This window comes from Ornithodoros turicata, chromosome 8, assembly GCF_037126465.1.
Source record: "Ornithodoros turicata isolate Travis chromosome 8, ASM3712646v1, whole genome shotgun sequence".
Classification (NCBI taxonomy): Eukaryota; Metazoa; Arthropoda; class Arachnida; order Ixodida; family Argasidae; genus Ornithodoros; species Ornithodoros turicata.
Window position 1 is genome coordinate 2825211 of NC_088208.1, and position 144179 is coordinate 2969389.

General features: G+C 46.6%; 3 protein-coding genes and 2 long non-coding RNA genes across 5 annotated transcripts in view; 4 read left to right on the top strand and 1 right to left on the bottom strand.

Moving 5' to 3' along the window:
* The first annotated feature begins 1790 nt into the window (after positions 1-1790).
* On the top strand, positions 1791-20583 carry LOC135366391 (uncharacterized). Its single transcript, XM_064599075.1, has 2 exons — positions 1791-1927; positions 14254-20583. Exon 2 carries the CDS (start codon positions 14281-14283, stop codon positions 20101-20103), a length of 5823 nt encoding a protein of 1940 aa, XP_064455145.1. The 5' UTR covers positions 1791-1927; positions 14254-14280; the 3' UTR covers positions 20104-20583.
* Positions 20584-24261: 3678 nt separating this feature from the next.
* Positions 24262-76872, top strand: LOC135366355 (uncharacterized). The gene is made up of 7 exons (XM_064599023.1): positions 24262-24456; positions 33010-33205; positions 37719-37961; positions 38051-38145; positions 55329-55628; positions 58167-58458; positions 76694-76872. Exons 1-7 carry the CDS (start codon positions 24325-24327, stop codon positions 76870-76872), a joined length of 1437 nt encoding a protein of 478 aa, XP_064455093.1. The 5' UTR covers positions 24262-24324.
* A 1202-nt stretch (positions 76873-78074) lies between these two features.
* Positions 78075-81283, top strand: LOC135365837 (uncharacterized). The gene is made up of 3 exons (XR_010413950.1): positions 78075-78201; positions 78697-78814; positions 81141-81283. It is a non-coding gene; the product is annotated as an uncharacterized LOC135365837 (long non-coding RNA).
* A 78-nt stretch (positions 81284-81361) lies between these two features.
* On the top strand, positions 81362-112472 carry LOC135366356 (retinal-specific phospholipid-transporting ATPase ABCA4-like). Its single transcript, XM_064599024.1, has 12 exons — positions 81362-81724; positions 83382-83634; positions 83714-83772; positions 85375-85834; positions 86964-87424; positions 88157-88282; positions 91093-91362; positions 98454-98944; positions 100481-100668; positions 103830-104003; positions 109756-109969; positions 112103-112472. The coding sequence occupies exons 1-12, from the start codon at positions 81436-81438 to the stop codon at positions 112271-112273; spliced, it is 3156 nt and encodes a 1051-aa protein (XP_064455094.1). The 5' UTR covers positions 81362-81435; the 3' UTR covers positions 112274-112472.
* Positions 112473-136676: 24204 nt separating this feature from the next.
* LOC135365839 (uncharacterized) overlaps positions 136677-144179 on the bottom strand; it is an 8421-nt gene continuing 918 nt past the window's right edge. Inside the window, exon 3 of the long non-coding RNA XR_010413951.1 lies at positions 136677-136763. This is a non-coding gene — a long non-coding RNA (uncharacterized LOC135365839). The remainder of the gene's footprint in view (positions 136764-144179) is intronic.

A 144179-nucleotide genomic window follows, 5' to 3' on the forward strand; every position in this document is an offset into this window, starting at 1 on the left:
AGATGGTACACACAAAAAGAGAGAAAAAAAAAGTACAGCGCTGTCCAAAATGTCCTTTAGCCAAAGGCACACGCAACCATATGGTTGCGTGTTCATGGTTATGGTTCATGGGTTCAAATCCTGCGGGTGCAGCTGATAAATAACTTTTGTTTTGTGTTTACTAACGCCACACAGACATACAAACATATTAATAGCCGTTTTTTTTTTCAAGATAATGATAATCGTTTGGCGTAATAAACTGACCAAGATTTAATAAACAGCAGTTGGATTCGAACCCACATTATCCGGTTGCCGTAAGGCTGCTTGTGGGTGGAGCTACCGAGTTACTGCTACACTGTTAAAACAGAACTTCACCTCATAGCACGCTCCTAGCCAACCACCATTCCGAATGACACCTGTGTGATGATTCGCTCAAAACAGGGGGTGGAGCCTGTCTGGGACATGCATAATGTGTCCCAGATGGGCGCCTCCTCCCATTTTCAGCAAATAAGGACACAGAATGATATCATGCGGAATGACGGTTGGCTAGGAACGTGCTATGTGGCGAAGCTAGCTGGGAAGGCCAGTGAGAAGGCTATCCACTCAGCACTTTCGAGAACATGCAACCATGGGTTTCAACAACTAGCTGCATGGCCTAGCGGTGGTTGGTGGTGGCCATGGTCGTGCTGAAGACTGCCAGGTGGTGGGTTCGAATCCTACCACCGGCTGAATACTGTATGAGGATCCACACGAATGTACGTCGGTACAGTTTCCCCTGAAGTTTGCCCAGGACGCGTACTAAACACCGTCCCCCACACTCCTTCCTGCTTTCCTCTCTCCACCTGTCCACGTCTCTGCAGCTTTCATAGCCACAGTTGCTTCGCGGCGCTAACACGGAACACAAATTCGAAGTACGCGTTCGAAAATGCACTTCACCGCATAGCACGCTCCTAGCCAACCATTATCTCGAATGATACCGTTATCTGCCCTGATTTGTTGAAAACGGGAGGCGTACGCCTTTTTTGTGACAATTATGAACAGCATTAGTGTCACAGAAAAGGCGTACGCCTCCCGTTTTCAACAAATCACGGCAGATAACGATATCATTCGAGATGATGGTTGGCTAGGAGCGTGCTATGCGGTGAAGTTCATTTTTAAGAGTGTGCACCTGACACTGGCGATGAAACTCTCCATTCATCAGCTCACAATAAAGTCGTTGTCTGTTACACCTGACACACGCACACAGGCTTAGTGCACGTTCCTTATGCTTCTGTTATGGCCTTCTAAGAGAGAGAGAGGACGATAACAAGTGAGTAACAGCAACAGTAACAGTAAAAAGTGGGTAACAGGCATGAGGCGATGAGATGGTCCATTATGAGAGAGAGAAGATGACGATGACAAGTGAGTGTGGCATTTAAAAGCTATCTACAAGTACGAGCGATGAGGGACTTGCACGATGATCGAATTGGGTGACAAAGGCTAAAAGCGGAGCAATGCTGAACATCTACATCTGACAAAGTAATCCACACATGACCAAACCAAATGCCCGTGGTCAAAAACTGGATGACATTATATAAACGGCACAAGAGGAGTATCACCCAGTAGAAGGGCTGGGTGGAGGCGTTCTAAGGAACGGGTATGGTCTCATCTGAACTTTCACGTCGAGTTCCGCATTGCACCAGAATATGTAACTGTTACGCATATTACTAATTGTCCCTCATTCTACACGCAACCGCGATAGGCAGAAGGGCGATAACATACGCGCATCCTCCACAAGCGTGCCAGTGCGATAACGATCCATTGTTCCGAAAGAAACATGACATAGAACAAGCGAAAGGTACGTACGCGGCATTCACCAACTTGTACGCCTCCCTGAAGATGAAGCGAACATACAAGCTGTTTAAAGCTGTCCCACAACCTGTCACTGGATAAGGCACAACTTTCACTGGTAAGGGAAAGCCGAAATGTATTTCTTATCATATAGCTTCAGTTGGACGTGTTAATGGCGCCACATTCTGGCTATAAACCGAAGAAGGCCGCTAGACATACGGCGATAAGTTTTTCGATTTTTATTCGGTGTTAACGCAGACTGAATCAGGAGCGTAGCCAGAAACATTGCGTGGGGGATGTTGGCACATAAGTAGGGTTCCGGGTTTTCGGATTAATGCGAAAAAATCCGAAAAAAACTTACACGGGTAGAACATTTTGCACTTGGGATTCATCAGAAAAATTCCCCCTTCGAGGGGTTAAAGGAGCTATGAACTGTACCAAGCGAGCCCGCCGACTGTGTCGGCTCCAAACGGCGATCTCAACGTGTTGTCCGTGACACCTTTTGTATAGGTGAATTTGATAGGTGCGTATCTTCAGCACATAGCACGCTCTTAGCCAACCATCTTCCCGAATGACAGCGTTCTCGCCCATGATCTGTTGATAACGAGAGGCGGATCCTATTATGTATCTATTACGCACGGCTACAAAGTGAGCTACGCCTCCCTTTTAAAACAAATCAGAGACGAGAACGTTGTCATTCGGGATGAAGTTTGGCTAGGAGCGTGCCATGTAGTGAAGTTCATCTTGAAGAGGGTAAAGCAGAACGTTATGTGTACCTCCGCGTTGGCTTCTGATTGGGTGCTACAATTCTTCAGATGACGTAACGATGAATAGAGGTATCTGGACGGCGGTGCGTCTACTCGCCCGAATACGAAAGAGAGTGCGTTTTTTGTATTAACGCTGCACAAGTTATGAAGGAGAAGAATTGAACAAGAAATTGTAAATAGAATTACGAAGCGTAGAAGAACAATATGTTACATCTATTAAACCCGTAACTAAATACATGCAGATAGGAGTTCTTACCTCCCTTAATATCTGAGTTACCAACAAGAAAGCTGTGTATTGAAGACTTATTTACAGAATTTCGCGCGTTTCCTGTTCCGCCGCGAGTGCATGGAATAGCGCCACCATAACAAAACTTTTTCAATTTTCAAAACTTCCTTAGTCAGCTGGACTCTCGCCCCTTCTCTCTATCAAAATTGCTTGGTCCCTGGCCCAATCCAGCCCACTCTGGCCACTCTGCTCGGCCCAGTACGAGATCACACACAGCGGTCTGTGACCAAAGCAGTTCTGACTTTCTTGAGAGATTCAGGTCTGATGAACAGCCTGTGAACTCAGTCGTGAAATCTCATTCTTCTTCTGTGATTCATCTCATCATTCCTTCACCGTTTGTTAGTCATCTTTTTTTTTGTCATCTTTGTCATTAATCGACCTCATCCTTCTTTGATCATCTGTTAGTTTTTCGTTATTTCCAAATTCTTTTTCTTTATTTCTTATTTCTTAATTTTCTTCCTTTAATTCTTTCTTATTCCTTCCTATTTCTTTCTTTCTTATTCCTTCCTATTTCTTTCTTTCTTATTCCTTCCTATTTCTTTCTTTCTTTAATTCTTATCTTTTCTTTTTATTTATTTATTATTATTTCTTATTTCTGGAATAGCAAGTTGACGTCCCGTTTGGCTGACCTTTCCCCGTTTTTTTTTTTTCCCTTTTCGTCTAATAAATATATCCCCCCCCCAGCCCACCAACGATCTGCGCTCAAAGCTCTCTTCACCTTTCTGGACACCACAGGACTTGGATCGTTATTGTGAAGGGGTTCATTATTTCATTCCCCACATCCCCACCACCAATGGGGTATATAGAGTACCGCCTCTGGCGATGAACCTCCCCACCCATCATCTCAAAATAAAGTTGGTGCTGTTGTTATTTCAATCACGTGGAATTTTCCTCGTATGGAGACACCTGTCACTTTTCCTTTGCTCGACCTTTCTGTAGGTGTCACATCACAGCACCAATTTCTTCCTCCGGATTTCGGAGACTAACCGAGGTAAAGAAATATAAAACCGGAAAAACTCCGATTCATCCGAAAATTGTAAACTAAAAAGAAAAGAAAAAAGAAAAAGACCCTCCGGTAATGACTAAAAGTAAACTCCGAAAGCCCGGAACCCTACACACAAGGGACCAAAAAAGTGCGTGACGCTGTGCGCACTCCCTATAGTAGTTGCACAATTTGTTGACGGAGCGCTGTTTAACGCAACCGTTACAAAGACGTGGCTGATGTCCTCTTGAAGTCTGTTGCAGCAACGTCGCTGGAAGACGTTTCTGCCACATTCTGACGGCACTATAGAAACATGTTTCCCCCAACACAAATACACTCACTGAATTGATGCAACATTTCCGTCATGTTTCTACAATATATGTCGCATAATATGTACAGCAGGGTTGCGGAATAGGATCACCCATTCCACTCCAATTCCATTCCGAGGAATGGAAATTTGTGACAATTCCATTCCTTCCAATTCCTCGGAATGAAAAGGTATGGTCAATTCCCACTCCTGGAATGGCTCGGCAACCCCATTCCATTCCTTTAATTCCATCAATAAAAGAATTAGGACCGGTAACCGTACTAGCTAGATCAGCAGTGATATAGAGGAGATTGACATTACCCAGCACGGAAAAAGCACAAAGACAAGGTTATTTCGCTCTCCTCCTCTCCTCTTCATTTGCATCATAATTACAGGATTTTTCCACTAAAGTGACTGGTGCAAGTGATGTGGGGTTGCGGGCCGCACACTAGTCAAAATCTCCATTTTATTTTGTCTTCAAACCATACCAAACCATCGCCCTTGACCGTATGGCACCCAGACCATTACATTCCAATTAAAAAAAGAAGGCCTAATTCCTTTCCCAGGGCAGTTTCCGCCATTCCATTCCAATTCCATTCCGCGCTCTGCTAAATCTGGAACGATTCCGGAATCATTCCAACCCCGGAGCGGCAACTCCGCAACCATGACGTACAGTGTTACAGCAATATTCTTCAATAACGCAAACACAATATTGAGGCAATATCTGGGCAATGTTTCCGCTCCATTATGACAGCGTTACAGCCGTATATCTCGTGGTTCAGCTGCTGGTGGTGTGAGTCATATTCTGCTTGCCGTATAGTTGGCCTCGCTGAGGGCGGGTCGCTCGTCACGACCAACGCGGATGGGGCAGCACGCATCCTAGGCACGCAGTCGTCTACAGATGGCGCAGCGAGCGAAATGGTTCGCGCAGTCACCGCTTCACAACATTTTGGCGCGTGCAAATGCAGTACCGCTGATGTAACGTCTTCTTTTTGTGTTATTTTTGTTTTCTCTTGGCGCGCGACGGTTGAAGCGAAATCTTGTGCAAACATATGACCGCTCGTGCTCACCCATGCCAAGTCCAATACTGTAAACACGCATATCGCGCTCAGCCAGACGGAGCCAGTGGCGGACCAGTGACGGAACCAGACGGACCAGTGGCGTTGCGCCACAAATGTGCGTTGCTTAGAACTCAGTAACCTATGCCTCATACTCTAACGACCTTCATTTTGTGGTTGTCTATGAAGTTATGAACCAATCATTGTCAATCCGTATTACAGGTTCACTTCCATTTATTTATTTATTTACTTTTTTTCCTATTCAAAGAAGTACCCGTGAGGTACCGCGTTAGCATCTAGGCTTGACACAGGCGTCTATAGACCTTGTCGCGTTACTCTCAAACCACTAGTTTCCGCGCGCTCCTTAGCCTTGTTCCCAGCGACGACATAACAGGAGTGGACTGCCAAAATCGCTCTTCCCATTGGGACGAATACCGATGGCCGCCATCTTTAAAGCGTGTGGCTGAGAATAACGTAGCATTCCATGTATAACTAGCTATCCAGTAAACATCTGAATCAGCGCATCAACGTTCGAAAGATCAAGGAAAAAGAAGATTGCTTGCTTCCACGCGCGACATGCGTAGTTGTTCACGTGAGGAGTGCTAGCCGATGCGTTATCTGTTCTACATCGATTCCCGAGCGGAAGAAAATGAACCGGTGCGAAATGAACACGAACGAACAGGAAAATGGACGAAAACACAGAGGCGAAAATAAAGGAACTCGGCAAACGGCAGCCCACACGTGCACAGTTCCTGTGACTACCACGGGGTGGCAGCACTAATGGCGGCGCCCATTCCTTGAATCGCGTTTTTGTGTATACAGTCAACCCTCGATTTATGAACACCCTCGGTTCCCCGAAAAATCGTTCATAAATCGACAATTCAGTTAACTGAGTACTATCGAGCAAATGCAACAGTATTTCCGAGTTGAGATTGTGTTTATAATGCGATATACTGTGTAATTTTGCTTTCGACCATGCCTTCTGCTGTGTCAATCTTGGAAAGAAGAGATGTCACCTCATTCGCACTCGACTGGTCTCGGATTTCCTCCGGGATTTGTAACCTCCGTTTATTAATCTCCGGGTGACATCGACCACCTTATTCATCAATTGAGGTCAGGAACACTTGATCGCCCCTTGTGCGACCCCGGAAGACCCGCTTGTTAAGATTTCGAGGGGCTAAGAACCGAGGGTGCAATACCCGGAAAACGTTTTGTCAGTTCAGGTGTCATTCATAAGACCACGGAATAATCCCTTTGCAGGTTTCTGTTGACCTCGGAACGATCCGTTCATAAATTGAGGTCAAAAACGCTGGGCAACTCCTAGTTGGTTCCCAGAAATTCCATTCATAATTCGAATATCGAGGTTCATAAAACGAGGGAAAAATGCATGTAAGAAGTTTGGTTCCTCGTTCTCGTGTTCATAAAACGAGGGAATTCATAAATCGAAGGTTCATAAATCGAGGGTTGACTGTATTCAGCAACACCGGCGTTCTCTGCGCTATAACATTGGAACCACGCAGTGTTCCACGCTTGCCTATGTCTGTGGACGTAATGGCGCAATGGACGTAACAGCTCGTTGTGTATGGTTTTCCATTGGATGTAACGGCTAGTTGTACCGGGTGTCCCACCGAAATCCCCCGGCTGGATAATTCGTGAACAGGTAGCGCCATCGAAGAAATTTCTTTTTGTAAATATCCTTGGGACATCCGCTATGAACTGAGTAGTGAGCGGCTCATTTGTGTACGCTCACTAATTAAATAAACATCCGAACTTTTAAATTTCACTTCCCACGCTTACGGAACCTCTGTTTTACGCATCGGGACCTTCAGCGAAAAATATTGCGAGAAAAAAAAGCGCATCGACACTTAGTGATTTTTCCGAGTAATTATAATCGGTGTTGGTTTACATATTTCTTGCGCGGAACGGTGCACCAATGCGCTCTTTGGATCAGCTATATCCGGCTGTCAACTTCGTGTTCATCCGCCTGGTTCACGCACGGGGGAGACGTAAGATGAAGGCCTGGGTGCTGTGGTGTATGATCCTCTGATAGTCTGTCATGAACCTCTCGTACCATCCCTGGTTGGCACCGTAGTCTAGCCCTGAGAGTTGTGCCAGCCTTCCGCATGATTGGTCGTGCTCAGGTCATCCGTGTCCGCATAGCAGTTCCATTGGCCTCTGCTCAAGACCCACTGGTGCTCAAGGTAGCCATTGAGCTGGCCAGTGCTAGCACCCAAGATCGATACATTTTTCACTGGACCCTGGTGTTTGAGGCAGCCGTTCAAATGCACCAGTGCCAGCTCCGGTGACAGTAGTGCAAGGCCAACTACTTTACGCACCCGTTGCTTGAGCGCCGGGTTCTCTTCATCCCTGTATAAAATCTACAGAAAGAAATGAAACAAAAAAAAGTGTAGGGAATGTTGAGGTCACAAAATGTAGTGCTCTAGAACAGGCTGCTGAACACTTGCACCTTCTGCATATAGAGCATGCTTTAGCTCAACGAAAGCACTACCCCAAGCAGCACAATGTACTGAAAGTCGAGTGCAATAGGGGTGGACGGGTAGGTGGAAGGCCTTGAACAGACTCGTGAAGCTAAAGAGCGCTGACAAGACACATACCGACCACCCCTATTGCACTCGACTTTCAGTGCATTGTGCTGCTTGGGACGGCACAGAAGCCCAACACCTTCGCACAAATGATCCACATTTCGAGACCTGTTTCTATCGCTCTTTTTTTTTTGTGTGTGCTACTGAGAGTTGTAGCAGCATTCCCTTACTATCTTATCATTGTGTTTCTATACTATCTTTGAAAAGTGCACCAATACTCGCCAGATACTCGCACGGACGGCGTTATCGGCCGAAAAGTCAGTGAATGCGAAAGGAGTAACCCCACAGATAGTTCAGTGCATTTGATCGGTTAAGTTTTACGTCACATCTCCCCCTTCCCCCGTATTCCCTGCGCCGTGGGAAGATACCGCCCGCTTCGCCACAGAGTATTTCCAGTATTTCGTCGCTCGTCTGCTAGCAATCCCGTTTTTTCAGTGCCCTTCATTCGTTGTTTTCTAACCTATCTTCTTTCGTTTGCCATTTTGGCATCGTTGGCATTTCTTCGAAGGTATATATACAGGGCGCCTCGCGAAAAATGAGCCTATATGTTACAAGAAAAAATGGTTCATCGCGCACCAAAAAGACGGACTGCACAGTGTTACCAGTCGTGTGAGAATACTCAAATTATTTTTGTTTTGTAATTAATTATAGTAGTAATATTAGGTTGAGAGACTACGGGGATTAGAAACTACAACATTGCCACCAGGGCAGCGCCACCGTCACGCCGACTTTTTTCGCGTATTTTTCCTCGCGCGCGGCAGGCGGCGCTCGGGTGGAGGCTCTTACCGGTGGGCGGAGCGTGGCCGGAGGGCTGCGTGCGCGCCTACCCGCTCACATTTTTCAGCCTGGGCCGACTTCTTTCATCATTTTTCAATCTGTGTCGAATTCAATCGCAATGTTTTCCCCCGCTACAACAGGTGTGCAGTAGGCAGCTTACATGCAAAGGATGGCCATACACAAAAGTACAAGTGAAATTATATTTATTAAAGTCATTAGTGTCGAGAATTATGTTATGACTCTGTGTGAAGGATAAAAACTTAGCCGAAAATCTGATGCAATAGCATTGAAGGGATATCACATTTTTTTTATTAGTGATAATCACGCAAGTTTTCAATTAAGCAGAAGGAGTAGCACATTTTAATCAAAGAAGATATTTTTAATCAATACGATTACAATCAAAATTAAAAGTTTTATTATAAAAACTCTAACATTATTATACGTGACCACCATAGTGGAGCTTTAATTACAAGTGCCGATAGATGTAGTTAATTGTGGACAGCAGAGAACCTGGAAGACCATGGGACACGAATGACACGAACACAAGAGGAAATAAAATCTATAACACTACATTAACCAATTCTTAATCAAAACAACAGAGGAGGAGAATAATCTATCATTTTAACTATCATAAAATCATCCTCGTGACTTAATCTAGTCGAACCCCATACAATTTTTATTCTAAGAGACACTACAAACCTTACTTTGTTTTATGAATTCAACACAGAAAATATATTAAAAAATGAACTTCACCGCATAGCACGCTCCTAGCCAACAATCAGCTCTAATAATATCTGCCCTGATTTGTTGAAGACGGGAGGCGTACATCTGTTTTGTGACAGTTATGAACATTTTCGAACGCAATAGGGAAGATAAGTTGATTATTCCAATATTACACAATTAATCAATTTCTTACTAAGTAAACAGCATAGACATACGGAAATAATGAGAAACAAAACGATCAACAGCTAATAGAGAACCAAAACCCATCACGTAAACAAGAGGTACACAAAGGATTAATAATTGAAAAAGAATCCATCAAAACGATAAGCATGCACGGATGAATAGCAGAGAAACACACTAAACGGCGCATCTGTCAATGTGTAAACAACAGACAAGAAAATATTATTGAAACAAGATCAACAGCTAATAGAGAGCCAAAATCCAACACGTAAACAAGAGGTACACAAAGGATAAATAATTGAAAAACAATCTATCAAAACGAGAAACATGCACGGATGAATAGCAGAGAAACACTCTAAACGGCGCATCTAGCCAACGTGTAAACAACATGCAGGAAAATAATTGAAAAAGAATCTATCAAAACGAGAAACATGCACGGAGCTAGCACTGAATAGAGAAACACTTTGAACGGCACACCATCCACGCGTAAACAATAGGTACATGCAATGAAATAATGAGAAATACAATCAACAGCTAATAGAGAACCAAACAAATGCACCAAAGCAAACAAGAGGTACACAAAATAATTGAAAAACAATCTATCAAAACGATAAACATGCACGGATGAATAGCAGAGAAACGCTTTGAACGATGCATCTGCCAACATGTAAACAACATACAGGAAAATAATAGCGAAACAAACTATCAAACATTACAAATTGAAATGGAAATCATATATCTCTTGAACTATCATAAAATCATCCTTGCGACCTAACAATATACAATTTTCGTCCTACTCGGGCACTATAAACATTACCTTGACGGAGATATCCAACACACGCAGTACAGACAAGCTTTACACAGTACAACCAGTCACGGCGGGGTCACTCTCTCCCTCTATACAGCCCAAAGCGAAGAATCTGTTGTCAATCTATGGGGTGAGGAAACCCTCTCTCTTTTTCACATACTTTCCTCCAAAAGGAAATATTCTTAGGAGTGGTGTACAGAGACGAAATTTTTTATTGATCTCAAATAGACATTGGAATTATTCAATTCTCAAGAACACAATAAGAATTCTATCAACAAACAATAGCACGCAAAAAATCTAGGAATAGACGTCAATATCAGTGCAAACTGGTTTTTAGAGAAACATTATCTAAGCAAATGAGAAATATTATCGGCGCAAACAGTACTCAACCAAAACGAGAAACGCTGCATTTTAATGTATCTCAGATCAGACACAACTATCATGCATACATTATTCTAAACTTACAAAATATCAATCGAGTGAACATCTGAAGCAAAGAGAGAAAGTCAAGTTTACTAAGTGATAGAAACAATACTCATTCGAAACGAGAATCAAATTTAATTACATCGTTTTATGATAACTTTGCAATAGTAATTTCTACACGCAGAAGCCGCAAACAAACAACTCATCTGAAATGCGAATTAATGTAAAAGTTTGCTACAGTGAAAATCAACGCACACAGCTCAAAAATACATTCCCATCTAGTAGAATATTTTTTATTAATATCAATCGAGTGATCATCTGAAACAAAGTCAAAGCAGTAATTAATTTAGGCAAACATTTTCTTAACCACGCGCGCAAATACATCACAGAAACACGTCTTTTTCATTCAGGACCCACTAGTGGATTCGAAGTGAGAGGGGGAATCTGGCCTCCCATACACTTTCGTTAAGGTTACGCCCGCAGGGAGTAGGGCAATTCTACAATGGTCTTGGTACACAATGTATAGTTGAAAACCATAAACTCGCTCCTGCAAGTCAAGTTAGGGAAGAGAGGTTTCTAGCGTGTTTAAAGCTCGCGTTTTTCTTACTCATCACATCTTTTTGTAAATTGATTTTCATAATTTTCACGGCAGGTGGAACATTCTAAACCTGATAACATAATAAATTTTTAATAAATAAAATTAGTACCGATATGATTTAATTAAGTGTCGAGGCATACTACAAAACAGAACAGACAATTGCTATACATTGAAGAGATGGACATATTTTGTACTCGTTACCATAGGTCATGGGAAGACCCGATAAAAAGCTGCTTCGAAAAGGAGGAGCCTCGAAACCATTCAATTATCGCTGCATTTCAATACGTCCTAGACATGGTCGTATTCGGAGATATGGTGCAAATTATGGAATTCAAGATGCGAGAACTTGTATGCCGAATCTACAATAATGATAAAAATATTTGCACGTCAACATCGGAAGGACCATTGGGATTGATGGTGGAGTTTTTGAGGTTTGCTAACGAAGAATTGAAATACACTAGACCAAACGTAATTGTAATCATTGCAATGGGCATTGCATTAATCAAGAAAGCAATCAGATCAAATTATCATATACAAGCAGTCTATATCGCACGATTCATTACGGATTTGTTGAAATTACACCTAACGGTTGAAATGGAAAGTACATAAAAAATCTTATCACGTGATATATTCCACTCTAGAGCCTCTACACATTTATTTTATTCTACCAGTCAATGATGTCGAATGAACAGAAGTTCAATATTGTCGTGCAAGGTCTGATGTATCATCGCTTATTGAAACTCAACAAACATATCAATTGCGGTGGACCACACGACAATTTTCATCTAATACTCTCTTGTACGCCATTCAAGAATCTTCATACAAAGAAAGAAACATCAATAAGAGACTGTGCAAGTTCATCGCTACAAAGTGCAAGTTGTTGAAGCAATACAAGCACGGCGACAACATATCACCCGCGTTAATCAATGCTGGATTCAAGCGCCCAATAATCAGAATAAACTACTTGATGTCTTCGGAATTCATCAATCAAGACAACAAATGAAAACTTCAAAGTTTGGATAGAACTGTAATTTATCGAAATAAACATGTGTATAATGAAATAATAATTGTATTCTTTGTCATCATTGTAATGTATTCTACACATCGTAACGAAAACAGCTTATGATTAGATTGAAGATTGCTAAGGAGACACTATGTACAAGGATCTTCGCATAGAATCAGCGCTGGCAATCAAAGATTTTTTACACGATCAAACTCTATACAAAACCGACACCCGAAGGAAAGAATTGTAGAAGAATCGCTAATTGAAATTTAGAGGTATGTTACATCAAATTTTGTTTACAAAGAGGATCACTAATATTTTGCGAAAGCTTATTTTATGAATTATATTGCACAGTGTATATATTTTCTTAGACGATTGGACAGTTGACAATACTATATTGAAAGGAATCTATTATCAAATGACGCGCAGTCTACAATTCTAATCATCATAACATGCGCCACACAGTTCCAATAAGATTTTGGGAGAATCGAATCACACAACAGTCCTCAGAAATGTTTAACCATTGAAGATGAGCACTATGCATAGGATATGTAATTATAATAAGTACATATTCCTTTTGCAAACTTAACCAAAGCAGCACACATAAACGTAGCTCCAATTCGCAGAATGTACCCGAGGTTTTTCATTAGCCATACTGAAAAACTATGAGTCTGTTCATTATGTCACGGCATATGAGGCACTAAAAATGGGAAGGGCATACTTTAATTTTAGAAGATTTTAGCTCATAATGAAACAAAACGCAAAATCCAACACCAAAGGTTCTTGTTCAAATTTTCAAAGTAAAAACTGTACACTCTTTCTTACAATTTTTTAATATATAGATTAAAAAGCTGTCTATATAGTCACACATTGTGTACAAGATATTTGTCTGTACAGTAATTGCTAAAATTTATCAGATCACATTCCTGAGCAGTGGTGACTATCAGTAAGTGTTTAATTAAAATTTGAACTGCTGCCGCAATTTACGAACTGAGTTGTAGAAAGTGTAATTTCACAGCTTTAGCTGGCTCACTTTGATACGCGAACGTTTTAAGAACTCTTTCACGATGACAAAGAATTTAATCGAGTGTATTGATATTTTCTATATACTCTATAACGTAATGTGAATTCTCCATGATAGTAAAAGTTACGAATATTTTTCGAACGAAATTTACTTAAAACTCGAAGAAATGGTCATCCGAGTCGTCGAATGCGTTTCGGCAACACGCCGGGCAGCGTTTCCCGGACACCCTTCCGAAACAGAACGCACGAGCGTGTTGCTTTCTTCCGGAAACGGGTTCGACGACGCGGATGACCATTTCTTCGAGTTTTAAGTAAATTTCGTTCGAAAAATATTCGTAACTTTTACTATCATGGAGAATTCACATTACGTTATAGAGTATATAGAAAATATCAATACACTCGATTAAATTCTTTGTCATCGTGAAAGAGTTCTTAAAACCTTTCTCGACTTTGTGCTGCTTCGCTGGGCTCGTTCAATACTGCTCCGCGCGCGGCTATTTTTTAAATCTTTAACTGCGCAATGATAAGATACCATTCAGTAAATATAATTTGTGCAGTCACTCCTGATAGACGGCTCGATGAATAGACGAACCTCTGTCTAACATATGACGTCATGACAAGACCTGCTCCAGATTATATTTTACTGTGGTGGGCAAGGGGCGGAAAAAATACGTCGCCTGACACGATAGTGCCCACCTGAATGCTTTGCGCGGCGGCAAAACGTAGTCGATGACGTAGGTGCTCAGGTTATGAAAGGTTTGGAGCAATCCCAAATGTAATTTCACTCTTTCTTTTACGTGGAAGCAGCTAAAACATTGTGGAATTTTATGCGCGAAAGGTATTTTTCGAAATTAAGTGTATATGCTATTTGGTACATCTTGTTCATGGATTCTCGTTTCATTGCAGACACTCAACGAGAAAGTCTTCATCGAAATGTCATCCGTCATCCCAAACCCCGTGGAGAGTCTATGCAGAGCCATCCGAAACGGTGACGGAAACCAGGTGCAACAGCTCTTGGACCACGGCGTAGACGTCAACGCCTACGACAGCGTCGGCGACCTTGCCATTGACGTTGCTTGGAGGCTCAAGAAATACGACCTGATCGAACTTCTCCTCAACCACGATTCCCGTTTTCCGTCGGACTTCAACGACTCCCTTACAGACAGCTTAAGAGCTGTTGCCTCAGAGAGACAAGAGCTGCACCATGCCGTCGGCAAGGGAGACATCGCTCAAGTACAAGCCTTCCTCAACAGAAGGCCACATCTAAGACTGTGGTTAAACGCGGACAATGAGTCGTTATGCCACTGTGCTGTGCGAAAGAACCGTATTCAGACCTACGCCTTCTTAGCTTCCCGGAGGTGCGAGTTTAGAAACGAAGAAGAGCGCTCCTGTCTGTACCATCTAACCCCTGTTCAGTCGTGCCATCTTAGACGCAAGCAGCACGAGTACCTCCAGGGCTGCGGAGCTACGCACCTCGCTTATCTCCAGATCCGGACAAAGTATCCGAGGAGAGACAAAGAGCATGAATCGGAGGTTAGAGTGCTTTACGCAAAGCTCAATGCTTTTCGCTTTATGGGCACGATTCTGAAGGTCATAGAAACTTCGACTCATTTCACGATATACTTCGATCGAGGGCGCTCTAATCTGGGATACGCAGAAGACCGCAGCGTCGTCAACCTGTCTTCGCACACTCTCGTTATTCGAGGCCCGAGGAGCAGCACAAAGACCATGGGGATATTGGCGTATCATCTGTGCTTCCTCTCACTTCATATTGTGTACCGTAATTTCGGCAAACCATACGCAGACGACGAAAAGGATCCAGAAAGAGCGCGTCGCTACAGGGACATTCTGAGCCGTGTCAGACAAAGACAACACCAACTGCACCCTATCTTGCGAGGCGTGTTCCAAAATAATGCGGGCGAGGAGGTTATCTCTCGTGTTCCACAGATGTTAATCGAGTACGAAGGCGACGGCGCTGACAACGATAGTAAGAAAGGGGTAACTTTTCTGATGGAACAAATTGCTGAGCTCTTGGAGTTTTTCACGGACGATGTGTTATCTGACCTGGAGTCTTACGTTAAGCAGCACGACGGTAACCTCGAAGCCGAGAGAATCCAATCCGAGAACACTCGCTTGGGGCAGGTCGCCCGGGTGGAAGACATCTCACTAGCTATGGAAAGCGCTTTTAATGTCGCCGATTTCCCTAAGAACTGGTTGCTTCTCGCGACTTCTGTAAACCTTACTGTCGCGGAAGTGACCGTTTATGCCGCAGTTAAATTTACTGGCAGGCCTTTTCTTTTCCTTGAGACCAGCCAATGGAACCATTCCGTCCAGGAAGTTCTGACACAGAACGCTTGCTCCTTCGTGCTTCTTACATGCAAACCAACAGATGGGGACCATATACGGGAGATACTGAACTTTCTCAGTCACCTGTCGGAAGTCACTGACGCTACCATAGTTTTGACCGCTGATAGTCATCAGAGGACGTACTTAGAGGAGAGTGTCAAAGCGTCGTCTTTCTTCAGCAGCAGATACGCTACCATCAACTGCTCGGATAAAAACGCTCACATGATTCCAGAACCTCGCACGGAGAGCCTGCTGAAGTCCACGACGATTTCCTTTCAGGGCACGCAAGAAGTGCCCCTCCAAGACGTTATCGATTCTTTCTCGCTCTCGCAGGTAATAGATACGAACATGCTGGAAGACATAGCAGCAGGCGGTAATACCATATCGATTGGATCTCCCTTGGCTAAGTTTGAAGAAGCGGAGTACTTCGTCGAACGAAAATTTGAAAGACACATTCGATTAGAGAAACTGACGTCGGTCCCAAGCGACGTGTTTGCGTTCCTCGGATGCACGGAAGAAACGGTGACAGAAATTTTGCCCCCCGGAACAGGCGCACACTGCTTTCAGGACTTGGAAGAATTTGAGAAATTTGTGCTTGTAGTTGGCAGCAATGAATACGAAGAACTCATCAAGTTAACGATCTACGAAAACAAGGTGGTGCACTTAGTGGAACGCGTAGACGACAACGTGTTCCTCTGGAGGACTTCGAACGGTCCAACCAGTCGGCTGCGAAAGTGTGTCAGTGCATCTAACGCTGTGGGCTGTTCTGAGCTGGCTATCCTGCTAGAAAGCAGAGAGAAAGCGGCTGTGGTGTGCGGTGCTCCTGGTTTGGGCAAGTCTACAATCGCGTCTCATCTTGCCAGTGAAATGAAGAAAATCAATCAGAGAGCTTGGGTCTTTTGCGTGAACCTACCGGAACGAACGGTACCTATGAATACGCACGCGAGCTCTAACATTTTTCAGAAGCTCTCCGCTCTTTGCGGCATCGAAGAGGGCGGCTTGCCATACGCGCTTTTTAAGGAAAGTTTAGAATGGAGCAGACCGTTTGAGGTTGTCGTCATTCTCGACGCCCTCGACGAAATCGGTCAAGATTGCCGTAGCGACGTCCTAAGGCTCTGCGTCGACTTAAAGAAGACGTGCACGTTCAAACTTATCGTGCTCAGTCGAAACGTGTGGAAACGGCTGTTGGAAGATACGTTTGGTACAATTGCCTTTGATATGGTGCCCTTCGATCGGCAAGATCAAATGACGTTCTTGAAGCGGTACTGGCAACGACGAGCTCCTAATGAGGTCGCAGAAGAACACGTAGCCTCCTTCGCAAAGAGCATCTTAGACTGCTTTCCTGTGAGCTATTCCATGGGCTCGATGCACTCTCTCGCCGAAATTCCCCTCCTGCTGCGATTGGTTGCGGAGATTGAAGAAAAAATGGTGCTTTCGGGTAAGGCTCCGGACGAGTTATACTTCAAGAAACTCACCATTCTCGACATCTATGTCAAGTATTTTCAGCACAAATACCGGATGTGCAAAGCTCGCTGGAAAAGCGAGCACGCGGACCAGGATAAGACGGATGGCAAAGTCGAGCAACGTCGCGCGTTTTTCGAAGACATGAGCCTTCACGCTCTCAAGTCGACCCTCCACGACGAACAGCTTCTGAACGTCTTTGCGAAAACCAAGACGCCGCCGCACCCTTTAAGCGAAGAAGCTGAAGTCATCCCCAAAGGTGACAAGGAACGCGATCTTGTAGGAGGCGAGGACATTGATCTTCCCGTGTTTGAGCATAAGACCGTAGCAGAGTTCCTCACCGCCAGTTGGCTATTCTGTAAGATGAAACCGACGAGTTCCATGCAGAGCAAGGTTAGAGACACCATTCTTAGCCTCTATAAAGTCACGGATTACCAGATGATAAGGTACTTTTTAGACAGTTTCGCCGTTTCTCGATACCCTTTCCACGTCGCCGTCATGGACAGTGACATCGGGTACATCAGAAAGCACCTGGCACCGGATTCGATCGATGCCTTCGACGACCTTGGAAGAACGCCGCTTCATGTCGCCGCGCTCTACGCCGACGAGCACATTGTTTCCAGGATCGCCCACGAGTGTTCTTGGGAGGCGACCAAAATCACGGACACATTTGGTTTCACTCCAATGATGTACGCCGATAGATTTCGCGCGTGGGCTAAGCTCAGTAGCATGTGCACATCACGCACTGTGCTCGACTCTCACACGGCGGTTAACATGCGGGCGGCGCTGCACAATGCGAACAGCGAGAAGAGGCTTGAAATGTCCGTGTTCTGTCACGCAGTGGTGAAGGAGCTGGTCGATTTCCTACGACTTCTTTTGTCACACTTTCGAGGGCGTCTGGATGACATAAAGGACAAAGAGAAGAGAACACTACTGTTCTACGTAAATACGAGCACGACATTATCAATCTTATGCCCTCACTCTGACTCATACAAGTCCTGCGACGTCAACGCTCAGGATGTCGAAGGATGCTCTCCGCTTCACCACGCAGCTTCGACGAATAAGTTAGACGTGGTAACTGGACTTTGTTTGGAGGGCGCAGACGTGAGCGCGAAGAATCACAAGGGGGAAACCCCTCTGTCCGTTGCTGCCAGGTGCGGGTTCTTCGATGTTATGAGTTACCTTATAAGCTTTGGAGCAGATGTCAACGCGCTGGACGCGAAGTTAAACACTGCCTTGCACGCAGCTTGTCAGTATGGCCACAGGAAGTGCGTCAGGTTGCTCTTGGACAGTGGAATTAACACGACACAGCGGAATGTCTGGGGCCTGGCGGCCATTGAACTTCTAAGCGACGACGATGCCAAGGCACTCGACTTATTAATTTACGCTGGAGAAAGACGATCGCGGGAAACGTCCAAGAAAGTGAGTCTTACAGTGCCGGAAAATGGTTACAGGCGACGACATTCTAGTGACTCGGAGGCGAAGCACCCGACATTGGGAGGGCGAGCAAGCGCAGAGCTCGCATCGAACAGTAATCTGCACACCATGATTTTATCGGGGAACTTGGACGTGCACAAGATCGATAGACTTATTCAACGTCAAAATGACCTGAACACAACAAACTGTTACGGAGAAACAGCGTTACTCTTGGCCTGTGCAAGAGGATGCGATGTCTTTGTCCAGCGTCTTCTTGAGTACAACGCTTCCGCCAATATCAGCGACCGCGACGGAAGGCTTCCTCTACACGCTGCCGCCAGGAATGGGCAACATTCCGCAAAGACTTACAACCTGCTGATAGAACACAGTAAGGACGTCAACAGCGTGGACAGGCAAGGAAAATCTGCGCTCGTTATTGCTTGCGAACACGGACGTTCGGACGCAGTCCAGTGCTTGCTGGAGAGCAACGCGGATGCCAACATTACTGAGAGAAGAGGACGGCTACCATTGCATCAAGCTGCGAAACATGGAAAACTGCCCACAGACTGTCTGCATGTTCTCGCGAGACATACGGTAGACATAAATGCTACAGATAGTAAAGGGGAAACAGCTCTTCACTTGGCTATTGAGGCAAGGCACAATCACGTAGTCACCTGTCTGCTGGAGGAAAACGCTCGCGCTAACATTCCAGACAAAACGGGAAAGCTAGCGCTGCACAGAGCCGTGTGCGCCAACGTTGAAGAAAATACGTTCGGACTCATCATATCCCGCACGGACGATATTAACCATCGCGATATTGACGCTAGAACCGCGTTACACGAGGCTGTGTGGAGCAGGAACCCGACCGCGATTATCATGCTACTAAGAGCTGGAGCACAAGCTAACGTCAAAGATAGATTCGGATGTCTTCCGTTGCACAACGCCTGCGAAAGTGACCTAACGGACAGGTATTGTTTCCTAGCATTAATTGAAAACACCGACGACTTCAACGAGTACGATGATACCGGATTCACTCCCCTGATGTACGCGTGCTACGAGAGGAACAGTAAGCCCATTCAGTGGCTCCTGGAGCACGGGGCACAGGTGAACGATCGGGGACGTCCGTTCAATCTCCTGAGCGTCGCGTACCAGTCCTCGCTCTCCGAAGACGACCTACTCTTGATAATCGACCGCCTCGATGACGTCAACAAGAAAGTGCACATGTCGAGGACTGCTCTTTTTAATGCGTGCCAGAGTGGACACCTGAAGACGGTGCGGTATCTACTTTCCAAGGGAGCCGACGTGAACGTTGCTGATGAGGATGGTAGGACACCCCTGCATCAGAGCGCCCTGAAAGGACATGCGGACATTGTAAAACTTCTGCTTCCACATGCAGAGGCTCACGCGAGGGATAAGTACGACAGGACATCGTGTGATCTGGCGAGGAAGAAAGGGTACATGAACATTGTACATGCGATTGAAGCACTCTGGGGTAAATCACCGCCCGGAAGTGCACTGGTGGCTCATGAGTAAACGAGGTATTGTGTAGGGCGCGACCGAGGATGACGATAACTGTCCCGTGCTATTCAGATGGGTGACAGCTGTGAGCGCTTTGAAGTGAAATGGTGATTCCTTCCTCGTGTATTGTGCAACCAGGACAGCGTAACTGTTGACACACTCACTGTTAAAGTTTCAGTCGAATAAAAGTCAAAATAATGGAACTTTTAACATTGACAATGGTGTGGAGTTGGGCTAATGGACCATTTCCATATTCGCGTCGCCCCTGGCGACGGAATGTCCAACATCGTGTGTCGGGCGCGCAGCCTCTTTGTGTTTTGTTTTGGCGACTTTCAATCGGAAGTGCGTCTATTCGCCGACATGGGAACCCTGCACCCTTGTGGAATTAGAGAACCTTTGGACTGCCGTCGTCGATACATCACGGGGGTGCCTCAAAGGACAGTGGGACGTTTATAATAATGCAAGCGTCCGAGTGACGCCGGACCAGGGTGGAAGGCAGGTTCCCGTCGCTTTGAGACGTTGCGACGACAAGTCGCCGCTCGTCAGGCGGCACAACCATAATTGAACTGTCGGAAGCACTTAAGTGAACGGTTTTTACTTTTCCCATACATGTTTGTCGTGTAGTGTAATGTCAGCACTGACATCAGTTTCGTGGGTGCTGATTGGTGGAGGAGAGGTGGCCTTTCCTTTAAGAAGGCACCCGCGCATGTTGGCGGGGCTGATGGACTCGCTGCCACTTAGGCTAGCAGTTGTAACTGGAAGTTCCCTGTAATAAATGTATATTATTGGTGTTCTACATCAAGTCCCCGTGGACTCTGCCTTTCGTAACGTGTCGACGTAGCGTAGGGCCCGCAAACCGTTCCTACGACTCTGCGGACCCACTTCAACAACTCTACGAACTTATATTCGTGTCTTTCCCCCCAATAATGGTGACGCCCTTTTCGGACTGGCACGTTGCGTGGGAAAGTAGCAAGAGAAGATTGGAAGAAGAATGCGGAAAGAGTGAAAGAGCATTGTACTCATTACCAGACCTCAAACGTTCGCGTAACCTTGAAACCGATTATCTCCCCACAATGAACATGACAGCCTCCCGCAGGTGGGTCCATAGCGATGTTTTCCACTCAAAGATGGCGGACTCAAGGGCAGGGCATGCGCATACGCGTTGTCGGAAATAGTCCATTCCTAGCAATTCATTCCACCGCAGGTCAGCGTTAATGGGGTGGTGACAATCTGATAATTCGATGTCCGTTACAACATGCACGCATCATGCTGCATGCATGTCTGCATATCGAGGAACAATACAGTAAAACTTTTCGTATCGAACAGCTCCTACGTCGGACAGGATGTCCTTGCAGCGGCAGGCTCCACTTGAGGATACGTCGGGAGCGAATTCCCTATGTCCAAAGTAGGAGAGGGCCTTTCCATGCCAAGTCGGACAAAAATGTGGGTTTTATTTTCTCAATCTTACCCTTACCTTGATCTGAAAAAGACCACAACGGGTCGACCCCCTATGACTTTATCGCGTTTATCCCCCAGAGATCATATTTCGTATTTTTATTTCGTATATTATTTTCGTATTTCGTATCATATTTTCGCATTCGCACTGTAAATCGACCTGAAACTGTACTGAAGCATGTCGAAAATAATACTGCCTGCCTTACTCTGTACGAGCTTACAGCAGGATACCAGTTCGTCCACAACGCAGAGTCAATGTGTCATAACACAATCGCACTACCACTAAGCAGAACTACGTTTGTTTTTCAAACCACGACCAACCACACAGGCAGCGTTCGGCGTGTGCTCCTCCACCACTTCTCATGTTTCTGACTCGTTTAATTTGTACTTCTCACATGTAAAGGGAAATATTGGGCGCTTACTGAATCACGTATTCGTCCTATAGAACTACACAACTGGCATACTCCATTTCTGCGACGTCCGCGTCGTTTACTTCGAAACCCAGCTTTCAACAAGCGTCCGCGTGGAGCCTCCTCTCTGGAGAGCAGGCGCGTCCGTGGGGGTGCTAGCCGCGGCGCTCACAAGGACAACTGCGCTTCAATGTGTTAAAAAAAGACGCTGAACGCATACTTATTATACATCTTCGTTTGACTGCCACGTGAAAATACGCGAAATACATGATATGGAGACAAAGGTATCCGCGGTCGGGAATAGACCTCTACCTGAGAAACGTCATGATGACGTTGGTAGACAGACTGAAACCGAAACAGATTGGAAGGGGAGAGCTGGGTTCCACGAATGGGCATGTGTTCGCTGCCTCCTATTAAAAGAAAAGTCGGACTGAAGGTTCAACTCTACCAAACCGGTGGCGCTGTCGAACACTACGACGTCATTTGTTTACAAACAGGGAGAGGTCTATTGAGAGGCACTTGACTCTTATGTTGACTTCTCTTATGTCCGAACCATTTCGTTTGTGAACTGGTTACCTCTATCTCTTTTCATTTTTTGGTACTGGTCCTCTTCGGGTTCAACAGTGTCGTGAAAATTTCATTTCGCGTTCGGTTCCGGGAAAAATAGCGATTCCGGTACGGGTTCGGGACACAGTGCACTCTCCTGTCAAACTAGGTATTTTTTATCAAAAGGAGTTAGTACACTCTCTTGTGAACCTTGGTCTTTTTTTATCGAAGTAGGTTAGTGCACTCTCTGGTTAATCTAGGTCCTTTTGAAGGTGTTAGTGCACTCTCTTGTAAGTCTACGTCCTTGCCCTATTCCGATCACACCACTTGTGTTCAGTTTGCTTGGAGCCTTTGAACAGCGCACTGCCCAAATGCCCTCGAGAAAACGTCCTGTAGCCTGTACTGCAATGCTGAAGTAGAAGCTCGTGGAATTAACACTTGAGAAAGTGGAAATATTTCGGCAGGCGGGAGGAACATGCAGAGAGCCTGCTACAGCACAGTAGAGGTGAAACCAGAGTTCAAGGTAACTCGTTACTGTAGCTAAGTTCTTTTTTTTTTGTAACTTGTAACTTAACCTGGTACTTTTGCCCCGTGGTAACTTTCAGAGGAATCCGTTCCTTTTTCAGGTAACTTTGCCAAAGTATCGATCTTAAGTTTAGTTCCAAGTTACTTTTAACTCGCTTTTCACTCACGTCCACATATTTTCTTGTTTTCTCTCCGGTTCCTTCATGGCATTTTTTGCCATAAAACGTGATATTCAATTAATGACAGTATTTTATTCAGGAAGTAAGAACCGCTGCCATTGAAATGAAGCTGAACCATTGTGCGCCCACAGGGAGTAATATGCAAAGCGTTCGAATAGACCTCTACCAGAGAAACGTCATCATGACATTGGTAGACAGACTGAAACCGAAACAGATCGGAAGGAGAGGGCTGGGTTCCACGAACGGGCACTTGTTTGCTGCCTCCCATTAAAAGAAAAGTAGGACCGAGGGTCGCGTCCCTTTAAGGGACCATATCGTAAGCCCCTCAAGACTGTGGCTTTCGGAGGCGACCTTGTAGCTTCGAGCGTAGTTCAGTTCTACCAAATTTTGGCGCTAACACTATGACGTCATTTGTTTACAAACAGGAAGAAGTCTATTGTTGGACGTAAACGAAAACGATCTAAGCATGTTGCACTTCTCCGCAGACAACTCAAGGTCTAACTCAACTGCTCACGCGCGCTGCACCTGCGTAATGGTATTTTGTGTCCAAAGTAACTTGGAAGTAACTCGTTCTTTTTTTAAGTACCTCAGTAACTGCGAGTTACATATCAGGCTGGCGAACTTCGTTATTAACTTAGTTACATTTTGCACACGGTAACTTAACTTGTCGCAAGATCTTTTTGACGGGTGACTTCTCAATCTATGGGTGAAACTACAGCCCTGGGTATTTTATTTTTAAATTCCGTGTTCTCAAACGGTGATTTCTTCCTTGTGTATAGTGCAACTAGAATAGTGTGACTGTAGCTACACATTGCCGATTTTTAGCCAAATAAATAGTCAGATGCTTCAAATAAGTTTTTTTTTACATTGGTTAGGTCAAAGAACTTGTAACGCTAAAGCATTGCATCACCAACGTAAACGATCGAAAAGACATATTTGTAAGTAAAAAGAAAAGAAAAAAAAGGCTTCCCTCGTTTTTCGTCAAGCCTACATTGTCACAATCATCAACTAGCGAAAACTGGAGGTCGTCGAAAATAGGAGCTGCGTGTCATGCCGCTTCCACCGAGTCATTCAAATAAGAAGAAGAAGAAGGAGAAACTGTTCCTCAATCGTCTTCTGCAATGTCGGCATCTCTTGGAACTCAGGTCTGGGCATTGCTATGGCGTCAACTATGGATTCAAAGGCTCAAACGGCGTCCCATTATGACGACGCTCGAAGTGCTGCTCGTCCTCATAGCCTTCTTCGGCATACAGGTAACGATCTCCTCTGATGTCTCTCAAGAAGTTAGTTATAGGGGTGGGCACCCATCCTGATACTCAATTAGAGAACTATAGGCTCTCGATCAGTTGTTCCAATGAAAATACCTTCTCCGCTCACACGGGGAGGCAGAGGGTCAGGTGAGGGGAACGTGTACCAACCCTTTTTGGCCACAGAGCAAACGTGGCACAAGAGCATGATGCGCGCTTTCGCCTTTAGTTATGTAAAAAAACTATACATGTCACCCCTGAAGCTGTCATCTATCTGTAGATCATGACAGCGTACGCTCTCTACCTGGTACCTGAGGCCTTCATGAAGTGACCTGGGATATGTAGTTCCGTATCGGGACCACTGGCTTTTTTTAAAGAAAAAAGAATAAAAACAAAAATCAAACGCTTTTACGTGAAAGAGGAGCTAATTAGTAACAAAATTAAACAGGAACGACCCTCGTGTGTTGCGTAAAACGTATAAAAATTGAAGGAGATCCGCCATCTTTACTGGGGACCTTCTGATCTAACCCGAGGCACAGTCTCGACGCCCGCACCACCTAGTGCGTGTGTGTGGGGGGGGGGGGGCGCCCCCCCCAATCTGTAGAACCTAACCTAGACTAACCTCACTAAAGTGAGGTGATCGAGCCCAATAAACCTCTACCCGAGAAACGTCATCATGACGTTGGTAGACAGACTGAAACCGAAACAAATCTGAAGGGGAAGACTGGGTTCCACTAAGGTGACTAAATAAGCTCTAGGTTCCGGGAATGGACACTTGTTCGCTGCCTCCTAGTGAAAGAAAAGTAGGACCGAAGGTCGCGTCCCTTTCAGAGACCATCGTAATCCCCTCAAGACCGTGGCTTTCGGGCGCGACTTTGTTCGCCTCTAGCTTCGAGCGTAGTTCAACTCTACCAAATTCGTGGCGCTGTCGAACACTATGACGTCATTTTTTTACAAACGGGGAGAGGTCTATTCAACGACCCTACCTCTTGCAAGATGGCAAGTTTCGAATTCGTTAGGCTTATCATTCCCGTGTTTCTCCTGCGCTAAAAGTGGATCAGATGGGGTTGTTGAAATGCATATAAAAAAGCTTCGAGTCCACAGAATTTTATAATTCTTGCATTTTTAGATTCAGTATATGATCTTCTTCCACTTCTATGCAATATTTGCCTTCCTAACCCTTTCACTAATTTTTCAAAACGAGTGGTCCCGATAGGGAACTACACTCGTGACGACGTGCAGCTCAGCTTCGTAATCTGATGACCTCACCAAACGCCTTCACTTGTCCATGAAATCATATTTGTAGCTGCTTTACTTACCTTCATGAAGGCTTTATGCTCACCTTTTGGCATTATGCCCTCACGACCGATTATGAAAAGCTGAAACTGAAAAGCTGAAGTACGTAATGCTCCTTGATGTCGTGAGGAACGAGGCGTTGTCGGGAGTGAGTTGTGAGTTGATAAAAATCTGTAGAGTATATATAAAAAAAATCCTAGTATAAATGACAGTATACGACCACGTCAGGTTATAGATTTTATTGGTTCATGGTGACGTCGGATGCCGATTCGAGCTTACGTTGCCGATACTTTGGTATTATCCACCGCGATGTCTTACACCTCGGCACTGGTCTGGGTCGCGACTAATTTATGGCATTTTGTTAGCCTAAAATTGAGCATGTGGTTACTCTATCGGCACCGTAGCGCCACGTACGGTGTAATCCTAAGGCAGAACACACGTGCCACCTCCGTCGATATTTTGTACTCATATATATGATTGATTCTGAAAATATGAAATTTATAGCTTCAAATATCTTTATAACTCGATAACTCTCCAGTATCCGACTTTCTTGGGAATCGTTTCGAGTGTCGATGCAACAATTATTCGAAGACGCCCAAGTGCATGCTACACTGGAATTAGACGCGCGCCATGGTTTCGGGGGAGACAAAGCTCCTACACTCTAACGAAAAAAGAAAAGTGGAATTTCCTACCCAAGCTGGTAGAAGGGCAGTTTCTACTCTGTAATTTGTTTCTACTGTGCAGTTATACCTAAAAGGTAAAATTGGTTTGAGTAGACATGGAGTTGCAATACAGCTCTACCGAGATGGCTAGAAAATTATGCGTTTTTTTTTTCTTAGAGTGATAGGTCACAATAGCCTCCTATCGCACGAGATCAGTCCATACAGGTGGTAGTGAAAATTATGAAAATTCGCGAAGAATAGCCTGGTGATAGACAAAATGGCGTAAATGCAGGCTAGCTGGTGGATAAATTCTAAGATAGGCAAGCCTGAGCGATGGGCAAGACACATAAACAAACACAAACACGAGGGATCAAAACCAGCAAAACGTTTAATAGATAATAACGAACGTGTTTGTTTACGTGTCTTGCCCATCGCTCAGACTTGCCTATATCGTGGAATAGCCTGGTGCTCGGGAGTATCGCCGTGGTCGTGGTGGTGAGCAATGATAGCTTACTATCGGCGTTTTAACATCTGCATATGTATCGCACTTTGTGCATAGTGCCTAAGTATCGATATTCTGTTTTTTTTTTACACTATTGTCCGGAAGCACATAACCGGCTGTACCCGAAGGTCTTTTCATTGGTTCTGCTCTTCGCAAGACGTTTAGTTAACCGCACTGCGAACCAGGGAAGGGTAACGAGCGTATTTTCGTTAGCATTTCCATATTTGTTACTGCAGCATTTTCATTCCAGTCATTCCGTTTCTGATACCGCGCTTCCTAATAGGCCATTTGCAAAAGTTCCAGGGAGCAGCGCGCGCCCTGGGAGGGCATGCCGGGAAATGCTGTGCAAAACGACAGCGACGGTACATACACCAGTCCGACGACGACGACGATTGGAGACGATAGCAAATCGCTGTCGTTTTGCACAGCATTTCCCGGCACGCCCTACCAGGGCGCGCGCTGCCCCCTTATAGCTCCCTTGAGCTCTTTTTCAAATGGCCTATTCGTTTACGTTACATTTCCTTTAAGGCTAGTTTACAGTCCGACGCAAAGGTCCGTCAGTCACCGCCGCGTTCCGCGCCGCCGAGGTACGCATGACAAAAACTGGAAAGCGAGCGACAGGATTCTAAACATACCTGGGTCAATTACTTCTAAAATGTAATTAAATTACATTACTCATTACTCCAGTTAGAATTTAATTAAATTACATTACTCATTACTGCAACTGAAATGTAATGAAATTACATTACAATTACTACAAAAAGGTAATGACATTACAAAGTCATTACTGCGAGTTTAATCGCAATGATATTGAGGATGTGGAAATTCATTGTCAGACAACACTACGTTATAAAAAGAAGACACATTTTATTCTGTGCCGATTGAGTGCGTCACCGTTTATAGTGGGCGTTGGAATTCTTTTAACTCACCAGTCGGCAACTCTTTTTCTGCCAAGTGCCAGCACAGAGCACGCAGTCGATTCTTTTGTAAAAAGTAATGAGTAATATCATTAAAATTACTGCCAAAATGTAATTAAATTACGTTACAAATTACATAATACCAAAAGTAATGCATTACATTACAAATTACCAGGAAAAGTAAATTAATTACTGTAATTTCATTACAGTAATGACATTACTACCCAGGTATGATTCTGAATCATGATTGGCTGGTGGCGCGCTCTATGCAGTGAGTATTTCGTTTTTTTAGTGTAGCACAGATGCACTCTGTGAGGCCGACAACGGCGAGCTATTACAGTAATACCACCGCCACCACCACGTATAGCGCAGATGCTTGTTTTCAGAGCATAAGATTCTTACTAGCCATACACTGTTAAACTAGAACTTGACCACATAGCACGCTCTTACCCAACGACCATTCCGAACAATATCATTCTATGCCATGATTCGTTCAAAACAGGGGGAGGAGCCTATCAGGGACAAGCGTAATGTGTCCCAGATGGGCATCTCCTTCCATTTTCAGCAAACAAGTACACAGAATGATATCATTCGGATATGATTCGGTTGGTTAGGAGCGTGCTATGTGGTCAAGTTCTGTTTTAACAGTGTTACAGTTACCAAATAGGGGTACAGAGTGTCGCGTTCGTTTTCCGCACCGAAGCCGCCTTTCCGTGTCCGCGATTGCCGCGATCGTGTCACGTGGTTTCTCCTTCCAAGAACGCGCCGTCCATGTTGAGTCCCCTCCATCCAAAACCGGTTTTCTCGGTTGGGAGCTGGCTCGACTGCGCGCTCTTCTCCGGCGGAGAAGCGGAAGATTGGTGTCCCATTCACGACCAGTTCACTTGACCCCCGTCCCAGCGCCGGCTTTTTTGTTTCACATGTTTGCCGCAGGAGCATTGGTGGCGCTAGCGACATTCCCTACTTCAGTGGGGTTATAGTGCTTATGAGGTAACTTTCTTCGCATCCGCGTCAGCTATTTGTTCCCTTTTTTCGACAAACATGTAGTAATCTTTACGCACCAAGCCGTCACGAAGACTCAGTTCACATGGGCATGGTTTATTCCGTAGTGCCCTTTTTGCAAGGCAAGATGCCCCCTCGCGCGAAAAGGTGTGCTGTCATCTGATATATTTCTCTAAAAGCTTACAGTCCAACTGCGATGACTTTTATGTTACCTCTTAAAATATTGTTAACATTATTTCCGTTTCGTTTTGAGCAAGTAGAAAAGATTTGCAACAACAATTCACTTTGGAGACGACAAGTCAGACCCACTTGTACAGTGATGGCACCAACTTTAAATTCATTTTAAATTTAAAGGTACTGTAAAGCAGTAGACAAGCATGATATGCCGGTGATGTGACTAGAGACTTTGTTGCTCCTATATACCATATGCGGAACCATGCGACCGAGAACGCGCTATAAATATTTTTAATTTGCCATGAAAAATGCGGCGTAGTGGATCGGTGCGACGCCTGGTGTCAAACAACCCCCTGTACAGCGGGCAACACTGAAAATTGGTATTACACACTATTACATCGGAAATTCGTTATATTAGTACCCATAATATTAGTTTCCCTGTTTACCTATGCATTATGAAACCCCTGTTAACAGTGTTTTTTGCGAACTAACCCAGCGCCGGCCGCTGTTCGATGGAGGCTCTCCCTACTTCTCTGCTGCGCCTGCGCGCTCCTTCTGTTCGCGGCCTCTTTCGGACGAACAAACTCTCTCTGTGACAAACAAGTCCCGACGCTGTCTGGCTTCTTGAACGTCTGACACATTTTTTTCAACGGCATTTCAGTTCGCTTATCCTCAGATGTGGATAGTTGTGTTGGGCCCAGCGTTCTACGCATGCAATGTGGTTGCCGCCGTATGTGGCAGGAGTACGGATTCATTTCGAATACCTAGTACAGTGTTGCCCGTAATCTTTAATTGTAATTTTCTAATTAATTGCACCGTCGATTGGAATGAAACTTGCGCAGTTTTTGTCCTGGTGGCTTGGACTATCGAATAGCCACGCTAAATGACATTTGATCGGGGCTGCTTTACAGTACCTTTAAATAACGGCTTATAGAAGCGTATCGCCACAGGAAGAGCAGCAGGAACTGCTGTTAGCCTATGGTCCAGTGTTGTGTGATCTGATGAATATTTCAGTGACGATACTTCCTGTCTCGGTTCAAATGTTAATTGGTGCTGGTGAAACCGGACCTTAGTCCATCACTCAAGGACTGAAACTGAAGCGAATATCAGTTCGGTTACGGTTCAGTGTCAGAACTCCGAAAGCGGTTTCGGTGACAGTTACGTGGTTCGCCGTTTTAATGCTTGCGGTTACCGGTAACCAAACAGTTGAACCGGTACTTTTTCGGTTTTCTCTAGGATGTATCCGCAGGCCGCGTGGATGTCGCAAAATGAGCTACAAGTGCACACGGGTAAAAATGAACATATAAGTCGCAGGAAATTTTATTCGAGAAGCTTAACCGGCTCTTTGCATGGCTAACCTTGCCTTTTTTTATATGTAAACAAGCCCCCTCCCCCATTAGCAGGACTGCACTGCAACTATATACAGTCGACCCGCGTTTATCCGGACTTCATTTATCCGGATCCTGCGCTATCCGGACAAAAAAGCATGGGGACGGATTTCTCCCCATGTATTTCGCCCTCGTTTATCCGGACTTCAGCTTCCGGACTCGGACGAGAATTCCAGGGAACAGAAGTGACTAATACCCAATAATCGGCTTCAGTTATCCGGTTTTTGTCCAGGAATGACACTTGGCCCACACCTACTCAAGCGAGGTCGAGAACCCTGATCGTGGCCTCCTTTTTACTGACACAAAGACGGTGTTGCTATGAAGAATTTTCTCCCTTTCTTGCTTTGCACGTTAATCCACTCAGCTGACTGGTCATTTCAGACTGAGAAGGTCCGCAACGAGGACTCCTGCGCTGTAATCGCAGATGACGACATCGTCAGTGTCGTCGCTTCCGATAGTGTTCAAAAAGAATCTGATGATGAATGCGGGGATGCACCAGCTATGACGGTAGAAAATCCGCATCCAGCACTGAGAACAGCGCTAGTATTTTCCGAGCAACAAAACAATATTTCGAAAGTTAATGCTGTTAGCAAAGGTTTGCAAGAACTGGATGCGTGTATTAGAATGAAACAGATGACAATGGATAGTTTTCTGTGTAATGCTCAATAAAGATGTCCTTTTAGGATCACTCTGGATTTTCGTGTTTCACTTATCCGGTTCCCTCGCTATCCGGACATTTTCACAGGAAACGAGGCCGTCCGGATAAACGCGGGCCGACTGTATTAGCGAAAACGTTTTCAACTGTTTCCCCTTTACTTTGAGGAGAAGTGTAGCCATTATATGACGAAGAGATCTAGTTCAACAGAAGCACGTTCAACACCACTAATCAGAGTCGTAAAGCAATACAAATATCGCATCCAAAGTTGATCGCGTTCACGCTTGAACAGATTCATGCGATCCGGTAACTGAAATCACATGATTCTGTTCAGGATACGGTTTCAGTTAATTGCGAATGGTGAATTGCAGATATGGATCTGGAAGAAATTTGGGTTCCAAGCGGTCTTCGGTTGCGTCCCGGTTTCAGTCCATGCGCGCACTTCCACGTGACAGAGCATGATTGGTTCCGGTGCTGGATCGCCAATGAATTGATTGGGTCTTTACAGCGATACCTGTATAGGGGTGGGGGTGATTGGGGGGGGGGAGGGAACTAACTTCTAGGGGAACTGTGCCGACATGCATATGTCTGAAAGCGTCTGACGAAAACCCAGGAAAAAATTCAGATAGCAAAGCCGGCTCTGGGACTCGAACTCGGGTACCTCCCAGGCTCGACCAGGTATGGGGGAACTTGTTTTGCAAGGACGGCGTGGTATCAAATCAAGTGCCTTGTGCTGTGTACCAATACGAGATGCGCTGGTGTCACGCACTGCATATGCTTATGCCATACCATACCATAGCACGAGAAAACAAAATAAACAGTATCCCTGTGAAGTATGCCCCGACAAAACGAGTACAGCAGTCGATATTGTACATTACAAACCAATATACACGTCCAAAAGATATATACACGAGTCAATACGAACACCCTGTCGTCACATGTCCCAATACGGCGTCCCGCTATTTTAGGGAATGTGGGCAGCGCGCCAAGCGGACCTTTCACCGGTCAGAGGAGGAAAGGGCGAGGAGGCTCAGCGGACAGCCGCCCTATAGGGATTTGGGAAAGTGGCCTGGTCGCTCTGTTATTAAGTAGGTCGTGGTCCCATTGCTAGGCGACGCAGGCGTGCCCGGACACAAGATGGCGGTCTCGCTCGCCGGCGTTGCTCAGTGTCGCTATTCTGTTCCCTTATACCTGGTGTTTCAGTTAAACCCCTGGGCTAAATAATTCGAGAACGGGTGCACCAATCGACGAACTTTCTTTTTTACGAGTATCTGTGCGATACCACCTACAAGCTGCGCATCGTGTGAATGAGTGGCAGCTGCCACTAAATAAAACTAAAATAAAAATTCAAATGAGTTTCGTAAAAAACATATCTTCTAAAGCAGGGGCTGTCGGCATTAAAATGGGTACTACCCCTTTTGGGACCTTCAGTGGACACCTTTTAGAGAAAAATCTGCCACTGAAGTGGGTCATTTGTTGCTGTAATTAATTGGTTTCGGTTTACATATTTTGTCGGGGCTGGTCGCGGTGAAGCGCAAAAGGACGTAATTCATTGGTGGATAAGAAAATGGAAGAGCGTCCTTTTGCGCTTCACTGCGACCAGTGGCGACAGAAATATGTAACCCGAAACCAATTAATTACTGCAACAAATGGTGGCAGATTTTTCTCTAAAAGGTGTCCACTGAATGTCCCAAAAGGGGTAGTACCCATTTTAATGCCGACAGCACCCTGCTTTAGAAGTTATGTTTTTTTATACGAAATTCATTTGAATTTGTATTTAAATAATGAGCGCCTCTCAAACATTCACACGGTGCGCAGCTTGTAGGTGGTATCGGACAGATACTTGTAAAAAAGAAAGTTCTTCGATTGGCGCACCCGTTCGCGAATTATTTAGCCCGGGGATTTAACTGAATCACCCGGTATAGTGACTCTAACTAACCCCTACGCTTCATGCATTTCGCAGGGCGACCGCCTCATTCAAAATAGTGCTGGAATCTCTGGCGGAAACTGGTCAGAGACGCACGCTGCTACCGTGTTCTCGAGCCACACTCCGTCCCAGTTTCTATGGCTTGCACCGCGTGTTGTGGTGTACGCCCCCAATACTCCATATCTGGCTAGCCTCATGAAGCTCGGCTTCCCGTCCTTTTTCAACCAATCAGGTAGGTTGGTTTCCGATATATAACTGGGCATGCCTTTGTCCTACGGTTCGTCAGGTTTAGAGTCACTAAATAAGCTACGCTTCAGAGTATCGACATTGAGCCGCCATGTTGTTTCGGATGACCTCCAGCGCCATCCATTTAGCGCTCTTCGAAGTGTTGTCTTCTTCCACTGCTGAACTTCACCTTCATCTATTTCTACTGCCAAAATAGAGGTGGGGCTGGAGGTCATCCGAAACAACATGGCGGCTGTTTTTGCCTCAGTGTCGTTACTCTGAAGCGTAGCTTATTTAGTGACTCTAGTCAGGTTCTGAATTGGGCGTTTCGAAAGCGCATTGCGCCACACATTCTACAAAACAACAAAACAAACAGCGTAACACAATTCCGTACATGACATTGTCGGGTAAACATAAACAAGCCCCCCGCCACAACTTACGGTGTCGCAGGAAGACTTCCGGTCCTTCCGCGACGAAGCACGTTCGGAACCAGCCGCCATGCAGAGCTATAAAGGGTGTTTCGCTTAAGAGTGACCCCTAAGTATTAAAAACAATGTACTTGAGATAAAAATTAGAAACCCTCTGCATCATACTTGTGAAGGTTTTTGCCGCCCCAACAGGTGGTTTCCTTCAGTGTGCCGCACTAATTCGTCTAATTAGCTTAACTGAACTAAAAAAATTCCCAAGCAAAGGTAACGTTTTCTTGCGCTAATTAGAAAGCCCGTGGCCACAACACCGCATTTTCAGTCAGTTACTGTGACTGAAAATCGCGAGTTAAAAACCGCATACCGGTGTGTAACCGTCCCTTCATGTTTTTTTGTTTTTTTTTAAAGGACGGTCGCATTCTTTCCAGTTCGGATTTCGAAACAATATCGAAAATCCCCCCCCCCCGAAAGAGTGGCGTAATACAGGGTGACTTTTTTTTATATATACAGATTTTTCATTAAAAAAAACTATAAAGGCTCTAGACATCCTGTTTTCACTTGGCTATCTTGGTTCTTGGCTATCTGTTGCTCAACCGTCGAATGACTCATTACTTAAACATCGTTGACGAAGTTTTTAATTATAAAAGCTACAAGGTCGTCCCAATCAGACCACCTGGTGCCTTCGGTCACCTGATACCGTTACGGCTTTCAGAACAAAAATCCGTCCGGTAGTTCGTCCGCAAAAAAATCGTTAAGGAACACCAGTTTTTCTTTATTTTGTTTGTTACGCATTTTCCAAGACTAGTCTTTTCTTCACCCATAATGTGAGAGGGTGAAAGAGTACACTATCCCCTCTTGCGTCCCGGAAAAGGATTAAGACTACGGCTACGGTCCCACTTTCCCCCTAACCCAGACCCCTAACCCAGATAGGGGAGTTCGGATAGCGTCATCCGATACATTTGTTTTTGTTTTGTTTCCGCAAGTTAAAGCTCATCTTCGACGCAAGAGGCGGCACTGTGCTCTTCCACCCTCTCACATTGGGGGTGAAGGAAGGACGTGTCTTCGAAGGTACAAAATGATCAAAACAAAGAAGAAAATTGTGTTCTTTCTTTTTTTTTTTTTGCGGGCGATCAGTCGAATTTTTGTTCTGAAGACGGTAACCGTATCAGGTGACCGAAAGGACCAGATGTTCTCACTGGGACGACCTTGTAGCTTTTATAATTAAAACAAAAAGACACCCTGTATAACTGTTAGTCGGTGGAATAGATACAATACTCGCAGTTACGGAGTTACTTGAAAAAAAAAAGAATGAGTTACTTCCAAGTTATTTCGGACAAAGTGGCACTACGCAGGTGCATAGTGCGTGAGCAGTTGAGTTAGACTTTGAGTTGCCTGCGGAGGAGTGCAACACGCTTAGTTGCTGTTTATGTCCAACAATTTGAATGTTTTACACCTTACTCGCTGCGGGCGCACAATGGTTCAGCTTCATTTCAATTGCAACGGTTCTTACTTCCTGAATAGAAGTGTGTCATTGATTCAATATCACGTTCTATACCATAAAATGCCATGAAAGAACAGGGGGTGTAGGAAAAAACGTCCCCGGAAAAAATGCCCCCGGACAAAATGTCCCCGAAAAAGAAATGTTCCCGAAAAGAATGTCAACGTTCCCAGCCCCTCAGGTAGGATTATAGCGCAAAACAATGCACCGACTTTGATTTGATCACACTAAAGAAGTTAATTCAACTACATACCTACAACTTCGGGTGGAGTAGTGTAAGTTACAAGAGTGAATAAAGGATATTATTCTCAATAGGCTCGAAAAAACGGCGAGGCGAGTAGACGGAAATGCCGTCCATTATACTTCTTTATTTTTTTTTACTGCTATTCTGTATTTATTCACGTACTTCCTGACCCACATGTGTTCGGCTGACGTTAAAACCGTATCGCCCGTCCAATGCCGCGAAGAAATTGTTTCAGGCTCTAATCTCCCGGTGTGCACTGCATACAAAGATTCCGATGCCGCATTCGCAGATTCACTGTCGTCAGCTTTACACGCTTTTTCGGCGGTATTCCTATTGACACTTGATCAATTAAAGCAGACTTGTGTGAGTATCATCATGTAAACGCGACAGCAAATAAATCCTTAGACGGTAATTGTGAACAGGCTTCCCTTCAACTTACTCCTTGAAACACGTTGGCCCTTACTTGTCAGCACAGAATAAGCATCAGCAATGACAGGACGATCAATAAATGTACGGCAACAAAGTGCGGCCTAAATACCATGCGATCGTATCCTCAACGCCACGTTCTGTTCAGTCGCACGTTCTGTCTGTACCTTATGTCCACAAATATTGCAGTATGCTATCCCATCAACGAGCCCAACTTTTTGCACTTGTTCAACACCCAGATTTTGCTTTTTGGGGAAACTGCGGGTAACCTCACAGGGGACACTTCTTCCGGGGACCTTCAACTTATTGCTTGGAAATACGTTGACCCTCATTTCACAGCACAGAATAAGCATTAACAATGACAGGATGCTCAGTGAACGTGCTGCAACAAACTGCCGTCTAAATACCATGCGATCCTAACCTCAACACCCTTATTTTGTTTCTTTCGGGAGCTCCCGGTAGCCTTTCCACAGGGGACATTTTTTACGGGGACATTCTTTCCGGGGACGTTTTTTCCGGGGACATTTTTTTCCGGGTCCCCAGACAGAAAGGACAGGACAGAAAGCAAGAAAATATGTGGACGTGAGTGAAGAGCGAATTAAAAGTAACTTCGAACTCGGCTAACGCTACTTTGGCAAAGTTACCTGAAAAAGAAACGAGTTCCCCTGAAAGTTACCACGGCGCAAAAGTACCGAGTTAACAAAAAAAAAAGGACTTAGTTACAGTAACTAGCTACTTGTAACGAGTTACCTCGAACTCTGGAGCAGACGCCGAGTGTGGAGGGTATGCATGAATTCCCTCTGGAAAAACGAGCAAACGTCACTCCCTAAGAACCAATAAGGAGTGCAGAGGTCGAGCTGGCGTCTCACACAGAGAAGGACGCCTGGAACGTCTGGATGGCGCCTTTCTCCTCTATGCCTCTCACTGCTCCGCACAAGACAGCGATGTCACGCCGCCGGTGCCTGTGCAGCTGTAGAAGCAGCACTCCTATAGGCTCTCCTGTCCACGACGTATTACTATACTAGAGACCTCTGAACATCCGCAAAGCTCGCAGCACCGGGGTAGTAGTTCTGGCAATCGCCGCTTCGCTATGAGATTTGGCGTAGCTAGAATTATTTGTTGACACGTGATTTGCCGAAACTGCGGCAATGTATTGTGGGCCCTGTTGACAACGACGAAGAGGTACGGAAGTGGCAAGCGCGTGCGTAGCAACAGCCTGTGTAGCAGTAGTAGCAGACGAAGGACGGTGTCAATGGGCGCGTTAAGCGGGCTCGCGAGCGTCCTTTCCCAGGTTCTCAGGGAAACGTATACCCTTCGTGTCCTCACTTAACGGTGTTTGTGAGGCTATCCGGAAGCCGGGCGCCCCATACGCATGCCACTCCTCGAGTTTCCTTCTGTCGTCTGCTTTCTGTAAAACGAGCCGCCCACCAATCCCGGCAAACGCCATCTCTCTGGCCAAACGGCGTGTACACCGGAAAATGCGTCACGGGCCGGAAGTTGTACCGCTTTACCCTGGCATGAGACAATTAGGGGCGCACAGGGTGCACCCGGGAATGCGCACCGGAAGTTGCTTTGGTGCTCTTAAGTGATCCCGGGAGAGAGGGAACGTTCCCTGAGCACCACCTTAACGCGCCCAATGATGCTAGTGTACAAATCATTTCCCCTCCCCAATAATGCTATGTGGCGCTTGCAGCGGCCACTAGTGTAACTAACCCATGACCCGGCTCTCCCATAGGCGATTGTCATTTGTCCAGGTATCTATAGTATAGTGTAGGCCGTGCTCCTGTCCGCCTATAGAAACTCCTATCGCGGTATCCCAGTTATTGAAACAGCCGTGCAAAGGGAATGCAAACATGTCTTCGTGCAAGCAGAACACCTGTCTGTCTAAGATTGCATTCGAACAATCAGTTCATATCCTCCTGTTCAGGTGCAATGGTCACTGCCAACGAAGGAGAGATGCATCTTGTGTTTCTCAATCAGTCAGCCGAACTGGAACATCCGTTGCTCGTTCGAAGCCTCCTCATGGCTGTGTTGTTTAAGAATGCCACAGAAGACCCACCGATCAGCCTCCGTTACCGCGTCAGTGCCTACCGACCTCGGACGTTCCTAACTGACCGCTTCACATCGCTGCGAAGTTTTAGTCCGACGCGTGAAGAACGGGTTCAGGATGGTGAGCAACGAACTATTGCTTCCCTTACCATAGTTGTGACCGCATGGTTTCTGTTTTCGTAACGTTGTTTTCGTCCCTTGTAAACTCAGACGCTATCACCGGCATCCAAATGGCGATCGATCACAACCATCTTGAACTCGTGCAGCTGTCAAGACGGCATCGTTCTGTTCAGAAAGTGTACCAGGTAAGCGAGACGACCAGACGAAATCGACAAATACGAAGCTACCAATTCGAAGGATGTCACGCCTTGCCGGGCGACTAACAGTTGGGTCAGAATGGGACAGATAGACAAAACGGAAAGAGCACAGACTAACTGGTGCATGATGATGAAAGAACGAATAACAGAAAGACGTGGACGACGCTGACAAATACGAGAAGCTCTCGAAAGACAGAACTTTTCGTGTTTGGCTGCGTGTCCCGTGTCTGTCGGATATTCGTGCTTTCATCATAGGACAGATAGGTCTCATTTGGTCGAAAAACAATATATACAATGAAAAATTATGCCAGAAATCGCTGTGCAGATTCTCAGTGAAAAGCGACAGCATTAATAAGCTCATCGAGGGCTACGATGAACAGTAGAGGCAGTGGAGACTGATGTAGCCGATGTTCTTGGCAACTTTGTTTTTCTATGCGCCTGACGAAGACACAATCTACGAGGGGTGTTCAAGTCAAACCGGGGCTTTTCATTTTTCGCGAAAGTAAAATGAACTTACAGGCGAGAAATTAGTTTTACTTTGCAACGTAATCTCCAGCTGCACTAATGCACTTGTCCCAGCGTTTCACGAGGGCTTGGATGCCAGCAGCGTAGAAATCCTTACCGGCGCGTAGCAGCCATGATCGTACTGCATTCTTGACCTCGTCGTCGCAGCTGAAGTGGCGGCCCCCAAGGAACGCCTTCAGTGGTCCGAAGAGATGGAAATCGCTGGGGGCGAGGTCTGGACTGTATGGAGGATCTGGCAGCAACTCCTAGCCAAGTTCCTGTAAGGTGCTTGTCGTGAGATGCGTGGTATGCGGGTGTGCATTGTCCTGTAGGAGGAGGACTCATTTGGTGATGAGGCCCGGCCGCTTTTGCTTCAGCGCCTTATACACATCTCTGAGAACCTGGCAGTATAACATGCACAATTGATGGTGGTACCACTGTGCAGAAAATCAACATGAACAACGCCAGTTGGATGTTCTCAGGAACTCTGACACTGGGCTCTGAGCCGCCCTGGCCGGGATCGTCCTGCACTGATGTACGGCCGTCTCGGAAACGTTTGCACCACCCAAACGCTTTACTGCGGCTAAGTGTATCGTGGCCATACTGAGCCTGAAGTTTTCCGTGAATTTCAGATGACTTTACGCCTTTCATTCACGAGAAACTTAATGACAATTCGCTGTTCGATGTGCGCGCTCACTTCGTTGTCGGCCATCTTGTCCAGCACATGTCTTATGTTTTGCGCAAACGTTGGACCACCACGTGGTGAACGCGGAGGCTTGTCACGTGTAAAAATGACGAAAAAGATGTAGCGCGAGCCATTTGTACACTCAGGAGACAGAAAGTCCCGGTTTGACTTGAACACCCCTCGTATAACACTTCCCGTACGCGCTGTGGGAATTTTATTGTCACTGGCTAGATGCAAATCGAAGACTTGATTCATAATGTCTGTATTGAAGTGTCCCATTTAAATCATGGGCATGTTGCCATCCTAAGTTTTCTACGAAAGTGTTGCTTGCAGTGTAATCGAAGGGTTTTGCTAGAAGGAACTTCCTGATCTTGTCTTCAGAGGGTTTCAGAGAGCCCGGGTGTAACGTACACCAGCACGATTAAGGTGGGGGCATCCTTGTAGTCGACTTCTACAACGCATACCGCATACGTCACGAACTACGTCTGCAGATGCTATAGGACATGTTCCACTTTGTCAACTTTGAAAGAGACTGTCTTGATCGCTAAGACAGTTTCGTGATTGCTCGAGTAGATGGCTGTACAGGCCTTTCGGTTGTTTTCTCTCTTGCCCAAGGAAACGTATCGGGACCCTTCCATATTTCGCGGTATGTTGGTGGGGGTCACCCAAAGGGCGAGGACCTTGCGTTTGGCAGGTACAGGGGTCAGTTGATATACCGGTAACATGCGCATTGAGGCTGTGCACTTTAAGGGTCCCTATGACTATGACCATGCTCTCGTACACGCTGGCCCGCTACATCAGTTTTTTTTCTTTCCCTCCGCTGACACGTTGTCAGTACGAGTCGTCACGGCAGGACAGGGTCCTCCTTGGCGATCCACAGCTAAGTCCAGGTTCATGTCAACTCTCAATGGCTGCAGTAAACTGACGTGAGGACCCTCACTTACCACGCACGGCGGCGCATCATCCTTTACATTCGCAACAGCTCCCGACACAACTGATTTAGACTTTCGGTGGAGATGTTCCCTGCGAGCTCCTCCTCCTTGGCTATAGAATGGCATCCAAATTCTGAGTTTCGCGAATTCTGAGATTGAGGCGAATGGTGGAGAACGGTAGTCGAGAATGGTCGGGTGGCTCGGTCGGTAGAGCGTGTCCACCCGGTGATCCCGAGATCGCGAGTTAAAAACCCGGCCGAGGACAGTGTCAACTTGATGGAAAGATACAAGTTGCTCACACATGCGCCGTCTTCCGCGAGGGACGGTAAATGTGGTGCGTCTTGTGTCGAGATTCAAGTAGGCAAAATTAATCGACAGATCCGACCACCGTGGCCATAAGCTCATGATCGCAGTTGTCTCCTGACGTCAAACTTAGAATTATTATTATTATTGCGGAACGGAGGAAGAGCATCACCAGTTCACCATCTCTCTCCGTCATCCGTGTCGTATAAGCTGAATCGCATGACCCGAGTGACGTCTTGCCAACGGTAGGGGCCGACAACGAACGTGTGCAACGCAACGAGGACCTGGCTACGACCTATAGACGACTTTCCGTTTACAAACATGTGAGGTCACGAAGTCCCGTTCGAGGCTATATTTTTTTCTGTGGTGGGCAAAAAGCGGGAAGACACGCCGGATGATAGGCTGATAAAGGTGACAGTGCCCACCAGCATGATTTGCGCGGTGGCGTTACGTAATCAATGACGTAGGGCTGCAGGTCGTCTCGGCGTTTCGGGCCTTCGAAACTCACGGTCACAATCATCTGATAAGGCGTGAGTTCGGTGCATTTCCGTAAGCCGGTTCACCAGAAAGAGTGAAAAGAAGCACGCGTATAGGCTGGGTGCGCCGCTTCACCAGAAAGAGGGAAAAACCACGAGTAAAGCTATGGTGTGACGTCATATGCATGCCACCTATAGGAACACAAGTGAAGGTCGACATGGTGTATCGGTGAGCTCGATCATGCCGCGTATTAGTGTACTAACCGGATAACGTCACATTTGTAAACAGAGTAGGTGTGATGTTATCTAGTGTGGACTAACATCCGATACGCCATGTCGACCTCGAAATGAGTTCGTATAGCAGGGCACGAACTCACGCCTTATCAGGTGATTGTGATCGTGACTTTGAGTCGTTTGAGTTTGACGTGAGTTTCGAAGGCCCGAAACGCCGAGCTATGGCCACGGTGTGACATCTGATGGCGCACCACTCTCTCATGGTTTTGTAGCCGCTCTTGAATAGCGAACTCCAAGCAACCAATGAGTGCAGGGCCTACGCTGCACCAAACTCCGCCTCACGGAAATTCGGAAAGTTAGCTCATAAATGATACCGCACTTATTAAAAGGCCCCTATACACAGACCGGACGGTGTTACTTATCGTAGCTCTTCCGGCACCCTTCTGATGCTTTCATCTTTCTCGACGAAAGTTAAAAAAAAAAGAAAAAAAAAACTAATCGCTTTTTCACGGCAAGTAGAGAACGAGTAAAGAACTCAACGCTAGACAACTATAACTGCATATAACGGACAGCTGCTCAGCTGGATGGTTATCCGAAACCGATGTGCGACGTTTGAGTTGCAACGTCGACGAAAGTCTACGAATTAATGTTTTCCAGTGAAAAGAAATTCGGCGCAGAAGGACAGTGAAATACGTGGTGTACTAATACGTGTGACCGGGCTCTGTCGGTAGCGTGTCTGCCTGTTGATACCGAGATCACGGGTTCAAACCCAGGTGAGGACGGTGAGAACTTGGTGGATGGCTAAAGTTGCTCAGACACGCCGTGTCTTCCGCGAGGGACGCTAAATGTGGTGTGCCGTGCGTCTATACTTGACGCACGGCACACCACATTTAGCGTCCCTCGCGGTTTCGCTTTCGCTTTCGGCGTACGTTGACAACATTCAGGTGGACGAAATTAATCCACAGACCCGACCACTGTGGCGTCGCCCATGATGACAGTTGTCTCGCGACGTAAAGGTCCGGATTATTACTGTAATATGTGTAAGGATAGCAACGTGAAACCCAAAGGACAAAAACAATGACAGTCGCACTTTCAACCTGTTGTGCAGGAACGGCGAAAACAGGATAATACAAACACAAGGAAGACCGGGACAACTTGCGGTCAACGGCACTTGTTCTTAATAGGTTTTTGGCCACCTCTTGATGTGAATGTCATGCAAGCTAACTTTTAATTATGTAAATTTTTGCCAAGTGAAATCTGAAATTTGCCAAGTAAAGGTCACTTTTTTACCCCACCAACATGAAGAAGGTGTCGAATTTACTCAAATTTATGATGATTGACAGTGACATTCAGGACCTGCCCTATTAGGAAAAATAGCCGAACGTCATGTTTCTCGAGGCAATTGAGTATAACGCGCGATGACTTTTTGAGCGCAATCGTTGTCAGTCCAACGAAAGGAGATTGGAAACCCTATCCACAGAGTGACAGTAGAAAAAGTGACATTTCCTGAAATTGAGAGGGGGGAAGGTATGGTCCCAGCTCAAGCTGGACGCGATAAGCTATGTCTGTGTTATCTCTTTCTACCGTGCATGACGGTGTCGGCTGGGTTTCCAACACTCTCAGAAGAAAGGGTGGAGCAGTTACACCTTTTAGGAGGTAATATTTGTCGCACATGTTGTGCCTAAAAGGTTCCAAAGTTCTACACTCTTAAAACTGAACTTCACCGCATAGCACGCTCTTAGCCAACCATCATCTCGAATGATATCGTTATCTTCCCTGATTTGTTGAAAACGGGAGGCGTACGCCTTTTCTGTGACACTTATGCCGTTCATAATTGTCACAGAAAAGGCGTACTCCTCCCGTTTTGAACAAATCAGGGCAGATAACGATATCATTCGAGATGATGGTTGGCTAAAAGCGTGCCATGCGGTGAAGTTCATTTTTAAGAGTGTACCTGCTACCTCACTCTCTGCCACGAATGATAGGCTTAGCACTTCTGATTCGGTGAGCGAGGGGGGCGTACGCCTTTTTGCAGCAATTTGGATATATGATAATTGTTTTTTACCACCCTTTTACACCCCTTATCAGGCACCATGTTGATCTAGGTGGTAACTATAGAAGTTACCACATTTTCACACCGTTTTTTCTTAGAATGAACCTCTTTTCGTCGGACTGACAGTGATTTTGCTGAAAAATTCGCCGCACCCCATGCTCGGCGAGCTCAGTACAGTCTGTACAGCATGATTTTCGGCTACTTTTTTCGATACGATAGCCCTTCAATATTTCTGTCAATTATCATGAATTTCAGTAAATTCGACACGCTCTTCATATTGGTGGGATAAAAAAGTGATCTTTACTTGTACGTCAAATTTCAAAGTTCACTTCGCAAAAGTTTACATAATTAAACTTAGGTTACATGACGTTCGCATCAGGAGGTGGCAAAAACCTAGTAAGAACAAATGCCATTGACCGCATGATTCTATTCGATGACACGTTTTCTGCGACACGCAGTATGTCAATACTAGGCGGGCAAGGATTAACAGCTACCCCCAATATAGGAGGATTAATTGCTACCCCTCCCCCACTTACATGCAGAAAGAATCAGCCCTCCCCCGGCATAGAAGAATATTAGAGCACCTGCCACTGTCCGCGCACTCTTAGAAATGAACATCACCGCATAGCACGCTCCTAGCGGGGGGCGTACGCCTTTTTTGTGACAATTGTGACAGCACAAGTGTCACAAAAATGGCGTACGCCTCTCGTTTTCAACAAATCAGGGCAGATACCGCTATCATTCGAGATTATGGTTACACTCTAAAAACAGAACTTCACCGCATAGCACGCTGTGCGCCAACCATTGCCACGAATGATAGGGTTATCGCTTCTGATTCGAGGAAAGAGGGGGACGTACGCCTTCTTGTGGCAATTTGGATACATGGTAATTGCCACAAAAAGGCGTACGCCTCTCCCTCTCCTCGAATCAAAAGCGATAACCCTATCGTTCGCGACAATGATTGGCGCACTACGTGCTATGCGGTGAAGTTCTGTTTTTAGAGTGTAGGAGTGCCCGCGTGCGCGGTCTGCTTTCCTTCTCGCGCTCGGACATGCAAGTAACAGACATACTCAGATGATACGCTTTAAACTTAATTTTATTGATAACTGCCAATTGGTGTGCTGGGATGAGTGCCAATTATGATGCCAATTGTGTTGCCAATCTGAGTGAAGGAGAAAAACCCAGCGAAAAACCTTCACACCGCGACCTGAAACGGAAGACAGCAAAGATGCTACAGGATCACAATTAAATCACGAGAACAGAGCATACTCACACATTCTCTTCATTGATTTGGCAGTTTCCATGAGGATATGAATCGATGGCATTTAATTGATAACGTTTATCATCATAGGGCATGAGAGCAAGCTTCGTGTTCTCCAAGGTATACATGCACTGACGTTTGCTACATATTGACCTTTGCACATGCTTACGAAGTATGTCCTTCGCTCGTTTTGCTCTGGCTATCTGATCAACACCAACCAACGTTATCGAATACATTTTGGCCTTTAGAGGAACCACCTCCTCAATTATACCGTCCACAGTCTCTCACTTGAATCTCAACAACCCTTGCCCTTATTTTTGTCGCTGTACAATGCACGATCTCTAGGGCATGATGATACATCCAGATGCTCCTCACCAATTTTCTTCAATTCACGTTCATAATTTTCAGTCATCAACTCTAGAATAAAACTATCAGTGTCCGAGTACATTGGAATGACTGTATACAAGATAGCTTGCTCTGTAGAGTACAGTAAAGGAACTTATACATGACATACTTCGAATGCTCGAGCACGCAGAATCCAATATGCAATGGGAAGTTACATTGGATAGTTCTTTTTTTCAACTCATACAGTACACAATCTTCGGAGTGAAATTCGAAATGAATACAGTCATTTGAATTGCTATACCGCTCAGCCTCCTCTAGACTAAAGGCTAATGTTCCTGAAACGAGAAGGATTAAGAACACTTCTTCCAAGAATACTATTTAGAGACAACTTCATCAAGCTCTTCTCAAACTCTGTTTGTGCTGCTCTACGACACTTAATGTCGATCGTGATATATGGTTCAAATATCTTGCTCCGCTTGAATTGTAGTATTTTATGAATCTTGCTCACTTTCATACCCAATCTATAGTATACAACCCTAGCAAGCAATAGTGCGCAACACACTGTTTTGTCCATATAATGTGAGAAGCAACTTCTCTAGAGTGGATGTCCTGTAATTAAGCTGCTCAATTAGTTGATGTTGGTATACGTCGACAGCCAACTTGAGTCCACCTTCTGCTTGAGCGGCGCCAACGGGAAATACCGGGTCTTCTCATGCAACTCTGGAGGGTACACTAGATCACATACGTATATATAACCGATAGCTGCGTCCCCCGGGTGATTAACAAAATCAATACGCGAAAACTTTTCTTCAGGCTACCACTCGAACCCTCCAACCGGAAGGCATCATCCCGAAGAATTAACGTCATAAGTAGGCCAAATAGCTCGATGTTTTGTCTTCATCGTATAGTCAGGGCAATGCTTATTGTTAGCTCGAGCATAGCGTTTTGATTGCTGACAAATACCTCCACGCATGGAGCCCTCAATGAGGCTTGTGCAGTGACGTAACGTTTGCAGTGACGTCACGACGTCACTCGGGAAAATATATTGCCGCACCGGAGTTACTGCAGTGAGTTGTTGCAGTGTGCATGCAATTGCGTATATTGCAAAACACAAGCTGTTGGCTCATTCGGCTCGCGGTGTGACGGCTGTGACGTATCCCCATGTTTTCCCGAGTCACGTGGCTCAAGGGCGCTCAAAGGCTGCACGTGACGTCATCTGCACGAGCCTCATTGTACGGTACATTTCTTCATCGGTGAAGAGCTCTATTTCTGAAGAAGTGTGCTTCAGAGCAGCCTGCCAGCTGAAACCTGCGAAACTCACAAAACGAAGCACTTCCAACCCATATCTCTTCAAGGATAGAAACCTAAAATGTTGCATTACATCCATCAACAACAATGTGTCACATACCAAATAAAGATTATCGTAATCGGCTAGGGTCCTGCAAGAAAAGTGATTAAATATATCCTGCGCATAGGCACAGTCATCGTGGCTCACAGGTGTCCTCCCAGGTTAGATAATTAGCTTCCTTGGGTAGAAGACTTTCCTCCTTGTAAACCTCAACGTTCTTAATGCGGAAAGACACCTTTCCGAGTCAGACGAAGAAAATCTTCGCCATATACCTGCTTCAGACACTATATGAACACCCTCAGAAGCCATTAAGCTGTCAACAAGACAGGACAGTGATTGATTCAAATATTGAGTAGTGTCACGGATAATGAAATTACCATACTCAAAGTTCCGTATTTTTTCACTACTTGTTGCAATAAGTTTGGGTGGTGTTTTCCACTTCATGGCATGGAAACCACGAAGCAGAGAACTGATGTCATAGGCCAAATTGTGAACCAATACCGGTATCTTACCTTTATTTGCACAACCGACATTGCATTGATTGCACAAAGAGGCCAAAACGTTTGGGCCATCATACCTACTGTGGTCATGATGACAAGTTTTAGGGTGAGCTTGATCAAAGAGAACACCGCAGTACTCGCACTGAGTGGCTGCATTGTGTTTACTCTCTTGCTCAGGTGACAAAATTATAGGTGCTGGTTCGCTGTTATACATTGCTGCGATGTCGTGTAGAAGCATGAGATATTCTACACACTTGGAACCAGCATCAGGTCCCAAATATACATCTTTTGCAACGATCTGCGAGTCGTAAGTTCGTAGTAGAACTGCACAAAATGAACTCACTACGTGGCGTTGTACGGCATTTTTGGCTGCTGTATTAGGGTCCAAAATGGACTCAGTGTCAAGTCCTATCACATAAGGATAGGCGAACATATTGAAATATTGATTAAATTTTATTATATTTTTGCCCGGTGGTGGGAACTGTAAGATGACTTCCTTCAAGTTCCTACACACACGACGATGCCTGATTAGCGAATCATTTGTATAAAATCCACGAGTGCATTTCTTGCAGAACACCCGACCGTTACGACTCATCAGAGCGTTGAAATTTCTGATACCAAAAAAGTGATCATTCACTTCCAACAACTTAATACTATCATTGCATTCCTTTTTCGGTATGCGAGAGGCATGTAATGTCCCATCCTCATACTTGTAAATGAACACACCAATTTGATTACGATCTTCCCAGAGATCTATATCAGAATATGAGACTGGACCCTCAGGCCACCACTTCACACGAGCAATAGAATTTGACTCACAATTTTCCAAGTATTTGGTATATGATTGCCAATTATTTATACGCCTCTTCTGAGGGTGCAACAAGGCCAATGTATTATATTTGAAGCACTCGTGAGGGGCGTTGGGGGGAGAGTCCACATTGGTAATTGTCTTGCACCTTTTTTTCAACTCACCGGGTATAGCCGTTTTACACCCAATGCGCTTCTTCTTTAATTTGGTGATAGTTACCTCAAGTTCCAAAACATCCCTGGAAACAAACCCACTACCAACTCGTTGATAGTTTTCCACGTTTTGCGAGAGTTCAGAAAAGCTCTCATTTAGTGCAACCATTATATCTGAAAGATTATGTATCTCTTGTGATGTTGTTGGTATGTATGCGATGTTAGTTGTGATATTGTCACCTACTTCTTTCACCATATGCAAAATTAGTCGCATATAAAATCGGAAAGGTATACACTGATCCTGCAACATTCGCACTATATCATGCTGATACAAAAGAACATAATCGATTGGATCTTCCGCACTGTCATCATGTGGAGAAGCAAACAGCACAAAACATCTATTATGACCACCAAATGCACTCTGAGTTAGAAAGAATGGTAGGTATGGAACTTGAACGCCGGGGTGGGCACCTCTAATATGTTCTGAGAGCTCTTGTACCTGATCGACATTTGGCTCTGGCGGTAATGGGATGTTCAATTCGGCAAATTTAAAATTTTGAATGACATCTATTGGAGTATCCGAATCAAACAAACCATCCCTCAGTAACATATTAAAATCCAATTCCCAGTCCGGATGATTACCTTCCACACATCTGCCAATTTCCAAAACTTGCCCCCTCCCCTCCATACGACGTATTAATTGTTCGATACCATCGTAACAGCAAATTCCACAGCGAGGCACTAAAGAAAAAGAAGGGAATGGAATAACCTCAGTTATAATAAATGAACGTAAATCAGTAGAACACTCACTCTCAGCTGGTCTCGTGAAAACTTGAGCAGGAGGTAATGAGACAGCGCACCAACAAAACTTTTGGCGAGAAAATGAAACAAGCAATGCAGCCAGGGCAACAAAACTCCTTGGAGAAGCGCCAAGCGCTGCATATACCGGAGGTCCATTTATTCGTAAAAATGTGCGTGCGCGCGTGGGGGGTCTCGGGAAGTCTGTACGTAGCAAAGCAAGTTCTTTGTTAACCATTGTAGTAAACAACCATTCAATTTCATACTAAGGAAAACGCAACCAATGGGAAAAGTGCTCGCGTCCTCTCCACCGCATTCCCTTTCAGCATTCTCCTCGCAGTCAAAGTGGAAGGGATGCGATATTCTGGAAAGTGCTCTTCTGTCCCTGAGGGCGATTGTAATACGTGTACGAGCTTTCCTCGCAGATCTCTGAATGAGGTTCTTTGACTGTCTGCTGACAAGAGACGTGCCTCTCGCCCAGGCATTGAAGACACCACTCAGAAGAACATTCTTTGTACAATACGATGAGCATTTGGGGGAGTTCTATGGGGACTTTACGTGTTGCAGAAGCATGTTTCTCTCTCCCAAATGCACTGCCAAATGTACGATTTCGCGGGATTTGAACCACCCTGGAAGTCGCTGAGAAGGCGTCCTACAGCTGGCTAACCTTTTCAGTGATTTTCATCTTTCACCCCTAAACCCTCCCTGGCTACGCGGTCATGATGGTGAGCGTCTTTGACGCTGTCGTTGTGCACTCTTAAAAATGAACTTCACCGCATAGCACGTTCCTAGTCAACCGTCATCTCGAATGATATCGTTATCTGCCCTCATTTGTTGAAAACGGGAGGCTTACGCCTTTTTGTGACACTTATGCGGAAATGTTAATTGTCACAAAAAGGAGTACACCCTGCGCTTTCCACAAATCAAAAGTGATAGAAGTATCACTCTGTACAATGGTTGGCCTTCAGCGTGCTGTGAGGTGAAGTTAATTTTTCTGAGTGTGTGTGACGGATTGTCATCACAGCTTCGATCAACCAATCACACTTCTGTAGAGATTTCATATGACGATACAATGTTGACGTACGAGAACTTGACGAAATGAAACTCCTATATCTGAACTGCAATGAACCAGAGGATGATTTTCGTCATATTATGCAATCATACCATTTCCAAAGCGAACAAGACGAGGAAACATTAGTCGAACACTCTTGAAAATGAACTTCACCCCATAGCACGCTCTTTGCCAACCATAATCTCGAATGATATTGTTATCTGCCCTGATTTATTCAGAACGGGAGGCGTACGCCTTTTTTGTGACACTTATGCTGTTCCTAATTGTCACAAAAAAGGCGTACGCCTCCCGTTTCCAACAAATCAGGGCAGATAACGATATCATTCGAGATTATGGTTGGCTAGGAGCGTGCTATGCGGTGAAGTTCATTTTTAAGAGTGTAGTGTGCTTATGCACTCAAAAATTTTTTGGATGCTTTCGTGGGAAATATAAATTTCAGTTTAAAATTATGATACATTACATCAAATTCATAACGGGGGAAAACGCTGGTTCGAGGCGGGTGGAAAGATTTTTATCTTGGCGCCGTTTCCATTAGGTAAAATTTTCAGTGATAATGAATGCTACAGGAAAAAAGTTGAGTACGTTTCCTACGTATCGCAATTGTTTTTTTTTTTTTTTTCACCGTTTCCTTGGTGCTTCTGCACGTTTTTAAAAACCTGCAACGTTGCTTTCGGTCACACGATTGACATAGGCCACCTGGCCCAACGCAACATGCGCAAAGAATGAAAGGATCCCCTCAGATTCAAAGTGCCGTAATTACGCGGGAAGAGGTTTCGACGGAGACGTTTGGTATCAAGAAATCTACATTTCAACCACGATTTCGTGTAATGTTAATAGATTCACTACCACTTTAAATAATGCGTAGTTAAGCCGCACGTAACTGAAGTCTCGCGACGCAAAATCACGAATCAACAATCACATATCGCAGTACACCATAACACGCGACACATGGGGCTGGTTGGTACTTCTGTGAGGATAGAGATGTGAAACACAAAGAACAAACACAGATAGTCTCACTTTCAGTGTATGTTACTAGAATGGCGAAATATGCAGGGAAGAGTTGCACACCTAGCGGAAAAAACGAAAAGGTGTGCGCGTTATACAAGTTGTCTATATGTCACACTATATATGATAAATGAACTTAATCCAAACCACAATGTGTTGTCAAAAAAACAAACAAGAGGCCCTTATATCAAGAAGGGTAAGCGCGGGTAGCAAGACGACAATGATTAACAGCTGCCCCCCCCCTCTCAAGTTAATATAGGGGGATCAACAGCTACCCCCCCCCCACCTCCAGCCCCTCCAACTGGAAGAGCGGCCCCGTGCTCCTCAGGACTAGATCTTATTCCCTCTCTATACACCAGTTCCATCCCAAACCGTTTCCATCAGCAAACATGTTTTTTTGTTTGCTGACGACACTACTCTGCTCATCACTGGCCGACACGTCATGCAAATGGTTTCAGATCTTCAATCCGACATTGACAACTTGATTGGATGGTGCCATGTAGATGGCCTAAAATTAAACGCTACAAAGACTGTTTCCATGATATTTCATAGTCCTCAGCGTAGCCTGGATTTTTGCCCTACGTTGTCCATTCACGACGCCCCTATTCAGTTTAGCAAAGAGGTCAAATTTCTTGACGTGCTTTTCGACCATCATTTACGTTTTCAGTCCCACATTCGAAGTGTCATACGTAAAACCTCTTATATGGTATTGGCGTCCTTACTAGAACTCGACACTTCTTTCCTGCGCCCATTGTTTTAAACCTTTACTTCGCTTTTGTGCACTCACATTTTTCCAGACTTGTGCGTAACGCGTTACTAGTAATTGCGTTACTTGTAATCAATTACTCAGTTACTTTAAAGTCAAAGTAATTTTTCGAGTAATCAACTACTTTTCTGAGTAATCGATTACTCAGTAATTGATTACTTTCCCGGCAGAGACTCATCTTTTAGATGTTCTGCCCCAAGTCAAGATCTTCGTGCCGTCAGCCCTTGTTCTGGAATTTCAGGGTCTCTCCCCCCTAATCTGTTCCTACACCAGTGTGGTGGTACCTTTGTGGTAGCTTTTGAGGTTTAGTGAGTCATGGGGAAAATTCCACGCATGATCTTCCACAATCGGGTCAACGTCTTCCCGGGCGATAACTACAGTAGACGTACATATTTTTGGGTTATTTCAGCTGTTCCACTGTTGAACTTTCCTTTTTTCTTCTTCTTTTTTTTTTTTTTTTTTTTTCTGAGGCACACAAAGACGGGTATAATTTGCGTGAATGCAGAGTAACGACCGGAGTAACGCGTTACTTTTCTACTCGTTACTCAATTACATTTGAAGTCCTGTAATTGGTAACGGTAGTCAATTACTTTTTTCGAGTAACGGGCTGAAGTCTGCCTTATTGTGCAAGTGTCTGGGGCCTTACTTACAACACCCATTTACGTGCTCTGGAAACTGTTCAAAATCGTGCTATAAGGATTATGTTTCGATTACCATACTTGTCTTCTGTTGACGATCATGCACGATCACCAGATACTAGCTATTAAACAAATAATATCTTAACACATATTACATATAACATTTGGCGTTTTGAGCGGACATCTCCTTTCTGTAGCCATGAACTACGATTAATTTAGAGCTGTTCACCACACGAGAGCAGGGGCTGAAGGTGTCTTTAATTTCCCTACCGTTAACACTAACTACGGGAAACTAACTTTTTTGTTTCGTAGTGTAAATGAATGGAGCAGCATACCACCAAACATAAAAAGCGTCAAATTTTTTTCTGATTTAATAGACTAGCGAAATATTTTTTGCTGTCAAAAATGTATAAAGATTAATTTAACTATATATTACATATGATAATATTACTGATTTGGGGCACAAAGATGTGCAGCTGTGTCTAGTGCGTGCCTTGCTATTCATGTGTATTTTTGTGCATTGTTTTTCATATTTGCATTGTTTTCATGTATTATGTTTTTATGTATTTCGTGTATTATGCTTGTGTATTGTTTTTACCTTTGCATTTTTTCATGGCTCTAATCTTTGTATGTACGGGATACTTTTCCCTCTGGGTCTTCCATCTGTATAAACTGTCATTAAGCATTGTTAAGTTTAAACCAGGAGGTCCACTGACTGGAAGAGCGTTTTCACTACCCGCGTCCTCACGCGGAATATACTTTCTTTCTCTCACTCTGGATATGCAAAGAATACATATGTATATTTATTTACTTACTTAACATAACCTCAAAGGCCCGAGGGCATTACATGAGGGGTGGGCATACATACAAAAAACTGTTTCGCTGGCTACCACAATATAGTTAACAAAAATGAACGTAGTAGTTGAATAGTAGCTGAGGATGGAATGGAATAGAGTCACTCTAGAATGGAACACATTTGCACGAGGCAGCAATGTCACCCTGCAAAAGTAGGAAACCAGAAATCAAATAAACACGACACAAAAAGAAACAGCGTATGTGAAAATATGTTACTAATGTAAATTATTGACAGTCAACGTAAATAGCCGTAAGGGTCAAAATGGAAATAACAGCAGGCAAGATTTGTATCTTGCACATACTACCAATTTGATTAGATGTTAATATCTGAGGAACACAGTCGAAGCGATTGATATCAAATCGATGGATTCGTCGTCCCTGCGCACAGACAATCACCGTTGAGCAAACTCACAGAAAAAAGAACTCACAGGAACGCAACGTTTCATTAAAGAAGCGATTCTGAATTAATACGAAGACAATCAAAATTACAATTTTTATTATAACACGTCTGAGCTTCCTGTAAGTGACCACCACCTTGGCGAGCGAGATCATTAGAGAGATAGAATCACAGCGACCGATTATAATAGTAATGAAAACCACCAATAGTCAATGCTACAATACTGTCAGATTGATGTCACTATAGAACCAAGTTTAAGTTTAAGAGGAGTTAACTTCTAAGCATGCTACCATCGCGACCGGAGCAAGGGCGAACGCTGAAGAATACGAATATCGATTCAATCTTCGTCGATACGAAAGATGGTGCATGCAGGATCATTACATGTGCAGACATTAGGTGCAGTTTTGACTCGTATTCTTGCAATTCGCGAACATTTCTACGAGATGAACACAATGACACGCGCACACACATTCACACATATTCATTGACCCACATCTGCCAGAACCGGTTTCCCCCTCTTTTCACACATTTCTTCGCACTTCTTCGAAACGTGCGGGAGAGGTCCCTCCACCCCTAAAATCCACCTCAACCAACCCTTTTCTCAAGGCCAACAACAACTTTATTTTGAGATGGAGAGTGGGGAGGCTCATCGCCGGAGGCGATACTCTACCCCTTTGCTGGTGGGGATGGGGGGAGTAAAATAATGAGCCCCTTCACAATAACGATCCAAGTCCGATGGTGTCCAGAAATGTCAAAAGAGCTTTTAGCGCAGATCGTTGCTGGGCTGGATTGAGCCAGGGACCAAGCAATTTCGATAGGAAGAAGGGGCGAGAGTCCAGCTGACGAAGAGACTTGGAGAGTGCGGTTCGGGAAGGTTGGTAGGGGGGCAATGAAGAAGAATGTGCTCCAGATCCTCAAGAGCACCACAGTGGCAGCAGGTGGGAAAGTCAACTTGTCTCAAGCGGTAACGCCACTGAGCTGTAAAGGCCACATCGAGTCGCATTCGGTGGATTAATGCAGCATCTTGACGAGAGGTCTGCTCATCATATAGAGGGGGGCAGAATGTCGATTGTCCATTGGCGACAAGCCAGGGGTGTCACGTCGACCGTCACGGGGTCTCAAGGTCGAAATCCCCTCAGATTCAAAGTGCCGTAACTACGCGGGAAGGGGTTTCGACGGAGATGTTTGGTATCAAGAAATCTACATTTCAACCACGATTTCGTGTAATGTTAATAGATTCACTTGTCTCCTCCTCGCCCAATCTCGGTATGACGTAGTACCGAGTGCGCAACGGAAGTGCGTTGTTCCCGTCCTCGCGACAACGCTCGTAAACAGAGGCGTGGCTCGGCGAAGTGCTCGAAACGGGAGCGGAAACGAGCGGAATCGCTATGACGTAGAGCGATAGAAGCAAACCGGTCAAAGCGTTCACTTCCCTCCTACTTCATAGAGCTGCCCGGCACCGCTAGGCGCCACGGTCGGCGGGGGCATCGAAAATGGGAGATTTTAAAAACTCGGTAGCATAAAAAATGATAGGATGTGGGAGGTGGAACTCCCCGTACTAAGTGCGTGGAATGAGGCGAACAGACCCTACGAGAGACAAAGCTCTATCCGTGGGGTTCCTCTACTCCTTTAAGTCCTTCGTACAACACGGCTGCCCAACTCCCTGACACGAATCTTGTGTCCTCGGCCGGGTTCGAGCCCGCAAGCTTGGGATCAACGTGAGGCACCCTGCTAACTGATCCACAGTGTCTGGGGACACATCAATTGGGGAGCAAGTGTTGCAAGCACAATATAAAATCATTAACCATGTATATATACAACCATTAAAGTTCTAAACCGCTGTCATATACATGAAGAAGACACAGAAGACGACACACGCCAGAACTTGCGTGTGTCCGTCTCTCTTCTTCTTCTCGTCTTGACTTCTGTGTCCGTGTCTCTCGGTCTTCTTCATGGACCTACTCCAGCTAGTCTGCACCCTTTGCCTCGTTTCGCTGTCATATAATTCTGTAACAAACTCCTAATTGGCCATTGCGCAGGTTCGTACACGGCGCTTCCCTCACCCCAGCTACCTTTCTGACCGGGAAACATTCCGTTCCTTCTTCGCCCTACGAGCCGCCGTTGGATTCGCCGTACCTTTCTGCCTGCTTGTGGGACGCCTCGCCGACGATGCTGCATCTGGCTTGCGCGTCTTTCAGCGCCTCGTCGGATTGCGCGATACTGCGTACTGGCTAGGATGCTACGCCAGCTCAATGGCAACGGGGCTCTCCAGCTGCTTCCTCTTACTAGCGTACATGCTTTTTATACCAGGCGGAATTCACGGCGTCACCTATCTCCAGGTATGGCATTACGAGACACACATTGCGGCATGGGGCCGTTAACCGAAGTCACGTTATCCGATTTAAATCTGGTTTAGATCCGACTTGGTTTTCGTTTTTGGTTTTGCGGAAATGGGTTCCTCGTGGTCATTTTACTCAGTAGGACCTGATCAGACACGTAACGCAACGACAATTGCTCAAATAGCGCGCCAGGAGATAGCGAGCCTACATGCGCGACTCCGTCTTTATTAGGGTGGTGAGATCCCCAGTCGAGGTCCCACAGGCGGCCGCCATGTTGGTCCCCTGCTTTAACAGAATCGCAAAGAGTGTTGTATAGAAATGAACTTCATCGCATAACACGCGCCTAGCCAACCACCATCTTGAGTGATACCATTATCTGCTCTGATTTGGTGGAAACGGAAAGCAGACGCCTTTTTGTGACAATTATGAACAGCATAAGTGTCACAAAAAAGGCGTACGCCTCCCGTTTTCAACAAATCAGGGCAGACAACGATATCATTCGAGATGATCGATGGTTGGCTAGGAGCGTGCTATGTGAACTTCATTTTTAAGAGTGTGTATGCTCGCTATACCACGCCGGCTAGGGAATGTGAACCAAGATGGTGCGACCTGCCCGCTGGCAACACTCACATTTGGCGGGCGGCGACTAGCGATATGTCTAAGGCTGACACCGGCCGAAGACGAAATCGCGTATGCAGGCGCCCTACCAGGAGAAATATCGCAGCGCCGCCCCGCGCCATCAGTAGGGCATCGCACTTTCAGCAACAGCGTAATCATGCGATACGGAAGCAGAGTGAGTATGGTGGATTACATTATCCCGTCCAAGTAGGGAGCGTGACGTCACTGTGTCCGGTTATCCTATCCGCGGCGCAGAAATATTTTGAGAGCTGACGGACTAGATTTGAGCAAGGTGGACTAGGACTAGATTTCTTTTCCTTCTTAAAGTGCCACTCCGAACTCGGGGGAAACACCATTTATTTTATTTGGTCCATGAAAAGAAGGCGCCGCAAGGATTCTATACGTGAAATTTCAATCCTCTTTACGAAAGCTGTGCATTTCTGTCAATTTTTGAAGATCTGCTGAGTCTCCACAAGTTTCGATGACGCGGGGAGCGGGTGACATAATCATAAGCCCTCAAATTGCAATGATGTCATGTTCTGGAGAGGGCACCCGTCTCCTAGCAACGACGCCGGCGTCCGGGGAGGGTCACTTGTTGGAGAAGTCACGTGACGTTCATCGAAAGATGGGGAAATGGGAGGGATGTCTTCTCCAGCCTTGTGTTTTCTCGAAGGTCGGAGCGGTCGGAGGACACGTCACGTGGGGCTTCGCTAGGGGAGTGCAAAAAGTGAGGACCACGGAATACGCGAAAGGGAACAACGTTGCCAGATGAAAGTCGGGTGCTCCGTCGGAGCCTAGCATGGCGCGTCACAGTCCTCAAAAATAAAAATAAAAACTGAATTTTCTCAAGCTTTCGCGGTGCGTAGAGCCAAAACCTTTTGCAGGAATGTAAAGTGAGACAAGATTTCAGTAACATAACTTTTGGAAGATTTCGAAGACACGAAATTTAGTTCGTTTTGGCACGTTGGGTGACCTCGTTTTTGATTCCCGCACTCACCGCGCGTGTCTGTTCTGTGGGTTCAGATCCTAACCCTATCTCCTTTGGTGTGGAGTGCCAATGTAACCTCCTTTGCTCGCACTTTGGCGCTCAAACTAGAGTTGACAAAAAAAGAGGCGGAGCCAAAGACTCATTTCCGCGTTGCGTTACGTGTCTTATCAGGTGCTATATTGAGTAAAATGACCACAAGGAACACAGTTTCGCAAAGAAAACATTAGGTTGATTTTGGGAAATTTCGAAGTTCAATTTAAGAAATTCAATTTCCTTCAATTGAGATGAAACAAATACGGTACCAATATGTGGCAAATGTTCCCGCAGACGAAAAAAAAAACTTCTCATGTCTCTCATTGCCTACGTTGTTTACGATGAATTTCTATCATGGTTGCTGGACCACCCTGTATATGTCTCTCTTGCTTTTTAAAACGTCGCGCCCATTGTCCGAATCGGAAATACCAGAAACAAAAAGGAGCAACGGAAAAAGAAAGGCGCGGTAGCCGAGGCTGAAACAAAATGGCTGAAAAAAAAAACCTATACTCACCGAATAAGAATCTGCCCACATACACAACAGCTCGACAATGAACAGCGTCAATAATAATGAGGCGGTACACGTACACGTGCATAAGTGAGTGTGCACGTACGTAAGTACGTCCTGCCAACGTCCAGATATATCCTTGGAACATCCTGTGAGGACAAACGACGGATACTATACGTGGGAAGTCCGGACGTTGGCCACTCCGAGATGTGGGGGACGTCCGTTGGAAAAAAAAATGTCTGTTGGCCAGGGAGATCGGAATTTACGTTGACAGGATATCCCCAAGAGCACCACAGGAGGTCTTGTTCTGTTTCGGTTGGACTTAGGCTCCGTAAGCTGAACATTGCCCCCGCAAGTCTCGTTTTACTGCAACACTCCTGCCTTCATGCAGAATGGTACAGCTGGAGTAGCAGCCATGTCACTCGCACTCTTCTGGTCAGCGTCTGCTGTGCACGCAGCCTTGGTATCCACACTGTTCCGCAGCACAACACTAGCCGTGGGTTTTGCCCTGCTGTGCTGGCTGCCCCCGGTCATCGTCACTTGGGTGTTTTGCGAGGACATTGAGGGACGCTTCGCTTCTTATGCCTTCCTGGATAGAAGGGTCAAGCTACTCACTGCTGCTCTTCCCAGTATGGGACTTCATTGGTGTTTCCGTGCCATAGGAGCAGCTGCTGACCTGGCGGGTATGTCTTTTCTTATGGTCCTGCTAGAAGTAAGGTTATAGACAGCGCCCACGAAAGTGCGGAGGTCAGACGTCATCTTCCGTCGCGACGTTGAGAGTGGTGTCCTACACCCTTTAAAACGAACTTCACCTTAAAGCACGCTCCTAGCCAGCTACACTCTTAAAAATGACCTTCACCGCATGGCACGCTCCTAACGAACCATCATCTCGAGTGATATCGTTATCTGCCCTGATTTGTTGAAAACGGGGGGCGTACGCCTTTCTTGTGACAATTATGAGGTGCATAAGTGTCACAAAAAAGGCGTACGCCTCCCGTTTTCAACAAATCAGTGCAGATAACGATATCTCTCGAGTTGATGGTTGGCTAGGAGCGTGCTATGCGGTGAAGTTCATTTTTAAGAGTGTATGGCATTGTTCTCGCCCCTGATCTGTTGAAAACGGGAGGCGTACGCCTTTTTGTAACAATTATGCGTGCATAAGCGGTACAAAAAAGTCGTACGCCTCCCGTTTTCAGCAAATCAGGGGCGAGAACGACGTCATTGCGGATGATGGTTGGCTAGGAGCGTGCTACGAGGTGGTTTTTAAAGTAGCATGGGAAGTGCGGCGAAAATTTTTTTCTCTTTGATTGCGTTCAAATGTGTCACCACTGTATTATGTTTTTGCACCATAGATACTGTACTAGCGAACGTATTACGCCCACGGCAGACGTTTTAATCCCTCGCTCAAGCGATACTCTCCGCTTTTCTGTGGAGTCCACGTGACAAGCCACAGAACGCGTGCCACGATGTGACGAAGCACCTGCATCCACTCAGAGGAGGGATCGCGGTGTGACGTCAGCCGGGATCGGTCATCGACACGGCGGAGGTCGGAGCGTCGTCTGCTGCGTACATTTCTCACAGTTTCTTCTGACAGACGCTTGTGCTCGGCAGCTCGGGTTGCGGTAAAGGTGCTTATTCTTTCTTCTTCTTCTTGGAGTTTAAGTGAGGTCAGCAAATGTTCGTGACTTGCTTTGGTTTGCACTGCTCGCTCGCGTCAGGTAGACTCAGCGACGGAGCAAGACATCGCTTCAGAAGTCGGCGCCAACGGCACGACGCTCGGTGATGACTCGTAATCAGTCTCATTGAAATGTAGACTGCATATTCGGAGTTCAGTGCCAGGTTGAACATCCTCAGATTGAATCAAGGCAAGCCATTTACTTCTTGCTGGCTCTTTTGCCGGAACCTGATGCATCTGAAAGCCGCGGGTCCTTTTCGTTTTCGGCGCAGCTTCGAACTCCACACGGCATCACTGCTGGCCTCCTCAATGAAGCACACACATGTGTAACACACGTGTACGGGCAATTATACAGGCTTGATTACACGGAACGAAAACGAGAGACTCATCAAAACGCAAAGAGCCACATTGAACACCGCCACATACGAGACGCCGATGCCGACGTACATGCGGTACGTACCGTAACTTCACGCGTATAAGCCCCACCGCAGATAAGCCTCAGGACCCGTTTTTAGGAACGTTTTGAAAATTTTCTGGCAGATAAGCCGCACTCGCAGATAAGCCGCGGGCAATACGACGCGACTGATTTGTGCGACAAGGGAGATCATAGAGAAGGACATAAACCCTGTGGTCTATACTCCGGAGTCGGCATGGTGTACAAGAAGGGGTTCAGTTCTAGTGGTCTACCCAGATCGGATTCCCTTGTTGCGTTTCATGGATCGCTGGGTCAGTGGTCTTCCAGAAGACACCAGGAAGGTCTACTCGCCCCTGTTAGTAATGTTCGTGCATCGGCAGAGCGGTGCTGTCCCAGAGACACTGTCTGCCCTTTCGTTAAAACCGGCGTATGGGGAAGATACCACGAAAAAATCATCAAAATAGTCATCAGATAAGCCGCACCGGTGGATAAGCCGCAGAGCGCCCGTTAGAACAAAAAATCGCGCGTTAGCCGCGGCTAATACACGTGAAATTACGTACTCTCTTCTCCTAGACGCACGCAATTGTGATAAAAGAACCACCGTAACGTGCCATCGGTAAACAGATACCATTTTCGAAACGTTTATTTTCCTATTTGATATCTTAGAATGAATAGCAGTGACCAAGTGTAGCACGTCGCTCTGCCGCGAGCAGACGAATTTTTCGCAGCGAATGAGGCGCACCGCCGGTGTGACGTCATAGGACTGGAGGAGTGACCTGGAGAAGGTGTCCGCGGAAACCTCCCGCCGCGGCAGTGTTTTTTACAATGACATTGCGTTGTAGTGATGCCTTATTGAGCAGAAGTATTCTTCGTATATGCTTTTCATGGGCCATTTCACGAAATACTAGCGGTTTTTATACAGCTTGAATACCCTTTCCATGCTCCTTTGAGTGCCCAGGATCAGGAATTCAAGCTGCCAGACATACATTCTCGACAGACGACAAACTTATAGGGGCTCTAAAGGGCTTGGTGTTTGTGGGCCGCATAGGCTACTGGAAGCAGGTAGGACAAGGTGGGGCGAGACAGAAATTTAATTGAATATGGAAGTTTTCGTGTTTCGTGTTTTTAAAAAAAAGAAAAAACACACCCATAGGCACATTCTCAGAGGTCTAGAGTTTATGATCTGTAAATCAGAATGGAAGTAACCGGTTCTAAAATAACCACAGAACAAGAAATTCAAAAATGCAGATTGTCTCATTTTGCCCCAACCCTCGGGGCAAGACGAGACAGTGCGTGAGGCGAGATGAGACACGCCGTTGTAATGAACTATATAAATTAGTTTTTGTAATTTAAGCTCCTAGAGCCCACCGCCTACATGATGTGCGATAAAATCACGCAGAACCCGGTGCTATTTCCCTCAACCGTTCTTCGCAAACAAGGCACCGCCAGCCTCATGTGTCGCTGGTCAGTCGTTTTTGAGTGCGCTTGTGCTTTGCTGGAAATATCCTAGGACACAGGAAAATTTCCTGGAAAATCCTAGGAAATATGAAAAAAAAAAAAAGGAATCTCTGAGGAACAAGCATAAGGCCACCTAATAGTTGAGGAATCAGTTTCTAAATTACATTAAATATAAATTGCATTACATTTAAATTGCATGAGGTTGTCGCGTCTTGCCCCGTCGATACCATCGGATGCATTACTGTTTTAGTTAAAAACCAAGAGTGCTCATATTTTTCATATATCTAAATGAATGATTAAAGAAAAAGGATGTGGACAGAAAACCGCGAATTTTTGGCGGGTCTTTACATTCCAGGCAGAAGTAACCGATTTTTTTATATATTTTTTCTCTTCAACGCAAATACCAATCCGGGCAATTCTCACGTGCAATAAAGCGGACACGCAGAGCCACCTATGAGTAAAGCTCCAAGCGCATGGGGCAACGCGTTTCTGAGACAGGCGGCGTCGAGCAAAAAATGTCGCATATCTTTCCCCACCTTATCCTATATTTCGTACTTAGGGTTCATTATTTCGAATACACTCGCAATGCAACGTACACTCTTAAAAATGAGCTTCACCACATAGCACGCTCCTAGCCAACCATCATCCCGGGTGAGATCGTTCTTTTCCCTGATTTGTTGAAAATGGGAGGCGTACGCCTTTTTGTGACACTTGTCACAAAAAGGCGTACGCCTCCCATTTTCCACAAATCATGTGAGCGAACGATGTCACTCGGGATTATGGTTGGCTTGGGGCGTGCTATGTGGTGAAGTTCATTTTTAAGAGTGTAGGAAGAATAACAAGTGCGCGCTATATCGTGAGGTGTGTGCAATAAGGAGTTTCACGTCAAAATGACGAATGAACACGTCGTATAATGACGAAATGTCACATCTGCCACTTCGAGACCGCATTCCCACACTCTTAAAAATGAACTTCACCGCATAGCACGCTCGTAGCCAACCATCGAATGGTATCGTTATCTGCTCTGATTTGTTGAAAACGGGAGGCGTACGCCTTTTTTGTGACACTTATGCTGCCCATAATTGTCGCAAAAAGGTGTACGCCTTCCAATTTCAACAAATCGGGAACCGGAGAAAAGGTCCCTGTAATAAAGGTCCCCGGAGAAAACGTTATACTTTATCTCTCGTGACTGCAATCAGTGACTGTTAGAGCGCGAATTTTCATGTCATTTTTGTATTGTTGACATGGTCTTGTACTCAAACGCTTAAAACGAGATTCTGGTCCAAACCCATGGGACTGATTAGAAGAGTTCCGCAGAGATATAGCAAGTGGTTCAAGAAGAGAGAGAGAGAGAAAAAGAGCAGCGTGGGGAACTTTCAGCTACCAAGCGTGGAAAGAGGGAAATGTATTGTAGCACCCGGGAACTCGTCACCATGCATATTTTCATGATACAGATTTAAAACTGCATTTTTAACTTTGGATTTTTCGAGGTCTTATTTTCAAGCTGTTTATTTCAGCGTTATCTCTCGGATCGGACGTACGTCCGCTTGTGGCTTTAGCTTTATCCGCTGAACCAGATCCCAACCGCAGGACACAGCCCCGTCAGGTGTGTTCGCCATTGCCACAAAGAGCATCCTGAATCATCCTGAAATTAGTGGACCAGCTCTGACATGCGTCATCAGAAACCTATGAACAGACCATGTTATCGATGGCAGAATATACATCATCTTCCTGTGTCTGTATGAATAGCGTGTCCGCCTATTTCATCGAACGCCGTTTCATCGACGCCGTTTTATCGAACGCCATTTCATCGAACGTTTTGTCATCGAACGCCGTTTCATCGACACCTGACCAAGTTTAGGTCAGGAGAGCCTTCTACGTATTTCACACGTTGCCGCAAGAAAAAGCGGCGGCCATCGATTCGATGAAACTGCGTTCGATGAATCGCCGTAGGGGACCTTTTCTCCGGGATCGTTATCTCCAGGGACCTTTTCGCTGGGGACGTTTTCTCCGGTGACCTGTTTTCCTATCACCCCAACAAATCAGGGCAGACAACGATATCATTCGAGATTATGGTTGGCTAGGCGCGTGCTATGCGGTGAAGTTCATTTCTAAGAGTGCAAGTGCGAGTCGCTAGCTCCACCCACGACTCCACCCACAAGCAACCTTACGGCAATCGGAGATATGGGTTCGAATCCAACTGGATGGTGTCTGTTGTTTACCAAACCTTAGTCTGTTTATTACGCCTAAAAGGTTAGCATTATCTTCCATAAATGGCTGTTGACATATTTGTGTGGCATTAGTAAAGTAAAGATAAAAATATTTCTCAGACGACCCTATACTATCAGACGACCCTTTTTTGTGACACTTATGCTGTTCATAATTGTCACAGAAAAGGCGTACGCCTCCCGTTTTCAACCAATCAGGGCAGATAACGATATCATTCGAGATGGTGGTTGGCTAGGAGCGTGTATGCGGTGAAGTTCATTTTTAAGAGTGTACAGCGTTTGAACCCGTGAAGCCATAATCGAAGTCACATCACGAAAATCCCCCGGCATTTGAAAACAGTGCACGTATCGGGCAACTTTATTTATTTATTTTTTATTTTTTTTTATTTTATTTTTTTGTTAGCATCCTTGACGCGCCGGCCACAGACTGGCCACCCAGTTTCTCATTTGCATGCGATCGTTAATTAAATAAATATCCTGACTTTTTTGTTTTACATCGCCGTGCTATGGTACCTGTGCCGTAGCAATGTAAAAAAAAAATAGCTTCGACTTTTAGTGATGTTTTCGGGTAATTAATTGGCTTCGGCTTATGAATTTCTTGCGCGGAGCAGAGCAGAAATGCGCTCTTTCACTTCACTATCATGCGCTCAAATTCGTGTTCATCCGCTTGCATTGGTGGCAGGGGAGCCGCGAGATAAGAAACAGCCGCGAGCGAGGGTTTGATGTGCCTTCTCGTTTCCCACTGAACTCGTAAACATGATCGCGGTCGTGTCATTGGATGGCCTAGACAGTGCACGTTTATCGCCATAATGACAATCACTTGCAAATGGCGATAAAACTATTTTGCGCGCGATGAAAGCGGGCTGCTGTTAACGTGGGTAGCATTGCCATTGGGTGAGGCCTTTTGTAGCGAAATGCGCAATCCGCACATTACAGTGTACTATCTCCAGAAGGATGGCTAGGTAGAAATAATTTGCTTTTATAAAACCACAAAAACGCCAGGTGTACGCCTTTATTGTGACAATTATGAACAGCATAAATGTCACCAAAAAGCGTACATCTTCCGTTTTCAATAAATCAGGGCAGATAACGATATCGTTCCAGATTATGCTTGGTTATAGGAGCGTGCTATGCGGTGAAGTTCAGTTTGAAGAGTGTAGAAAGAAGCAAACACGTCCGTTCTCGTTGTAGTTAAGACAAGACACACTTTATTCTATACATACAACAAGTGAAAATACTGACATGCTTACAGTCACAGAGACAGGGAAAAGTCCTCATTCCCAGAAAGACCGGGAGCTCTCTCTCCCTCGGGGTCCCCCACACGGGTGTCAGTCTTGCCGCTGTTGAATGTCCTCAGGGCGCTTATACCAAAATCCGCGGGTGGAAACACTTCGTGGAACAATTCCACAACTTCCTCCCCCCAAGATGAGTGTAGGTCATTTTCTAGGTGCATTTTAACGGGAAGAGTAATTGGACGGGTCGGCGAGTCACATGGCCGGAGGGCAGCTTGACAGCGCAGGAGCGGACCTTGTAGAGTTCCGTCACTCGTACCACCTTCCATAAATGTCGGGGGACTCTTTCACTGTGCAGGTGGGCGATGCCTCCCTTTTGTATCCCGACTGGGCTCCTCTCACAGGCAGCAGCATTGTGCGGATCTTCCATGCACATTCGCCAAAAATGATCGTCGAGTCTTTGCAGGTGTTTCCATCGTTCCCTCAGGCTGACCGCAGACGAAGGGGGACCCGTCGTGCTAGGCATTGAAGGTAACGCTGTCAGCGTTCGCTCAATTCGAAGACGAGCAATCGGCTGGTCTGGCGTTGACGGAAGGAAAAGGTCAATGGACGGGAATTAACTGCCTCGGCCTCGTGTAAGAGGGTCGTCATTTGTTCAGAAGTAAGGCACTGAAGCCCGTGGAACCGCCGAAGCACTGTTTCACGGTCCGAACCATCCTCAGCCACCAACCTATATACCCATCAAGCGGCTCGTTCCACAATGTACTTCCAATGAATGCGGCTGGTGGAAGCAAAGTTTCGGGTGTCATCGCATCTAATAACTTCCCACAGCTTCCTAATATCCCGTTCCGCTCTCTTAGAGGTGGGGACATTATCGGTGTATACCGTAGATGGTGGTCTCCTTCGTGAGATGAAGCGTCGGAATGCCATGATGAAGGATTTCAAAGTATAACGTCAGACACCAACTCGAGTTGGGTGGCTCTCGTTGTCGCACATGTGAAGAGTGCAATGTATGACTTCTGGGGCGCGCCGCCCGTCTTTGCGTATACAGGGCCGGCAAAGTCGATCCCAGTGGCAAGCGGATGACTTCCGTTAATTCGGTCGGCAGTAAGGGGTGCTGTCGGCGCTGTAGCACGGGTTGCTCGGAAGCGAGCGCATATTTTACATTGCAGCAACATGGGCTGGGTAATTCATCACCTCTGGCGGAGGTCTGTGAGAGTCGCTTGTACGCCCCTCCGTGCAAAGTGCGGCGATGGATTCCTTCTGCGACGTGTCGCGTCAATAGGTGCTCTTTGGGTAGTAGAATGGGGTGCCTGACCTCCTCGGTATCGTAGGCGTACCGAAGTCTTCCAGTGAGACGTAGCAGACCCGAGTCATCAATGAAAGGCTGTAGCCTGACTATTTTAGATGACTCGCGTACTTTCTCGCTTTGGGAGAGAGCGATGATTTCTTCTTGGTAGGCTTCGTACTGTGCTTGTTTCACTCAAAATATTTCCGCCTTCTCTATTTCTAATGATGAACTGGCACGGTTCTTTCGTTTGCAGTTTGTTGTAAAGTGGTCAAAGATTTTGGCGAATGTCTGTAGCACGCTTCGCTTCGTAGATTTTGCGGCAGTCACGGTGTCCAGGATATGATCTCCAGGGAATCTGAGGTGGTCATGTGTTTTGTCCCACGCAACGCCAAGTACCATCCGCCTCACCCTCTGATGTCTATAGTAATAGGCTGGATAGCGGACTGAGGGTGAAACAGTACGGTCACCGGCCGCCATCTTGCGAAGCTCAAAACCTTGCCGTCCGCGACTCAGCTGCATGTTCTGCATGCGCCTTTGCGTAGCATTTTTGTGGTGTCATGCCCGCCTGCTGTGGTTATGGGTGTGCTGCCCGTACTGGCAAGGCACCGGGGACGACATTTAACAAGTAAGTGACTAAAGTTTTACAAATAAATGTGATTTATTAGTCCACGAGCCGGGCGACAAAACGTTGTTGAAGCATGTGCGCGGCACTTTGTGACTCGTATCTCAAGATCTAAACCAGGGTGTCGGAGCGAACCGAAAACCAGAACCAAAAACCGAAAAAAAAAACGCTATTTTGGTGCGGAACGGAATCGAAAAATTTATTTAACGGTTTTCCGTCCAAGAAAAAACTTCGCCGGTTTGGGCTACGAATAGGCGAATGGAACTGACGTCGTGTGCTCTGAAGTCATGTCATGGATACTTTACGAAGGTTACGGTTACGGTGAAATGTATGTCGGTATACCATGACTCTGAGGCTCCCTTTGTAACGTTTTGTCGTTCGCGTACAAAGACTTAGAGGTACATGTGACTCTCTACCAATGTGCCGTAGTGTTCGTTTTAATTTCATCCGCCCAAACTCTCATCAACTAAACAGCACCCAAGGGGGCTGCATAACGGCTTCTCTATCGGTAATGTCGCGCAATGCGTCCCTTCTTTAGGGATAAGTTTAACTGGATTGTGGTGTATTGAAGCTAGGTGCCTGCCCTAAGGGCGTCTGCAGCTCCAGTTTTTACGAGTTAAAATATAATAATTGGGAGTTATGGAATTTATAAGCGGTCCTTTATACCGCTGTCTTTTAGGAAAGCGCAGAGTGCCTTTAGTGCTTTGGATCGTTGGTGCCTTGAGGGCCATCGTCCGGTAATCTTGCAAAAGGAGAAAGGCCTGTTGTCCAGTGCCGCTAGAGTCTGTTGGAGTCTGGCTTGGCTATATTTTGTGCAGTGCATGATTATGTGGTGTGTATCCTTCTTTGAGAGCAGCGAAGTTGAATGCATTTAGGTATCCTCGAGGGCAAGCGCGTGCGAAGTGGCGCCTCTTTTGTGGACAGGACACGAAGAAAAGAAACCGGAGCCGTCGAGTGCGTTTGTGAGTGAAGGGGTTCCTCGATTTGCGTCGTACTCGTGCGATGGACCCTGCTGGCTAGGCAGCAGCAACAGATATTCGGATGGGACGCGATCGCACCAATCCAGCAACAAAGTACTTTACGTATGACATCACGACAAACAAGCCCGTCTGTATCACGCGCTTCAGGAGAAAGCCTATTTGAACAGACCTACAGGAACCAGGAGCTACCAATTTCACAGCTGCCTATTCAGATTAAATACCATGTATGCGGAATAAACGGGTTTACAGTTTGCAACATTGATTTTTTTTTTTTCTGGGAATGAAAATGCCCACCAGAAGCGGAACCGGTTAAAACCGGTATGAACTGTTATTGTTTTGCACCGGAGCAGAACCGGTACCGGACCGTTTATGATAGAACCGGAACGAAAACCGGAACGAAACCCGTTTCGGTTCGACACCCTGATCTAAACGTTAAACTTTAAGCACGTTATCTGGATGGAGTCATTATGATAGTCCAGACTTCCTGCAGTTCACGGATATGGTCTCGGCACGCAGCAGGCGTTGAAGTGCGCTTGTCAGGTGTGGGACCTACCGCTGAGTTTGTTTGTCATGGTATCGTCGATTGCTTGCCTGAATCAGCCTTGTCATCCCTGCCGTAATTGTTCAATGCAGGTTCTCTCGCAGCCGCCCAGAACTTTTAAAAAAGCGGGTGGTGAATGTCAGGCGAAAGGACTGGACGCCGTCGAGGACATAAGTGGTCTGCTGCAAACAGAACGTGGCAGACCGTTCGTTTGAGGCCTGACGCTGTGCCCACCAAGTTCGACTTCCCAGAGCACCTCCAGAAAGTAATAACGCATGATGCATATGTAGAGGCCGGATTTATATGCACTAAAAGCTGGTTGAACACACATGCATGAAAAATTCATTAAACTTGCTCAAAATATGCCCCTCAGTAGTACTCGGTGCAGGATTACGGATACTAAGGATACTTTCGACCATCGCTATCCTCCTCGTCTGATATCGGAGGGTATTTGGAGCAGGATAGTTTGCGCCCAAGGAGGAGCCCGCGCCAAGACCGCCCCGCGCGTTTCGCGGCCGCGCGTCGCGTAGAGAGGGGTTTCCTTCTCGCGTTCGAGCATGCATGAACATACAAAGTACATAACCAGCAACCAAAATGTTATTGCCCGCCCATCTTATTCCCTCTCCGGCCCAGTTCCACATACAATACATCCTGAGTGAGGAAGTCCACTCCATGGAAGAGTGTTTCATCTCTTCTCGCGCCTAGACATGCAAGCAATAGACATACACATTTGTACAAATGAAAAATATTTTATTAATGCCAATTAAAGCCAATGGTGCTGGGGATTGCCAATTGTGTTGCCAATCTGCGTGAAGGAGAAAACCCCAGCGGAAAAACCTTCACATCTGAAACAGAAGAAACATACAAGACAGTACACATTTTCTACAACAGAAAATATGTTTATTGCATATTTAGTAAATCAATTAATGATTGCAATAAACTTTCTCGAATAATGCCCCTAATGGCGTCCGGATCTGAAAGATAACATAAAATCAGCATTTGTCACGTTGCTTACCCAACCAGATGACTCACTGCAGCAGTAGCAGCAATGATCTGAAAGAGAACGTAATATTAAGAACAACATCCACATTTCCATTAACTTATACATACGCTGCATAGGGGGGCCAGGGTAATCTGAAAAACAAATACAACAGCTATTAATATCATCACTGTCAGGTGGTGGTATCCAGTGAGTATCTAAAAAGATATTTGCAATTAAGATCAAACATGGAAACGGGATCTATAACTATACTCACTTTCCGGTGGTACCCGGTGATTATCTAAAAAGATATTTGCTCTTAAGATCTACTAATCAAAGTCATATGCTGGTACATACTTTCATTCGCTACCACACAAACTGATTCATCTGAAATGAAACTCATATATTAACATGAAATCTATGAAATGTCGCTAATATACATACAGCTTGGTGGTGGCGACTCAGGCGCTGAAAAGAACGGAACTTTAGATACTTCTCGCTTTTCATATTCGCCATTTCCTTACCGTCTGCGAAGTAAAACACAGGGCTCGACGTGAATACTGAGAAAGATAATATTCTTAAGAAAATGAACTTGATGAGAAAAACCACCAAAACTCACCACTATCATCATCGTCTTCAAAACTCGAGAAAACTGAGAAAGACAACTTTCGTAAGAAACCTAACTTTAAGGTAAAAACCATCAAAACTTACCATCATCGTTGGCCATGTTGCTTCGAAGTGATGCTCCAGGAACCAAATCTTCGTTTTTTTAAAGCTGACGCATCCTCATTATCATATCACATCCTCTCCTACTTTGTATAAATGACTTTTAGCAACAAGAGGGTGGGCTGGAGAAATCCACGTGTAGCAAAACGTCTTTGTAGTAAACAACCAATTGCAAACTAAGGAAAAACGCAATCAATAGGGAAAGTATGCACATCCTCTCCATCGGATTCCTTTTCAACATCCCCCTCACAGTCGACGATGGAAGCGCAGAAGTGCTACGCGGTCTCCGAGGACGATTGTATGTATAGAAAGTTTTCCCGTTTTTCCCTCTCTAAAAATGTGATTCTTTGTTCAGATTCCGATTGTCTTCTGACGGGGGATCTTCCTCTTGTGAAGACATTGAAGCCACCACCCAGAACTTTCTTTATATTATGATGAGCATCTGCGACGCTGTCGTTGTGGTGGATTGTGGTCATCGAATCCATCTCACTGGCTAGACAATAACATCCGACCTTATCTCGGTTGCCATCCAAGCTCGGATCAACCATGAAGCCCAGTGAACGATTTGCTTTTACTGTACAATGGCTGATGTACAAGGATTTGATGAAATTAAACTCCTATTTGAACTGCAACGGGCCAGAGGCTTTTCGTCTCATTATGCAAATTCTCCAGTTTCCGATGCGGACGAAACGAGGAAAGATTAGTCGGAAGCTCCAACGCTTCGTCGCCATCAAGTGTGACTTGTTGCGACGGTATCGCCAGGGTGACAATATCTCTCCAACCATACTTAATGCCGGACTCAAGCGACCAATAATTCGAAACTTTTACATCCAACACTCGGAATACATCGTGCGTCGCAAGAAAGATGGTTGTCGCAAGGTACATTGAAGAAATAAAATGAGACATTTTTCTTTAAATGAGGTATTCCTCTTCAATCATTTTTATTGTCTTGAGGTCATTGTGTACAAGGTTATTGTCAAATAAGGACACAATGCTGTTGAGTTGGTAATTCTTAGAAAGGCGGGAAGCAAAGTCCACAGTGTTAGCTGTAAATGCTTTGAATGCATTTCTCGCAATACTGATCAACAGACAGATCTAGCAGCTCTTCTTCAATTGGTGGTAGACCAAAGCTGTCCACATAGATGTACTTGTCATTCCTGTCTCTCATGTATAATAGCCAGTGTTCTCCAGGACCGTCGTGTGGGTGTGTATTGATAACTATAAACCCTTCTGTCGTTAAACTTGGTACCATATCAATTGTGAAGGTCCCGCGATACATATTCAAAGCTTCATGGTTCAGAGAAAACAACAATTCCAGATCAAACACATTCATACTTAGTCCACTCGAACAACAAGATCACCATCGACTGATAAAATCTTGGGTGCTTCACTAATAAGTATAACCGACACTGAGCAAGGTAATGGCTTAGCAAACTTCATTTCAACCCTGCAATTGCCCCTGCGCAATGGATTAAAGTTGGAACCAAAACTTTCGTCAGCACTCAAGTTCCAATGCATGATAAAGAAATGTTTTTTATATTTTTCATAACTCAACTCGACATGTTTTTCATTCAGTTGATACAAGAATTCATGGTAGCTTGCTCTAGCCAGATCATTTTCCCAGTCATAGGATAGTTGCTTCCTGTATCCATCAACTGATAGTGTTACAGAACTAACATTAAAGTGCTCGAAACAAAAGGGACCCGACTTGTAATCACCCTGATAAGCCTCGGTGCGAACTAGACATACAGTAAGTTGATCAGGAATTCTATCAATTGCATCATGAAGGCCCGGCGAAAGCGAGCGGACTTTGCTTTCTAGTCCACGCATGATGTAACATGCCGGGGATGATCTAAGGGCTTTCTGGTGTGCAGTAAAACTTGAGAAGCTAACTTTGACTTTGCGTGCTACAAGTACCGCGCTGTGGATTTTCAATTGATGCTTATGAGTTTCATTGGTGCCAGTTAGCAATCTAAAGCTATAATCCGTATTATGTAGAGCACTCACTCGAACCCCCACACCCGGTAACAAAAGCCTCCCTTGGTTTGTGAGGTCGGTGTTAACTTTCATGACAATTTCCAATAGTTTCCCACCACTTGTCCTAGCAATGCGCAACTTTGCATCCCGAGCGAGTGGATCATTTGCTGCATGCTCTCCTGTGTCATATGTATACATTGCACAATCATCTAAAGTCTTCTGCAGATGAGTATTCGTATGAAGTAGGGTATCAATCATACATCGATAGGAGTTCAAACAGTTACTGCTCGCAAGACGTTGATTCAGGTGAATGGTTACATATTTAAATAAAGCGGCACCCAAGTTGTTGACTGCACTCTTAAAAATGAACTTCACCGCATAGCACGCTCTTAGCCAACCATCATCTCAAATGATATCGTTATCTGCCTCGATTTGTTGAAAACGGGGGGCGTACGCCTTTTTTGTGACAATTATGAACAGCATAAGTGTCACAAAAATGGCGTACGCCCCCTGTTTTCAACAAATCAAGGCAGATAACGATATCATTTGAGATGATGGTTGGCTAAGAGCGTGCTATGCGGTGAAGTTCATTTTTAAGAGTGTGGGAATACAGTGTCCTCAGTGATACCGTCCGCTCTTCGGATAATTGGTTCACTCCCATCCGACCTCAATATCTGCATAGTTATATTAAAATACAGTGATAAATCGAGATACAAGTCCGGGAGATTTGTTATGTTCCATTCTATCGTCGATTCTCCTCCACTGATTGTAGAAACAGTATAATAATCTTGCGTCTCGCATGATTACACAATCATATCATCGCAACAATAATCAACCCGCAACAATAACCCGTTTGAGTCAACCCATGGTTTTTCCCGGATTCAGGTGACCAGGTGTGTGCACCTTCCCAACCCTATCTGGTATTCACACCACGTGATTCACACACAGGACGCTATCTCATAGATGAAGGAGATCATTGGCAATAAAGCGTAGAACCGCGACATTCGCATAAGGACCACTCACCTATAGGTTTAGGCTATAGGTATAGGTTTAGGCTATAGGTATAGGTATAGGCTCACAAACCTACGTTTACGGCAGCATATACTGATGGCGCATCCCGAAACAACAAGTCCGCCTCAGCCTTCGTCATTCCATCCGAAGGCGTCGTGCACGGAAGACGCCTTTCACATCCAACCTCCTCCACAGCTGCGGAACTCTATGCCATCCTTTTCTTTCTACAACACATCGCTGATTTTCCACCCCGGGAATGGGCAGTCTTTACAGACTCCAAATCTGCACTTCAAGCAATTGAAACTTCCGGCATACGAGGCCAATCCGCACCCCTAGTCACCGACGTGTTAATGGCTTACCACACTATCTACGCCGCAGGCCACAGGCTCGTTCTCCAGTGGGTTCCAGCCCATTGTGGTGTCGTGGGGAACGAGCAGGCCGACAGCGCCGCAGAAGCAGCACTCTCGTCTCGGAACCGGACCCGTATTGTTCTGCTCAGAGGAGACCGCCGTTCAATTCTGCGACGTCTAGTGACACCCCTGGCTTCCCGCCAACGGACAACCGACATTCTTCCCCCCTCTATGTTGAACAGAGTTGATCCCATGCTCGCTTTCCGCATGCCACGAAACACATCTCGTCAGGATGCTGCATTAATCCACCGCATGCGCCTCGATGTGGCCTTTACAGCTCAGTGGCGTTACCGCTTGAGACAAATTGATTCTCCCACCTGTTGCCACTGTGGTGCTCTTGAGGATCTGGAGCACATTCTTCTTCATTACCCTCACTACGAACCTTCCCGAATCACACTCTCCGAGTCTCTTCGTCAGCTGGACTCTCGCCCTTTCTCCCTACCGAAATTGCTTGGTCCCTGGCCCAATCCAGCCCAGCAACGCTCTGCGCTCAAAGCTCTTCTGACATTTCTGGACACCATCGGACTTCGATCGTTATTGTAAAGGGGCTCGTTATTTTATTCCCCCCATTCCACCAAGCACTGGGGTAGAGTATCGCCTGTTGCGATGAAACTCCCCACTCTCCAAGGCCGAAAATAAAGTTGTTATAGGCGCTCCTCCTAAGTTTGAAAACAACTAAGGAATTAACGACCTCAACACTTGCTGGCCACTGACGTAGGTGCGACAAAAAAGTACACAACAGCGATGTTGGAATGAACCGCGTTTGAGATGGTCGATGGAAGGCGCTGTGTAACAAACACAGAACACCGACGAGAACATTGACCGAGTGTTCTGTGTCCGTGGATGTAATGGCTCGTTGGATGTAACGGCACAAAGGATGTAACAGCATGTTGGACGTAACGGCTCGTTTTTGGATGTAACAGCGCGTTGGATGTAATGGCACTTTGGATGTAGTGGCACGGAATCTCCTGGGCTGACTTCAGAGGAAACAGTGCCGACATTCGTCTGGGAAGTCTTCGGAAAACGTAGGGAAAATCTCAGACAGCACAGCCGGTGACAGGATTCGAACCCGTGTCACCTGCTAGTCTCGGCGTGGAAAGCGATATCCACTATGCCGCTAACCACTATGCCACGGGAGCTGGTGGTGCCCCACATGGTTGTCAGTCTTGCCGCTGTGAATGTCCTCAGGGCGCGTATACTAAAACCCGCTGATGGGAACACTTCGTGGAACAATTCTACAACAAGTGAAAGCTTTCGCCAATACAGATGCGCCCCGGCGAGGTGTGTATCCCTATAAGTCTCACAGCCAAGTGCGAGTTTCCCTCGCACCGCGCTGAGTGGATAAAGAAATGCGGGAAGGCGCAGTTCCCACAATTTGTTGGCTCTGTTAATTGGACGTGCTGGGGGTGACGTACCCTTGAAGGGTCTACGCCGATCCGGAGGAAGGAAAGAGGAGCCTTCAAACCGGCACCATTATTCTTGTTTTAATGGACCTCTCCCCTTTTTTATAAACTTATGGCGTCATAGTGTTCGACATCGCCATCAATTTGGTAGAGTCAAAGGTATAGAGGCGAACAAAGTCGCGAAGGAAACCCACGCTCTTGCGGGCATTACGACGGTCCCTGACAGAGCCGTTTATAGGGCATTGCTGTGGTGTATACGCAATGCGTAAAACGCAGCCGCGTGAACCACCCTCTAAGCGGTAACCACATACAGCGATTTTGCGATACTGCTGTATCGCATACAGTGATAGACGGAAAAACGGCCAACTTCTCACCGGCACGACAACTCGACGGAGAAACGGCGGGACGAAACGAGTGCACAGATTTCCACTGCGTGGCGCCATAGCGGGCGTTTCGTTAGTCCGTGTTAAATATTGACCTCAAATTAACTAATAAATATTTTGCTACACATATAGAAAAGTTATTGTAGCACACAGAAGTAGTTCTTGCGGTCAAAGCATATTCGCGAAGCAAGCGCTACAAAAGCACCCCCAGACAGCAGACTGCGGGCGACAGCATGCTTGCCCGTGCTTCCCAGGTTGGTCATACGGGCACCTGAAATGCCCTCCACATCCGCTTGTGGAACGGTAGCGCGTGGAGCGGTCCTATTGACTGCCGTCGAGCGGCCGCTTACGCTCTTCGCCGGATTTTTCTGTCCATCGCTGTCGTCGAGAAACCGGTGACGTTCCCACACTCTAAAAACAGAACTTCACCGCGTAGCACGCTGTGCTCCAACCATTGCCAAGAATGATAGGGTGATAGGGTTATCGCTTCTGATTCGAAGAGAGACGGGAGCTTTTCATATATCCAAATTGCCACAAAAAGGCGTACGCCCACCTCTCTCTTCGAATCAGAAGCGATAACCCTATCATTAGTGGCAATGATTGGCGCACAGCGTGCGTGCTATGAGGTGAAGTTCTGTTTTTAGAGTGCATTGCTCGCATCGGCTCACCGGAAAAACGGTGACGGTGGCCGGTTTTCCGTCGAGAATTCGTCGCAAGGCCGGCGGGGGGGGGGGGGCGAGTAAGGCGCTTGCATAGGTCCCGCGCACGAAGCTCTCAACCAGGGATTACTCTTTTTTTTTTTTTTAGGTATGAAGTATGCACTTAATCGTGTGAAACCGCCCCGCGATGTGCCTTTGCCTCTGGCCCCGCACACCCCTATCACCGGCCCTGATTCGTCGTATGCGGTTACCGCTTTAGAATTGCCATATACGTTACAGCGTATGTGCAATATACACGCCATTTTCACCGCTTGGTGCCACGACGACATCACAGCAAACACTCTAAAAACAGAACTTCACCCCATAGCACACTGTACACCAACCGTTGCCACGAATGACAGGGTTATCTCGCTTCTTATTGGAAGAGAGAGGGGGGCGTACGCCTTTTTGTGGCAATTTGGATATATGAAAATTGCCACAAAAAGGCGTACTCCTCCCTCTGTCTTCCAATCAAAAGCGATAACACTATCAGTCGTGGTAATGGTTGGCGCACAGTGGTGCTATGCGGTGAAGTTCTGTTTTTATCGGTATCAGTCATCCTGCCTATGCATCACTTTGAAGTAATCAACTCCCCTCTCCTACTTTCCTTTTTTTTTTTTTTTTTGGCTATACACTGTTAAAACAGAATTTCACCACATAGCACGCTCCTAACCAACCATCATACTGAATGATATCATTCTGTGTCATGATTTGTTCAAAACAGGGGGGAGGCGCCTATCTGGGACAAGATAATCTGTCCCAGATAGGCGCCTCCCGCCTGTTTTGAACAAATCATGACACAGAATGATATCATTCGGTATGATGGTTGGTTAGGAGCGTGCTATGTGGTGAAGTTCTGTTTTAACAGTGTACAGTTTAATCTTTGCAGACAGACCTCACAGCTGGGCCGACGTGAATACTTATGTCCTCGGCAAAGACAACGTGACAGTGCTCGAAGTTTGGTGCGTCCTGTTGGCCACCAGCCTAGCGGCGCTCATCTTCGCTTGGGGCTTCTCGTGTCTTCTATCTGCTGTCAGCCCATCCCTCATGGTGAGGACAATGGCATGAACCAAATAGGCAAAAAAGCTAAATACTAGAGATGGGACGAATCCGAATCCGGATCCAAGGATGGTTGTACGAATCCACGAATCTTACGAATCCCGAATCTTTCGAACCCTTTCTTTAAAAAGACTTTTAAAACGCAAGAAGAAAAAAAAGACACGTCTAGTGAAAAGTGTTTTGAAGCAGAATATGATGACTTTGTTTGACGAAAAACAAATTCAACAATAAATCACTTTCAGGAGAAAATATACCCATAAATGCAAGATGAAAGTCACTGAAAAGGTTAGCCAACTGTAGGACTCGAACCCACATCTTCTGGGTTACCTTGTATGTGATTGTCCCCTCTATGTTGTTCAAGCCTCAGAACATCAGTTCTCTCATACCCATAGAGTTATTCTTAAACGTAATTTATTTAACACGTTGTTCGTCGACTATACGAGAAATACATACATTCTTTAGACTGAATTATCTCCATGAAACTAAGCAACAATCAAAAGCAATACCAGGTTACTTTTAAACTTGTAATGTAACAGTTCCTGTCTGAACAATTCCGGAACAACAGTGCCAGAGCAATGTAAAACAAACAAACAGGAAGACACCTGTCGGCCAATGAGGCTTTCGGCGGTCTCCAGAGGCGCCAATTTTAAAAACAAACAAACAAACAAACCTGGTTGGTGGATTCGAAAGATTCGATTCGCCGTTTTGGGCACTGGGACTCGGGTTCGCGAATCTCGAATCCCTGCCGGGGATTCGCGGATTCGGTTGGCGCTAGAGTGACTAAATAAGCTTCGCTTCAGAGTATCGACACTGAGGTCCAAGGGAGAGCAGAAGCTCCATCTTGTTTCCGCACCAAACCCGTATCATCTCCATTTGAGGATCAAAGACGGCTAATATAATGCTCGCTGTGGGATAGAGAAGCGTGTATAATTGTGTGATAATCCATGTATTGTCCACCAGAGCGTCCAGAAGATGACCTCAAGGCCGTCAACTTCTGCTTGTAAACGAAAGGAACATTTCAACGGCGCATCATAGATGGCATCGTGCGCTTACGTGCGCACTGCGCGTGCGCGTGGGTAGCGTGCCGCGGAAACAAGATGGCACGTGCTCGCTCTTGGAACTCAGTGTCGGTACTCTGAAGCGTTGCTTATTTAGTGATTCTAGTTGGCGCATCCCTACTAAATACCAAACACCTTTCCCTTGTAGTCGCGGTTGCCTTGGGCGAGGAACCCGAGATTCGACACTCCGCCACCGACGATAGAACCACCCCAGGCGCAACACATCGAAGACGACCCCGTCGGTCTAAAAGCTGCGATCGATGTCCAAGATCTTAACGTGGTAGGTCGTTGTCATCAATCCTCTCTAGAGGTCGTTCAAGATCTCCCCACATATATGACAGGATGTGTGTGTTGCGATCTGTGGAATATGAGTGCGTGAGCGTTCGTTTGCTTAATTCTATACAGGCTATATAGCCACTTAGCTAGGTGCACTTTCGTTTTTTGTATCTTTTCTTTTTTTTTATGAACGCGTGTTGGCGCGTACCTATAGGCCCGGTTTCACCAACGCTGGTTAATTTTGAACCGAGATCAAGCGTTGCTAATGATAACTGCTTTTTGTGAAGCACAGTTAAGCGTTAAATTCAAGTTAAGGGAACCTTGATCTCTGTAGCCGGCCCTATAGTGACGTATTTGTTGTTACATTGCCGGAAACGTTCCACATAGCGGCATCGGGAATACGTATCGATATTATCGATAACATACCATGCTCATGTTGCTGCTCTCCTCAGGTAAGCGAAAGCAAAAGTGAATCCATTGTTTGTATTTTTAATTTCAGAACTATGGTGCCCTGAAGGCGGTAGATGGCGCCACATTTCGTGCATTTGAAGGACAGATCACAGTCCTACTGGGACAGAATGGTGCAGGCAAGACGACACTCATGAATGTGCTTTGTGGTGAGTGCAACGTCACACACGTCCAGTGGCAATCCCGGTCAGGGGCGGACCCAGACCCTCGGTTTGGGGGGGGGGAGGTTTCTTTGCCGGAGCGCGTAGTGGGGGAGGGGGAGAGGGAAATCCAATGTATAAACTGACGTTTTTTTTGGGGGGGGGGCGATCGCCCAACCGCTCCTGGATCCGCCAATGATCCCGGTCAGTACTAATTATGTAGGGGAGCTGTAGAGATATCCCCTTGGCGAGCTAGAACGTTCTTGAGCCCAGCTGGTAATAGCGGCGACAAAACGTCTCGCGTGGCCGTTGACCGCTATCGTACAAGTCGAACTGACGATTGCCGTCAGTATGCTCCACTTAAAGGGGCACTAAATGCAAAAACAAGGCGGATAACAATATCATTCGAGATTATGGTTGGCTAGGAGCGTGCTATGCGGTGAAGTTCACTTTTAAGAGTGGGATATCAGGTATTCTCATCTGAGAACTATCACTTTTTTACATGTGATCATGATTATTTCGTGAATGGGTCTGGATTTCACGCGTGCGCTCACACACATTTGGGGACGATTGGTGTGGGGTCCTGCACGAGCGTCAGTTAGGTTAGGTGTTGGGACATATTTCGTTCTCGTGAGGGTCTGGCACGAGGGTCAGTGAGGTTAAGTGTTCTGACATATTTCGTTTTTATGAGAGTCCGGCAAGAGGGTCGGTTAGGTTAGGTGTTCTGACATATATTTCGTTCGCGTGAGAGTTCAAGAAAGAGGAAATAACACCGGAGCATGTGCAATAGAGCGGCGATGAGTCTCTCTTGAACTGCAATATACATACGCCCACGCGCCGCTGCGTTCCCAAGCAAGCAACCACCAAGCACAGAGCGGCTTGCCGGCAGAGAAACACAGCCGCTGCTGCGTTCGAGTGTACCTCCTGACTCTCCACCAATTAGCTGCGTCCTTTTCCTTGCTGCGTTGTGCTCTTTAGTAAATCTAAATACGCCTCCGAACCTCGAGAACAAATAGAGCAGAGGCGGGCTTAGACTGGGCCTGAGCATGGAAACAGTCGGGTACGGGCTGGGCCCGGGCCGGTGGAGTCGTGCTCGGGCCGGGCCCGGGCTGGAAATATATAGAAGACGTCGGGCCCGGGCCGGGTACGGGCCGTAACAGCCGGGCCTGGGCAGGGCACGGGCCTGAAAATTAGGCCCGTGCAGTGCTCTAGTACACGACTAGCTTGGACTGTGAAAAGCGTTCGAGTTGTGCGTGTCAAAACGGGTACTCCGTAGAAACGTGAGTGTATGGAAACTATGTCAATACTTTTTGGGAGGCTGTGACGCACACCTGGACAAACTATGATTAAGTAAAAAGTGGGCACGGTGTGAGGCAAGGAAGAACGAGTCAGAGACTTAGGTACTAGATAAAACACTTCAATTATCAGGCCGCACCGCACCACATCGCATAATGCACATGGCTCACTACCGTCACAACGTTGGTCTTGGCACATTCTTCCTAAATGGTGTGGCGTCCTCCTTGATGGCGACGACATCACACGAACGACGTACATCAGTGTCGGCACTTGACGTGCGATCTCAGCTTAACCAGTCCCGAGCAGCAAAGGTTGCGGGCGATCCAAGTTGAGACACCGGGGGCAGAAACTGTCTGGAACTTCACATTGTGCACAGTCTCATGCTCTCGAGCAGAAGGATGTCCCAGAAAAACTCATCTTGTCTTTCTCACCCTCGAAAACAATGCTGGCCTTTCTGGGAAGTGCTCACCAGAGCCAGAGCTTCGCTTCGTGGAACTCTGTCTCTTTGCAGGTGGTGCAGCACCATGTTTCGTCCGGTGGCTCTCCGTCCCCTCCCCGATGAAGTGTCCCATCACACTTCTTTTGAGTGATTTTTTCTTCTCTTCTAACGGCACCCCGAAGTGTTCTCAGCAGTGTCAGTTTATCGGCTCATCACAAGGCCGTACTATTCCCTAACCGGTGACAGAAAGAATGAATACTTTCTCGTCGCTATGATGGCTACTACAGTAGGCTACTCGGCAGGGAATAGTAACTGATACTGTATGTTGCTTGCAACTGGAGCTGGTGACAGATACGGAAATGTACTATGCTTCCTCCTTCCATTACCCGAAGTGGAAACATCGGCTCGCCAGTGCTATCACTTCTATATACTAACGACGTATACAGGTCAAAGACACTCAGGCAGAGCACGGAACGTGGCTGGACATTGAGCGTATAGAAAGCTCAAGTGTTTTTCCTTATAGCATCGTACAACCAGGAATATCAGAGAATCATATAGTCGAACGCGATATGTTCTTATTGTATGCATTCCTCACTACAGGTCTTGTGCGACAGACTGATGGAAGTGTGGCGGTGTGTGGCTATGACGTGCATAATGAATCCGTTGCAGCCCGAAGTTGCCTAACCTTTTGCCAACAAGCCGATGTCTTGTTTAAGGACCTCACCGTGTCGGAACACCTTTACTTCTTTGGAAAGGTATTCCAGTAATACAATATGCATGGAATTCATGCGAACTCTAACGCGGATTCTACTTCCAGTTAAGAGGGCTAAACAGCGAATTCCTGCACCGCCGCGTTACTTCGAGCCTCGAAGCAGCAGGCCTGGTTGCCAAGCGGATGGCGAGGCCCGAAGACCTGTCGGGCGGCATGCGACGAAGACTGGGGGTCGCGCTGGCTACGGTTGCTCTGCCCAGGGTTTTAGTCCTGGACGAACCTTCCGCTGGACTTGATCCAGAGGCGCGACGTGAGCTGTGGGATCTGTTGTTGCAGCTTCGTAAGCAGTGCAGCGTGTTGCTCACGACGCACGACATGGAAGAAGCTGACGTCCTCGGGGATCGCGTGGTCATCCTCAGCAGAGGACATGTTGTGGCATCTGGAACGCCTATGTTTCTCAAACGGCTCTTCGGTACGTAGTCGCTCTTTGGTGCTTCACTCTAGTTCAGACGTACGTTTTTCCGTAATGAACGCTTGTTCGAAATAAGACAATTTGTTGTATTAAGTCTTTTTTTCAGCCAAGTGATCAGTGTTACTTAATACCGGAGGAGCGCGCAGCCTGTCGAATATACCTGTTGGGCACCCTGAAAACGGCGACGTTTCGCCGCCAGGTGTGCCAAGTTAGGAGCGAGGTGCGCGCGAAATAAAATCTCAGTTCGTTCATTTATTCGAGGCGCCTCAAACAGTGCCCCGCGAGCCCTTGGCCACCAAACAAAAGGAAGCTATCCTACAAAGAAAAATAATGAACAATTAGGAATAAAACCGTATTTTCAGACATTGCTTCAAGCCTTGCCCAACGTACTGCTGCTCCTGTCCATGTTATAGGCAAAATTCGCCATGTGAGCACTTCTTGTGGCTCATGACCCTCAGCAAGTTCCGGACACAAGAACCAAGTCTTAGCTGGCACCTTGGTGCCTTATGGCATCTTATTAAATTTTTAGGAGCCATAATAAAGTAGCAAGCTCGACACAATCCATTGCCAAGAATGTCAGTTAGCGATTTTTTTCGATTTTTTTCTCTTTGCTTTTCCAACTTGAAACTGTAAGCAAAGGCAACAATAGAGTATGAAAATACGAGATAATTTCAATTTGTTCTTGAAGGGCTACGTATTTTTTCTCGCCTCGTCTTTTTTCATGTCAGTGCCCGATCTCATTTATTTATTTCGGTGTGTCAAGTGGAGTTGCTTAGTCAAGAATTCTGCACCCTAAGAAAAAAGGGTCTGAAAAGGTGGCAACTTCTAGATTTACCACCTATAGCGTCTGATAAATGGTGTAAAAGGGTGGTAAAAGCAATTACATATATCCAAATCGCTGAAAAAAGGCGTACGCCCCCTCGCTCACCGAATCAAAAGTAGTAATGTGGCAATGCTTATTGTAATAAACTGCTGTACGCATTGTTTAGTAACATAAATGATATTTTAGCGGTTCTTGAAAAAGTACGGTGCTAATAACATCTACACTCTTAAAAATGAACTTCACCGCATAGCAGCACTTACGCGCTACGACCAGCAAATGGAGCGTGAAAGTTAGGGGGCCTCCATAAGCGAGATTGCATCAAGACTGCCACGCCGCGAGAAAGGAGTGATACCGTTTAGTAAAAAAGGAGCGCACTCCCTGCGCTCTGGAGTAGCTACTTAACGCGCCCATTTTATTCGTTCGAGAACACTCCGCATCGCCGGGGGGGGGGGGGGGACCTCAGTGCTTCTCTAAGAACAGCGCACCGCTTCTATAGGTTTATCATTCACTTTACAGTCCCCTTAACTTCCGCTTAAGCGCTGAATTAAAATTTACTACACACAGAATGCAGAAAGTTAAGGGTCTTGGTACGTACATGGTGGATCAGTTGCTAACTTCTGTTTCCACGTGGCCGATAACGTGAGGTAACGTGGTGGCAGGGTACAAGCTACTTGGACCGGTCGGCACAGGGGGGCTAGATTAGTCCACACACCGTCCGCTGTGGCGCTGCGAAAGGTCATAGTATCCTTGTGACTTAAAACCAGGAATTGTAAACCCCTCCGACATCTCATTAATAATATTCATGCAATTCCTCAACATAATTAATACGTGCAGGCACTGGATACCATGTTCGGATCGCCAAGGATCCCACGAGGTGTGACTTGAAGGTTCTTCTGGAGGCCGTGCGTGGCGCTGTTCCCGGTGCCAAGTTGCACACTGATACCCGACACGAGACAGTCTTTTCGCTGGGCCAGGCCAGTTCCGCGACTCTGGTGGACCTTTTCCGTCGACTTGAGGAAGACCGAAAGAAGATGGGAGTGCTTGCAATGGGAGTGACGCTCACCACTATGGAAGACGTCTATCTCAGGTAGTATACGAGATAACGAAATGACGTGTTTTGATAAGGAAGCTCTTTTGACATAAAATCGCACATCTCTGCGTTTTAGGCTGCACCGGGACGTAGACGTTGGCCCAGGGTCGAGAGAGCAGCTTGATGTGACACAAGGTGAGAATGTCACGCTATATTTTAGTTTTCTGCCTGTAGAGTAGTCTGCGGCTCTGTAGCGATAGCTCTGGCCTCATAGTCATCGTCCTCCGTGGTGGCCATTGGCCATCATCTCACTTGACCACTTACAATTATAACCTTTATTATCCTTTAGGCTTTGACCCTCAAAGCCCATATGATATTTGGCTGCTTGATGCTGCGCGACACGTTGTGACACGGTGACACCGCGACACGGTCGCTGCGGTCGTGGGAAAAGTTACCGTAAAACGTAACCAAGTTAGTTACTACGAAAAAACTGCAATTAGGTAGTTTACGGTTAAAGTAATCTAGTTTCTCAGTCACAGTTACTTTCCGATGTGTCAAGCACCCTAGCTTAATAACTTTTATTCCAACTTTCTCGCTAAGTGGACAGGTACGGTACATATGTTGCACCCGAGCTAAAATTATCAGCAGTCGCTCATAGGTTGTGTCAGCAAATTAGACCCGCAATATTGCCAAATGTCCCTGCCAACGTTAAACGACAGCTTAGCTGCTGAAGAATACCAACTTCATGTTATACCCAAACTTATCAAGCTGCAGCTGTCGAAAAAAAAAAGAAACAAAAACGGGTTTTCCTGACTTTTTATTAATTTACTATTCCTGAAGTTATTATTAGTATCTGTACGTGTATACTTGCCACATCCTTTTGTTATTGCAGGACGGTTACTTAGAATAAAATACTGTGGTCTATGACCGCTTCACTTCCCTCTTTCAAGGGACAGATTGGGACTGGGACAGATTATCTTGTCCCAGATAGGCGCCTCCCTCCTGTTTTGAACAAAGCAGGACACAGAATGATATCATTCGGAATGATGGTTGGCTATATGAGCGTGCTGTGTGGTGAAGTTCTGTTTTAACAGTGTAGTGGTTCCGTATATGCGTGGCGTGATGTGCACTTCTGCATTTTTCAATATCGATTCACTGAATTGTAGCCCACAACAGTTCTCGCGAACAGTTCTCACAGTTCTCACTGACAACATTTATCTTCAAGTCCTTCGGATATCGGCGCCAGTCCGCTTCGCAACGCGCACTGTTTTTCACAGGGCTCCATTTTCTCCATGGCGCGGCACGCACGTGCACGCGCAGCGTGAGCAAAAGACTCCGATGCACGAGCTGAAGCGTCGTTCACTGCTTAGAGCCGAAGCGCGACCAGAGTCCGGCTTTCGATTGCAGCTACACTGTAAAAACTGACCTTCACCGCGTAGCAAGCTCTGCACCATTGCCACGAACGATAGGGTTATGGCTGCTTCTGATTCGAGGGGAGAGGGAGGCGTACACCTTTTTGTGTCAGTTATCATATACCCCAATTGTCACAAAAAGGCGTACGCCTTCCTCGAATAAGAAGCGATAACCCTATCATTTATGGCAATGGTTGGCGCAGAGCGTGCTACGCGGTGAAGTTCAGTTCTTAGAGTGTACGTAACGGAATCGAGGTTTTGAATTATAATAACGAGTACGATATTAACATAGCGTGTAACGTAATTTGGAAGGAACTTGTTTTTGCATTTTAGTGCCGCTTTAACTGTTCGCTCAACTTCTCCAATTTACGTTTCAACTCCGCAGACCCCGACGTGAGGGCCGTGTGTGCTGCCCGTCGCCGGGACTCCGCTGGTACGGTCTACCGCGCAAGGGCCCTATTCTGGAAGCGCTTGGTCTATTCCAAACGCATCTGGGCACTTCCACTGATCTGCAGCCTCCTGCCTGCCGCGCTACTCGCATTCCAATTTCGTCTCGAGCGTCACATCGTGGGTCTTCTGGTGCACGACGCTTCCGGTGGTTCACCCCCCGCCACCCTCTCGCTCTTTCTGCCCGACATGTACGGGGCCATCACCAACTTTGTCTCCTTCGACGACAGTTCTGCCGAGGTTGCGCGAGATTTTTATTTGCCGCTGCTGGAGTCGGATTCTGCGTCTGCCGTAGCCATCTGGGACGACCCGGTGCAGTCCCTGTTGGAAGTGGCGGAGAAGGACAGGGCAGCCTACGTGAAGCAGTTTTTGGTGGGAGCGAGATTCTTCACAACGCGGTTTGTTTGCCTTGTACTATTACATTCCAGACAACAAGCAGTGTCTGCCAGAAAAAAAAAAAATCCTCCGACTTTAAGATGGATGCATTTCAACAATACAAACGACCTTAAACGGACGCAAGACATGGTCGCAGTATTCAAAAATTTCGCTTTCGCTCTTAGTAATGGACTTCACCGCATAGCACGCTCCTAACCAACCATCATCTCCTATGATATCGTTACCTGCCCTGATTTGTTAAAAACTGGAGGCGTACGCCTTTTTGTGACACTTATGCTGTTCATAATTGTCACAAAAAAGGCGTACGCCTCCTGTTTTCGGCAAATCAGTGCAGATAACGATATCATTCGAGATGGTTGGCTAGGAGCGTGCTATGCGGTGAAGTTCATTTTGAAGAGTGTTCCAAATGGTATCCTTTTGAAACTCTTAATCATAAGAGCGTAGACCCTGCAGTCTAAACTTCGGGTAAGCCTTTTCTCTTATGATTGCAGGGACATCCGGAAACGTGTGTTTGGATATAAATTTGGATATATGAAGATTGCCAGAAAAAAGCGAAAGTCCCCCCCCCCCCTCTCTTGAAGCGATACCCTATCATACTCGGCAATGGTTGGAGCACAGCGTGCTATGCGGTGAAGTTCTGTCTTTAGAGTGTGAGGTTGTGGGTTCTGAGACTATCCCTACAATACGGCGGGTACGGCGTAATTCACTACTTCGTTCGAAATTTCTGAGGCACTATACCGCGCTGCTTTGACTGAGATGTTCACTATACTGTGGAACCTACACTCTTAAAAATGAACTTCACCACATAGCACGCTCCTAGCCAACCATCATCCCGAATGATATAGTTATCTGGCCTGATTTGTTGAAAACGGGAGACGTGCGCCTTTTTTGTGATAATTATGAACAGTGTAAGTGTAACAACAACAACAAGCGCCTCCCGCTTCCAACAAATCGGGCCAGATAATGATATTATTCGAGAATATATTGGTGGCCAGGAGCGTGCTATGCGGTGAAGTCCATTATGGGTGTGGGTGAATGCGGTGGAGTCCGATATCATACTGCATCCCGAGCAGCACACTTTCTCTCATAATTTGCGCTTTACGTTCCCACATTTGTTTCTTGCACGTCCAGAACCACGGACAATTCTTCCGAGCACATCGTCGAAGCGTGGTACAACCCCGAGGCCGCTCATGCTAGAACAATCTCCCTCAATCTGGTGCACACGGCTCTTCTGCGATATTATTCCGGCGGAAGAATGGCACGGATATCCACTAGTCTCCGGGCAGAACAGTGGAGCGCTCTCGGTGTGGAGTCCGGCCTGGACCCCGAAGATATCATGGCGCTCCTGGTGCCCCGATTCGTCCGTGCTCTATTCCTGCCAATGGCTACCTGCTTCGCTCTCGCGGGATTCGTGCTCTTTCCTCTGTCGGAACGCGCTGCTGGCTTCAAACACCTACAGCTGATGGCGGGCGTGCCTGGACACCTCTACTGGGGTGTCAGCCTCGTCTGGGACCTGGGGTTGTACAGTGCTACGGGGCTCTGCTGTGTTGCGCCCTTACTGCTCCAAACCAGTACTATAGAGGGAACACTGAGTGAGTATTCGCAAGTCTGTCCGCTACCCGGTATACCCGGTAGATCAAACCCAAACCCAAACTCTAGACTATAGTCTAGAGTTTGCTTTTATTTAAGTCGTAGGGCAGTAATCACGCGCAGCATCCTCTTTTTCCATGCAATCACAGTATCTCCAGTACAACGCGTAATATACTAACCAATCACTTACTAACAAGGCATAATCATTTTCCCCCTCTTCTCGCGCTTCTAACGTGACGGCGTTGTTGTTCTTTGTTTCTGTTTGTTTCTATCCTCACTTTTCTGTTCTCAGCGCTACCAATGCATTTGCGATGAAATAGTTTTTAGTTTAATAGTTCAAGTATAGATATAATAAATAATAAAGTGAAACTCTCTAGGAAATCCACTTGTTTCAAATGAAAAGTGTAGTACTCAGTCTGGCAAGTAGCGTTTATCATACTGAGAAGCACGGAAGTCTACTTATTTAATTTAACATTTGAACGTTTCACTTAAATGTTTCGTGGTATCCGTTTCGCTGCTCTGGTTTTCCTTCGTGGGTATCGTAATATATTATGAGGCCCCTGACATAAAAACAACCACGTAACAGTCGACCCCATAGTGATTTGCCTCTTTGCCTGTTGAAAGTGAAAGGACATGAGCATCTTCCTTTTCAAAGAGCGTATGGCATTGCGAGGAACGAATGTAGATGTGGTAAAGCTACCATCTAATCAGACTAACATTGTTGACAACTGCAGCTGCCGTAGCTGGGCTCTATTGGGCCTTCTCTGTGGTTGGCATATCTCTGGCATACTTGGGTTCCTTCCTGTCTCAGTCGCCAGCCGTCGGTTTCGTCGTAGTGGCGTTACTGTTCTTCTTCGGCGGTAAGTTGCGTCATAGGAAGCGTTACAAGATGCGCCACTGCTACATCGGACAGCGGCCCCGGTTCTTCTCATACCTTACATTCTAAAAACAACTTCACCGCATAGCACGCTGTGAGCCAACCATTGGCACGAATGATAGGGTTATCGCTTCTGATTCGAAGAGAGAGGTGGGTGTACGCCTCTTTGTGGCAATTTTGATATATGAAAATTGCCACAAAAAGGCGTACGCCCCCGTCTCTCTTCGAACCAGAAGCGACGATAACCCTATCATTCTAGGCAATGGTTGGCGCACAGCGTGCTATGCGGTGAAGTTCTGTTTTTAGAGTGTACGGTGCCGCTCCGGACTCAGAAAACAGCGTTTATATTTAGCCCATGAAAGGAATGTGCGTCAAGAATTCTATACGCGAAATTTCAATCCTTTTTACGAACGCTGGGTATTTCTGTAAATTTTGAAGATCTGCTGAGCCTCCACAACTTTCGATGACGCGAGGGGCGAGTGACGTAATGATAAGCCCACAAATTGCGGTGATGTCATGTTCTGGAGATGGAGGGCACTCGTCTCCTAGCAACGACGCCGGCGTCCGAAAGGGGCACGTGGTGGAGAAACCATGCCCGTCTGAACGAAAGAATGGAAAATGGGAGAGATGTCTTCTCCCTCTTTTGTGATTCCTCGAGGGTGGGAGAGGGGTCGGAGGATATGTCACCTGGAGCTCCCAGTGCAAGAAGTGAGCCCCCAGGAAGACGCGAAGATAGCACGTCGGAGCTGTCACAGTTCTCAAAAATAAAAATTAATTTTCTCTAGCTTTGGCGTCACGTATAGAGCCAAAATATTTTGCAGGAACGTAAAGTGAGATAAAAAGATTTCAGTAACATATAACTTTGGTAGGATTCTGAAGACACGAGTGTTAGTCCGTAGTGGCACATTAAAGGGACTATCGCATCCGGAAATGTGCGTAAGAGGCGGACACGGTAATGTTCGTCACCGCATCACCGTCAACTTTGCCAAGTTTCTCTTCCGGAAACAGCTTACGCAGTAAACGAACGAATTTTCGAGGTTCGCGTTCCTTCTGAAGCCAAGGAAGCCCCAGCGATAGCAGGATCATGATAACGTCAGCCAGGAACACGAATGGTAGCGCAGCGGAGGGCATTGTCTCCGATCTCGTCTGCTTCGTGTTCGCACCGCGGCATACTGAGTGAAAAGTCCTCGTTAAATACACCGACTTCCTCCTATACCGGTGTGAGTTCTGACGCGACCATGTTGCGTAGAACACGGTTTTACTTTCCTGGCTGTACGAACACGTCCTATAGAAACAACATTCCACAAGCCGATAACAGCTTCTCCGCAACCAGCAGACAGGCGTCCCACCCGCCTCCGGTTGGTATCCAGGGCTATACCAAGGGTCCCACGCAGCCGATCCCTTGCTGAACTTGTCCTCCTTGACGTTTCCTCGGATTTTCAGAGAGTGAATATTCTTGAATACTCTCGTGGCGATTTCTGTTGATGCTTTTGGGAAACTTTTCTGCCCTCAGAGCGAGCTGCAAATAGACCTCTACCCGAGAAACGTCATCGTGACGTAGGTAGACATAGTCACTAAATAAGGGTACAGAGTATCGCATTCCTTTTCCGCGCCGGAGCCGCTGTTCGGTGTCCGCGATTGGGCCGATCATGTCACGTGGTTTCTCCTTCCAAGAACGCGTCGTCATGTTGGGTCTCTTCCATCCAAAACCGATTTCCTCTGCGCTGTTCACCGGCAGAGAAGGGGGAGATGGGCGTCCCATTGCTAGGCGACGCAGCCGCGCCTTACTCAAGATGGCGGCCTCGCTCGCCGGCGTGACTCAGTGTCGCTACTCTGCTCCTTATTTAGTGACTCTATGTAGACAGATTGAAACCGAAACAAATCAAAAGGGGAGCGCTAGGTTCCTCGAATGGGCACTTGTTCGCTGCCTCCTATTGAAAGCAAAGTGGGACCGAGGGTCGCCTCCCTTTCAGCGACTATCGTAATCCCCTCGAGACCGTGGCTTTCGGCCGCGACCTTGATCACCTCCTAGCTTCGAGCGTATATAGTCCAAGTAGAGTTCATCAATGCAGTGCTCTCGTGTATGGCACATTCCATTCTGCAATTCCGTTAATAGCCCGATTACGCAAATTTGTTAGCACTGCACTGATAGAAGAGTTTGTGTGTTTTACGGATATTAGAACGGGCGACCTTCTAATTTTGGAAAGAGCGGTTCAGTAATATGTGGTCCTGCTGTCACTCTGAATGACGTATCGTTCTCTCCTTTGACCTGTTGAAAACGGGAGGCGAACGCCTTTCTCTGACACGTATAGTTAAGTCTCAAAAAGGCGTAATAGATGAGTTCAGAAAATGACAGTGCTCTTTGGGGGAGCACGCATTGCATCCTGGGCGCTTGCTGAGCGGGGGAACGAAGAATAATATTTCACATTTCGCTTTCGACGACCTTAACACGTCGCGTACAATGGACCGGTAGGGAAGGAATCGCAACAGTTTGAAGGCCACCCGTTTCTTTCTGTTAGTAAACTCCCACAGTTCAAAGCGACGCTAAGCACTCTGGGATACTGATATCATCAACGGTTAGTCTTCAGCGTGCTATGTGTGGTGAAGTTCTGCTTTGAGAGTGTTTAATGTAAGATTGACTGCAACACCATCTACCTTTGTTACCTGATTGCTTAAAACACTTTCAACTTGACAGTTACAAACGAGATGCATGCTGGTGTGGAGACGAATAGTAACGGGAGGAGGGGATCAAGGGTGTGTTGGTCTATACCGACTTATTGATATCTATTACAGGTGCAGCATCAACATTAGCTCACGTGCTTCTTGCCTATATGGAAGCCTTTGGTGGTGGTCCAGCACGCAATAAAAGCAGCGCCCTGGAGATGACACTTTCCAGTCTGCCAGTGTTCACGTTCACTTGGGGTCTTACTAAGGTGCTGCAATTGAACGATGAGAATCGGCTCTGCATGCGACTCGACACAGAGTCACTCTTCCAGTTCTGTGCCGGCCTCAATGCTTCAACTTTAGCCCCCCTGCTGCGAGGAATGGATTACTGTTGTGGTGGTGAGTAATGGCATATTCCGGTGGGAAACTGGACGACAAAAGGCAGTTATGTGCTTCTTCTGCGAAATACAGTGGCAATTGAGGGCAGTTGGTACATTATCGCGAGGTGCACACAGCGATAAACGACACGGTCAGACGGATACCGGGCGCACGCTTAAAAGATTATCTGCCTATGGTCTCTGTAATGATTTCGTGGCATGGTTATCCTCTGTTGAGTCTCAGGGCGCAGAAATATTGTACGTGTTGGTTGTGTGTTTTCAACATCGTAAGAAAGTGTTTCTTTTTCGCCGGCCTCGGTGGTTCAGTCGGCACCGTGTCCACCTGCTTATCCCGAGGACGGTGGCAGCTTGGTGGAAGGGTACAAGTTGCTCAGATTCGCTGTCTTCCGCGAGGGACGTTAAATGTGGTTTGCCGTGTGTAAAGATTTCGGTGCACGCTAACAAAAAATCCTCATGTGGGCAAAATTATTCCACAGACCTCCCGACATCTGCGGCGTCGCTCATGATCACCGTTGCCAGGCGACGTAAAAACCCGAGACCCGAATTACTATTATTATTATTATTATAACGTGTTTCAGGGGCCCACACTGGACAAACTTGGGCCCACTGCTCTTTATTGTATTTTGTAAATGATATGTTGCGCAATGTGAAACACTCTGAGCAAGTGATCTGAAGGTGTTTAGGAAGATAGAACGATCTAGTGATGCTTTACTACTGGAGTATGATATTGATGTTATCGAGGACTGGTGTACAAACAACCGTTTACAATTTAATGCGAGAAAAACAAATTGTATCACGTTAACTCGAAAGAATGACTCACACGCACACTTCACAAGCCGGGCGAGGACAGTATTCCGAGCAGACATGTACAAGATACTCAAAATTGTATTGAAGATAAGATAATAAATAATAACGTTAGAATGTAATTAAGATAGAGTATAAATACATGAAAATTAAAGTAATCAAGATAGAGTACAAAATACTTCAAAAAGTATTTTAAATACAATTAAGATACTATTTATCCTTGAACGCAAAAAGTCACTGGTCAATGCGGCATGTCGCCGCCATGTGACATGAATCACCTAACCCCGCGCACTATATACGCTAGCCGCCGCTGTGTGATAGAACTCGTTTAAACACAAGTCCCAAAAAGATGACAAAGAGATACCACATAACTCCACTAAGTATATGTAACCCAGAACAAAGAAACTTCTAGCAAGTCCCTGCTTGGCGAGGTCAGAATTCGCCGTCACCGCGTCAGGGCACACAGAATAGAACCCTCGGGTGTTGTTTCCAATGCAGCCCCCAATAGACGGATTATCTCCGATGAATAGAAGGATTAACCATAGTGTAGGGTACGGTAGCAGATCATATCCTCCAAACGCCCATTTCCACCGACGTCCCAATTCAACCAAAAGCTCATTTCCTCCAAAAAAATATTCGGTTGATCTGGGCATGCGGGTGGCAGTGACCCATATCCCCCAAGTGATATTTTCATCCATGCGCCCAGAACCACCGAAAGCGGAACACTTCAAAGGACACGCGCCCACCGTTTAACAGGGAGAGGAGGAAGGGTGAGCAGTTCCCAAGTATGCGGGAATCCGATGTACATCTCGAGGCAGAGTTAACTGGAACGCCACTTCGACTGGCGGAGCTAAACTCGGGGAGAGAGCAACCCTAGCGGCTCTTACGAGAAATAAAGGCAAATAGTGTTCGACTGTCCCACTATGGTTGTGTTGCTGTGGAGGTGTAAGCCTTGCCATGAGCTATTGACTCGGCATTGCCCTTAGCTGCGGTTATCGTCGCGATGTTTGTTTGTGTTTGCGGCGATTATGTGAAGGTGTATGCCGGCTGATATCGCACGGATACGATGCCTTTATCTCATTGATACACGCGAAAGTGGTCGCGTTCGCTCAGTGGGGCATTTTCAGATTTGTGATAAAACAAATGAGGATGCACGGGGTTTACTGGAAAATTTTTTGGAGTTGCTGTCCACCTTTGCGCGTATCAATGAGATAACAGCATCGTATCCGCATGATATCGGCCAGCATACACCTTTACATAATCGTCTCAAACCCAAACAAACATCGCGATGATAACCACCGGTGAGAGTAATGCCGAGTCAACAACTCATGCCAAGGCGGACACCCTCGCAGCATCATGGCGAGTGGTGATCATTTGGTGGCAACTTTTCTTTTCTTTTTCTTCTTCTTTTTTTTCTTTTTTTTTTTTTTTTGCCAGATCCCAAGCAGTCAAGCAACCTTGCATGTTCGCGTGGCACTTTCCGTGCGCCCGGAATTTCCCAGCTATTACTTTTTTCGTCCGGTCTCGAAACGATCGAGCAGCGGGTTGCCCAACTATATCCGGTGTCGTCAAATCCGCACTGCAGCGGTGGCGAGTGCTCTCATTGGACCGCACGTCGAAGTTCACGTGATTTAGCAGACGACGGAACCCGAAGACAGGCGACCGCGATGGCCCTAGCGTGATCCAAGTGTACGAACTCTGCCCTGATTCAAAAGGGATGAGACGAGCCTGATCCTGATCCTAAAACCGCCAGATCCCTGGCACTCATATTCGGGTGGCAACTGTCAAATGATCCAGCTCCGGAGCCGACCTAGCAATTTCCGAGCTCAAGGCAGTGTTGTAATTAAATGCCCACCACAATTCGCCATAAGTAGGACAGTGGAAACATTATTTCCCTTTATTTCTCCTAAGCGCCGCTAGGGTGATTCTCTTCCCGATTCAGCGGTCGAAGTGGCGTTCCAGTTAACTCTGCTTCGAGCTGTACTTCCTTCAACTCGCCAGAGAGGATCACGTGGGTTCCTGACTGCTGCTCACCCGGTGCTCGAAATGTTCTGTAGCATGAGGTATGCGGTCCGTTGATTTGCACAGCTTCCTTTGTTCCCCTGCTTACTAATAATTCTCCTTAGAGATGTAACATATATGACTAATATAAATATGAGAGCTGATACACGAGATCTATATTAAAGAAGCTTGATCGTAGTTGGACAGAAATGACACGACACTCGGTGTGTACAAATGAGATCGCGTTCAAGAAGTGATCTGAACGGAGAGAATCCCGAAAATGAATTTTATTGGTATGCACGTTGCTGACGGGAGAAGCACTATCTTCGGAAGGTTATGGAAGTTCGCGTCATGATTCACGGAAAAAGAGCATGGTGGGAGTGGTATGTTCTGTGGCTGGAACATTTAGCGGGACGGCGGAAAACAAACAAACCTCAAGCGCCTTCAGAGGAGATCGACAGTTCAGACGCTATGTTGGTTTCATGCATTCATACTGTTTGCAAGCTTTTTCTAGGGGTTGTTTCAGCCGGTTAATAGCGTGTTTTCTGAACGTCTGAACTGTATTAAAAGAACGCGTAAAAGAAAAGTAAAGGAGGAGGTCCTCTTTGTAACCTTCTTCGAGACCTGTGAAGTGGGCGCTTTGTTACTATATTTGCTTTCCACTCTGATGACCTACACAGTGCTTGGAGCTCTGTCACTCACATGGAAAATATCTCTCTGTTCGGATCGGATCATTTCTTGTACGCGATCGACATCAATAATACCTTTCCTTTGCAAACTTCATTTCTGACTCAGTTGCAGGATTGGATTCCCGCACACCCAAAAACCGCTCAGCCTTCCTCCTCTCCCTGACAAACAGAGGAATCGTGTCCTTTCAAGTATCCCGCTTTCGGTGGTTCTGGGCGCTCGGATGAAAAGAGCTTTTGGGGGATATGGGTCACTGCCACCCGCGTGCCCAGGTCAACCGAAAGCCCAGAACCTCCGAACATTTTTTCGGATGAAATGAGCTTTTGGTTGATTTGGGACGTCGGTGGAAATGGGCATTTGGAGGATATGAGGCCTAACCGTAGGGTACACCACTAAAGCGACGCTTCACCATTGGGGGCCGCTGCTGTCGCATCCCGCGGATGACGTCATTGCTCCTTCGGGGAGCATGGTGAGAGATAGCGGGAGGCATGGGATGCCGGTGCGAAATATAGTGCGCCCTTGTGCAAGACTGTGGGGGCGCTGCGAGCGATAGGACCGCCACTCTCGGCGGCGGCTCTCCACAGCGTTGTTATGGCCTCGTGAGTCGTGACCGCGATACGCGGCGTCGGCGGCAGAGGGTTTTGGGTCCAGCGTTGTGGTCCAGTCTTTGAGCGAGCTTATATTAATCTCACTCCGTTTATTGTTCAACTGATCGTTGTTGTTTGATAGCTCAATTGCTACGCTGTGAGATAGTTAAACTACTATTGTCAACTGTAGTCAACTACAGTGCAGGCGCCAACTACTTCTGATTTTGCCGCAAGCTTTACACGCCTCATTTACGGCACGATTGTGCTTCCGACTTTTACCTTGAGCTATACTTCTTTGATGACAACGGAGGTGCAGAGCAATTGTGACGTGCATGTGTACTAAATCTTCACTTTTATCACTGCTTGTGATTCATATTTAGGTGTTCAAGAGCACTATAGAATGGGATTGGTGATGGACGACGTTAAGTATAGTTAGAGATGATGTAGTTAAAATACATTGCAGTAGTTAAAGAAGTCCCCTCCCCTGAAAAGTATTTGAACTACTAGTTAAACTACTCAATCGCGAAGTAGTTAGTAGTTATAGTTAAACTACTGTAGAAGTAGTTAGTGGCCACCACTGTTGTTTTATGCCCTCTCTCGACCCTTTTGCTGCCTTACTGTGTGCAGCTTCGGAAGTATTTAATATATTCGGTTCGGAAGAAACTTCCAGATATTCGTATTCGATTTGCAAATCAAATCGAATGTAGAATTATTCGATTCGGTATTCGAAAATGCTACTACTAACATGTCTACTAATATCTACATGTACAGGGTGTCCCAGAAAACGTGTCATTGAATTTTAATTAAAAAACTACGCCACACAGAATCATGCGGCCAACGGCATTTGTTCTTATTAGGCTTTTGCCACCTCCTGATGTGCATGTCATGTAACCTAAGTTTAATTATGTAAATTTTTGCGAACTGAACTCGAAAATTTGCCACGTAAATGTCACTTTTAAACCCCACCAATGTGAAGAGTGTGCCGAATTTACTCAAATTAATAATAATTGACAGAAATATTGAGAGGCTATCGTATCGGAAAAAATAGCCGAACATCATGCTTTTCGGAGCACCGGATCATAACGCGCGATGACTTTTTGAGCGCAATCGCTCTCGTTGCGACGAAAGGAGGTTCCAAAGCCAGCCCACAGAGAGATAGTAGAAAAAGTAACAGTTCCTAAAATTGGGAGAGGGAAAGCATTATCCCAGTGAAAGTCGGACGCGATAAGCCATGCCTGCGTTATCTCTTTCTGCGATGCCGGGGTGGGCTGGGATTCTAACCTCAAGAGAGAAACTGATGTTCTGAGGCTGGAACAACATAGAAGGGACAGATACAAACAAAGCCTCAAATTGCCTAAGAATAAGAAATCAACGATGGAATATGAAAGTCACTGAAAAGGTTAGCCAGCTGTAGGGATCGAACCCACATCTTCTGGATAACCGATCCAGGGCTCTACCATTTCATCGTTGATTTCTTAGGCAATTTGAGGCTTTGTTTGTATCTGTCCCTTCTATGTTGTTCCAGCCTCAGAACATCAGTTTCTCTCTTGTTCAACAGGTGCCGCCTGCGTCGATTTCCGTCGTATGAATGTGTGTATGAGTGAGCAAAAATGTAAGAGTGCAAGGAGGGTGAGTGAGAGTGAGTGGCTGGTTTGTCGTCCCTTCAGATGACGCACCCCGAAAGTCGCTGGAGAGGCGTGTTAGCTTAGCTCAATTGGTAGAGCCCTGGACCGGTTATCCAGAAGATGTGGGTTCGATCCCTACAGCTGGCTAACTTTTTCAGTTACTTTCATATTTCATCGTTGATTCTAACCTCCTTTCGTCGGACTGACAAAGATCGCGCTGAAAAATTCATCGTGCGCTATCCTGTGAGAGCTCCGTAGAGCATGATGTTCGGCTATTTTTCCCGATGGGATAGCTCATGAATATATCTGTCAATTATCATTAATTAGGGTAAATTGGACACGCTCTTCTTATTAGTGGGGTAAAAAAGTGACCTTTACTTGGAAAATTTCCGACTTAAGCTCGCAAAAATTAACATAATTAAACTTACGTTACACGACATTCACATCAGGAGGTAGCAAAAACCCAGTAAGAACAAATGCCGTTGACCGCGTGATTCTAGGTGGCGTAGTTTTTTTATTATAATTCAATGACACGTTTTCTGGGACACCCTGTATATGTCTACTAACACACTCTTCTTATACATCGTAATGATATTTGACAAGTTTTATTACAAGAGGATTATGACAAGAGGATTATGGTCTGGGTGCATAGAGGGCACCACTTATCACACTCTAAAATGAGAACTTCACCTCATAGCACGCTGTGCGCCAACCATCGCCATGAATGATAGGGTTATCGCTGCTGATACGGGGGGAGAAGGAGGGCGTACGCCTTTTTGTGGCAATTATCATATACCCAAATTGCCAAAAAAAGGCGTACGCCCTCCTCTCTCCTCGAATCAGGAGCGATAACCGTATCATTCGGGGCAATGGTTGGCGCACAGCGCGCTATGCGGTGAAGTTCTCTTTTTAGAGTGCAGGCTTTGACTCTGGGTGGACACTAAAAGTAAATAAATATAAATAAAAGTAAATAAAATAAAAGTAAATAAATATTACAAGAACAAATGTAAGATGCCGAATATCGCAGTTAGCGAGGGACATCTGAATCATGTACAGTATAAAAGGGCCCGAAAAAAGGTAACTCACAGAATTACATAGTTACAGTTCCGGACGAGTTGAAAATGGGATGCGTATACGTCGATTGGGGGCAGTTATGTTAACTGTCAACGTTACGTTGTTACGTTACTGTGTTGTTGTTAACTGTCAACGTTACGCTGTTACGTTAACAGATATACGTCAACTGTCACAAAAAGGCGCCTTTGTAATTAACATGATCAATGTTGTCTTATCAGACATAAAACGCAAGTTCTTGCAACTAAAAGGGAGTCTGTCCTGTAGCTTTTACGGAAATCTTAAATATATGTATATATATCTATCTATCTATGCAGGTGTTCGGCACAATGGCATCCCGAGACTTATGCAACCTTTAGCCATGCATATGGATGGTGTAGGCTGGGAGATCTGCCTGTTGCTTGTCCAGGGAATCATCGCTCTCACCGTCTTACTTGTACTCGACTCTGGATATCCGCAAGCGACGTGGGGTGTGTTTGTCCGTACATACCAGCCTCAAAGCCCTGCACCGCCTCCGGAAGATCCAGACGTCGCCACTGAACGCTGCCGTGTACGCGAAATTATCAGCAGGAAGTCCAGCGACCTGGAAGGGCGGGTTCTCGTGGTGGACAGCCTCTGCAAAGCCTATGGAGCCCTGAACGCGGTCAAGAGCCTGGACCTCGCGCTTCGTCCACGAGAGTGCTTTGCACTTCTGGGTGTAAACGGCGCGGGGAAGTCGACAACTTTCGGTATGCTCACGGGACGTCTGTTCGTGACACGAGGCACGGCGTACACACGCCATGCTGTGCTCACTGACGACCTCAAGAAGGTAGGCCGCAAAGGAACATGGGCTCTTACACTATTGGGAAATTTGCGATCTGTGTGAGTAAGAACATTTCCTTGACAATGCCTGCATGTAGAGCCCTGCACCATCCGCGGATGGAAGCGTATATCCGCGGATATCCGCAAGATACTTGCGGATTCGGATGAAAATTTATCACTTCCTACGGTGTGCGGATCGGATGCGGATGACTAGAGGTCGGATGCGGATCGGATGCGGATGTGAAAGCAGCGGATCGGTAGCGGATCGGATGCGGATATACCGCGTGCTGTAACTTTTCGACCAGCAATTTATTTGTATTGTGCGCCGACAGCGAGTGCATGCTCGGGTTCACCTTTGACCATGCACGGCCAAGACGGGAGAGGAGGCATTCTGGAATCTTGAACCACGCGAGCACCGGCGAGGTAGCGTCCCACGCGTTCCAGAAGTCTCTCTATATCGCGTTTGTTGAAAGGTTTACCTTTGCTTGTCGTCGTGATACCTTCCGTGATAGCATGGAGGCATCCGAAATTATACCAACATGCTTCTTGCGGTGTTTACGCGTCCTTCGAAACGTGCGGATTTTTGCGGATCGGATGCGGATGGTGCGTTTTGCTCAGCGGATCGGATGCGGATGTAAACTGTTGTGTATGATGCGGATGCGGATCGGACGCGGATAACGTGTGCGCGGTGCCAAAAATCTCATCCGCGCAGGGCTCTACCTGCATGACCTCACGGCATAACCCGTACCCTGTCAACCATCAACGACACTTTTATTGCGAAAATGATGATTGGCGTGGTAGTTCCTATGCCAGAGATTCTGTATGGTACCACGGCTTCGGAAACGACGAGAGCGGTTACAGGTGGAGCCACATTACCGGTAAAGGCTGACGGTCCCAGATGGAGACTGTTGTTACGATTGTGGGACAACGGAACATCTACAGATAAATTGTCCACAGAGGCGCTATCGGTGATAACAGGTGCCAAGGACATAATGTTGGATAGGAGGTGGGTGTCGCTGTAGATGGAAAAGCAACGTCTACGAGGATAAACTGAGGTGCAGAAACAGTAGTGCATTCGATTCCGAACGATGTTGGATCGGCGTATCAGGGGCAGGGAGATGGACCGATCTGAAGCTTATTACGGTATTTGTGCATCGGTCTTGTGCTCGCAGTGTGCGCGTAGAGCCTAAGAACACAACTCAAGACCGAACAAGGTTACGCCTCCTGTAGTATGAGGACTATGGGCGTACGCGATTTCTATAGTGCTATAGACGAAGTATTACACATAAGGCGTTTTTAGCAATAATTCGACTACGGAAGAATATTATTCAGGTCACTTGATGGTTCTGGCGTGCTATGCGGGAAGATTTTTTTCTTCTTCTTCTTCTTCTTTTGCGTAAGTGCCGTTTGGGGTGGGGGGGGGGCGAAATGTCTGAGCATCTTTCACTTTTGAGAAGCAACGTCGACTTAAAGTCGTCCAAAAGCTATGGTTAGTCAATATAATCTCAGGACCTTTTTTTCTTTTTCTCGATAATTTTTGTAGTGGCAAGAAAACATCGGCTACTGTCCGCAGCAGAAGGGGTTGCTTGGACGGTTGACGGGCCGTGAGGCTCTGGTGCTTTTCGCACGCCTGCGTGGGGTGTCAAACCAACATGTTCCGCAACTGGTGAAAAGCTTGCTACGCGTCCTCGACCTTGAACAACACGCAGACAGGCGCAGCTCATCATATAGGTAGGTAGTATCAGCAGTGTAAAAGTCGTTGAATCCTAGCGAAGTTCCGGTCATAACTTGTAAGTTTATTTCATCGTTTACGGTAAATGAGAAAACAACGAATTTCACCTCTTAGCACGCTCCTAGCTAACCATCCCGAATGGCACCTTTCTCTCTCTTGATTTGATGAAATCGGGAGGCGTAGGCCTTTTCTTTCTTTTTTTTGAATACAAGCTATGTACCCCTAAGGGTATAAAAAAGGCCTCGCCTCTCGTTTTCAACAAATCAGGGGCGAGAACGTTGTCATTCGGGTTTCAGGATGATGGTTGACTAGGGGCGTGCTATGTGGTGAAGTTCATTTTTAATCGTATACTCATTTTTAAGTGTGTACTATATGCTAGTAGCTTCTAATTCGGGGTAGCCGCCACACTCTATTGCACACTGTGCGCCAACCATTGCCACAATTTATAGGGTTATCGCTTCTGATTCGAAGAGAGAGGGGGTGTACGCCTTTTGGTGTCAATTTGGATATAGAAATAATTGACACAAAAAGCCGTACACCCCCCCCCCCTCCTTCTCTTCTACTCGGAAACGATAAACCCTATCATTCGTGGCAAGGTTTGACGCGCAGCATACTGTGCGGTGAGCTTCTGTTTTTGAGTGCATCTTATGATAGAAACGAAACAATAAAACATTTGACAGTTATCCGTTAATGGAGCGTGGTAGCCTATCATTCGTTGCAATGGCTGTCGCACAGCGTGCCATGCGGTAAGTTCTGCTTTTAGAGTGCCCGGGTCAGAAATGGTCCTTCCTTCGGCTGCCAGTCTATGACGTCATATCAAGCACCCAATAGTGAGACGCGTGCCTTCTTTTCTTCCCTCCGTTCTTTTTGTATCCAGTGCCCGTCCCGCGCCTCGACAGGCCGCTTTCGTTAGCAGGCGATTCTCGACAGCCGTTAAAGAGTGCTGACGGACTTGACGTCACCACACGCCAGGAGCAGCATGGGCGGGCTTACCAATGGCTTACCAATGTCTTGCGTGACGGTTCGTGAAAGTAATATGTTCACACCACGCGGTAAAACAACATATACGTTCTACGACGTGCCTTCCAAGCTCATTTGAAACATTCTAAAGAGAGTAAAGACTGAACTTCGACGCATAATACGTTCCCACGCAGAATAACGTCATTTTCTTCCCTGATTTATTGAAAACAGGGGGCACACGCCTTGTGCCCCCTGACACATGACGTACGACATGAATACGTGACATTCTCGGGTAAACATAAACAAGCTCTCGCCACAACTTCCGGTGCCACGAAGACTTCCGGTCCCTCCTTGCCTAAGGACGCACGGAAGTCGGAACCAGCTGCCATGCAGGATTACACCTTTCGCTTTCCTGATTTGCTGAAAACGGGAGCGGTACTCCTTTTTGTGGCAATTTGAATTGCAAAAAAAAAAGGCGTATGCGACCCTCTCGCTCCTCAAATCAGAAGCGATAACCGTGTCAATCGGCACACTTGTCGGCGCAGAATGCGTTTGTAGCTAACACCCGGATGTCGTTTTGCCACCAAACCGGAAGCGGTGAAAGCGGCATATATAAGAATGTGTGTCAACTGTCAGGCAAAAGCGTTTGGGCCGAAAAAAAAAAAGGGCCGATCGTATCACGTGGTTTCCCCGTCCAAGAACTCGCCTTCCATGCTACGTCCCCTCCATCGCCTCCATCCAAAACTGGTTTCCTGCGTTGCGAGCTGGCTCAACCGCACTGTTCTCCGGCGGAGAAGGGTGAGATCGGCGTCCCATTGCTAAGCGACGCAGTAGCGCCGGACCTAAGATGGCGGGCTCGCTCGCCGGCGTGGCTCAGTGTGTCGCTACTCTGCTCCCTATTTAGTGACTCTAGTTGAGTACAGGGTGTGTGCAGAAAAACATGACCCGCATTTTTACATGTAACTCGTTGTCTACTTAGCCGAGGAACTTCCGGTGGCGCACGACGGCGTATTTATGCGTCCGAAAGCTACAAAAAAATCCTGGAAGCCATACTCAGTGTAAAAAAATAAACAGAGCGCGAAAACATGGGCTTCCATGCATTAGAATAGGGCGGTCATGACAGTGCGTTGTAGTGCATTTCCGTCTCATGAGAGTTATGTGCAGGCACCGCTAGGGGTACTACCGATGAGCATCCATGTGGGACATCGTTTCGATTTATGCACCGATAGCTCCCCTAGCGGTACTTGAACACAACTCTCCTACGTGCACCACGTTGCCCTTTCACATACACCCTATTGTCCACCATGTTGCCCTATTCTGATGCACGGAAGCCGACGTTTTCGTTGTTCCGTTTATTTTTTAAGCTGGGTCTGGCTTCCACAATTTTTCTACAGATTTCGCACGCATAAATGCGCCATCGTGCGTCACCGGAAGTTCGTTAGTTAGGTAGGCAACAAGCTATGTGCCTAAACGCGGGTCATGTTTTTCTGCACACACCCTGTATATAGTCACTAAATAGGTCCAACCGTAGAAGAGTGTGGAGAGTGCGAGAAGCACTCCGACCTGTGGGTAGGAGCGCGGGAGCGCCACGCTCCTGAACAGGAGTGACGCCGTCTTGTGAAAAGGAGCGCGCTCCTTACGCTCCTGAGCCGCTACTTAAAGTGCCCAATAACTGTAACACTCGTCGTTGAGCGTGGGAGCGCTGATTTCCGGATAGAGCAGTGGATATGTAAAGGAGGTGGTGTTCCTCTACATGAGTCCTGATCGGCGATGATGGAATGTCCCAGCGGGCAGGTGGTCGTGGCCTCACGCTAAAACGGTGCCTGTGGCAGGCACAGTGGCGCGCGCCAGCACCAGGCACGTCTTCATCGTCGTCCACGGGGCCGCCACACATATGCCTATACATGTGACAATTAATATCAATCAGAAATGTTCCAAAAAGGGAATACAGACGAAAATACGTATTTGGAATGATTGTCATCTAGAAAACCCAGTTCTGTTTTCAAAGCGTAGTTTGCCCTGTGTGAGTGTGTGTGTGTGTTTTTTTCTTCTTCTTTTTTTATAAACTATGTCACTGTTTTGCGGTCACGCATTGAGTCCCTTCTATTTTTCCTGATTTGTTGTGAACTTCGGGAGAAGCTGTATATGGTAAGGTCGACACTAGTCGTCGCTCAACCTGTCTTTTTCCATTTGAAAACAGTGGAGGAAACCGTCGTAAGCTTTCGGTAGGCCTTGCCCTGGTGGGCCTTCCAGACGTCGTATTTCTGGACGAGCCCAGCGCTGGCGTCGATGTCGTTGCCAGGTCCAAGATATTTCGCTCACTGGATGCGCTAAGACACACAGCTGGTATCGCCGTTCTTCTAACATCGCATAGGTAGGAAATCACGTCGTACATAGTAATAATATAAGTCGCTCGAGTGACCTTAGATATTGGCTGTTATCATATCTCATCTATGTACACTCTTAAAAATGAGTTTCACCACATAGCACGCTCCTAGCCAACCAACATTCCGAATTCTCGTCCCTGATTTGTTGAAAACGTGGGGCGGAGCCTATTTTGTGACACTTATGTTGTTTATAATTGTCACAAAAAAGGCGTACGCCTCCCGTTTTCAGCAAATCAGGGAAGATAACGATATCATTCGAGATTATGGTTGGCAAAGAGCGTGCTATGCGGTGAAGTTCATTTCTAAGAGTATACTCGCCAGTAGTGGATGAGTTTGGCACTTGTAATAATGTCATCTGACACACCAGCACCAACTCCAACACAGACAAGACTGCTTCCACTCCGCAGTTGTAGGTTAAAGGGGAACTAAAATGCAAAAACAACTTGCTCTCAAATGAAAGTCCGTGTTTCAATTAGTGTAATGCAAGCAAAATAAGTTCACACAGTGCTACCTTTTAGAAGAAAAACGCAATGGAAACAGAGCCGTCTTTGGCGGCAACGAATGGGATCCCCGGGAGGCAAAAGATTGGCGGCATCCAATGAGACAGCAGGAGAAGCGCGCGCATAGCTATCGTGACCGTGTAGATTTGGAACGGGTCCGATCGTTGTGTTCCGTATTTGCGCGGCGTGATGCGCACTACTGCATTTCTCAATACCGATTCACTGTATTGTAACTAGGGTTGCCACCAGGCCGGTATTATACCGGCACGGCCGGTTATTTGCTCGCTGAGCCGGTTGCCGGTAGGAAGGTATTGCCGGCAGCCTTTTGCCGGTATTTATGGCTCAAGATCTTTCATACGGGTTTTTCCGGGATTTTCCCTTCAACATTCCAATAGAGCTTGAATAAATCTGGAGCGCAGACCCAACTCCGCGCAGTCACCAGCCGTTGTTTCCTTAGTTACTCATTATTATTATTATTACTATTACACACAGGAACACGTTTCCTCGTATTGTCTTGAGCTCTCTCTCTCTCTCTCTCTCTCTCTCTCGTTTTCCTGTGCGTGCTCTTCCACCCCTCGCCCACTTCCCTTTCCCGCGAGTCTCATTTCCTCCTTTCCCTCTATTCCACCTCCTCTCCCTCAGCCGGTATTTTTCACTACGAAAGGTGGCAACCCTAATTGTAGCCCACAACAGTTATCGCGAATGTTCCACTGACAACATCTATCACCACATCCTTCGGACAGCGACTCCAGCCCGACTCGCAACGCGCACTACGTTTTTTCACAGAGGCTGCTTCATGGCGTGGCACGTGCGTGCACGCGCAGCATGGGCTAAAAACACCGATGCACGAGCTGAAACGACGTTCACTGCTTAGCGCAGAAGCAAGGAAGAGTCCGGTATGATTTCGATTGTAGCTCCGTAACGGAATCAAAGTTTTGAACTATGATAAGTACGAAATTGACGTAGCGTGCAACGTAATTTGAAGTGAACTTGTTTTTGCATTTTAGTGCCCCTTTAAGTAAAATGAGATTAAGCTCCTCCGCCCTGACAATTTTAACAATGACTGACTGACAAAGACGCCTGCGTCTCGTTTCGCTATTAGAACACTGCAATGAGCGACTTTTGGATGCGCAGCCTTATCTAACGAGGTCTAAGTAGCCCCTAATAGACCTCTACCTGTTTGTAAACAAATGACGTCATAGTGTTCGACAGCGCCACCAATTTGGTAGAGTTGAACTACGTTCAAAGCTAGGGGCGAACAAGGTCGCGCCCGAAAGCCACGGTCTTGAAAGGATTACGATGATCTCTGAAAGGGACGCGACCTTCAGTCCTACTTATCTTTCAATAGGAGGTAGCGAACAAGTGTCCATTCGTGGAACCCAGCCCTCCCCTTCCGATTTGATCCAGTTTCAGTCTGTCTACCAACATCATGATGACGTTCTCGGGTAGAGATCTATTGGTGGTGCGCTAATAGACGAGTTCAGAAAATCCCAGTGCTCTTTGCGCGCGCATTACATCCTGGGCACTTGCTGAGCGGAGGAACGAAGAATAATCCTTAACATTTCGCTTTCGCTGACCTTGACACGTCGTGGACAATGGACCGGTAGAGGAGAAATCGGAACAGTTTAGAGGCCACCCGTTTCTTTCGTGTTAGTAAACTCCCACAGTTCAAAGCGGCGCTAAGCACTGTGGGATTTTCTGAACTCGTCTATTGCAGCCCCTAGTTGCTAGACTGGTGCGTTTCGTGCAAGAGAAAGAAACATGCTACTACGCGCGTGAGAATTCCTAACAAAACACTCGAAACAGTCGAGCAACTACAACGAATAGTCTTGGCTGTTCGGAATTGGATGGAGGTGAGCCGGTAAAAGTGTTGTGGTATCAGAGGAAAAGAAACCTTTTGAGGCTATACTATGAATCAGGGAAGGACATACACTGTAAAAAATCCGTAATTTTACACAAAAGTGACTGCTAACTGTTGGTTGGTTGGTGGTTGTAAAAATAACAAGGGGGTTGTTGCCGGCATATGTGCCGTAAAGTACTAGTTATTGCAAAAAAAAAGTCGTTTGTAGTGCACACTGCACAGTTCCATAAACGAAAAGAGAGCCACTTACATTAAAGGGATATTAAACTGCGAAAGGCTAGTCCGTAACTGTGCAACGTACACATCAAACAGATTTTGCGCAGCATATATGATGGCACATGTGCCAGCAACGGAGTTAGCAGACACTTATGTGCAGTAAAATTACAGAAAGTTTTCTTAGTGTAATTGGTACAGTAAATCAGCGTGACCAACAAATTTATTATTTTATTGTCGTTTTTGTTTCTGCAATAGAGTTGGTCAGCCAGAACGTCGCAATGAGGGCTGTGTTACGTTTAATCTTTACGTTTGGCACTGATGCTTGAATTCGGAAAACGGACAACCTTTCTCGAGCTTTGCCGCTGCCGTCATTCAGAATGAAGCTGTGGGTGATATCACCGCACCTCCTCTCCATCTATTTCGATTCTGAGTGCATATTCGGAATAAAAATAGTTCAAACTTTTTTCACAAAACTACGTCTCAACTGAATGGTGGCATTCAACAACAACGTGGCATTTCACATTCAAATGTGTAACTGGGCAAACAATGATTTCATTTCATTCACTACCTGCTCTGGACGTGTTGGGGTAACAGTACATTTTGGAAAATTCTTACCCTGTTGAATACAATCACATTTCGGTTCGGGTAAACGCGAACAACCGTTACCACAGCTGATCCAGATCAGGTAATCTCACAGAGTTTGTGCAAAACGGTAGCACCTATAGTATATGGGCCGTAATCCCCCTGTCCACCACTCCTTCCTGTTGTCCTCTAATCTGTCCACACCTGTATGCCGCTCACAGACACAGTTGTTTCGCGGCGCTAACACGCAATAAAGAAAACTATATGGGTCGGAAGCCCTTCCAAATTTACCGCATACTGCTTGACATAGTTGCCAGGCATGGCGCAGCTTTCATTTGCATCTCAACTCATGGCGTATTCCATTGGGAGAGCAGATTTTGCCCCGCGCTGGGTGGGGTGTGAGTGCGTGCTCCCGGCGGGGTCACGCGGGTTTGCTTCGTCAGTGGAATGCTAACAATCGTTCGAGGTACGAAGCACGCGCTGCGCATAGCGCGTGAGCCCGTGCTTTCCGAGGTTAAGTTTGGTCTCGTGGGTCCAAAACTATTGCTCTTTCGAGCAAACGTTTTGCCGTTGCTCCGCCAATGAACCATTCAACGTCTGACACGATCCTGACAATGGAACAGTTTTTGTCCCTGCCCGGGCAAAAATTTGACCCAGCTCTGCCAATGGAATGCACCATTACTGCTTGCGCTGAAAACACTAGCCGCCGCTTCCAGATGACAATAATGTATGTCATCTGTATACTCTCCCCTCTCTACTTTGAGGAGGAAGCGAAGCCTGACTCGTAGAAAAAGAGAAAGGGCGACTCAAGACCTAGTACGTTTTCCGGATACATCCGGGCAGGGTGTCGGAGTGAATCGAAAACCGGAACCGAAAACCGAAAAAAACCGCTATTTTGGTGCGAACCGGAACGGAATCGAAACCGTATACGTTTTTTTCGCTCAGGAGGGAAACCGAAAAATTTATTTAACGGTTTTCGGTCCAAGCAAAAGCTTGGCCGGTTTGGACTACGAGTAGGCGAATGAAACTGTCGTCGTGTGTTCTGAAGTCATGTCATGGATACTTTACAAGGGTTACGGTGCAATGTATGTCGGTATACGACCCTTAGGCTCCCTTCGTAACGTTTTATCGTTCGCGCACATAGACTGTGACTCTCTACCAATGTGCGACCCAAGGGTGCTGCGAAACGGCTCCTCTATCGGTAATTTCGCGCAACGTGTCCCTTGTTTGAGAGCAGCGAAGTTGAATACATGTACGTACCCGCGAGGCATGTGCGTGGGAAGTGACGCCTCTTTTGTGGACAGGACACGAAGAAAAGAAAACGGAGCCATCGAGCGCGTTTGTTAGTTAAGGTGTTCCTCGATCTGCGTCGTACTCGTGCGGTAGTGCTTGCTGGCGAGCAAGCAGCAACAGGCATTCGGATGGGACGCCATCGCACCAATCCAGCTAGAAAGTACTTTACGTATGACATCACGACAAACAAGTCCGTCTGTATATCATGCGCTTCAAGAAAAGAGAAAGCCTATTTGAACGGACAGTGCACCTGCAGGAACCAGGAGCTACCAATTCCACAGCTCCCTATTAATATTAAATACGATGTATGCATATAAACGGGCTTACATTTTGCAGCATTGATTTTTTTCTGGGAATGAATATGTCCACCAGAAGCGGAACCGGTTAAAACCGGTATGAACCGTTATTGTTTTGCTCCGGAGCAGATCCGGTACCGGACCGTTTATGATATAACCGGAACGAAAACCGGAACGAAAAACGTTTCGGTTCGACACCTTGCATCCGGGAAATGCCCGGAGCCCTCATGTTCAGTAGAGCAACCAAATAGGGTGTACTGCATCCTGTACGGTACTCTGGGCAAGAATGGAGCCCACCCGCACGGATGCTTGGCGCATTGTTAACTCAAAATACTGCGTGCACACTGGGTTTATGTAAAGAAAGCCACCTTTCCCTATTGTGGGAGCTGGTAACCCTAGAGTCACCAAATAGGGGTACAGAGTATCGCATTCGTTTTCCAAGCCGGAGACGCCGTTCGGTGTCCGCGATTGGGCCCGATCGTGTCACGTGGTTTCTCGTTCCAAGAACGCGCCGTACCATTTTGAGTCCCCTCCATCCAGAACCGGTTTCCTCGGTTGAGAGCTGGATCGACTGCGCGCTGTTCTCCTTTGGGTAGGGGTCTCTTGAGAAGGGAGATAGGCGTTCCATTTTTAGGCGATGTAGCCGCGCTGGACCCAAGATGGCGGTCTTGCTCGCCGGAGTGTCGCTACTCTGTTCCCTATTTAGCGACACTAGGTAACCCTAGGTAATCCGTTGTGCGAGCCAATCTCGGCAAAGGAAGCGAACCTCGTCGAACAGTCACCAGGCCATTGCTTTTATTGCCGATTTCTAGAGGCAATGGAACTCCCAAAAGCAAAGTTATTCGGATGAATCCGAATTTCATTAAATCTTTAGCGGCGTATGTATTGTAACACGTATTACTTGAGCCGTCGGTTCATCTAAACCGGGTAAATTATAGCGAACTCTGTGACCTAATAACATGAAGCCTCTGACAGACCTGAATTTGTGCAGTATGCAAGAATGCGAACGCACCTGCGACAGAGTCGGTATTTTGGTGAACGGGGAGCTGGCATGCTTGGGTAGCATCCAACACCTAAAGGAACGCTTTGGAAAGGGATACAGCATCACCGTCAAACTTCCAGCACATCGTACGAGTGATGCCTCCGCCCTTAAGGTGACGATGGAGCGCGTTTTTCCCGGCATTCAGCTCAGGGACTGTTATCAGGTAGGTTATGCGGTCATATAGCAAAAGTGTCAATCCTGAGAAACATCACGCACCATAAGCGAATCACTATAACCATTGTAATCCTGAAAATGGTGCATGAATACTACTAACTCCCTCCACTATCTTAGAAATAAGCGTGGAGCTGTTACACTTGGCAGGTAATAGTTGTCGCATATGTTGTGCCTAAAAGTTGCAAAGTTCTACCTGCGTCGTCACTCTCTGCCACAAGAGATAAGGGTTACCGCTTCTGATTCGGTAAGCGAGGAGGGCGTACGCCTTTTTGTAGCAATTTCGGTATATGATAATTGATCTCACCACCCTTTTACACCCTTTATCAGACGCTATGTTGACGTGGGTGGTAACTATAGAAGTTTCCACCTTCTAACCCTTTGTAGAAGGGGATGCCGAAAAGCCGCCATGTTGACTCCCACGCTTACCGTGCATGAATGGTGTGTACCGATTTCGCTAACTTTTTCAAACCTCCTCTGCTACGTATTTATTCAACTCCCAAAATGTAGTATGTCGCTGATCGTATAGCTACAACTTTGTGAACGCGTCGCGAGCTGTGCATGGGAGTCAAGATGGCGGACGTTCGTAGCAGACGACGCGGTTGTCTTCACTCTATGCAGAGGGAGCTAGTATAGAGGCACCCTAATCCAGAACGCATTCGAACGACATGTGTGACTTTGGAGATCGGTGGTCTGGCGCGGCGTAGCTCTCACCTTATTTGTCAGGTAACGGTGACGTCACGACCCACGAGATGTACGTCTGTGGAGAGTTCACTTGGTGCGTGCTTTCTTTCATTCTGAAGTTAGCCTTTGTTAACTCTTGAAGGCGTCAAGTTCGTTTGTGTGTTTTGGAGCGTGGCGACCTGTGATTGCATACATGAGAGAGGGAAGCTGCGACGTCCTAACTTAACTTCTGATGAAGATAATGTCGACGCCTGGCACAGCCGAGTGTCGTAGGCGTCGTTCTCGACACGGTCCTCAGAACAAACGTGTCGCGCATGGGTACTCACTCGGTCGATACATCAAACTCTTTCAGTTGACGGTGTAGTCGAACATATACTCATATAATGCATTGTGCGTACGAGGGCAGTACCACCAAAGGAGCGAGCAGCAATGAGCCAAGTTTTTTAATAACGATCTAGCCCCGGATTATCAATGGCACGATTGGTACAGTACTTCGATCAGTCATATGATTTCATGACGGAACTCTCGAAGCCGTGGGCAGCTCAAATACAGAAAAGTAGCATCTGCTCAACTTCGCTGCTGTTTATAAACAAATGACGTCATAGTGTTCGACAGCGCCACCAATTTGGTAGAGTTGAACTACGCTCAAAGCTATGGGCGAACAAGGTCGCGCACGAAAGCCACGGTCTTGACGGGATTACGGTGGTCCCTGAAAGGGACGCGACCTTCAGTCCAACTTCTCTTTCAATAGGAGGCAGCAGACAAGTGCCCATTCGTGGAACCCAGTCCCCTCCTTCCGATTTGTTTCGGTTTCAGTCTGTTTACCAACGTCATGATGACGTTTCTCGGGTAGAGGTCTATTACCTGCATTTGACAGTAAGAATATGTTTAGCAACAGAAATATCATGATAAACGAAAATAACGGAAGGATATGCGCATGGCCGGTGCTAGGGGTGTGCGGGGCCTGAGGCAAAGGCACATTGCGGGGCCTGTTTCACACCAGCAGTCATGAAAAGATAAGAAATGATAAGATTTTCGCAGTACGGGAATAGGGCAGCAGGAGAGAAGCGTACGAAATCCTCGGAATAGCTTGCAGGGTTGGCAGATTTTTCTTAAAATTGGGACTTTTTCTCATCACATGACGGAATGGCACATAACACATTCTTCTTTCATTTGCGCGCGACTAAGTGCATACTTGATATTTTAAAGAAAAGTAATCCACGGTTGAGGGCTTCGTGCGGCGGGGCCTATGCTAGCGCGAAACCTTACCCGCCTACCCCTATCGCCGGCCCTGGTCATATGCGCAACTGTATGTATGCTTACCGCACGGATGCGGCGCTCTAAACGCCTTGGAAAGGAGTACCCATGGCAGTGATGTTTTCGGCGTTATGGTGCAGTCAGATTCAGGTCTTACAATCTTGCAATGCCTTGGTTCCCCCAGGGACTGTTGGAGTACCAGCTGGACACCTGCCTGCCATGGAGTTCATTGTTCCAGCGAGCATCGGATGTCCAAGCACTGCATCAGTGCGAGGACTTCCTCATCAGCGATACCACTCTCGAGCAGGTCTTCATCAGGCTAGCCAAACGACGCCATCCTCCTGTGCGAGTCTAGACCCCACTCGTTCCGTCCGCCTTCTCATCTCACCGGAGGCTTTTGATTGGAGCGATCACATTGACATGATCCAAGAAATTGTTTTAAGCTCGCAGAAGACAATGCGATAATTATTGTATATGCAACGATATGACCTGTCATGCTTGAACTCGATTCGATTTACATTAAACATGAAAGTAACGATAGAGCTGAATCTGCATGCTCGTGGTTACGTATTTATTCCTTATGCTATACGCTTCGGCTTGTAATCAAGAAGGACGTTAGTTGTAAAAAGAAAGTGGTGGCCAGTTGAGCTTCATGGTGACTTCAGAGCAGACCAGTGGACTTTTGGGACACAACGTGGACACAACGACCTGTGCGCAAGCGCATGACCCTGAGGCGCCGGAGAGGGTTATCTCCGTCTTCACTAGATGGCGCAGTATGAGGACTCCTCCACCCTATGTATTTGTGTATATAATGTGTGTATAAAAATGAAGTCAATTTAATTGTGTGTACCAACATCATGAGTTCTCCAGGGCTCCAACCTTGGGCCACTCCTCTTCAAATGTTTTGTCGACGATCTCGTTATGTGTATCCAAAATTCTAACTTGCTACAGTGTGCCGAAGATATGAAATTGTTTAAAGTAGTCTCGTCCCCATTCGAATGCACCTTGCTACAAAGGGACATCGACAATGTTATCCACTGGTGCCTCACGAACAACTTCGTAATCAACACAGCCAAAACCGAAGTCAGGTGTCTTTCTCTCTCAGAACCAACATAATCGGTTATAATTATAACTACAGTTCCAGCACTAATGTCATCTCCCGGGCTAACTTAGTCCGTGACCTCGGTGTCACATTCGATTCGAAATTATACTTCAGTGAACATGCTGCTCTTGTACGCTCCTCTGCATTGCGCACCCTGGGGTTCCTGACATACAAATGCGAGACATTCCCAAATCCTGAGGATTTTGGTTTGCCTATATGTGGTCTATGTTCAGCCTCGCCTCGCATACGCATCCTTAATATGGAATCGTCTAAGTAACACTGACTCTCACCGCCTATAGGAGCTGTCCAAAAGAAAGCGCATCACATTTTGCACTATCTACATATTTCTGTCACAGCCCGGGACTACAGTCGTACAATTATAAAGACCTACTCCGACACGTTGGTCCCATTCCCCTTTCAACTCAGTGCGACATTACCGATGCCACTTTCTTATTTAAGTGCATTCAATCTCAAACTGACTGCCCACAGTTGCAAGGATGCTGCATTTTGCGATTCCACGTGTGTTCTTACGTAAGCATCCTATACACTCTTTGACCCGAATGTATGTAAAGGGAACCCTATCTCGCGAGGCAAGACCCTCATAAGCTCCCTGTCATGTGATATTTTGTCTGTAACCCTTTCCGTCCTACGCAAAGAGGTTGTATTCATATCAGTTTCCATTTGTCAAGTTCACCTATTTTACTTGAGAGAAAGACTTAATGCGGACTTTGTGCACGTATATCTCATCGAGGTGACGAAGTGCATCCCTGAACAAAGCCCAGTTTTCCTCAACTGAGCGCGTTGTGTACTGGTTAAGGAAATGTGTGTTGTATAAGGAAATCAGGCCGCTGTTTATAGCGGAAAAGTTGGCTCTGTTATAAGTACTAATTAAATAAAATATAAATAAATAGATATATTAAATAAAACTGATTTGTGGTCGATAAGGCCATCGAATACTGATAACTGAGATGTATCGTCATCAGGGTGTGTTGTTAGCACATAGGTCCAAAAGGGATTCAGTGTTTGATGCAACTCTGGTGGTGTCCTAGACCATTTGTGAGAGATGAAAGGTTTGGCGTACTTCAATGAAGTCTCGTGATTCGCTGATCAGGTAATGACCGTTACAAGTAATGGGGGTGCAGTCAATGGAAGGGTAGTTGAAAGTATAGTGCGACCGAAACCTAGCCCTGATCTCTGCCAAAGTTGACTGTAAGGTGACAGGAAAGTTTTTCGGTTCCGAATCTGGAGGCCTATAAGAAGTACCGATAAGCACATGGGGGGAAAACATTATCGAGCGTGATCCATGTGGCTTCCAGCGAGGAAGAAATGTCAACGAGCGACGGGAAGAGGTTCCCTTTAGCACCTACCATATGCCACCACCTCCTCGCTGATATACGCCCTATCTCTGCGAATATATGCGGTAACCCTGGAGTGGTCTGGACAGCTCATTGTCGGAGATAGCAGAGGACAACCAGGTTTCAGTTAATGATAATACGTCGCAAGACGTGGTGTGAACAAGGGCTTGCAGGTGGTCAAGCTTTGGTCCAAAGTGCCAGTGGTTAGCGTGCTGGCCATGTCACGTCGAGACCGGGAGGTATTCGGGTTCGAATCCCGGTGCCGGCTGTGCTGTCTGGGGTTTTTCCTGGGTTTTTTTGTTCAGACGCTTTCAGACATATGTCGGCACAGTTCCCTTAGAAGTCGGCCCAGGACGCACATTCCGCCAGGACGTCAGTCGTGACGTTCCCCAGCTCTGTGAGGCCGACTGCGGCGAGCCCTTTCACAACCACCAACATCACCAGCACCACCTTTGGTACAATACTTCTTATGTTAGTGTAGAGCACTGATATGGAAGGACGAGATGGACCTGGTTGGGACGGTAAGATTGGACGGGGCGGTGAGAGCGCAGTTGTATAGGTGATCTTTGCGGTGCTAGTTATATGGGTTATTTTACAGTGTTAGACTGGGTAACGCAAATGTCCTGCTCCCAATCAGTAACCTATAATGACGCAGTTTAAATGGGCATGATTGTGACTTTCCATATTCAACCAGGCGGCGGCGAGCTAAGCGAGTGGCTGCCGAAAAGCCATTCGCGATTTTTATTGACGAGCCTTTGAGCTTTGAGGCAGAAGAGACGACTTGATCTTTTAGTTTAAAAGAGCGGAACTTTGCAATTATAGGGCGGGGGCTCGTGTCGTTGAATTTTCCAACGCGATGAACACGCTCGAAGTCTGCAGGGTTGCACGTATGATGCCGAGTTTATCACGACATGTTTCGATCACCTTTGACTCACTTTCTGCCCATGACTCGTTGAGGGAGTCAGGTATGCCATAAAATACAGCGTTCGATCGGCGAGGTCTATCTTCTACGTCGTTAATGCGGGCAGTGATCCAACACGGGCAACAGTATTCGAACAGGAGGAACGAATGTCAGAAAGGTCGGCCTGGACGGTGTCAACAAGAGTTGACTGGGTGGTTTTCATGGCTGCGATCTCGCTCTCGACGGTTGTCAGTTTAGTGGAAAACGCTGAGATAGCTTTATCGGTTTTTTTAATTATTACATCGTATTATTATTATTGGAATTGGAAGTTTTATTATCATCTGTGAAATCGTTCGTACATGTCATAAGGTCCACCTAAACCATAACGGTTTGTGGGCAGGACCCGGCAATCAAGTGAATCACTAACTAACAACAATAACAGTAGCAATACCTTAACAATAACAACACCCTTAATTTATGACTCTAGCTACACATCCGAAAAACTCTGAACAGCTCGAAATAGACAATGACTTAGTAACAACAACCGTAACAATACCATAACAGTAACAATACCATTAATTTTACCAGTCTAGCAACGCATCCAGAACACTCGTAACAGCTCGAATTGACATCAAATCCAACGAATCAGTAGGCAAAGTATTAAATATATTAGGAACATAGTAGCGCCGCAAACCCTTACCATAATTAGTAAATATTCGTGGTACATAGTAAATTTCAGGACACCTGAAGCCATAATAATATGGACGACAGACCTTAAACATGTCATGCAGTCCAATAAAATTTTAACACAACAGTTCTAATAAAAAGATCCTTAAAGGAAGACATTCGGTGTAAATGGAACATATCAGCACCTTCCAAATCTGACCCAAGAAGTTGCCCATACGATAAATTCCTAAGTGCAGTTCTGAGGATGCGATCAATTCTATGCCTCCATTCCGTAGAACAGAAAATAATGTAATACCATATCGCAAACTAGAGTATCCTAAGGACTGCAAAATCACTTTTCGTACAGAGTAAGGTACATAGGATTTCAGATTATGCAATAGGCACGAAACAGCGCGCAATTTTTTTAGCCACAAATGCCAGGTGCGTGTTCCATTTCATATCACTATCAAAGTGTATACCTAGGTGTTTTACTGAAGAAACATACGTCATAGCCTCGCAGTTACAGTCAATGCAATCTGACGTATGAAGATGAACTGATAAATTACATGTTAGGCGCTTTAGCGGATTATTATTATTATTATCATTGGACTGCAAGGACTCCATGTCAGTCATAAGTGTATCTACGTTTTTGCTAACATTTGTTAACACGTCAAGCGTGCTTGACGGTTGTTCTTTCTGCGCTTTGGTCATAGGGCCTGGGTTTAGTTTGACGTCCACACACCGCATGAGTAAACGTGCTAGATAGCTAGGCTATACATTCCAAGCACTTCGACAAATATACACGTTGTGGGAAGGGCAGCAGCAGCACAAGACATACATCATTACTGCGGTAGCATGTAACGCATGTGCTCACCTATACTGCTTGCGATTAGATAAGTAAGCTTGAAGAAGTTTAAATGCAGTGCCTCGAATACTATAAATATTGAAATCTATAAATATACTTACATATTTCTCGCTTCGAACTCATTTAGAATCATTTCTTTTACTTGCAATAAAGCAAGCTCAGTGGACATACCCTTCCTAAATCCAAATTGAGTTGCACTTATTAGCATATTCTGATCGATAAAGCTACATCGTCTCTTATGGATGACTTTCCTGAGCCCCTTTGAAAACACGTGCAGAATTGAAACGGGTCTATAATTTGCTATATTCAGTTCATCACCGCCTCTAAATATCAATGCCACGTCTGCTATTTGTATCCGCTTTGGAAATATTCCACTTGATAACGTCAAGTTAGAAGTGTATTCTTCGTAAGATGATATAATATATCTACTGCATAGGGTAAAGTGGGGCTACTTGAGGACGGGGGCAAGTTGAAGACAGTTTAGGTATTTCGCGTGGCATTTTCTTAGCAATATTTTTTTCTCGTCTGTGACACCAGGGTGAGTACAGTCGTTGTCTGGGCTTTGAAGTAACGTGTTGACGTTCTGCACGTGGCTTTTTAGAAAGACGTGAGACGCTGTTTCGCAGATGTGGTCGAGGTAAGAGGGGCCCTTCTTCGTTCCATCTGTAACTTTCGCGAGCATTGACTTCCAATTTGCTAATTTCTGCTCCTCGGCTAATAAAATATGACCTCACCATTATGATGCTGTGTCATTGCTCTGCGTTTCCATGTGCACTACTCGTGGCTGATCGTTTCGGCTGGCCCAAACAAAAGACAAAATTTAAACCCGGCATTAATTTTTTGACGTCCTCAACTTACCCATAGCGTGGGGTAAGTTGATGAAAATATGTAGCCTGTCATTTTAGGCTCGTACGAAATAAATATCTGGTTTAGCACCACAGTAACTTGTGGATCATTTGTCAAAGGTTTCGGGATTCAGTTAACGAATTATAGTACAATTTAGGCGATTATTCTGACTGCTATTAACAAAATAGTTCAACTGTCTTCAACATAGACCACCTTACCCTACTTAACCGGCGTAACCTGAATACCGTCAGAGTGGATAGTTGTTGTATTGTTAAGAGAACTGAAAACCGATAAGATAACAGATAAGAAATAGTGAGTCATGGCACTGTAGCGTGGTTTCTGTTGGTTCCCAGGACGTGTCTGCACAAGTAAGGAATTCGTTGAATGCATCCGCTAATCTTTTGTCCTGATATCTGTTCATTTCCAATACACTCGCTTTGCCTCTACCACTGATCCGGTTAATATTTTTCCACACCGCCGCAGGTTTGTGCATAGATTGAGAAGCTACCCGTCAAAAAGAACTCGTTACGAGTTAAGTTACCGTGTGAAAAATACAATTAAGTTAATAACGAAGTTCTTCAGACTGGAATGTAACTCGCACTTACTGAGTTACTAAAAAAAAAAAAAGAACGAGTTACTTCCAAGTTACTTCGGACACAAAATAGAATTACGCAGGTGCAGCGCGCGTGAGCAGTTTAGACCTTGAGTTACCTGCGGAGGAGTGCAACACGCTTAGATCGTTTTCGTTTATATGTGCAACAATAGACCTCTCCCTGTTTGAAAACAAATGACGTCATAGCGTTCGACAGCGCCACAAACTTGGTAGAGTTGAACTAGGCTCGAAGCTAGAAGAACAAGGTCTCGCGTGAAAGCCACGGTCTTGAGGGGATTACGATAATCCCCGAAATGGAGGCGACTAGAGCCACTAAATAGGGGCACTAGCACGATCGAGTTACGACATATTGCGTACGTCGTACGAGCTTTTCGTGAATCAGACCCCTGGACCGGAAACCCGTTTATCTGGCCAGCCGAGCGGCACGTACTCCAATCATCTCCATCGCTCCAAGTCACGTGGATCTCTGACGTGGGTTGAGCGCTGTGCTCCCTGCGATGTTATATAGTCGCCGCGGTTTCAGCTCATTTACGTATCAAGATTCCGGGATAGATATTTTAACGCACGTGCGTGTTTCAGGATCCTTCAAATGTGGAATGGCTTTCAACGAGGATAGTCTCTCATTCTGCTACCTCGCTTTTGTCCGACATATCACGATTAAAGGGCTAATTAACGAATTTTAGTTAATCAGTCACCTTGTAGTTGCATACGTTCTTCGAGAGGATGTCCGCCTGCCCATAGAACTCAACTGCAAAAACGACATTTACGCTGTTCTCGTAGCTTTTCCATAAAAAAATCTGTAAATGAGCACTGTAAAATCTGTAAAAATAAACACCCTGTATATTTGATACGTTAAGATAGTTTGTGTGGGTATTTCGCTTTGTTTATTCCTTCTTTCTTTTTATTCATTTCTAGTACTTTGTTTTACACTGTTGCTTGTGTATAATATTACTATGTCTGATGTTGTGTGTGTGTCAATACTAAGGCCCTTGAGGCTGTTCTTGGGCACCAATAAGACACTGTCTTATTAAGGTATGCTAACTATGCCAACACTACTACAAGACTACATTACACGCAAACTACGAATAGTCTTTAGACACATACATACAGTGGATCGACAACATAGACGTTTAGGTACACCATAAAACATAGCAAGGTCTCTGAAAGCTGTAGCCATGATGATCAGTATGAACTGACGGACATGAAAGACAAAACGCTCGCTAGCGATTTTCTGGATACCGTGCTCCACAAAAAGTGCTGCAGCGGTATGTATATCGAAGAGAGTTCAAAATGTGCAGTAATTTCATAGCTTCTTTAACTTGGACGCCAGCTCCCTACACCCTCCCTGCATTTTTGCAACACCCCCCCCCCCCCCTGAAATTTCTCAGGTGACCCCAACCAGCTGGCCACCAATACGTTCTGGTAGTGAGTCCGGCGCAGCGAATTACATCCCGTACTGTCAAACTTGGGCTGTAGGACCACAGACGTGCAGATGATCGTACCATGCATTTGCCCAAAATCATTTGAAAGTGACTGTTCAATGCATATATTGCGCGCATATACGAGCAAAAATGCGTGAGGGAACGCAAACTCAATGTGGATCATCAAGAACCATTTGCGCCCAACTCAATCAAGCGAGGTATTCTGCTTTTTTCGTCTAAGGTTTTCACCGTTGGTTGCTGGGTATTCATTGAGCTTCGTGAGACAATTCCGCAAGTTCGCAAAATTCCGCAAGTGGAACCTTCACCAAGCATACCCCCCTCCCCTTTGAAAGCTCGGCACCCCCCCCCCCCAGAAGTGAATTTCTGGGGAAATCACTGGTGCTACCCCATACCAAAAAGACAGTTTTAAAGTGCGAGTAAATATGTGACAAGTAAAGCAACATGCCCTTTCATATACTATGCCCCGCACCTATCAGAGCCGTTCCCATCGACGGCGAGAGGGGTGTCTGGGTACTAGCTCCAAACAAATATGAAACCGAAACCGAAGAAATCAAAACTGCAACCCAAGTGCGCGAAGTATTTCCTCCTCGCAGCTATTGCGTTCATTCAGTTGTGTTAGGTCTTGCTTTTGGCAGTTGTAGGCTTCCTTCCGTCATCACATCCACCACTACTACCACCACCTTGTACGTGAATTTTGTCGTCCAGCAACCCCAAGTTTTCATTGGGGCTGTCAAAGGGCCAGTTTTCAGTTTTCAGCCAGTCAAAGGGCAAAGTTTTCATTGGGCCAGTCCCTGAGCGGGATGTAAGAGGATGTATACGACGAGTGAACATACAGAGTACAGTATGCTGTAAGAGTGTGTACAGTTGTTACAGTAGAGTGTGTACAGTAACTTGTAATGCTGCTCGAAACTTCTCCACTTTTGTGTGATCGGAGCATTCTACAGAATTGTGGTTAACTTACTTTACCATTGCATAGAATAATAGGGATAGTAATGACCTGTCGCAACCCCTTCAATGTCTTGCGATTGAATGCGAAGACTTCTTTGGGGAGACCTATTACTGTCGCCCTCTCTATTTTTGCTTTTGCTGGTGCTGATCATTCTCTCAAGCAGTATCCTTTTGTCATGTCCAGGAGAAAGGGTAAAAGTTTATCTAATCTTTGGTTGTGCTTTCCACCAAAATATTTTTTTTAGTTGATTGGGCATGCCTTCCAGGTAGTTGTTTGTCGACAGGTCTTTATCTCGCCTGTAACACATTGCCCACGCATTGGGCCTCCCTGCACAGTAACTCTTGAAATATATTGAAAATTCTGAAAGATTTGGATTGGAGTTGACGTGCTTCAGAAAGTATTACAGGAGACACATGAATTCATCCTCTTTGGATATGCTGATTAGCATGTTCTTTATTTTTGTCAACAGACTATGGTTCCAATGGTTCCAGACATGAAAGTAAGCACTTACCTGGCTTTCCCATGACATTTCTCGAGGCATTATAGAACGCAGAAGCGTCATCTGTCATGAATGCTTCTGTACCAACCGTGCCAGCGTGTTTACGAGCTGCATCAAGAAATGTCCGTAATGTGGGGCTCTCAGCCCTTTTTTATATTAAAAATGCGCATGGTAGCCCACAGCCATCTACTGTCAAGATCGTTATCAGCAGGGAGCCATATCCAGTAGTTCCGTGAGTGGAGTCTATGCATATGGCCTTGCTACCAAGCTTCTGAAAAAAATTCACGTTGTCTCGTCATCATTGCCAGGATGAGGTTGTCCTGGCCTAATATAGATGTGGTGTCCTGTTGCCTTGCTGCTTTCGAACCTGGGTATATGATGAAGGAGTCCGGTCCTTGCAGCTTTGCATTGACCCACATCTGAACACTTGCTGCCCCCCCCCCCACACACAAAATCTTTTGTTGTTAGGTCCAGTCAGGGGCGCATCCAGACCCTCGGCTTGGGGGGGGGGGCAGTTTCTTTGTCGGAGTGTGTAGTGGGGGAGGGGGTAGAAGGAAATCCAATGTATAAACTGACGTGTTTTTTTTTGGGGGGGGGGGTGATCGCCCACCCACTTCATCGGAAAAATCTGATTCTAAATTTGTGATAACTTTCTCAACTGGAACATAAATTTCAAGCTGGCCTGCAAAAGAATTTGTGAAAGAGAATTAGGTACTGGTATAGGCATGTCCCGCTTTACTTCTGGAATCTTCCATTACATACGTATCTTTAACTTTTGTATTTCTTTTAATCAGTTTCCAAAAATTAATTTGCAGTTGCAGTAACTCTTGCTAGAGCCAAATGACAAGCAAAACTAGAATATGCAGCATTTTCTTGCTCCAACGCATGTTCGAGGGAAGCACAGTGTTGAAATTGGTGGACACAGAACAGAAAGAAGATGGTTGAGAGCATCTAAATTTTAATGAGACCAGACTTTCTTGCAGAAGGCTGCACTTCTTCAGTTCTAACATCAAGCTACAAAATTCCAGAATATATAAGACATGTTATAAGGTAGAGAGCGATGGTTGGTACAAATCTAAAATTAAGAATACAAACATATATAATAAAATTTAAAAAAAGGTGGTACAACTCCATCAGTTTCAAATAGACAGAGGATGAGTTGATAAGGCACTGTAGCATAACACATGGACAACCAGGTGACAAGTTCAGATGTGAAGCAGCCGCTTGAGAGTGGGAACGTACTGCTTCCACAATACTACCACCTTGTCAGCGTTAGACTTCAAGATGTGCTCTCCAACATCAAAAGAAATGTAGGGAGAAGTGAGAAGGCACGTCTGATCTTGGCACTGCTACCAAAGGACATGTGGATGACTGTAAAGGCAACCTGTCACGCCTTTTGTGATCATTTGCTCAACAAGTGGCAGGAAACCACAAGCGGAAACTTGTCATGCACTGAAAGCAATCTTTCACAGTTGGAAATTGGAAAAAAACGTGCAGTGCTGGACAAGTCCTTCACAGCCTCAATGACAAGTAACTTTGGAGACTACAAGGGACTATTTGCCCTAGCCATGGACCGCAGTGAAGAACTGACATGAGAATTTGTACAGTACATGCGTGAAGAACCTCCTTTAAGCGCCCACTTCGTGGCGTCGGACTACTGGAAGACAGCATCAGACAGATGCTTGCTGTGTGTGCTTGCCTGTGTCCCTAATGGCTGCTGTGACGTAGAGCTTCAGCAAGTTGCGGTACATGCAGAACCCACTGATAAAATCAATGGGTGATGAACACATGAGGGCACAGAGCTTATCTGCTACCTATCTGCCTATCTACACCACATCGACAGTGAGGAAAAATGTCCTTGTTACAGTTTAACCCAAAAAATAACCTCAATAAAAGTATTTCACCTGATTCCACCACGTTTTCTTGTCCACAAAATACACCCGATTTTTACACCCCAATATTGAAGAGAAATAAAAGACAAAAAACACCCGGCCCTACCTGTAATGTACTGGAGCTGGAAAAATTGCCAAACCAGTGAAGTTGAGCTTGCCAAGTATTTGAGACAGTTTCTGTAACTGCATCTGCGGCCTGCTGAAAAGGGATCGGATCTGGCCCAGAATTTGCACTTTTTTCTCTAGGGGGAGCTGAATATGTCTGAGTGTTGATTATGAAGCCCAGACTGAGACTTCTGTGCATTTATGTGGAAACCCAGGGCCTCCAACATGTAAGTCACTTGCTGAGTTTGGAAGGATAGCATCTGTGCCACAACGGGTTTGAGGGGTTCGGTGAAGACCTGTGGTGCTGATGCAAGACCAAAGGGGAGCACCCTCCATCGAAATCGCTGGTCTATAGCCAGTCGAAGCAGAGGAAGTCTTTGTGCTCTGGATGAATGGGAACCGAGAGACATGCGTCCTGTAGGTCTATGAGCGTCAGAAAGTCCCTATCAAGGATCGCACTGTGTGCCACCCTTCCATTTTGAAGTGTTCGTAACAGAGGAACACATTTAGGGGCCGAAGATTCAGGAGAGGCCTGAAACCGCCGTCCCTTTTGGGTACTAGGAAATGGAAGGAGATTAATTGGGACTTGGACGGTTTGGTACCCTTGGAGATCAAGGAACTGATTTCCAGATTGGCCAGTGCTCTCTGAGCTGTTCTCTGAGCTGAGGAGTCATCAGAAAATCGAGGATGCAACTCTGCACGGACTTCCTTTGAGGACATTCCTCCTCTTCCACCACTTCCTCGATCACCTCACCGGAATCCCCCACCCCTTTGAGGGCCCTTACAAGGAAGGTGCTAGATTACCCTGAAGGGGCACCTGTAGCTGGGCACTGGCCTTTTCTGCAGGAAGCTCTTGTAGGAAGGCCATGATGTTCGATATGTCTACTTGCATGGATATGACAGTCCCGTCCAGGTTCTTCACAGTCCCTTCAAGGGCTGTCGGACAGGAAGGGTTACGCTCTGCCATGCTGCGACGGAAAGCGAACTTGGTTATCAGGTACGTCGACCAGAGAGATCAGGTTTAGGTAAACATATCTCAACCCAATCTTAGCCACAAATTGCGGGAAGCAGAAGGCTGGCAGTTGCTGTTAGTGGATGGTGTCGAAGCCCAGTGAACCAGACTATTTCCTCCATTGGGTTGAGGGTAAGCCAAAGCTGCAACCCTAATGATGAAATGTTCGCCTTCGTACCTGGGCCTTAGGAGTTGCTGCTATCCTTGGAAATAGTTATTACGAGGGGTTTATCTCACAGGCATGTCTATAAAGGGCAAGGGGGAGACTGAAGTCTCTAAAGTAAGCCCCATGCAAGTATCCTCGGCATGACCCTATGTGGGTTCCCGAGTGCTTGCTTTCAGGAAGGCACCTACGCCCACACAACAGTAAGAAAATATGTATGCGAGTCGCTTCCCTGCTCTGCACATGACTGCCTCTTGGCACCTGCTCCCAAGAACCGCAAGGAAAGCGTAACGTTAATGTAATTGTAAGCGAATCGCTCCTGTGCTCTACACATGACCGCTTCTTACGTTTTCGCTTAAGGGAAACACCTGCTCCCACGAACCGCAAGGAAGTGTAAAGTTAGTGTAGTTGTAAGCAAAACTGTCCGCTTATTTGCCTAAAAAGAACCGGATCAGCTAACTTACCTGAAGCAGACGAAAAGCAAACCAACAACAACAACTTTATTTTCGACCTTGGAGAGTGGGGAGTTTCATCGCCACAGGCGATACTCTACCCCATTGCTGGATGGAATGGGGGGAATAAAATAACGAGCCCCTTCACAATAACGATCGAAGTCCGATGGTGTCCAGAAATGTCAGAAGAGCTTTGAGCGCAGAGCGTTGCTGGGCTGGATTGGGCCAGGGACCAAGCAATTTCGAGAGGGAGAAGGGGCGAGAGTCCAGCTGACGAAGAGACTCGGAGAGTGTGGTTCGGGAAGGTTCGTAGTGAGGGCAATGAAGAAGAATGTGCTCCAGATCCTCAAGAGCACCACAGTGGCAGCAGGTGGGAGAGTCAACTTGCCTCAAGCGGTAACGCCACCGAGCTGTAAAGGCCACATCGAGGCGCATTCGGTGGATTAATGCAGCATCTTGACGAGAGGTGTTTCGTGGCATGCGGAAAGCGAGCGTGGGATCAACTCTGTTCAACATAGAGGGGGGAAGAATGTCGGTTGTCCGTTGGCGGGAAGCCAGGGGTGTCACTAGGCGTCGCAGAATGGAACGGCGGTCTCCTCTCAGCAGAACAATACGGGTCCGTTTCCGATACGAGAGTGCTGCTTCTGCGGCGCTGTCGGCCTGCTCGTTCCCCACGACACCACAGTGGGCTGGAACCCACTGGAGAACTAGCCTGTGGCCTGCGGCGTAGATAGTGTGGTAAGCCATTAGCACGTCTGTGACTAGGGGTGCGGATGGGCCTCGTATGCCGGAATTTTCAATTGCTTGAAGGGCAGATTTGGAGTCTGTAAAGACTGCCCATTCCCGGGGTGGAAAATCAGCGATGTGTTGTAGAAAGAAAATGATGGCATAGAGTTCCGCAGCTGTGGAGGAGGTTGGATGTGAGAGGCGTCTTCCGTGCACGACGCCTTCGGATGGAATGACCCGAAGGCTGAGGCCGAAGGCTGAGGCCCGAAGGCGAAGGAGAATGGCCGAAGGCATTCCATCCGAAGGCTGAGGCGGACTTGTTGTTTCGGGATGCGCCATCAAACCAAGCAAGAAACCAAGCAAGAAAAGCAAACCAATTAAACAACTCAGATGGAAAAACAATGAGGAGTGCTTTCCTCATGCGCTAATCCTGGCACACCCAAAGAGGAAGGTGAGTTTCGAGCGCCACCTGGTTCCATTTTCATTACCTGGCCAGCCTTGAATCACAAGACCATCCCAAAGTGATTGACAAAATCCAGGATGAGGAGAGAGATACCCTCTCTTCACGCAGTGATATCGAAAAATTTATCACAACGTATTTCATGCGCCAACAGGCCGCCCTACTGCCAAGAAGGGAGGCCCCCATCGAAACCCCGACAAAAGAACCAAAGAGTATATTACCGATCCCACAAATCACCACGAGAGAATTAGAGGAAGGCATCAAGAGGCTGACTCCCGGGAGGGTGACAGGCCCCAATGAAATTCCAAACGAATTCCTGAAATCTCTCCAGCCCAACTCAATAGAAATGCTGAGGCAGTGCTTCAACCAAATCAAATCATCCACACAGGAAACATACCACAGACATGCCAACCAATAGCAATCCTCAGTAAAGTTCATAAACTATTTACGTCAATCTTAACACAGAGGATACAAAAAAGAATGCACCACCCACATCTCCGAAAGCGCAGAACGGTTTCCGAGTGAACAGAAGAGCAAGTGATAGCATCTTCACACTGAAGCAACTGATCGAGCTATAACAAGTACAACAAAAAGAACTTTTCATAGTCTTCCTTGACCTAGAGAATGCTTATGATGCAGTGCGACACGGCCTGTTGAAGAGGGAAAAAAATGCGAGCTGTCGGTGTGTACGAAGGACTCTCGGCACTCATCTGCTAGTTGTACAATGAAATCTTCAGTGAATACAGAATCGGCACCTTCACCTCCAGTAGAATCAAACACAGCATCCCGCTATCGCCGACAGTCTTCAATATTTTCACAAATGACCACTTGAAGGAATAGACCTCTACCCGAGAAACGTCATCATGACGTTGGTCAACAGACAGAAACCAAAACATATCGGAAGGGGAGGGCGGACGAACGGGCACTTGTTCGCTGCCTCCTATTGAAAGAAAGGTAGGACCGAAGGTCAGGAACCATTGTAGTCCCCTCAAGACCTTGGCTTTCGGGCGCGAACTTGTTCGCCCCTAGCTTCGAGCGTAGTTCAAGTCTACCAAATTGGTGGTGGCGCTGTCGAACACCATGACGTCATTTGTTTACAGACAGGGAGAGGTCTACTAGAAACATCAAGGAAAGGGGTCCTCCCAAACGCCCCAAGAAGACAAACGGGACCATGGAAGAGAATTTGGTCAGCATGCTCGCTTTCGCCGACAATATAGTGCTACTTGCCGAAGATTCGACCCCTCTGCAGGATCTCAACATCTGCACCCATAAGGCTCGGGCAGAGGGCATCAGATTCAGAAGGGAGAAGAGCACCATAATGAAGTTCGGAGACAGCACAAACTTACCACGGTTCTTACTGCAAAATTCCGAAATGACCTTCTCTACCTCCTACATCTACCATGAAATATTAATCGAAAATTCGGAACTCTACCTCAAAAGACACGAAGAGTCGCTACTCCAGAAGCTCAACAGGAGAAAAGGGCACACATTGCACTTGGCTGGGCATTCCTACCAGTTATATCAGGTGGGACAACATTACACTGGAAGACCACTGCCATCCCAGTGGCGACATACGCAAAAGTAATTTGCCTGAGCAAATCTACATGAGACCAAGTAAACCGCCTACAATGAGAAATTGGTAGGTGGATAGTACTGGGATCTTACGCCACACACAAACCAGCCATAGAAGGTGAACTGGGATGGTCCTCTTTCTCGTATTGCGAGGCCAGGTCGAAATCTCGTTACTTGGGCAGGTTAGTCCACGGCCCGAACAAACCACACATTCCCCGTTTATTCAGGCACGTCCGTTTTGTCGGTAGATGTACCTACTGGATTAAAAAAATCACTCAGGTTCGTAGAATCTATAGCCAAGACACAAAGTGGAATACTACAAATTCAGGACAGGAATGGAACAGAACAATAAAGAAGGAAATGCAAAAAGTGGTAAAGAAAGATGGCTCTCCAGCGCGGCCAAGAAGAGAAGCGTGTGCCTATACAGAGAGAACTAGAGTGCCTCAGCCCAGGACACTTTCTACACACTTTCTACAGAGGTGATAAAGCCAGTGGGTTCGTGTTCCAGGCTCGTACGGAGTCTCCTCCTGTCTCGAAAAAGAACAGCCGAACTGTTTGGCTCAAAGAACGCAGAGTGCTTATTGTGCAACACTCATCACGATGCAGACCTTCAACACATTTTATATGACTGTCCTGTCCTGCAGAAGACAACGAAATTCTGGTCAAAGCCCTATGAGACCCTACTAGGCTTCAGCCTAGAGTGTGAGGCTGAGCTTATATCAATGGTTAAACAACACCTACTAACATGGGAGATGAAAACAAGTAGGGTAAAACAAGGACTGAACGCTACCCCCAGCAACAAGGGAGCAACAGTGCATCCTCAGGACACCCAGTACCTGACAGCAACACCTGCCACATGTGCGACAGGGACTCTAGTACATGTACAGCGGCAGTAGCGGGCAACAACTAACGCCAGTAGTAGGGACATATGTCCAACAACGACGTCCTTTTTCTAATCCAATTCCAGGAATTCCTGTTCTAATCCAATTCTAAGCCAAAATCCACTTGTAAGCCAACAAAATCCAATTCTAAGCAGACCCAATCCAGTTGGAATCCAACACAAGCCAATTCCATAGCCATCTGATTGGTCGCCATTAGCTCCGCCCACTTCACGTTGATTGGCCACCATGCTAAGCCTACTGATCACTGAATGGTTGACCGTAGATCTGCTCTTTATGCTAATTAGTCGGCTCGGCTCCACCCACTTCACGCTGATTGGCCCACGCTAAGCCTACTGATCGTTGATTGGTTTACCGTAGCTCCACCCGTTTATGCTAATTACTTGGCTCCCCCCCCTTCACGCTGATTGGCCCACGCTAAGCCTACTGATCGTTGATTGGTTTACCGTAGCTCCACCCGTTTATGCTAATTACTTGGCTCCCCCCCCTTCACGCTGATTGGCCCACGCTAAACCTCTTGATCCTTGATTGGTTCATCATAGTGCTGCCCCTTTATGCTAATTACTTTGGCTCTGCCCACTTTACGCTGATTGGCGCACGCTGAGCCTCTATGCTAATTAGCCAGCTTCGTTGATTGGTCCGCGCCAAGCCTACTCACCCCGATTGTTCCTCTTCTCCACAGACTTCTAAGCCCCACCTGATTGGCCCGCGCTATGCCCGCCATAATGGCTAGCAGGTCCTGATTGGCCTACTGAACATAGCCTTCACCAGCGCCCGCCAGATGGTGCGCGGATCGCTCGGCGGTGGCTTCAGATGCTTCTAACCCAATCGGGTGTCTCTATCTCATACGTCCAAACTTACCTCGTGCCACCAGATGGCGCAACTCAGGTGCATCAACTCCGCGCTGTTCCGCTTTGAGGCGTCACACGAGCGAGAGAACTCGTCGAGATGTGCTGCCACATATTGCGCTCCCGTATCACCACAAACAAGTTGCGGGAAATCATACGCGAAATCTTTGACGAGTACCTGTCAGCTTACAGGGAGCAATCACTTCGTGAGCTTCAGGAACTATGTCAGGAAGAAATAAGAGTCCTGGAGACGATCATCAATCGCGCTAGGAGCTATGGGTGAAATAAAGATGCATCACACCTCGCTACACAGTCTGCTCAAGTTATTCCACGACGCGCGTGCAGTTCCAGCACCCCGCTCGAATTCTCATCTCCGGTGCCTCCATGTGTGGCAACACGGTGCTCACGCAGAATATAATGAGACACCCCGAGCTATTTAGCATCCCCACCGCAGAAGATACTCAACGTACGAAAGTATGCAGCCGGATGGGAAAAGGATTTCGACAGCGTGGAGTTTCTGGGTAGGATACCCGCAGATTGGGATGAACAATGTCCCACTCTCATAGTTATTGACGATCAAATCACGGAAAAGGGGGTTCTATCGTAGGTAGAGTCGCTGTTTGTGTGTGGCAGCCACCTTAAGAATGCGTCCGTGATCCTGATCACACAAGCCTTGTTCTATCACAACGCCGCTTTTCGAACGATATCGCTGAACGCCAGTTATATCATATTGTCCCGGAACGCTCGGTCCGTACAACAGACCTAAACCTTCGGACATCAAGTATTCGGGAAACAGGGGCTCTCCGATTTTCTCGATGCATATAACCAGGCGACGGAGAAGGCACACGGTTATTTAGTTGTATATCTTCACTCGCAAACACCTCCCTCTCGTAGCCTGCGTACGGGTATTTTACCGCACGACCGGCAGTTCCTGTTTACGCCCGCGAAATGACGGCCGATCTTAGAAGACATCTCACGCTCCTCAAAGTATTGGCCGACAGCAAACCGACGCACCGCGCAGAGTTACATAAAGAGCTCAGCTGCGATGACATTCGAATCCTTTCGGAAATCTGTCTGAACATTCTACGCGGAAATATCCCACTTTCGACGGAACTTCATAAAAGCCTGAAGAAACACAAAAAAACCCTCCGCTTCCTCGCTTACAAGTCACTTCATAAGTGCTCCAGGCAGTTGAAGAAATATATTGGGGGACAACGAGGTGGTCTCAATCCCATACTTCCACTGCTCCTCTCAGGGCTATCAAGTCTTGTGGCGGGAGTCGCCGAGCGAGCGATATCCAAAGCCATCAGTCATGGCTCATAGAATAGAAATAGGTGAAGTTCTGAAACCTAACGATTCGGACGATGTAAAAGTGGGCAAAGTACTGGAAACCCTCTATTACTTGCTGAAGCGCGCTCACTATCATCCTCCTCCTCCTCCTCTGGAACCTGTCCATTCGGAGCCCGAACCGGAACCCAATCAATTCGATTTTAATCTTCTACCCTCCGGCGTTGATAAAGCACGTGCGAAATCTGTGCTAAAAGAATTGAAGAAAGTTTTCACTTGGCAGGCAGATAATGTGCTAGTATATAGAGGGAAGCGAATCAATCGCTCAAACATTGTGGCTCTCGTGAGCTACTTAGCACGTCGTAGTGCGCTCATCAAGAAACCCAGTTGGTACAAAAAAGTATCGAAAATTATAAGCGCTCTGAAAATACACCGAATTGCTCGCTGGAGCAAATATGGGGCCCTATAGAAAGATCAAGGAGAAAGGGTTACGTGGAGTGGATCGGTACCGACGTTATCGCAAGCTCACGCGCGCAGAGGCCATCGAACAGCTGAAAAAAGAAGATGCTTACACCCTTCACAAGCCAGTGAAGAAAAAATTTAAGCGGAACTCCATCATCGCAACTCACGTACGGGATTTATATCAGGCAGACCTTTTGGATATGCGTAAATATCAGAAATTTAACAAGGGCTTCAGGTACATCTTAACGGTCATAGATACGCTATCGAGGTACCTGTACATGGTCCCCATTCGCACAAAGCGCCCGCAAGACGTAAAGAAAGCTTTCCAACGAGTTTTCCGTCATGGAATTCCGAAGAATTTGCTCACGGATCGCGGAAGCAAATTTTGGGGTTCCCCAATTCGTCAGTATTTTCCGTCGCTACTAAGTCACTATAGCACAAAAGTGGAATGAAGGCGGCCTCCTGTGTGACGGGGAAGTTTAATTATATCAACGCGCTGCCGAAGATAATGGCCGACTATAACGACTCGGTACACTCCGTCACAGGCGAAAAGCCGAAAAACGTGAACGCCGGAAATGAAGTAGCTCTGTTCAACAGATTGAATCTTAAGACGACTTCGCGCGAGAGCAAGTATAAAGCAGGGGACCAGGTGAGGCTCGCGTTAGATCGCGGCGTGTTCGCCAAAGGCTACGATCAAAGGTGGACGGCCGAAGTGTTCGAGGTGTCGCGAACTAGAAAGACCGATCCACCCGTAGTGTGCGTGAAAGATTCGACTGGAAAAGAAATACTGGGATCATTCTACGAGCAGGAGCTGCAGCCCGTCCACCATCTTTCCTCGTATGATAAGCGTCTCATACCCATGGTGATTAGAAAGAAGAAAATTAACGGGATATTGCACTACTTGGTTCATTGGTTCGGATACGCCAAAGATCACGATTCTTGGGTGCCCGCCAGCGATGTCAGAAAATGAATTTTACGTGTATCTGCTCTCGAACGCCAGCATGGACCTGTACCCGTCCAACACGCTGAATGACTTCACGATCGCGTTAGATAAGCCGCTACACCTGGATGATTCGTACGTCATTGGTCTAGACGGATTTTCCATTCCCAACAGCTTCCTGAACGTGAACCAAGCGCCGGACAACCTGATAACGCTATCAACGGAGAAGTGGCAAACAAAACAGCTCACGTTCGAAGACACGGACACGCTATTGAATAAAATAATCCCCGAATATGGGATGGAGTGGGCTTACGAGGAAGACTACGTGTTTAAGCTACCGTGTGAGCGCGTGCGCTCGGTGAAACTAATCGACAGACCGCTGCATCTCGCTTTTGAAATCGCCGACATCGATGGAGGTCACCCGGAGGGTGGTAGAGCACGTGCCGTCCCAAACGTGTTACCGCTCGCGGAGGAAAGAGCCATTATGATGCGAGTTCGCCGGGTGATAGTGATCAATAATGATCTAATTTTTTAACCCCGATCGCTAATTACCGACACATTCAACGAATTCTTCAGAGCGACAAACGATACAGAATCAAGGGTGGAATACAATGACAACACTTACTCGCTCTCTCTCCCGGCGAATTTCAACTTATCGACCGAGTTCCTGGACCTCATTCAGGTGAAGCACATCCACGTTGAAGGATCCCGAAAGCGCATCACGTGTAATCCCATAGTGAAGACGTACCGCATCCACATAAACACTCGAGAGACGGAAAGTCGACGCATTTCACTTCCACCAAATTACTACGAAACACCCGAAGCTCTCGTAAGTGCCATCCATGAGCGTCTGCAGCCGGAGGCTTCCCTCACGTACGATGCATGGGCGAGGAAGTGTTCGTTGAGCTTGCGGGAAAACGTGTCGCTTACATTATCCGATTACTTTGCATACCTACTGGGTTTCGGCGCGAAAACCGTATTTACCGAAAACGATACGGGCGTCGACGAAGTGACCATAGATCTTCCCATTAACTGTATTATGATATACACGGATCTCGTCACGCCCTCCGTAGTGGGAAACGGGCGGCATCCGATACTGAAATTAATTCCATTCGTATACGATAGAACGAAAGAACAACTCAGTTTCAGCATTCTTCCCGTTCAGTATTTTAAGTTAGTGCAGCGCGAAATTTCCTCAATCACCGTCTCTATACGCGACGACACGGGTCGCAAGCTACCGCTACAAAATCGCGGTAGATCGACGCTGACGCTGCACTTTAAGCATGTACACTAAAGCGGTACCAATCTACGGATTTGGCGTTCCGACGGTATACAGGTCGCACCTGTACCAGAGGGGAGGCAATTTCTTTTCTCAGCTCGGGCGTTTCGCTATTCCACTCTTTAAACGCGTATCGCCCTACTTAAAAAAGACGGCTATTGCGGCCGCTAAGCGCGTGGCCAAAAATCTGTCGGAGGGAGACTCTTTCCGAAGTGCGCTTAAAAGATCGGCGAAAGATACGGGCCGTGAAATTCTCCGAGACCTCGGAGGGGCCGGCGGGCGAAGAAAGAGGAGAAAACTGGACGTCTTCGACGGCATAAATCACGCTGGTTGCGCGGCCACAATTTAGTTGCGAGATGGACACGATTAACGTCGTACATCCCGACACTCCTCTGTTGGATAAGTCGGAAACACAGTTATTTTCCGTGCCGGGAACGCAGTGGCATATACTGAAGGGGGAATATGAGGTATTCTACCCGGTCGCTGACATGTCCTCCGTCATAGAGTTCCAGCTTTCGCATTTGGGACATCACTATCTCGATTTGAACTCCGCGTACATAGTGACGAAAGTCCGCATCGTATGTGACGATGGTTCGCTACCGGAAACACACGCTGGCGATCGGACGACCTACGACGAGGTCTACCCCGTCGACGCGTTCGCCAGCTCGCTTTTCAAGAACGTAGCTGTCTTCTTGAATCAGACAATGATTACGAATAATGATTTGTATAGCTGTAGAAGCTACCTGGATATTTTGCTTCACGCCAGCACCACGAAGCAAAATACCGTGCATAAAGCAGGTCTGTACACGCAAGAAGAAGCGCGTCAATCGGAAAACAACATTCGCGCTCGTGGACCGACCGAACGATACAACCTCACACGTGGCGGCAAGACCATCGACCTGGTTTCCAAGATCAACTCGGACATTTTCCTGCAGCCTAAGCTACTCATATCGGGAGTGGAAATTAGGCTTGTTTTTGATCAAGGCTCCGACGAATTCCGCATTATGAAGACCGATCGGGAGCAGCACACGCATACAGTGGAAATCATGAGTGCCACCTTGTACATAAAGAAAATCACCGTGTCTCCCAGCCTATTCCTCGGGCACGAAACGGAATTGCAGCAATGCAAGGCTCTCTACACACTGGCCGGAAGTGAATCGCGTATTCGTTCGCTACCAGTTGGCAACCTGGATGCATGCCTGGATGATTTATTTCCAGAGAAGATACCATCTAAGGTGGTGGTCACATTCGTGCCCACCCTAGCCTACCAGGGAGCATTCAATCGGGACCCGTACCGATTTGTGAACTGCGACATTGAGTCGGCAACGCTCACCGTGAACTGGACGCAGCGAATAGACACGTTCGACTTCAACAATAACCTGAACCACCGAAGCTACTTCAACCTCTTGGAGCAGCTGTGTGAGAAGCACGTCTCCTACGAATACGACCACTACATTGGAAACAAGTTCCTACTGTACTACGACCTGGATCCCGATCAATCCTCCGTCCACCTGTCACCGATCAGGCGTGGAAACGTTCGTCTGCAACTCAAGTTCCGACGTGCCTTGGCCAAACCCACGACCGTATTGATACTGTCCGAGAGTGTGCGAATTATGTCCATCGATAAGAACAGGAACGTCACACTGGATTAGCGATGTTCGAGCAATATATCGAGAGACTCCTGAAGTACAACGATTACACTTCGGCACTCTTTTGTGGTGTATACGCTCGAGACGACCGTCTACCAGCGCTGGATAGACCGGGTATAATCGTGGTGAACACCGATCGGCGACAGCAAGCTGGGGAGCACTGGATTCTGTACGCGAAAATGAAGGATGACCTCATCTACTTTGATTCCTTCGGATTGCCACCCATCGAACCCGAGTTGAAACGCCTCACCGTCGACGAATATAATGATGTCTGTATTCAAAGCCTGTATTCCCCAATGTGTGGTGTGTACTGTTGTATCGTGGCGACATTGTTGGCGAAAGGGAAATCACTGAAGAGCATTGTACCCCTGTTTTCCGATAATCTCGCCGCTAATGACCTAAAATCAATAAAGCTACTAGAAAAGTTGTTTGTCGCTTAAAAAAGTGTGGTGACCTTCATTCTCCCCCCAGCACAAACTATCACGAACGCATAGAACACTGTTTTTTTATCGCTGTGTTTTATTCACTTTCGTGTTTACAGCGGGCGTCGTTGCCCTCGACCGGCGACGGCGAAAAATTGCTGGTCGCTCGTATGGAGCATCAACCCGCGCCCGCGACCCCTGCCGAGTGGTTGTTGTTGTTGCCGCCGCTGCTGCTCGAAATAGCTTGGCAGCGGTGCTTCACTATAGGTAGGCGGTGGAGCCTCCGAGCCTCCCACCACTATGACTCGAATGTGTGAGCCCTCAGGCAATGGGTGGCCGCTGGTGAGGCACTGCATCTGAAATATGCGCGCAGATCTATAGCTAATGGAGTGAAAACAAGTTGGTACTCACGGTTGCTCTTTCAATGGCGAGACTGAGGCGAGTAACACTCTGGGGTACCACCTACGAAAATAAAGATTTACAACTTCACGAGGGGAACTTTTTTTTTTCTCAGATAAAGCACGTCGCTTCACTTAATGTGAACCCCTCCTGAACAGACAACTACGATTTATAGGCAATGGCTGGAAACGTTTATTTGCTAAGCAGCGGTTGATAGCATGAAAAAAAAAAACATACATGGCTTAGAAGCGACGCCCCTCATATGTGGCGCGAGCTCAGCTGTTGGCGATGACAGCGCTCAGTTCTGGCGACAGTAGAACAAAGAGGAAGGCATAGAAGCGATGTTACGACCGGTCTATTCGCCTCTCCAGCAGGCTGCTCGCCACCTAGCGGACCCCAGCAGAAGCACTCAATGAATGGTAGTAACGGCAGACGACAGGTATATTTTGCGCTGACCCGAAACTGCCGCAACTTCCCTTCGTGTGCGATGGAGTGTCCCGGCTTACAGAACTCAAACAGCAACAGAACTGCTCAATTTTGCGGTGCAAAACTACTGCGGAGAAGAATATTCAATGTCGGGAAGAGGAAGAGGAAAAAGATACTATCAAAGGAGCGGCGTGAACGAAAACAACGAAGACAGCAGGAAACCACGCGCGAGTTATGTTATTTGGACAATGTTTGAAGGATGTCTCGTGGAAGAAGGCATGAAGCAGGGCGATTTTTTCATCGGCAATCATTCTTTTCTGCGCCATCTTGAAGACGACGCGAGCGCCTGTATAGGTAGTTGGAGAGGCGAATAGTCCAGCGATAGTTTAGCACAGAAGAAGGCAGCGCGTGCACCTGATGGCTCAGCTGTTGGATGGTGTTGGCGGTAGCAGTGGCGAGAGCACATTCAGATCGATCCACATGTATTCCGGCTCTGGCGAGGGTTGCAGTGGTGGTGGTGGTGGTGATGTTGCATCCCGTGCCTTAGGTCCCACGACCAAAACTCGGAAGAGTGATCCTTCAGGTAACGGCTGAGAGCAGGTTGGACAGTTCATCTGAAACATGTGAAAAAAGAAGAAACTTTACCCATTGGATAACGTGTAATCTATTCAGTACCGTATTTTCACGCGTATTAGCCGCACCGCAGATAAGCTGCAGGACTCGTTTTTAGATACATTTTGAAAATGTTTTTGCAGATAAGCCGCTGGTAATACGACGCGACTGCTTTGTGCGCTACACCAGTGATGCACAAACAAAATCAATAGAGACTCTCATCGCTCGTCGACGCCGTACTCCCTGCCAGCTGCCCTGTTCCCGTACTGGTCCGCGACGTCGACGACTTTTAGTTTGAAGCCGCTGTCGTAGCTGTGCCTCCGCGTTGGAGCCATGCCTCACATCTCATCGGCCGTGCCCGTGTCCACGAATGCTGCTGCTCTGGTCAAATGAGAACTGATGCTTAGCATGTTTTATCCCGATGTCAGGTGTATTGAACCCTTCCTGTGGGTCTGCCGACAAAGGAGACCGTAGGGAAGGCCATAAACCCTGTGGTCCACATTCCGGTGTCGGCATAATGTATAACAAAGGAGGTCAGTTCTAGTGTTCTACTAAGATCGGATTGTGCCCTTGTTGCGTGTTTTTCGTAGATTGACGAGTTAGTGGTGTTCCAGGAGACATTAATCACCGTCACCCCTTTTGTTAAAGCTGCGTGGGGGAATGTATTCGGAAGGTCAGACCACTCGAATGTGGACCCGCCCCTGTTCGGTATTGTTCGTGCACTGGCAGGGCGGTCCTGCTCCGAAAAACATGAGGCACTGTCGGCCCTTTCGTTTAATCCGGGGTATGGGGAAAATAACAGGGAAAAATAGCCAACAGATAAGCCGCACCCGCGGATAAGCCGCAGAGCGTCCGCGAAAAAAAAATCGCGCATAAGCCGCGGCTAATACGCGTGAAAATACGGTACTTACGATTTGAGTCTGAAAGTGACGATGGTTGCAATCGGGTGAGCAGTGGATGAGGTCCGGGCTCACGAGATCGTTTTTGTAGGCAACCCGCTCCTTTCCACGCTAGCGCAATCTTTTTTCGTCTGAATGCACCAACTTGTTTTGAGCGCGCAGAACGCACAAAGTTCGCGATGGTTGTTTATATGGTGCCGTGATATAAAAACGTGGATCGTCTGCCGGTCTCCTAGCTGTTGAAACCGAAATCTGTTTACACCGTCTTGACAACATTTTCTTCGACTGAGCTCACCACAGAGTTCTCATTTTGGCCCTGACGGGGTGGAAGTGCGTTTTGATATTAGACAGGTGGCCCCAATGTGGCCTCATCCTCAAGGCGACCCAATTTCTCGGCGAAAGCCTATTTACATCACCTTGAAACATACGCAACATTTTCTTCCCCAAGAATAAAACAAAGCTCACCGTTCTATAGTATAAACTCATTTTGACCATGAAGTGCATTTTGATATAAAACAGGTGGCCCCAACGTGTTGGAACATGCAGCCGACTCATCCTCAAGGTGACCCAATTTCTCGGAGAAGACCTATTTACATTACCTTGAAACATACGCAACATTTTCTTCGACGGTGATAAAACAAAGCTCACCATACAGTTCTCATTGTGGCTGCGCGCGTTCTGATATTAAACAGATGGCCCCAACGTGGCCTCATCCTCGAGGTGACACATGATTTACGACTGTGTGGAAACAAGCGAGCCCCGACGTGTTGGCGCATGCAGTGTGGATGCTGGTTTATAAGCCGCGCGATCGCCTCAGGGGGGGGGGAACGGTCTGCTTTCACTCGCTTCACAAGTAAGTTATTCCCTTTACATGTTCCACGTTTCTTACGGATCCGTTTATTTTCAGTGCCTCGGTGTGTATTCTGCTTTTTTGATCCTCACGATATCGAGGATGAATCGGACGAAGAATCTCGGGACTGTGCACCTCCTACACTGTCTGCTCACGTGCTGCGATCACACCCCAACGTGGATACATCCTTCCTGCCCTTCTTCCAGACTGACACCGCATTTAGAGGTATCGTCAAAAGATTCATGCTATTGGCATCTGTTCATGATCAGGGAGTAGAGGATTTGCGACAATATTTAATGAGTCACTTTCACGATATGGTCGCTATATTGAGAGCGCAAAGAATACCCTTTAGGTTTTGCATCTGTTCCAATGTTTTAATGGTGAAAAAAACTCGGAGGGAGATAACCGCGCACATAGCCCACTTTATGGCGTTTGCTTGCAAAGTCCACAGCGACGGAGCCATCGCGAATACCCTAATGGACGTGATTCAAGAGTCCACGAGGCACGTCGAAAATTATCAGTGGGAAGGGAGCGGGTTCGTGTCCACCGACGTCCAAAACGTTCAAATATGTATTTCCGCTGTGAAGACTAAAACATTCGGATGCAATGGCGCACTTCCCGATCATTTGGCTAAACGCAGGAACGTGCTGACGAATATTCATTTACCGGCACGTAAGGAGGGTGAGTGTTTTAAATACAATACACTCGCCCTCCTGCACCCGCAGGAAAGGAATTCGTGGAAAAAATGTGAAAACTACGCAGCAGAGTACTGGTGGCCTAGTCGCTTCCCCGCTTCCTACTCTGATCTGGACGAATTCCAAGACAAAAACAAGATATCCGTGTACGTGTACGTCGATCAGGGAGTGCACGTGTCGCGACCCCCAAAACCCGAGTATGAAAAGAAAATTCACTTATTGGCTATAGACGAGCATTTTTTTGGAATCAAGTCCCTCGAGCGGTTACTGATTTAAGAAAAATAAGCGTTTCGTATGCGAGCGTTGCACGCGCTCTTTCCTGAAGGAAGAGAGCATGGCAAAACATCGTCGCCTGTGCATGGACGTAAACGAAATCATATTGGAATTTTGCGAACCGGGCAAAAACTTTGTAGAATTTACTAAAATACAGTACAAGCAGCAGTACAACTACGTCGTCGCGTTGGACACGGAGAGCGTTCTCGCGCCCAGTGTTGTTGGCATGCAGCGTCACGTCACCTCGAGCTTCTGTGCCGTGCTCGTGCGCACCCACGACTCGAAGGTGATGCACATCAGGACACACCACGGTGAATATTCTGCGAGGCACTGCGTCAGAGCTTTGATGGAAATGCGGGACGAGATGATCGCCCTGAACGCCTGCCCCGCCGAAATGGTGCTGAATGATGAGCAACGAGCGCGGCACAGAGCCGCCACCCACTGCGCGTACTGCAGGCGGGAGTTCGCGCAAGATCTACCCCATGTCCGGCACCACGACCATTCCAAGCGTTGTACTGCCAGCGAGACAAATTACATCGCGACGGTGTGCAACCCCTGTAACGTGGCGTGCACGACGAGGGAAAAACTGCCCATCATGGTGCACAATCTGGCCTACGATTTGGCCGGGCTGCTGCGGGAATTTCACCTTCTCGGGTGGAAGCGAGCTCCCTTCATCGTGGCCAGTTTCATGGAAAAAATCCGATCGTTCGAAATTGGCACGTTCCTATTTTCAGAGATACCATGCAGTACCTAAATTCGTCGCTGGGAGAGCTCGTGGAAACCGTCAAATCCATGGGGGGGCGCAGAGGCGTTCCAATGCCTGAAGCAGTATTTGGAGACGACTACGAAATTTTGCTTCGTAAAGGTGTATTCCCGTACAGCCACGTTAGCTCGTTCGCGGTCTACGACAAATTAGCTCTGCCGGCAAAATCCGCCTTCCGAAACGATCTGACGGGGGAGGATATAAGCGACGAAGACTATCAGTATGCGCAGCACGTATTTGAACGTTTTGGATGCTCGAATCTGAGGGATTATAATGCATTGTACCGGAAAACGGATGCCCTGTTACACGCTGACGTAATGCAGCACTTCCGACGCCTGTGCTACGACACGCGCGGTTTGGAATTGCTTCATTGCATTTCTCTGGCATCCTATTCGTGGCAATGCGCTCTAAATTACACGCGGGCAAAATTGGGACTGATCATTGACGAGGACATGTACCGGACCATCGAATCGTGTTTTAGAGTTGGGCTCTGTCATGCGAGCAGACGTCATTTACGGGCTAACAACCCGCTGTGCAGTGTCTACGATCCCGATAAAGAGGAGGTGTACATATCGTACATAGATTGCAACAATCTTTACGGATTCAGTATGATAAAGCACCTCCCCGTCGGCGATTTCGAATGGGTCGAGGATTTTAGCTCCATTGATTTTATGCGTCACCCCACGGAATCGGACGTCGGATACGTGTACGTGTGCGACTTGGAGTATCCAAAATCTATCCACGCGCTGACGCGGTACTTCCCCCCGGCTCCCGAGAAGGCGGTCGTCCCAAAGGAATGGCTCTCACCATTTCAGCGGGGGCTCCTCGAAGAGTTAATGTATCAACCGGCAAACAGCAAAAAGCTGCTGCTCACGTGCAAGGACAAGGTCGAGTACGTCGTTCATTACGCACTGCTCGCGCTCTATTGTAGATTGGGCATGCGGGTGACGAAAATTCACCAAATTCTAAAATTTCGTCAGGCACCATTCCTGCGTCCCTACATCGAGGACAATGTTGCCAGACGCGTCGCCTCGAGCACGACGTTCGAGAAAAATTTCTGTAAAATCTCAAATAATGCAGTCTTCGGGCGTACGCTACTAAATAAATTTAATATGCGGGATATTTGAGTAGCCTTCGATGAGGAGACGGCGAGTCGCCTCGGGATTCGGGCGGAACGCGTACGAATGGAAATTTTGTCCCCTGATTGCGTCATGTACAAAATGCGCAAAAGAAAAGTGCGATGCGATTTCCCCCTGCAGATTGGCTTCACGATTGTAGAACTGAGTAAGTTAACCATGTACTTGTTCTACTATGAAACCCTGCTGAGCAAGCTCACTTGTCCGGTGATTACCTGCTACTTTGACACGGATTCTCTGATCCTCGGCCTATTCTGCAAGGACTACGAAGATCAGTTGCATGCGATCGCCGACGACCATTTAGACTTGTCTCCCTTCGATTGTGATCATCCGCTGTACAGCGAGAAGAATCGCGGTAGGCTTGGCGCGTTCAAAAGTGAAACGGGTAGCATACCCATCCAGGAAGTAATATGCTTAAAAGCCAAAATGTACTCCATCAAATTAGCCGGGGGGAAACAAATTAAAACAAAACAAACAAAATAAAGGGGTCAAAAAGAACATTGTGCGCAAACACCTCCTCCATGATACGTACCACGATACCCTATTCAAGCACGCTAGCGTATCGCACGAACAGGTGTCAATTGTGGGAAAGAAACAGTGCATGTACACCATCAGAAATGTGAAAAGAAGTCTGATGGCGTACGACGACAAACGATATCTCTACAATGACGTGGACTCCTACCCGTACGGAAGCTGCGAATATGGTAAGCTCCAGTGTATGACGTAGATAGCGGGATTTCACCCGGCATTCTCTCCCCCGCACAGATAATGCAGAGGATGAGTAGGAGTAGCGTCATTTGACCTGTGTAACTGGAAGGATGTGGCACCTCGTACTCTTCTCGCTCGTCTCGTGCGCGCTGGCGCTCGACGCCGGCAACTGTACTGCGAGCATCAAGCTGGAGAAGGATAAGCATACGTACGCGCACGAATGCCCTGGCGACATCTTGGCCATCAGGGAGTGGCACGTGGTACCTATGCGGTCCGGCATTAACCTGAACAGGAACGCTACTGGACCGCTGCGTACGTGCCTTCACTCGCTGGATGTGAGCGACGAAGATATCCAGTGCACGTGGAAGTGCCAACTCACGGAGGACGAAATTTTTCTCAGCCGCTGTCCCGGAGACGTCTACATGATCCGTCACTTCCGTGGAACCACGCCCAGCATCAAAGGAATCAACCTCTCCAAGACCGCCATGCCGCCGCTTTTCCTCAAACATGTACTCAATAAACATTGAAAGGTATTTTTTTTCCCTGTCTGTTTGTTCTCGTAGAGCTATCTCAGATAGAGATACCCAATTGGGTTAGAACCATCTGAAGCCACTGCCGAGCGATCCGCGCACCATCTGGTGGGCGCCGGTGATTGCTATGTTCAGTAGGCCAATCAAGACCTGCTAGCCATTATGGCGGGCTTAGCGCGGGCCAATCGGGTGGGGCTTAGAGGTCAGTGGAGAAGAGGAGCAATCGGGGTGAGTAGGCTTAGCGTGGGCCAATCAGCGGAGCTGGCTAATTAGCATAGAGGCTCAGCGTGCGCCAATCAGCGTAAAGTGGGCGGAGCCAAAGTAATTAGCATAAAGGGGCAGCGCTATGATGAACCAATCAAGGATCAGTAGATTTAGGGTGGGCCAATCAGCGTGAAGTGGGGGGGAGCCAAGTAATTAGCATAAAGCGGTGGAGCTACGGTAAACCAATCAACGATCAGTAGGCTTAGCGTGGGCCAATCAGCGTGAAGTGGGTGGAGCCGAGCCGACTAATTAGCATAAAAGAGCAGAGCTACGGTCAACCAATTAGTGATCAGTAGGCTTAGCGTGGTGAGGCTAAACGTGAAGTGGGCGGAGCTAATGGCGACCAATCAGATGGCTTTGGAATTGGCTTGTGTTGGATTCCAACTGGATTGGGTCGGCTTAGAACTGGATTGTGTTGGCTTAAGTGGATTTTGGATTAGATTTGGATAGAACAGGAATTCCTGGAATTGGATTAAAAAAAGGACGTCATTGTTGGACATATGTCCCTACTACTAACAACTAGCACCATGGAGGAGCATAGCACAGCCACACCAACGAGCAATCAGGGAGCGCTCGCTTCGGACCCTGGCAAAGCCCAGACGAGCCGACTTCCAAGTCAAGCAGAGACCACCCCACTTCGGAGGGAACTCCAGCTCCACATGATGAACTGTTGTGAACAATAGGAACAACAGCCTGTTCCTCTCCACCCCAGCCAGTTTTGTGCAAAACCTATCTTGTTTTATTTTACTTTGTTTTATTCCCCTGAGGCACCACTTGTGGAGCCCGCCCTGATGTGAACATGTCTAGGTGTACCTGAACCTGAACCTGAACTGGGGTAAAATAAATTAAATAAATAATTAAAGCTCTAAGAGCAACTTCGAATTTAGCTGATTTTGGCTGTGCTGGAATTAATTTTGAAGTGCTGGAATTAAGTATAACTTCTCCAGAGATGCTGCACGTCACAATAACCGTCTACATCGCACCAATTGCTTCCTTGTACTCAGTTCGATTTTCACGAAATTCCGCGCAAAACCGAGAATCCCGCAAAATTTCAAGCAAAATTAGACATTCCATGAAATTCCGCGGAATCGCGGAAAACCCGGGGCCTTAGTGACGATATTTCAACATAGTTTCTCCAACTCCGGTGCTGTGCGACTGTATGTTAAAAGTGCCAACTAGGACGACAATAATGCCGCAAAGTCACTTGAAACTGCACTAACTGTTGTTACGGATGTAACCGCATAGAACGATTTTGCTCGCGACACATGTGCATCGACATGATAAAGTTTTGAGGCACTTG

Excerpts from the sequence above, each read along its gene's own strand:
- LOC135366391 (XM_064599075.1), top strand. The coding sequence starts at position 14,281 with ATGTCATCCGTCATCCCAAACCCCGTGGAGAGTCTATGCAGAGCCATC.
- LOC135366355 (XM_064599023.1), top strand. The coding sequence starts at position 24,325 with ATGTCGGCATCTCTTGGAACTCAGGTCTGGGCATTGCTATGGCGTCAA. Across the intron at positions 38,146-55,328 it reads CTGTTCAGAAAGTGTACCAG|GTTCGTACACGGCGCTTCCC; the intron begins GTAAGCGAGACG and ends GCCATTGCGCAG. Across the intron at positions 58,459-76,693 it reads AGCAGCTGCTGACCTGGCGG|ACAGACCTCACAGCTGGGCC; the intron begins GTATGTCTTTTC and ends TAATCTTTGCAG.
- LOC135366356 (XM_064599024.1), top strand. The coding sequence starts at position 81,436 with ATGGCGAGGCCCGAAGACCTGTCGGGCGGCATGCGACGAAGACTGGGG. Across the intron at positions 85,835-86,963 it reads GCGAGATTCTTCACAACGCG|AACCACGGACAATTCTTCCG; the intron begins GTTTGTTTGCCT and ends TTGCACGTCCAG. Across the intron at positions 100,669-103,829 it reads AGGCGCAGCTCATCATATAG|TGGAGGAAACCGTCGTAAGC; the intron begins GTAGGTAGTATC and ends ATTTGAAAACAG.